Source organism: Dendrobates tinctorius, unplaced genomic scaffold (genome assembly GCF_039654945.1).
Source record: "Dendrobates tinctorius isolate UK_male_01 unplaced genomic scaffold, ASM3965494v1 ptg000257l, whole genome shotgun sequence".
NCBI classification, from domain to species: domain Eukaryota; kingdom Metazoa; phylum Chordata; class Amphibia; order Anura; family Dendrobatidae; genus Dendrobates; species Dendrobates tinctorius.
Window position 1 is genome coordinate 10,481,466 of NW_027361924.1, and position 101,359 is coordinate 10,582,824.

General features: G+C 47.5%; 5 protein-coding genes across 11 annotated transcripts; 2 read left to right on the forward strand and 3 right to left on the reverse strand.

The window, feature by feature from the left end:
* Positions 1-17,938: 17,938 nt before the first annotated feature.
* MGRN1 (mahogunin ring finger 1) lies at positions 17,939-26,287 on the reverse strand. Of its 2 annotated transcripts, none has more exons than XM_073558632.1 (18): positions 26,092-26,287; positions 25,708-25,798; positions 25,514-25,632; positions 24,586-24,674; positions 24,358-24,504; positions 24,167-24,284; positions 23,529-23,595; positions 23,409-23,452; positions 23,103-23,150; positions 22,734-22,802; positions 22,354-22,513; positions 22,157-22,266; positions 21,894-22,075; positions 21,470-21,587; positions 21,295-21,340; positions 20,832-20,912; positions 20,547-20,593; positions 17,939-19,118 (listed from the first exon to the last, which is right to left on the reverse strand). In XM_073558632.1, exons 1-17 carry the CDS (start codon positions 26,197-26,199, stop codon positions 20,553-20,555), a joined length of 1,638 nt encoding a protein of 545 aa, XP_073414733.1. In that variant the 5' UTR covers positions 26,200-26,287; the 3' UTR covers positions 17,939-19,118; positions 20,547-20,552. The 2 variants fall into 2 exon arrangements, with proteins under 2 accessions (XP_073414733.1, XP_073414734.1); XM_073558633.1 differs by having other exon boundaries at positions 26,096-26,226.
* Positions 26,288-30,231: 3,944 nt separating this feature from the next.
* LOC141069209 (UBA-like domain-containing protein 1) lies at positions 30,232-34,655 on the forward strand. Its single transcript, XM_073558640.1, has 4 exons — positions 30,232-30,343; positions 30,444-30,587; positions 31,813-31,872; positions 33,435-34,655. Exons 1-4 carry the CDS (start codon positions 30,323-30,325, stop codon positions 33,699-33,701), a joined length of 492 nt encoding a protein of 163 aa, XP_073414741.1. The 5' UTR covers positions 30,232-30,322; the 3' UTR covers positions 33,702-34,655.
* An 854-nt stretch (positions 34,656-35,509) lies between these two features.
* CUNH16orf96 (chromosome unknown C16orf96 homolog) lies at positions 35,510-56,571 on the reverse strand. Of its 6 annotated transcripts, none has more exons than XM_073558636.1 (17): positions 56,406-56,571; positions 54,217-54,632; positions 53,841-53,945; positions 53,566-53,646; positions 53,123-53,209; positions 51,548-51,698; positions 44,561-44,646; positions 44,370-44,480; positions 44,189-44,263; positions 43,252-43,416; positions 39,925-40,043; positions 39,542-39,604; positions 37,211-37,267; positions 36,863-37,013; positions 36,442-36,535; positions 36,266-36,358; positions 35,510-36,175 (listed from the first exon to the last, which is right to left on the reverse strand). In XM_073558636.1, the coding sequence occupies exons 1-17, from the start codon at positions 56,413-56,415 to the stop codon at positions 36,024-36,026; spliced, it is 2,016 nt and encodes a 671-aa protein (XP_073414737.1). In that variant the 5' UTR covers positions 56,416-56,571; the 3' UTR covers positions 35,510-36,023. The 6 variants fall into 6 exon arrangements, 5 of the variants coding, with proteins under 5 accessions (XP_073414737.1, XP_073414738.1, XP_073414740.1 ...); XM_073558637.1 differs by lacking the exon at positions 56,406-56,571 and adding an exon at positions 55,372-55,566; XM_073558639.1 differs by lacking the exons at positions 54,217-54,632; positions 56,406-56,571 and adding an exon at positions 55,973-56,226.
* Positions 56,572-57,321: 750 nt separating this feature from the next.
* CDIP1 (cell death inducing p53 target 1) lies at positions 57,322-71,409 on the forward strand. The gene is made up of 5 exons (XM_073558644.1): positions 57,322-57,465; positions 65,021-65,121; positions 68,355-68,465; positions 68,777-69,065; positions 69,138-71,409. The coding sequence occupies exons 2-5, from the start codon at positions 65,037-65,039 to the stop codon at positions 69,247-69,249; spliced, it is 597 nt and encodes a 198-aa protein (XP_073414745.1). The 5' UTR covers positions 57,322-57,465; positions 65,021-65,036; the 3' UTR covers positions 69,250-71,409.
* A 256-nt stretch (positions 71,410-71,665) lies between these two features.
* LOC141069211 (nmrA-like family domain-containing protein 1) lies at positions 71,666-87,898 on the reverse strand. Its single transcript, XM_073558643.1, has 5 exons — positions 87,827-87,898; positions 80,478-80,716; positions 80,110-80,359; positions 72,357-72,547; positions 71,666-72,110 (listed from the first exon to the last, which is right to left on the reverse strand). The coding sequence occupies exons 1-5, from the start codon at positions 87,864-87,866 to the stop codon at positions 71,931-71,933; spliced, it is 900 nt and encodes a 299-aa protein (XP_073414744.1). The 5' UTR covers positions 87,867-87,898; the 3' UTR covers positions 71,666-71,930.
* Positions 87,899-101,359: the final 13,461 nt, after the last annotated feature.

Genomic DNA, 101,359 nt, shown 5'->3' on the forward strand with positions numbered 1-101,359 from the left:
GAGAAATGTGCTGTCTTCCAGGTGCAAAAATTAAAGATGTGTCTGACAGGATATCAGGACTCTTCAGACCTACAGATGACTACCCATTCCTGCTACTACATGTGGGGACAAATGACACCGCAAGAAATGACCTGGAAACCATCTGCAGAGACTTTGAAGACTTAGGCAAGAAAGTGAAAGAACTGGGAGCGCAGGTGGTCTTCTCTTCCATCCTCCCAGTGGATGGCCATGGAACAAGGAGGTGGAATAAGATTCTGCAGGTGAACAACTGGCTACGTCGATGGTGCCGTCAGGAACGATTTGGATTTCTGGATCACGGAGTGAACTACTTATACGATGGACTACTTGCTAGAGATGGGGTGCACCTTACGAAGACTGGAAAGCATGTATTTGGAAGTCGCCTTGCTACACTTGTAAGGAGAGCTTTAAACTAGAACAACATGGGAAGGGAAGCAAAAGACCAGAAAAAGCCATACACCTGACAAATGCTATTGAGAACTCTGCTATTAGAAGTGGAAAGGAAGAACAAAGACGAAAGAATCTAATTAATAAAAACATTGGAGAAAGAGAAAACAATCACAAACTAAAATGTTTCTATACTAATGCACAAAGCATGGGCAACAAACAAGGAGAATTGGAACTACTAACACAGGAAAAGAAATATGATGTCATTGGAATCACTGAAACTTGGTGGGACAATACACATGATTGGAATACAAGACTAGAAGGATACAACTTATTTGCAAGAAACAGACTTGATAAACGAGGAGGGGGTGTCGCATTGTATGTTACAAACGCGTATATCTGAACAGAGATTGAAGCTTCAGAGACTGGGAGTTCTGTGGAAACTGTTTGGGTAAGAATACAAGGACAGAACAATGGAAAGGACACCATTGTAGGCATTTACTACAGGCCGCCTGTGCAAGCTGAAGATATGGATGAACTCTTTATGCATCAAATGGCCAAGTTCTCCAAAAAATATGACATAGTTGTCATGGGAGATTTCAACTATCCAGACATTTGTTGGGAATCTCTCTCAGGCAAAACTAACAGGTCAAGGAAATTCTTATCCTCTCTTGCTGACAACTTTATCTTCCAAAAGGTAGGGGATAAAACAAGGGGAACTGCTACCTTGGATCTAATCCTTATAAACAGGGAGGAAATGGTTGAGGAGGTAAAAGTGGCTGGGACCCTAGGAGGTAGCGACCATGCTATTTTAGAATTTTGGATAACTAGAGGCGGAAGACCTGTGAAGACTCAGACATCAAGGTTAGATTTCAGAAAGGCAGATTTTAAAGGATTCAGAAAGAGAATTGGAGGGATCCAATGGCTGGATATCCTTAAAGACAAAAATGTCCAGGAAGGATGGGAAATCTTGAAAAATGAAATTCTCAAAGCACAGTTGTTAACAATTCCGAAAAGAGGGAAGAATAGGAAGCATTTAAGGAAACCAGAATGGATGAACACAGAACTTAAGCACATGCTAAAAAGGAAGAAAAAAATGTTTATAAAATGGAAAGAGGGAGGCATATCTAAAGAATAATATAATGCTGTCTGCAGAACCTGCAGGGCACAAACCAGATTAGCTAAAGCTGACAATGAATTGAGGCTTGCAAGAGATGTCAAAAGCAATAATAAAGGATTTTGGGGATATGTCAAAAGTAAAAGAAAAGTCAAAGATGCTATAGGATTTTTACAGGATGAAAATGATGAAATGGTAAGACAGGATGTTGAGAAGGCTGAACTTTTAAATTCCTATTTTGCATCTGTTTTCTCTCAGAAAGGAAATGTAACATCAACTGTTATTCACTGTCCTATTAAGGGAATAGAAGAATCCAGGATATCTATAAACAGAAAGATAGTGAGGAAACACTTAGCTAACCTAAATGAATTCAAGTCTCCAGGTCCAGATGAATTACACTCCAGAGTACTGAAGGAGATAGCAGAAGAAATTTTCGAACCCCTCTCCATAATCTTTGAAAATTCTTGGAGAACAGGAGAAGTGCCAGAAGACTGGAGAAGAGCAAATGTTGTTCCTATCTTCAAAAAGGGGAAGAAGGTGGACCCAGGCAACTATAGGCCGGTGAGTCTGACTTCTATACCAGGAAAGATCTTTGAACAAATTATTAAACAACATGTATGTCAGTACCTGGATAAGAATGAAATGATTAAACAGAGTCAGCATGGGTTTGTAACTAATAAGTCATGTCAGACTAACTTAATTTCCTTCTATGATGGTATCACTGATTGGGTGGATCAAGGAAATGCTGTAGATATAGTATATCTTGACTTCAGCAAAGCATTTGACAAAGTCTCTCATACAATCCTTATTGAAAAAATGACTAAGTATGGAATGGACAAGGCAACTGTTAGGTGGATTCATAACTGGCTTACTGATCGGACACAAAGAGTGGTTGTAAATGGCTGCACATCCAGTTGGAAGAATGTCTCAAGTGGGGTACCACAGGGCTCTGTCCTGGGCCCTGTATTGTTCAACATCTTTATCAACGATTTAGATGAAGGAATTGAGGGTAAACTGATTAAATTTGCTGATGACACAAAGCTAGGAGGCATAGCTAATACTAGAGAAGAGAGAGAGAGGATTCAAAAAGATTTAAATAAACTGGAGAAGTGGGCAGCAACTAACAGAATGGTTTTTAACAGGGAGAAATGCAAAGTACTACATCTGGGCAATAAAAATGAAAAAAGCATATATAGAATGGGAGGAATAGGGCTAAGTGACAGCACATGTGTAAAAGACTTGGGTATACTAATAGATAACAGACTGAATATGAGTCAACAGTGTGATGCAGCCGCAAAAAAGGCAAATGCAATTCTAGGATGTATTAACAGAAGCATACAGTCTAGATCACGTGAAGTCATTATTTCCCTCTACTCCTCTTTGGTCAGACCTCATCTGGAATATTGTGTCCAGTTTTGGGCACCACATTTTAAAAAAGACATCAACAAACTGGAGCAAGTTCAGAAAAGAGCAACCAGAATGGTGACCGGTCTGCAAACCCTGTCTTATGAGGAAAGGTTGCAGGATTTGGGAATGTTTAGTTTGCAAAAGAGAAGATTGAGAGGAGACTTAATAGCTGTCTACAAATATCTAAAGGGCTGTCACATTGTAGAAGGATCAACTTTATTCTCATTTGCACAAGGAAAGACTAGAAGCAATGGGATGAAACTGAATGGGAGGAGACACAGATTAGATATTAGAAAAAACTTTTTGACAGTTAGAGTGATCAATGAGTGGAACAGGCTGCCACGAGAAGTGGTGAGTTCTCCTTCAATGGAAGTCTTCAAACAGAGGCTGGACAGACATCTGACTGGGATGATTTAGCGAATCCTGCTTTGAGCAGGGGGTTGGACCAGATGGCCCAGGAGGTCAATTCCAACTCTACGATTCTATGATTCTATGATTCTATGATCAGTATACAGCACTGATAACATGGTGTCTGATACCAGCGCTCATAGAAGGATCAGTATACAGCACTGATAACATGGTGTCTGATACCAGCGCTCATAGAGGGATCAGTATACAGCAGTGATAACATGGTGTCTGATACCAGCACTCATAGAAGGATCAGTATACAGCGATGATAACATGGTGTCTGAGACCAGCGCTCATAGAGGGATCAGTATACAGCAGTGATAACATGGTGTCTGATACCAGCGCTCATAGAAGGATCAGTATACAGCAGTGATAACATGGTGTCTGATACCAGCGCTCATAGAGGGATCAGTATACAGCAGTGATAACATGGTGTCTGATACCAGCGCTCATAGAAGGATCAGTATACAGCACTGATAACATGGTGTCTGATACCAGCGCTCATAGAAGGATCAGTATACAGCAGTGATAACATGGTGTCTGATACCAGCGCTCATAGAAGGATCAGTATACAGCAGTGATAACATGGTGTCTGATACCAGCGCTCATAGAAGGATCAGTATACAGCACTGATAACATGGTGTCTGATACCAGCGCTCATAGAAGGATCAGTATACTGCACTGATAACATGGTGTCTGATACCAGCGCTCATAGAAGGATCAGTATACAGCACTGATAACATGGTGTCTGATACCAGCGCTCATAGAAGGATCAGTATACAGCACTGATAACATGGTGTCTGATACCAGCACTCATAGAGGGATCAGTATACAGCAGTGATAACATGGTGTCTGATACCAGCGCTCATAGAAGGATCAGTATACAGCTCTGATAACATGGTGTCTGATACCAGCGCTCATAGAAGGATCAGTATATAGCACTGATAACATGGTGTCTGATATCAGCGCTCATAGAAGGATCAGTATACTGCACTGATAACATGGTGTCTGATACCAGCGCTCATAGAAGGATCAGTATACAGCACTGATAACATGGTGTCTGATACCAGCGCTCATAGAAGGATCAGTATACAGCACTGATAACATGGTGTCTGATACCAGCGCTCATAGAAGGATCAGTATACAGCTCTGATAACATGGTGTCTGATACCAGCGCTCATAGAAGGATCAGTATACAGCACTGATAACATGGTGTCTGATACCAGCTCTCATAGAGGGATCAGTATACAGCACTGATAACATGGTGTCTGATACCAGCGCTCATAGAAGGATCAGTATACAGCTCTGATAACATGGTGTCTGATACCAGCGCTCATAGAAGGATCAGTATATAGCACTGATAACATGGTGTCTGATACCAGCGCTCATAGAAGGATCAGTATACAGCACTGATAACATGGTGTCTGATACCAGCGCTCATAGAAGGATCAGTATACAGCTCTGATAACATGGTGTCTGATACCAGCGCTCATAGAAGGATCAGTATATAGCACTGATAACATGGTGTCTGATACCAGCGCTCATAGAAGGATCAGTATACAGCGCTGATAACATGGTGTCTGATACCAGCGCTCATAGAAGGATCAGTATACAGCACTGATAACATGGTGTCTGATACCAGCGCTCATAGAAGGATCAGTATACAGCACTGATAACATGGTGTCTGATACCAGCGCTCATAGAAGGATCAGTATACAGCACTGATAACATGGTGTCTGATACCAGCACTCATAGAAGGATCAGTATACAGCAGTGATAACATGGTGTCTGATACCAGCGCTCATAGAAGGATCAGTATACAGCAGTGATAACATGGTGTCTGATACCAGCGCTCATAGAAGGATCAGTATACAGCAGTGATAACATGGTGTCTGATACCAGCGCTCATAGAAGGATCAGTATACAGCAGTGATAACATGGTGTCTGATACCAGCGCTCATAGAAGGATCAGTATACTGCACTGATAACATGGTGTCTGATACCAGCGCTCATAGAGGGATCAGTATACAGCACTGATAACATGGTGTCTGATACCAGCGCTCATAGAGGGATCAGTATACAGCGCTGATAACATGGTGTCTGATACCAGCGCTCATAGAGGGATCAGTATACAGCACTGATAACATGGTGTCTGATACCAGCGCTCATAGAGGGATCAGTATACAGCACTGATAACATGGTGTCTGATACCAGCGCTCATAGAGGGATCAGTATACAGCACTGATAACATGGTGTCTGATACCAGCGCTCATAGAAGGATCAGTATACAGCACTGATAACATGGTGTCTGATACCAGCGCTCATAGAAGGATCAGTATACAGCGCTGATAACATGGTGTCTGATACCAGCGCTCATAGAAGGATCAGTATACAGCGCTGATAACATGGTGTCTGATACCAGCACTCATAGAGGGATCAGTATACAGCGCTGATAACATGGTGTCTGATACCAGCGCTCATAGAAGGATCAGTATACAGCACTGATAACATGGTGTCTGATACCAGCGCTCATAGAAGGATCAGTATACAGCGCTGATAACATGGTGTCTGATACCAGCGCTCATAGAAGGATCAGTATACAGCGCTGATAACATGGTGTCTGATACCAGCACTCATAGAGGGATCAGTATACAGCACTGATAACATGGTGTCTGATACCAGCGCTCATAGAAGGATCAGTATACAGCGCTGATAACATGGTGTCTGATACCAGCGCTCATAGAAGGATCAGTATACAGCGCTGATAACATGGTGTCTGATACCAGCGCTCATAGAAGGATCAGTATACAGCGCTGATAACATGGTGTCTGATACCAGCGCTCATAGAAGGATCAGTATACAGCAGTGATAACATGGTGTCTGATACCAGCGCTCATAGAAGGATCAGTATACAGCGCTGATAACATGGTGTCTGATATCAGCGCTCATAGAAGGATCAGTATACAGCACTGATAACATGGTGTCTGATACCAGCGCTCATAGAAGGATCAGTATACAGCACTGATAACATGGTGTCTGATACCAGCGCTCATAGAAGGATCAGTATACAGCACTGATAACATGGTGTCTGATACCAGCGCTCATAGAGGGATCAGTATACAGCACTGATAACATGGTGTCTGATACCAGCGCTCATAGAAGGATCAGTATACAGCACTGATAACATGGTGTCTGATACCAGCACTCATAGAGGGATCAGTATACAGCACTGATAACATGGTGTCTGATACCAGCGCTCATAGAAGGATCAGTATACAGCACTGATAACATGGTGTCTGATACCAGCGCTCATAGAGGGATCAGTATACAGCACTGATAACATGGTGTCTGATACCAGCGCTCATAGAAGGATCAGTATACAGCACTGATAACATGGTGTCTGATACCAGCGCTCATAGAAGGATCAGTATACAGCAGTGATAACATGGTGTCTGATACCAGCGCTCATAGAAGGATCAGTATACAGCGCTGATAACATGGTGTCTGATACCAGCACTCATAGAAGGATCAGTATACAGCAGTGATAACATGGTGTCTGATACCAGCACTCATAGAAGGATCAGTATACAGCACTGATAACATGGTGTCTGATACCAGCACTCATAGAGGGATCAGTATACAGCACTGATAACATGGTGTCTGATACCAGCGCTCATAGAAGGATCAGTATACAGCACTGATAACATGGTGTCTGATACCAGCGCTCATAGAAGGATCAGTATACAGCAGTGATAACATGGTGTCTGATACCAGCGCTCATAGAAGGATCAGTATACAGCGCTGATAACATGGTGTCTGATACCAGCACTCATAGAAGGATCAGTATACAGCAGTGATAACATGGTGTCTGATACCAGCACTCATAGAAGGATCAGTATACAGCACTGATAACATGGTGTCTGATACCAGCGCACATAGAAGGATCAGTATACAGCGCTGATAACATGGTGTCTGATATCAGCGCTCATAGAAGGATCAGTATACAGCACTGATAACATGGTGTCTGATACCAGCGCTCATAGAAGGATCAGTATACAGCAGTGATAACATGGTGTCTGATACCAGCGCTCATAGAAGGATCAGTATACAGCGCTGATAACATGGTGTCTGATACCAGCACTCATAGAAGGATCAGTATACAGCAGTGATAACATGGTGTCTGATACCAGCACTCATAGAGGGATCAGTATACAGCACTGATAACATGGTGTCTGATACCAGCGCTCATAGAAGGATCAGTATACAGCGCTGATAACATGGTGTCTGATACCAGCGCTCATAGAAGGATCAGTATACAGCAGTGATAACATGGTGTCTGATACCAGCGCTCATAGAAGGATCAGTATACAGCAGTGATAACATGGTGTCTGATACCAGCGCTCATAGAAGGATCAGTATACAGCAGTGATAACATGGTGTCTGATATCAGCGCTCATAGAAGGATCAGTATACAGCAGTGATAACATGGTGTCTGATACCAGCGCTCATAGAGGGATCAGTATACAGCACTGATAACATGGTGTCTGATACCAGCGCTCATAGAAGGATCAGTATACAGCAGTGATAACATGGTGTCTGATATCAGCGCTCATAGAAGGATCAGTATACAGCAGTGATAACATGGTGTCTGATACCAGCGCTCATAGAAGGATCAGTATACAGCGCTGATAACATGGTGTCTGATACCAGCGCTCATAGAGGGATCAGTATACAGCACTGATAACATGGTGTCTGATACCAGCACTCATAGAAGGATCAGTATACAGCAGTGATAACATGGTGTCTGATATCAGCGCTCATAGAAGGATCAGTATACAGCACTGATAACATGGTGTCTGATACCAGCGCTCATAGAGGGATCAGTATACAGCACTGATAACATGGTGTCTGATACCAGCGCTCATAGAAGGATCAGTATACAGCACTGATAACATGGTGTCTGATATCAGCGCTCATAGAAGGATCAGTATACAGCAGTGATAACATGGTGTCTGATACCAGCGCTCATAGAAGGATCAGTATACAGCACTGATAACATGGTGTCTGATACCAGAGCTCATAGAAGGATCAGTATACAGCAGTGATAACATGGTGTCTGATACCAGCACTCATAGAAGGATCAGTATACAGCAGTGATAACATGGTGTCTGATACCAGCGCTCATAGACGGATCAGTATACAGCGCTGATAACATGGTGTCTGATACCAGCGGTCATAGAGGGATCAGTATATAGCACTGATAACATGGTGTCTGATACCAGCACTCATAGAAGGATCAGTATACAGCACTGATAACATGGTGTCTGATACCAGCGCTCATAGAGGGATCAGTATACAGCACTGATAACATGGTGTCTGATACCAGCGCTCATAGAAGGATCAGTATACAGCAGTGATAACATGGTGTCTGATACCAGAGCTCATAGAAGGATCAGTATACAGCAGTGATAACATGGTGTCTGATACCAGCTCTCATAGAAGGATCAGTATACAGCAGTGATAACATGGTGTCTGATACCAGCGCTCATAGACGGATCAGTATACAGCGCTGATAACATGGTGTCTGATACCAGCGGTCATAGAGGGATCAGTATATAGCACTGATAACATGGTGTCTGATACCAGCGCTCATAGAAGGATCAGTATACAGCACTGATAACATGGTGTCTGATACCAGCGGTCATAGAGGGATCAGTATATAGCACTGATAACATGGTGTCTGATACCAGCACTCATAGAAGGATCAGTATACAGCGCTGATAACATGGTGTCTGATACCAGCGCTCATAGAAGGATCAGTATACAGCAGTGATAACATGGTGTCTGATACCAGCACTCATAGAAGGATCAGTATACAGCACTGATAACATGGTGTCTGATACCAGCGCTCATAGAAGGATCAGTATACAGCAGTGATAACATGGTGTCTGATACCAGCACTCATAGAAGGATCAGTATACAGCACTGATAACATGGTGTCTGATACCAGCTCTCATAGAGGGATCAGTATACAGCGCTGATAACATGGTGTCTGATACCAGCACTCATAGAAGGATCAGTATACAGCACTGATAACATGGTGTCTGATACCAGCGCTCATAGAAGGATCAGTATACAGCACTGATAACATGGTGTCTGATACCAGCGCTCATAGAGGGATCAGTATACAGCGCCGATAACATGGTGTCTGATACCAGCTCTCATAGAGGGATCAGTATACAGCACTGATAACATGGTGTCTGATACCAGCGCTCATAGAAGGATCAGTATACAGCACTGATAACATGGTGTCTGATACCAGCGCTCATAGAAGGATCAGTATACAGCACTGATAACATGGTGTCTGATACCAGCGCTCATAGAGGGATCAGTATACAGCACTGATAACATGGTGTCTGATACCAGCTCTCATAGAGGGATCAGTATACAGCACTGATAACATGGTGTCTGATACCAGCGCTCATAGAAGGATCAGTATACAGCACTGATAACATGGTGTCTGATACCAGCTCTCATAGAGGGATCAGTATACAGCACTGATAACATGGTGTCTGATACCAGCGCTCATAGAAGGATCAGTATACAGCACTGATAACATGGTGTCTGATACCAGCGCTCATAGAGGGATCAGTATACAGCGCTGATAACATGGTGTCTGATACCAGCACTCATAGAAGGATCAGTATACAGCACTGATAACATGGTGTCTGATACCAGCGCTCATAGAAGGATCAGTATACAGCACTGATAACATGGTGTCTGATACCAGCGCTCATAGAGGGATCAGTATACAGCGCCGATAACATGGTGTCTGATACCAGCGCTCATAGAGGGATCAGTATACAGCGCTGATAACATGGTGTCTGATACCAGCACTCATAGAAGGATCAGTATACAGCAGTGATAACATGGTGTCTGATACCAGCACTCATAGAGGGATCAGTATACAGCGCTGATAACATGGTGTCTGATACCAGCACTCATAGAAGGATCAGTATACAGCACTGATAACATGGTGTCTGATACCAGCACTCATAGAGGGATCAGTATACAGCGCTGATAACATGGTGTCTGATACCAGCGCTCATAGAAGGATCAGTATACAGCAGTGATAACATGGTGTCTGATACCAGCACTCATAGAAGGATCAGTATACAGCACTGATAACATGGTGTCTGATACCAGCGCTCATAGAAGGATCAGTATACAGCAGTGATAACATGGTGTCTGATACCAGCACTCATAGAGGGATCAGTATACAGCGCTGATAACATGGTGTCTGATACCAGCACTCATAGAAGGATCAGTATACAGCACTGATAACATGGTGTCTGATACCAGCACTCATAGAGGGATCAGTATACAGCGCTGATAACATGGTGTCTGATACCAGCGCTCATAGAAGGATCAGTATACAGCAGTGATAACATGGTGTCTGATACCAGCACTCATAGAAGGATCAGTATACAGCACTGATAACATGGTGTCTGATACCAGCGCTCATAGAAGGATCAGTATACAGCACTGATAACATGGTGTCTGATACCAGCGCTCATAGAAGGATCAGTATACAGCACTGATAACATGGTGTCTGATACCAGCGCTCATAGAAGGATCAGTATACAGCACTGATAACATGGTGTCTGATACCAGCGCTCATAGAGGGATCAGTATACAGCGCCGATAACATGGTGTCTGATACCAGCGGTCATAGAAGGATCAGTATACAGCAGTGATAACATGGTGTCTGATACCAGCACTCAAAGAAGGATCAGTATACAGCACTGATAACATGGTGTCTGATACCAGCGCTCATAGAAGGATCAGTATACAGCACTGATAACATGGTGTCTGATACCAGCACTCATAGAGGGATCAGTATACAGCGCTGATAACATGGTGTCTGATACCAGCACTCATAGAGGGATCAGTATACAGCGCCGATAACATGGTGTCTGATACCAGCGGTCATAGAAGGATCAGTATACAGCAGTGATAACATGGTGTCTGATACCAGCACTCATAGAAGGATCAGTATACAGCACTGATAACATGGTGTCTGATACCAGCGCTCATAGAAGGATCAGTATACAGCACTGATAACATGGTGTCTGATACCAGCACTCATAGAGGGATCAGTATACAGCGCTGATAACATGGTGTCTGATACCAGCACTCATAGAAGGATCAGTATACAGCACTGATAACATGGTGTCTGATACCAGCACTCATAGAGGGATCAGTATACAGCGCTGATAACATGGTGTCTGATACCAGCACTCATAGAAGGATCAGTATACAGCACTGATAACATGGTGTCTGTTACCAGCACTCATAGAGGGATCAGTATACAGCGCTGATAACATGGTGTCTGATACCAGCGCTCATAGAAGGATCAGTATACAGCAGTGATAACATGGTGTCTGATACCAGCACTCATAGAAGGATCAGTATACAGCACTGATAACATGGTGTCTGATACCAGCGCTCATAGAAGGATCAGTATACAGCAGTGATAACATGGTGTCTGATACCAGCACTCATAGAGGGATCAGTATACAGCGCTGATAACATGGTGTCTGATACCAGCACTCATAGAAGGATCAGTATACAGCACTGATAACATGGTGTCTGATACCAGCACTCATAGAGGGATCAGTATACAGCGCTGATAACATGGTGTCTGATACCAGCGCTCATAGAAGGATCAGTATACAGCAGTGATAACATGGTGTCTGATACCAGCACTCATAGAAGGATCAGTATACAGCACTGATAACATGGTGTCTGATACCAGCGCTCATAGAAGGATCAGTATACAGCAGTGATAACATGGTGTCTGATACCAGCACTCATAGAGGGATCAGTATACAGCGCTGATAACATGGTGTCTGATACCAGCACTCATAGAAGGATCAGTATACAGCACTGATAACATGGTGTCTGATACCAGCACTCATAGAAGGATCAGTATACAGCAGTGATAACATGGTGTCTGATACCAGCACTCATAGAGGGATCAGTATACAGCGCTGATAACATGGTGTCTGATACCAGCGCTCATAGAAGGATCAGTATACAGCAGTGATAACATGGTGTCTGATACCAGCACTCATAGAAGGATCAGTATACAGCGCTGATAACATGGTGTCTGATACCAGCGCTCATAGAAGGATCAGTATACAGCAGTGATAACATGGTGTCTGATACCAGCGCTTATAGAAGGATCAGTATACAGCACTGATAACATGGTGTCTGATACCAGCGCTCATAGAAGGATCAGTATACAGCAGTGATAACATGGTGTCTGATACCAGCGCTTATAGAAGGATCAGTATACAGCACTGATAACATGGTGTCTGATACCAGCGCTCATAGAAGGATCAGTATACAGCACTGATAACATGGTGTCTGATACCAGCGCTCATAGAAGGATCAGTATACAGCAGTGATAACATGGTGTCTGATACCAGCACTCATAGAGGGATCAGTATACAGCGCTGATAACATGGTGTCTGATACCAGCGCTCATAGAAGGATCAGTATACAGCAGTGATAACATGGTGTCTGATACCAGCGCTTATAGAAGGATCAGTATACAGCACTGATAACATGGTGTCTGATACCAGCGCTCATAGAAGGATCAGTATACAGCAGTGATAACATGGTGTCTGATACCAGCACTCATAGAAGGATCAGTATACAGCACTGATAACATGGTGTCTGATACCAGCGCTTATAGAAGGATCAGTATACAGCAGTGATAACATGGTGTCTGATACCAGCGCTCATAGAAGGATCAGTATACAGCGCTGATAACATGGTGTCTGATACCAGCGCTCATAGAAGGATCAGTATACAGCACTGATAACATGGTGTCTGATACCAGCGCTCATAGAAGGATCAGTATACAGCACTGATAACATGGTGTCTGATACCAGCGCTCATAGAAGGATCAGTATACAGCACTGATAACATGGTGTCTGATACCAGCACTCATAGAGGGATCAGTATACAGCACTGATAACATGGTGTCTGATACCAGCACTCATAGAAGGATCAGTATACAGCGCTGATAACATGGTGTCTGATACCAGCGCTCATAGAAGGATCAGTATACAGCACTGATAACATGGTGTCTGATACCAGCGCTCATAGAAGGATCAGTATACAGCACTGATAACATGGTGTCTGATACCAGCGCTCATAGAAGGATCAGTATACAGCACTGATAACATGGTGTCTGATACCAGCGCTCATAGAAGGATCAGTATACAGCACTGATAACATGGTGTCTGATACCAGCGCTCATAGAAGGATCAGTATACAGCACTGATAACATGGTGTCTGATACCAGCGCTCATAGAGGGATCAGTATACAGCACTGATAACATGGTGTCTGATACCAGCACTCATAGGATCAGTATACAGCACTGATAACATGGTATATAACGTTGGAAGCCATGTACAAGGAGAACAAATAACCTATAAAATGGCAGCATCAAGGCTGTTCTTCTTGCCCCAGTGTATTCATGTTTCCTCCCAACTCCACCATATTGAACGAAGTTAAAAGAGGTATCTATCTACACAAAATGGCTCACCTTATCCTGCTCCTCTTGTCACACACTTCTCACAGTCACCATCTTCTGGACTGCCAAAGAAGATGCAGCTATCACATGTAGATTCCTGTGTGTGGTGTCAGCCATGTCTGCAGGGTATACACAGGAGCAGCGAGGCAGACTCATGAGGTAAATGGCAAGAGGCACACGCAATGTCTGAGGTAAAACCACCGTCTTATGTGAGGTAGAGAACACCACACCAAGACATGGCGAGTGAAGTGAATGTCGCCACGTTGTGACAGGTGGTAGCCCCTGTGTTATACTCCCTGAGGCTGTAGACATGTTTCAGATATTTCTTCAAGTCAGAGAAATAGAACAAAATGGCTGTCCTTATGCTGCGTTTCCTGTCACACACTTCCCAGTCACCATCACACCAGGATTCATGAGGAAGCTGCAGACGTAACATGTAGAATAAAATAACATTACTGTATGAGGTGTTGGCCATGTCTGCATTCTGGATACAGGAGCAGTGAGGGCGGCAGATGCATGAGGTGAATGGCGGAGGTGCACACACACAGTGTCTGAGGTAAAATTTTCCTCTGTACATGAGGTAGATGAACCTACATAAATACCTGGCGTGTGAAGTGAATTTTGTCCAGTTCTGTCAAGCGATAGTCCCTATATTATACTCTCTGAGGCTGCAGACATGTTTCTGCCATTTCCTTTAGTGAGAGAAAACACACAAAATGGCTGCCCTTATCCTGCTGCTCCTGTCACACACTCCCCACAGCGTGATGTAATATCTCTTCCTGAATTCATTTTTCTTGATAATCCAGGTACAGGCAGCGTCTATCAGACAGTAATATTTCAGGATCTCATTGTGAGGAGAATTGGCAACCCTGAAATGACACCGTTATGGGCTGCGAGATGCTCCTCAAACATGGCGGTCTCGCAGCGTAGACGTTATTTCACAGACGGGACAGGAGACTTTGTACATTAAGTACAGAAGATCCTGGTCTCCTCCATACCAGGCTGAGTGGATGGAAACGCTCCACTATGTTCCCCAGCTTACACTTCTTCTCAAATGAACATTCTCCGTTCCATAAACAGCAGTGTCTGAATTTGTCTTTAAAAATTCATAATATGTCGTTTTTTGAGGATTTATCAATCTAGTGAATCACTGACCTAATATTGAGTTGTTACCCACAGTTTTTTTTAGAACTGCTTCACATCCATGTCGCATAGAGTCAGCCACCTTCTGGCCGCTGTCACCGCCCGGGACGCTCGGACTACATCCCACAGTTTTATGCATTTGTTGGCTTTGCCTCAGAAACGGCATTTGTAACGTCACCCCGCAAGTGTTCTATCGGATTCAGGTAACCTTAATAACCTCAATTTTGTTGGACTGGAACCAAGATTTTGCTTATTTACTTGTGTGTTTATGGTCGATGTCTTGTTGAAACACCCATTTCAAGGACATATCCTCTTCAGCGTAAGGCAACATGACCTCTTCAGGTATTGTAATGTCGGCAAACTGGTCCATGATCCCTGGTGTGCGGTAAATAGGTCCGGCACCATAGTAAGAGAAACATACCCATAGCATGATGCTTCCACCATGCTTCACTGTCTGCAGAGTGTACTGTGGTCTGAATGCAGTTTGGGGACAGTCTCCGCAGCTGCATGTTTTGCGGCTGTGTGACAGGCACCACCCATGCATGGCGAACCCAACAAACAGGATCTCCATGCATGTGCTGCGACTGTCACACAGCCACGACACATGCAGCTGCGGAGCCGAACAGCTGATCAGCCGGCACGCTCCATGTATCGGGGTTCCCGCTGTAGCTTATACGGTAAGCGCTATAGCTTGCCGAATAAGCAGGGACCCCAGCAAGTTCGCTCAACTCTAGCAACCAGACCCCATCATACAGTGACAACATAGTACAATATGGTGATGTCGTAACCAAACGATTAGATTGGGATCAATTACTACAACATCTCCAGAGATCATTATGAGCCTATGAATTTTTGTAGCTTCCAGAATGGTTAGGTCGGTGACATCCAACGGTTTGCTGGGCTTACTGCCCATATATAGCATTTTTCTTTCGGGGGTCAGTGATTTTTTTAAGGGTCAAAGTACCTATACTTTGGCATCAATCTGAGTCACTACGTTTACAACACTTACATAAAGTTATCAGAGAATGCTCATTGCATTCTTTTAGAAGGATTTGTTTCTTGCTGACATGTGCACGGCCCGGTCTTCAGATACCAAATATTATCATCCAGACATAGGCCGAGAGTAAACAAAAATATAAACGAAATCCCCCATACCTAGCTTATAGATGGCTGCATTTTTGAAGAGGATTGTTCCTTGGGGGGCTTATACTTCTTATGCACTAACCTAAACTTGACATGCCAAAATCCCTAAAAAAGGAAAGGAGAAATTAAGACAAAACCTATGTTTTACCCAGCTGTGTAGGACTCTTCCATGATGCGCAGTCAGTCTAAAATGCTCAAAAAAATCCTCTTTAAAGTGGTCCTAACCTGGGGAGTAGACCGGACAGCCTCCCATCACTTTCATCTCAGTCAATTGGTGACCACAGTCTTCTTGCTTCTTCTTACTCATCCTTCAAACGACCTTCACTTTGGCCCCAAATCTTGTGTGCCCTCTTACCTCGGACAGTTCCCTCAATTAATCCCCTCCAAGTGCAAGAAAGGGCAACATGTCCAACTGAACATAAGCCACAATATCACAAGAGAATATCGTCATTTCCGGCAGCACATCTATTTACACGGGGGAGAACGCGTGATCAAGAATAATTATTTTAAAGCTGGGAAACACAAAATTGAATAAAAGGAGGGCACAGACCCATCCCAGCAAACTGATGGAAACCTCAGAAGAAAACGGAATCAAAAGAACAATTGCTATTCCCGTTGTTGAGACACTTGGTGAAAAGGTGGTGGGAGATGGTTGTAAAATGCCTAAAGCTTCATCTCACCCACCAAAGAAGTTTACTTGTCGAGATGGAAGCCAAGTTGGGCCGGGTACAACAAAGCATATTGAATTTGCCTTTCTTAGAGAATTTGTCAATTGGGTGTAAAAGATGATCATTCGGAGGTAACCCAACAGAGAAATCATGGAATACAATTAACTTTTTTTTTTTTTTTTTACAAGGCTCCGACCCTGTGAGCTTTATCAATAGCCAGAGGTTTAGTGGTTGATAGTTGTAAGGTCTACGTCAACCATTGTCATCGAAAAGAAGTGTTCTGGTACGTAAACTTTCTGTAGGTTATTTCTTTACTTGAACTTGTTGGACTTAGGTCTTTTTTCAACATCATCGATTTTTACCTATAGGGCTTTCAGGATATTTTCAGCATCTTCTAGCCAGATATTACAAGAATGGCCATGTTCTTCTAGAGCTGGAATCTTTTCTGCCTCAAGAACTCTTTCGGATTGTCTAGAGACAAGATTTACAACTTTATCCAGAGAGGATTGGAAGGATATTACTCATGTTTCAATGCAGGGCAATAAAATATCAGATGTCTTTTGCTTTAGCTTGCAAAGTAGTAGAATCAAAATATCAGAAGTTTTGGATTGTCTTAGTGTCTTGGCTTTCATCAGACGTACCGGCATTATCCATGAGGAGCTTCGTTATATCAGCAATGACAAGCCTCAAAGAAGGAAATAAGAAAGACTTATTATTTGGAAAGTCACACTAGAAGGGGTGTAACTATCTGGTGATAGGCCCCGCGTGGTAGTGGTAGACCTGTTAGATGAGTGAGAAATCTTGGTGTGTTCTTCATGCCAATCTCCTGCCGGAGTATCTTGGGAGATGGAAGACCGGACCTGGTCCGCCGCCTATCCCACTGCTCACTTGTCACTCAACAGCCCTGTATGGCGTGGCAGCAGTAGTTATCCGGAGAGTCACCATTAACCCTATGGTCACGCAGCAGTCAGGATAATTCTTTATTTTCTTAGTTAGAGGTGAAATTAATCAATACAAAAGTTAAACTCAACAAGAGATCAAACTTTTTTTTTTTTAATTAATTTATTCCTTTCTTTTTACATCAGATTCTCATCAAATGAACAAAAATCATTATTTTATCAATAACCGTCATTATCCAGAGTTGTAGCACTGAATGCCCTTGCTTGTGGTTGGCAAATGGGGTAAAATCCCATCACGGACAAATGTTCCACCAAGCAGCCTACAGGGTTAGCAGCCGCTCGGGTTAGTGTTCTCTCTAAAGCTAGGTCGCTTCAGATATTAACAATGGTTCCTTATAGGAAAACACCGAAATCGCAGCTCACAAATTTTAGTATTGTAGTAAGTTTACCAAGACTTGCAGGCAGCACCATGATATTGTGGAGACTACCATTATCGAACCCTGATGTATAAAGAATTCCTTCTAACATCTCTACATCCAACGGCTTCATTATCGTTCTTTTGGGGGGAAATTAGGCGACAACCAATAAGGACACCATTATTCAAGCCACAGAAGTTGTCAGCCAGCTCCTCAGAGACTGCAAAATGCCAACCGTCCAATTAAGCAGCAATATATCCCTGTACATCTGAAACCGTAATGGTGGCCATTATTAGTTTTCACCCAGCTTTCCCACAGAGACAGCTGAATGGCAGAAGACAACGACTCAGGAACAATTTTATGCTCCAAAATCAATATACTGATTAATGTACACTACGAAGATGGCGGCTGAACCTTGACGCTAAAGTCTGATGGCGTCTCATCAGCTGCCTGTCCATTGGGTTTACAGGGTTTGGGGCCGCAGGGAGACTTTTAGAGCGGCCACCATGGTGCTTAGTAAACGTCAAAGTGTAGAAAAGGGGATCAGCTGCCAGCTTAGCCACAAGCCCCTAAGACCAATGCAAACATGCAGGCCGGCGCCCGTCGTGCCACGCTCACAGCTGCACATACAAGGCTGGCACAGTTACAATATACTCTGTCACATGGCACATCAAGCGGGCACTAAACTGACATTTATATATTGTCTGGCACATTGTAGTGTAGTAGATTGCCAGACAGACAGCCACAGATTGAGATTAATGTGGGGGGCATCGCTAGCAGCCCATCTGGAATGTAAATGATTGGAGAAGAGATTGAGCCCCAACCTGGATCTCTCCAGTGCAGAAACCGTACCAGGAGACAGCGAGAAGGAGCGGGGTCAATGGCATGGCTGGAAGTCAGATCTAGGAAAAAAAAAATAATATATGTATATACATATGTGTGTGATCATGTATTATACCCCAGAGCTGCACTCACTATTCTGCTTGAGTCACTATGTACGTACATTACACTCTGACAATGTACAATCTGGTTCCATCCCCACCATTCCACTGAGACTGCCCTGACCAAAATTAATAACGACCTACTTACAGCCAATTCTCTATACTCCGCCTTCTACACCTGTCCTCTGCCTTCGACACAGTTGACCACTGCTTCCTACTACAGATCCTCTCCTCCTCTGGCATCAGAGACCTCGCCCTGTCCTGGATCTCCTATACCTTTCTAACCGCACATTCAGCGTCTCCCACTCCCACACTACCTCCTCATCCCATCCTCTGTCTGTTGGAGTCCCCCAAGGCTCTGTTTTAGGACCCCTACTCTTCTCAATTTATACCCTTGGCCTGGGGCAACTCAAAGTCCCACGGATTCCACTACCACCTTTATGCTGATGACACTCAGATCTACCTCTCTGGCCCAGACATCACCTCTCTGCTCTCCAGAATCCCAGAGTGTCTATCAGCCATATCATCCTTCTCCTCTCGCTTCCTCAAGCTCAATGTGGACAAATCTGAATTCAATATCTTTCCTCCATCTCACATATATTTCCTACCTCTTCTATCACAATAAATGACGTCATGCTTTCCCCCGTACCGGAAGTCTGCTGTCTTGGAGTAACCCTTGACTCTGTTCTGTCCTTCAAACCGCACATCCAAGCTCTCGCCACCTCCAGCTCAAAAATATTTCCAGAATCCGTCCTTACCTCAACCCTCAATCTACTAAAATGCTTGTGCACACCCTCATTATCTCCCTCCTCCACTACTGCAACATCCTCTTCTGTGGTCTCCTCACTGGCTCCCACTTCCTCAGAGTATTCAGTCCAAATTACTAATACTGACCTACAAAGCCATCTATAACCTGTCTCCTCCATACATCTCCGAACTAACCTCCCGATATCTTCCCTCACGTAATCTCCTGTCCTCCTTCTCTCCTCCACACTTATTCGCTCCTCACCCAATCACCTCCAAAGACTTCTCTTGAATATCACCCATCCTCTGGAATGCTGTGCCCCAACAAGTCCGGCTATCAACCACCTTTGGCTTCTTTGAACGGAACTTGAAAACCCACCTCTTCAAGAAAGCTTACAGCCTGCAATGACCCCGCTGCCTCAACCCCCCAAACTACTGTCTCCTTCCCCACCTTCCTGTAGAATGTAAGCCCGCGGGGGCAGGGTCCTCTCCCCTCTGTATCAGTCTCTCATTGTTCATTTTTTTAGTGTAAGTGGTATTTTGTATGTAACCCCCTTCTCATGTACAGAACCGTGGAACCAATGGTGCTATAATAAAAATAAATAATAATTACACTATATAAATGTATCAGACGGATCCACTCACCCTTTGTCACTCATCGATCCCGATAGAACAGGAGTCGGGTCCCAGCGCTGTAAGAACGCAGCGGATCAGTATACAGTCGTACCTAACAGAGCGGCGTCAGCACATTGTATAGTGAGGTACGGCAGCCAGATACACAAGACATTCCTTGGTGCAGGGACCGGGGAGGAGAGATCAGCTTCTGTTCATGCCAGAACAGAGTTGCTCACTGAGCAGCCCGCGCTGTACGATGACTGGATCCCGTACACACTACAACATGGCGGCTTCTAATCTAGAGGTTTCACTCACCTGACACGTCCTGGGTGTCATCCTCTTTCAGCTCCTGGGGCTCTGGGCTGTCGATCGGCTCATCATTCTGCGATTGTGATCCTATGACAGAGAAGTGACGACGTGGTTAATATCACTCGGGTACAGGAGCGAATGCCCCAATGAGATAAAGGGGGTCTCCGAGGCTGCCACTTCAGCACATGGAGGCGAGCGGCGTTGATGGCAAGAACGCACTGACGTTGCAGTTGGGCTAGACAATCCAGAATGCAGTTTTATATTTTCTTAGCATTATGTTAGCGGGCACCTATTCACACTAGTCAGGGACGGGCTGGTCAGTTTTTTCAGTTTGATGGCGACAACAGCTGGCAATTACCATCCACGCGTCCTGCAGGCACCTCAGCGCCGCTGACCTCCTGATGCAGATGTGAGCAGCACTGGAGGACCCCTTTAATTTGACAAGAGCAAAACAATAGAGGCTTCTTACCACGATGCGCAGAGACAATCTCTGGAGTGTCAGCAGAGGAGATATTCTATAAAGACAAAGGCAGAGTTACTCAGCAGCTACTCCGGTGGTCTCTGACGGGACAGGAATCAGCAACGTCCCATACTTTGATCACCAGACCTGTGATTGGCTGCAGTGGTCAGGTGCCTGAACCCACCTCTATCTGTGAAGAGTCTCTGCTAATCGATCCCAATAACGCTGGCCTCTCGCAGTCGCCTGTTCCTGTTACTTCTTCATCCTCTTCATGGATGGGAGAGGAGGGGGACCGCAGACCACTGTGGGACCATGAAAGAGAAAGGGTTAAAAAGGGGCTGTCCAAAGCTTAAGTCATCAACATCAGATACCAGGTGAATAATCAGCCATTATCAGATCCTATGTACAGAGCGGGACTAGAACAGCGCCATACACCGTATAGTGGCCGTTCTTGGTACTGCAGCTTAGATCACATTCACTTTAATAGCAGCTGAGCTGCAGTACCGAGAACGGCCACTACACAGAGCCGGCTGTTCTGGCTCTTCACACTGGGTACATCCAAAAGCTGATTGGTGGAGGTGTGAAAAGTAAGACCACCACGTCCTCACCTGTCTGGGGTCTTTATGTGCTTGCTTTTGTGATGGGAGTTGTCTGGAGCACTCCGAGCGGGCAGACCCTCGCTGTAAGGAATCTCCTCATATAGAGGGGCACTGGCAGGGGGAGACCGCAGTCCATTCAGCGCCTCCAGCAGAGATATGGGCTCAAACCCAGGAGGGATATTATCTGCACCCTATAAGAAAGCGACACAATGGCGGCTCTTTACAGCGCGTCCCCTCCATGCCGACACATACACACGAGCTCGGCCACTTACAGAGTTGTCATCGTGGTCCAGAGTCTGGGCCAGGACGGGGCTGAAGGAGATGGGCGGAAGCGGTCCCGGCTTCCTCCGCACGGCGCGGATCTGCAGTAAGGCACGGAAAGCTGCGAAAAGACAACATCTGAGATGAAAGAGTGCAGGTATGGGGGACGCTCGAGTAATAAGCCCCTCGAGCAGAGGCGGTAACTCACGCAGTCGGCAGATGGGACAGTTGTTGGCCTGGTAGCGCAAGGTGTCGGCACAGGAGTTGCACAGACAGAGGTGTCGACAGGGCAGGATCAGCGTGTCCCGCAGGTCAGAGAGGCAGACCACGCACTCGTTACTGTTATCGCTGTTCTCGTCTTCGGAGGGCTGTGATGAAACAGAGGGGAACAAAAAAGACCCCCCAGAGGGGAAAAAATAAACAAACACTAAATAGGGGGTCGTCAGTGCGAGATCGGTGGGGACCTGACCCTGCACTATCCACGTGTGTATGATCGAGTGTGACACCGACCCTTCTCCTGCTCCTTACGGGGGTCTGCTCATGGGCCCGAGCCCCATTACTATGGCCAATGATGGAGTGAGCGCTCACCTTAGTTTCCTGATTGTTCTTATTCTCGATGCCATAGATTTCCTGCAGCAGATAACTGACACGATCCACCTGTAACACACACGGCCCGGGCGGGTCAATGATGGCGGCCAGACGACTAGTCACGTCTACTAACCGGTACTGTCCTACATTACTCATAACATGCCCCCCCACACTGGGGTCCCAGTACCTCAGCCGCATTAACAAAACAGGGAACTCCCCTGTAATCATGTAGAACATAAGTGGAGATAAGCGGCTGCCAGTCACCACTATTGATGCTGACTTCAATGAGACAATGTCTGGGGTCGCCCTGCTGAGCATTGGTGCTAAATCCACAGACATGTCAGATACAAGAATAGTCATGTTACTCACTATCTGCTTCTGCTTCAGAGGTTTCACCGAGAAACTGCCATCGACGTGCTGCAGAGAGGAGGAAAGCATCAGAGGAGAAGGAGGGAGACTGCAGCTGCAAAACACACGGCCGGTGGGAAGGCGCTGCTGCACTGCAGGTTGGACCTGTCCCACGGCTTTGTCTGACACCCAGCAGCTATGGGGCTACTCCGGATCCCTAACGGGCGTCAGACAGTACCCTCAGGTAGAGGAGAGTGGAGCTGCACCCTCCCCCGGATACACAGGCAGTGATGGTTGAAAGCTATGGGGTTGTGAGCCGGGTCTCACCTTCTCGAATGCAGCCAAGAGGACGTGAGCGTGTCCCGATCCCTCTGTGGAAAGGAGAGAGAAGTCATCCATTTCTTGTAACCCCACTCCCATCAGTACAGAGATTACACCCACACTTACCTCCACCCTCGGCTACCACTGCCTGGATCACCAGAGGAATCACCCCCTTATCAAGGTCGAAGTTCAGCTGGGAATAAAAAATTAAAAAGTGTCAGAAAAGTGACATCAAAGTGGTACTCCCACCACTAGGATTTGCCAACTCTTCTTCTGGGACTGAGCCACACAGAGAGAAAAAAAAAAAGTTACAGGGGTCCCCCCGTCCTATAAAGGTGGGCTGTATCAGTGGTGCGGGTCCCATATCAGTGTCCCCTTCTATGTACAGCAGCCCCCCCAGCTGTGCAGGGGAAAAAACTGAAGCAGATGCAGAGGCAAAGCAACATTGATACCCTTCATAAAATTTTCTATATTTGAAAATAACTTTACATTTTTATGATTTTTTTCTTAATATCTTTGAAAAAAATGTAACTGTTATTTATGTTAAATCCTTTCCGTCACCAACAGCGCCACCCCCTGACTATAGGCTGTGTGTGGTATAGCAGCTCAGCTCCATTCACTTGCAATGGGGCCAGAATTGCAATACATGGTCAGTGGTGGCGCTATTTGTGAAGGAGAGTAGCCATAATTTTTTGTTCCCCCCAAACTAGGAGCAGCGTTCCGGGAGCATCTTGTGCTGTGTAGAAGTTCAGGGGGGCGCTCACCTCCTCATCTTTCCAGTCGTTGAAATCCATTTTGAACGTCGGCATGGAAAAGTGCTGGCTGAGTCCTCGCTTATAATAGACGGTCTGGGACTGGAGCGCAGGACTGCGGGGACTGTACCTGCAGGACATGAGCACAGTGAGGCATGCAGTACAGTCACTCCGCCTGTGGAGGGCAGCATGGTTCTACTTACACAGCCATCCCCCCGACAAACTCTTCGCTGGCCTGGGTATAAACCGTGATGGCCACACGGGCGTCCGCATCGAAGGTGAACTCCAGCCCGTACAGGACTCGCGTTTTCCCTCCATCCTCAAGCGGACTGTCCGCTCCTTCCTTGTATCTGGAAATACAGAACATAACCGTGTGTGACAGCGTCGGGGGACCACGCGAGGGCGACGCTGGAGGGGAGGGTGATAGTTACCTGACGAGACGCAGCGAATCCTTGCGAATGTTCACCAGACTGCGCAGCGTCTTCACCGGCTCATGGGGGGCCGGGGTCAGGTAGGGGAACTGGTAAGAGAAGTGCAGACATGTGAATGACACAGACCACCACCAACCGCAGCCTGGACTCCGCAGACCCGAAAAACACACAAGGGAGTAACCTAAAGAGGTTTATGTAAAAAGTTTTACATCAAGATGAAAACTTCAAAAAAAAAAAAAAAAGTTCTGCACCTTTCTAATAAACTTCCACTTTCTCCACATTTGCAGGACCTCTGCTTGCTTTCATTGAAGGAGTTTTTAGTTTGTGGCAACTTTTATAAGCTTTTACATCACTTTTGTGGCATAAAAGATTTGATGATTCAGCCCCGAAGAGATTACACTTCGCTTAGGACCGGATTCATCAAAACTTTTAGGATGATTTGCTGCCGTAAAAAGCTTTGAAAAGTTGCAGAATTTTGGGCTAAAGTCCAGCGGTCTACGCCAGGATGGTAAGGACATGCCGGTGGGCTGCTGAATACCCCGCACCAGTCATTACGCTCCTCTGGTGGCCGGCGTTCATAGGGGGTCATGAATGTAGCTATCCAGAGCAGGGCCGATGCCACTGGATGCACAGCACCGGCGATCACACGATCGCAGCTTCAAGTCTCCTAAGGGGACTATTAATTAAAGTAAAAAGCGAAAAGAAAAAAAAGAAATAAAAACCTAAACATGTTATGGGGTAAAATCAGTAAGGTCAATTCCTCCCGCAAAAAACAAGCCCTGATTATGGCGATGTGGACAGAAAAATAACAAAGGTTATGGGTCCGGGAAGAAAGAGAGGAAAAAAAAGGAAACTTCACACAGCGCGGTCAGGAAGGGGTTAAGGGCGCAGTGCCACCTGCAGGACGGCGGCGGTGTGTACCGCGTACCTGGACGGGACGGTTCCCCAGGAAGTTGAGGTCGCTGTTCTCCCCGAATAGATAACCCTCCGGGTGCGGGGTCTCGAACTTCTCTCCCCCCATAAAGAAATGGCTGGCAAAGTAGTTTCCTGGAAGAGAAGAAATTCACCACATTAAGGAGCTGCCGGACTCCAGCTCCCTGCGCCTGGCCGGGGGGCACTCACCGGATTTCGGGGGGTAGCGGTAGGCAGAATTAGCCTGGATGTCGATGTCCTCCACCCCAGCGATCCTCCGACCCCAGACGGCCCCCATGACCTAGGAGAGAGGCACGAGACACCTGAAAATGTCGCTGCGGTCACGAAAGGGGCGACTGAAGAAATGTGCCAGCTCTGCTGCCTGTCAGTGACTGGAAACCCCACAGCCTGGTCACCTCTCACAGCTGAGGGTGCGTTACAGTGTGTCACTCTCTACTCTGCTGCTGTGCACACACACATATCACTGTGGGATCTCACTGACTGACACAACCCTACTCCACAGCCATGCTGGGACTTGTGGTACTACAGCGCCTGCCCTCACCACCACAACAGGGCCGCACACCCCGCACTCACCGACCTAAGGCTCCTCTTGCTTTCGGTTCCTGGGCCTCCTTCCTCCACAAATCCCCGAGATTCCACCGCTAAGCCGGAATGGCAGCAGGGAGTTGTAGTTCTTAACATCTGACGTCATTAGCAGCTATCGATCTGCAAGAAGGAGCGGAAAAACTACCACTCCCGAAATGCACCGCGACATTCCCACAGCTGACGAGCGTCACCAAAGACAACACTACCCAGACTGTACCAAGAGCGCAGAGTGTGAGGGGCGAGAGGGCAGCGATGGTACATTCCGGTGTCTACTCTTTGTAGGAAAGAGTGCTAATTATGCAAATTGTCTCTTCAGAGAGGAAGAGGAGGACAAGAGTAAAGGCTCCCTACTATGTAATACTGTGCGAGCCTGAGGCGTTATACTCCAGAGCTGCACTCACTATTCTGCTGGTGCAGTCACTGTGTACATACATTACATTACTGATCCTGAGTTACATCCTGTATTATACCCCAGAGCTGCACTCACTATTCTGCTGGTGCAGTCACTGTGTACATACATTACATTACTGATCATGAGCTACATCCTGTATTATACTCCAGAGCTGCACTCACTATTCTGCTGGTGCAGTCACTGTGTACATACATTGCATTACTGATCCTGAGTTACCTTCTGTATTATACTCCAGAGCTGCACTCACTATTCTGCTGGTGCAGTCACTGTGTACATACATTACATTACTGATCCTGAGTTACATCCTGTATTATACCCCAGAGCTGCACTCACTATTCTGCTGGTGCAGTCACTGTGTACATACATTACATTACTGATCCTGAGTTACCTCCTGTATTATACCCCAGAGCTGCACTCACTATTCTGCTGGTGCAGTCACTGTGTACATACATTACTGATCCTGAGTTACCTCCTGTATTATACCCCAGAGCTGCACTCACTATTCTGCTGGTGCAGTCACTGTGTACATACATTACATTACTGATCCTGAGTTACATCCTGTATTATACCCCAGAGCTGCACTCACTATTCTGCTGGTGCAGTCACTGTGTACATACATTACATTACTGATCCTGAGTTACCTCCTGTATTATACCCCAGAGCTGCACTCACTATTCTGCTGGTGCAGTCACTGTGTACATACATTACTGATCCTGAGTTACCTCCTGTATTATACTCCAGAGCTGCACTCACTATTCTGCTGGTGCAGTCACTGTGTACATACATTACATTACTGATCCTGAGTTACATCCTGTATTATACTCCAGAGCTGCACTCACTATTCTGCTGGTGCAGTCACTGTGTACATACATTACATTACTGATCCTGAGTTACATCCTGTATTATACCCCAGAGCTGCACTCACTATTCTGCTGGTGCAGTCACTGTGTACATACATTACATTACTGATCCTGAGTTACATCCTGTATTATACCCCAGAGCTGCACTCACTATTCTGCTGGTGCAGTCACTGTGTACATACATTACATTACTGATCCTGAGTTACCTCCTGTATTATACCCCAGAGCTGCACTCACTATTCTGCTGGTGCAGTCACTGTGTACATACATTACATTACTGATCCTGAGCTACATCCTGTATTATACTCCAGAGCTGCACTCACTATTCTGCTGGTGCAGTCACTGTGTACATACATTGCATTACTGATCCTGAGTTACCTTCTGTATTATACTCCAGAGCTGCACTCACTATTCTGCTGGTGCAGTCACTGTGTACATACATTACATTACTGATCCTGAGTTACATCCTGTATTATACCCCAGAGCTGCACTCACTATTCTGCTGGTGCAGTCACTGTGTACATACATTACATTACTGATCCTGAGTTACCTCCTGTATTATACCCCAGAGCTGCACTCACTATTCTGCTGGTGCAGTCACTGTGTACATACATTACTGATCCTGAGTTACCTCCTGTATTATACTCCAGAGCTGCACTCACTATTCTGCTGGTGCAGTCACTGTGTACATACATTACATTACTGATCCTGAGTTACATCCTGTATTATACTCCAGAGCTGCACTCACTATTCTGCTGGTGCAGTCACTGTGTACATACATTACATTACTGATCCTTAGTTACATCCTGTATTATACTCCAGGGCTGCACTCACTATTCTGCTGGTGCAGTCACTGTGTACATACATTACATTACTGATCCTGAGTTACATCCTGTATTATACCCCAGAGCTGCACTCACTATTCTGCTGGTGCAGTCACTGTGTACATACATTACATTACTGATCCTGAGTTACCTCCTGTATTATACTCCAGAGCTGCACTCACTATTCTGCTGGTGCAGTCACTGTGTACATACATTACTGATCCTGAGTTACATCCTGTATTATACCCCAGAGCTGCACTCACTATTCTGCTGGTGCAGTCACTGTGTACATACATTACATTACTGATCCTGAGTTACATCCTGTATTATACTCCAGAGCTGCACTCACTATTCTGCTGGTGCAGTCACTGTGTACATACATTACTGATCCTGAGTTACATCCTGTATTATACCCCAGAGCTGCACTCACTATTCTGCTGGTGCAGTCACTGTGTACATACATTACATTACTGATCCTGAGTTACATCCTGTATTATACCCCAGAGCTGCACTCACTATTCTGCTGGTGCAGTCACTGTGTACATACATTACATTACTGATCCGGAGTTACCTCCTGTATTATACTCCAGAGCTGCACTCACTATTCTGCTGGTGCAGTCACTGTGTACATACATTACTGATCCTGAGTTACATCCTGTATTATACCCCAGAGCTGCACTCACTATTCTGCTGGTGCAGTCACTGTGTACATACATTACATTACTGATCCTGAGTTACACCCTGTATTATACCCCAGAGCTGCACTCACTATTCTGCTGGTGCAGTCACTGTGTACATACATTACTGATCCTGAGTTACATCCTGTATTATACCCCAGAGCTGCGCTCACTATTCTGCTGGTGCAGTCACTGTGTACATACATTACATTACTGATCCTGAGTTACATCCTGTATTATACCCCAGAGCTGCACTCACTATTCTGCTGGTGCAGTCACTGTGTACATACATTACATTACTGATCCTGAGTTACATCCTGTATTATACTCCAGAGCTGCACTCACTATTCTGCTGGTGCAGTCACTGTGTACATACATTACATTACTGATCCTGAGTTACATCCTGTATTATACCCCAGAGCTGCACTCACTATTCTGCTGGTGCAGTCACTGTGTACATACATTACATTACTGATCCTGAGTTACATCCTGTATTATACTCCAGAGCTGCACTCACTATTCTGCTGGTGCAGTCACTGTGTACATACATTACATTACTGATCCTGAGTTACATCCTGTATTATACCCCAGAGCTGCACTCACTAGTCTGCTGGTGCAGTTTTATATTGAACAGGTGCGTTGATGTAAGCGGCCTTGCTGACTGTTTCCAGTCGTGCTTGGTTACATTCTGCACTGCCCCTTTCTGTGACGTCACACTAAACAGTGATTGCTGCAGGGAGGTCACTGAGGTCACTGACAGGATGACGTCAGCAGACATCCCTTGTACACACTACAGTCCTACCAAAGCGGCCCAAGCTGTCAGTCACTAGCAGACCACGCCCTCACCGTCGCGTCCTCTCCTGCTATTGGTGAGCGGGATGATTGCCATATATGGTCTGCCACTGCCACAGCTAATGCTCCTATTGGCTGAGAGGCGAGGCCTTCCTGGTGATGTCAGTACACAAACAAAGCGCGGCATGCCGGGAGATGTAGTTCCGCGGCCGGAAGATACCATGTGCAGGTAGGACGGCTTTCCCAGCATTGCGCAGTACACCTCCCCTCAGGTGATTGCACACGTGTAAACTCACCATTACAAACACATTTATGCGTTATACACTGAGTTGTGTCACGTGATATATAAAATTATTATTTATTTGCATTTTGTATGAAAGAAAGCAAATGTTATTGTGGTGACACAGTCGTGTGCGATTTGTGACGGCGTCATGTGGTGACCAATCATCAGACGAGATGTACCAGATCAGCACGAAGCGACTAAATCGAGTGATCGAGGGCGATCAGTGACCTTGGGTTGTACCATGTGTGTATGTTATGTGGGGGGAGCCGTGTATGGAAATTCCTAGAAATCTCCAGCCGCACTCAGCAGCGTATAAAACTACAGCTCCCAGCCTGCTGTGCAGCTGCCCGCCTCCTCTGGGTGTGTGGCTGATGGGCAGCTGCACGGCGGTGGTGAGTGTATAGATGTGTTCCCCCCATGCTGGGCTGTGTGTGGGGGTTTCTTCCATTGCTCCCCTATGTTTATGCCTCTGATCCGTTTTTGTATCCGTAGAGTGGCGCAGTGAACCCTGTCGGGATGTCCGGTGACATCGAGCAGCTGAAGCAGCAGCTCCTGGTGTCGCAGTTTGTGCTGGTGGCGGGATGTGCCACCGACCAGGCGGAGCAGCTCCTGCGGGCCGCACACTGGCAGTATGAGGTGAGGACGGCGGTGCATTCACTCTGCCCAGTGTAACAAGGTATACTGCGTTATCTGATCCTGGGAAAGCTGGGTGACTACCAATATGGCCGCCGTTGCATCTCCCGTATCGGTGTCTCCCAACTTTCCCAGCAGCTAGAACCAACTACATCAGCCATTCGAGAGACTGCAAAAGCTGGGTGACTACCAATATGGCCGCCGTTGCATCTCCTGTATCAGTGTCTCCCAACTTTTCCAGCAGCTAGAACCAACTACATCAGCCATTGGAGAGACTGCGAAAGCTGGGTGACTACCAATATGGCCGCCGTTGCATCTCCCGTATCAGTGTCTCCCAACTTTTCCAGCAGCTAGAACCAACTACATCAGCCATTGGAGAGACTGCAAAAGCTGGGTGACTACCAATATGGCCGCCGTTGCATCTCCCATATCAGTGTTGCCCAACTTTTCCAGCAGCTAGAACCAACTACATCAGCCATTGGAGAGACTGCAAAAGCTGGGTGACTACCAATATGGCCGCCGTTGCATCTCCTGTATCAGTGTCTCCCAACTTTTCCAGCAGCTAGAACCAACTACATCAGCCATTGGAGAGACTGCGAAAGCTGGGTGACTACCAATATGGCCGCCGTTGCATCTCCCGTATCAGTGTCTCCCAACTTTTCCAGCAGCTAGAACCAACTACATCAGCCATTGGAGAGACTGCAAAAGCTGGGTGACTACCAATATGGCCGCCGTTGCGTCTCCCATATCAGTGTTGCCCAACTTTTCCAGCAGCTAGAACCAACTACATCAGCCATTCGAGAGACTGCGAAAGCTGGGTGACTACCAATATGGCCGCCATTGCGTCTCCCGTATCAGTGTCTCCCAACTTTTCCAGCAGCCAGAGATGATTACATCGGCCATTCAGGTGACTGGGAAAGCTGGGTCACTACCAATATGGCCGCCGTTGGGTCTCCTGTCTGTGTCTCCCAACTTTTCCAGCAGCCAGAGATGATTACATCGGCCATTCAGGTGACTGGGTAAGCTGGGTGACTGCCAATATGGCCGCCGTTGCGTCTCCTGTATCGGTGTCGCCCAACTTTCCCAGCATCCAGAGATGATTACATCGGCTATTCAGGTGAGTGGGTAAGCTGGGTGCCAACTTCTGGAGATGCTCTAGAGGGCTGGTTGGTTGTTGCCCAGGTAACTTTATGATTCATTTTGGCGTGACTTTCTCCCCTCTCCGCAGACTGCCCTTAGCGCCTTCTTCCTGGAGACGAATGTGCCGCACGTCCTGCACCAGCAGATGGTGAGTCTGTGAGAGGGGCTCCTATCGGGTATTATCTATCTTGTGTTTTGCTTTTTCTCTGCTGTTGTTTTTGGAGATGTAGTGTATAGAGAAATGAAGGGGGGGGGGGGGGAACGCATCTCCTGGAATACAGCAGAATTGTAAATGCAGCTCTGGAGTGTGGATCATCCAGGAGAAGGAATGATGAGCTGAGAGTTGGCCAACTTATAGGGAATCTGTCACCTCATTTTGGCGGTGTTTTGGGTCCTTTCCTCCACTCCTCTGTGGCTGCTGTCCACAACGTTTCTGGGAATATCCGTAGTTGTCCTCCCATATTACGCGCGTGCGCATTGCTGTCTTGACTCGCGCATGCGCAGTATGCTTCGCCCAACTGCGGGCAAAGCCGAGAAGCATTAGTGTGCATGCGCCGGTGAACTATGTACCGGAAGTGTCTTGCTGTCACCGGCGCATGCACACTAAAGCTTTTCGGTTTGTCTGCAGTTGGTCGAAGCATACTGCGCATGCGCGAGTCAAGATTGCAATGCGCACGCGCGTAATATGGAGGACCACTACGGAAATTCCCAGAAAAACTGTGGACAGCAGCCAAAGAGGGGTGGAGTAAAGGAGTCCAAAACGCCGCCCACCGGACCGAAATAATTTTACATAGCCCGCTAAAATGAGGTGACAGATTCCCTTTAATGTGTGGTTTGCTGCCAATGAATGAAACCATTCTACTATGTTTCCAGAGGCTCAAAGCCTGTGCAGATCTAATACAGCTGAGGGTTTTACACTTGTTTCCAGCCTACAGGGAGTTAAAACAGCTTGAGCTATGAGAAGCTTGTGGAGTCTACTGCAGCTGAGCTCACTGATTGTCTGGGAGCGGCCACGCTTTACTCTGCAGTGACTTCAATGGACTGTCAGACACAGCCAGACTCCCTCCAGAGAAGGCACACGGCTTATCACATCTGTCTTTCTGCTCTTTGTTCAGTCCTGTATATAAATGGATTAGGAAGGCGGAGGGAGCTGTTGGGTCCAAAGACAGACTCTAATATGCAACCAGGAGGCTGCCGACTTCCCCTGTAACTGGGGTTGATATAGCCGCCCCAGTTACAGAGGAATGCTCGATTAAATACATTAATACGTGTATTTTTAAATGTTCCCCCAAAAAGCTCTCTAGGGGGCAGTGTGCAAAATAAAATTAAAAAAAAAAAGCCACCGCTTGGAAAGGCCCAGTGCTGAACTGGTTAAACTATAGGGAACAGGGATTTCCTTGCAGGGGAAGAAGGCAGAAACCCTTTTTCCCCATTAATTTATACATTGTAACAAACCCTCAGCTGTCTGCTTTTTCAGGCTCGTTGTAGGTAAGATTGCTCCATCCTTTTAAGAGGAGGAGGAGGAAAATGTGTGACTCGTCCTCATAATTTGCTGTCTGGGGCTTTTCTGCTGTTGCCAGACTACAATCCCCAGCATGCCTAGTAATCTTCAGCTGCAAGGGCATGCTGGGAATTGTAGTTTCAAACCTGAAAAGCCCCTTATCATAGTTATGTAGATCTTGTGCCCAGCCTCTTCTCCTTCCTCTCCAGATGGGGACTCCTGCCAACACCCCTGCCACCCCTCCTAACTTCCCAGATGCCCTCACCATGTTTTCTCGCCTCAAAGCCTCTGAGACCGGGTACCTCTCCTCCCTGGCCACGTCCCCTCCGCTCCAGCAGGGAGGTGGCAGCAGCCATTTTCCTCATGATCCCCGGAGCCAGCAGCAGCCGGGTACGAGTATCTCCTTCACTGGAGAGGCGCAGGACTCTAACACGAGAGGAGCGGATGCCATCCCCATAGCTGAAGCTGAGCGATGAGGCGGCCAAGGACTGATGGATGGACACCAAGAAAGAGGCCGGATGGAGGGGGGTGAAGACTTTAATCAGCCGCCTGCACCCTCCGAGTATTGCCTCCTCAGCGATGCAGCAGCCATCTTCTTTCTGACACTCGTTACCTCACTTTCCTGCAGAGCATTGCTCCGTGAAGGATGCTCTGCATGGTTACCGCGTGGCAGAGCCGCCGGCCATACCTCATACGGCATTGGAGCACGTCGGGGGCCCCGGCATGCGGAGCTCACGGTGTTGGGATTTATGATTTTTTTTTTTGTTTTTTTTGTTTTTTTTGTCGTTTAACCCTTTTATTTACTACAGCTGTTCCTGTACTGGTTTTCAGAAGTTGATTAAAAAAAAAAAAAATTATAATAAAATTAAAAAAGTAAACACTTTAATCTCCTATGCAGCCATAGCCTGGATAGGGGGGGGAAATGCAAAAATGTTGGATCAGTGGAAAAAAGGACTTTTTTTTTGCTACGCTGAGGTATGATTAATTGAAATGTCGGCCTCCAAAGCCTGAGGCTGCACTACTGAGACCGGCGATAATGACGTCGGCCACTGACATGTCTGTAACGTGCCGGAGCTGAACAGAGGCCCGATGTGTGCGGTGATCTGGCTCCGTGCGAGGTTTCTATAGCAACACTACACTGGACAGAAGTCTGACTCAGTGGTGCAGCCTCGGGCCTGTAACCTGAGACGAGCAACTCTGGGCCAGATATAGAGAAAAGGGTTTTGTGTTCTGGTAGGGTCTTCCAATTGTGTATGTTTGGGGTGGTGTTACCCGGGCCAGTGTCTCAGCCGCGGTCAGTGAGACATCTTAGGACCCAAAGGGAATAATTTGGACATAAAATTGCGCTCATGGTCCAAATCCTGACTTTTTTTTTTTGCCTACAGACAAGTCACAATGTCACACAGCTTTCTGGAGTCCTGACTGGCAAATCCTCACTTGAAGCCATTACAAGGTAGATTTGCCATTCGGGCCTGCAGGACAGCGACAGAGCCTAGGCCTTGTTTATTTATATGGTCTTTGTTGCCCCTAGCAACCAGTCACGGGGCACCTTTCATTTAGTAAACTGTTCTGGTGACATGAAAGCTGCTCTGTGATTGGCTGCTAAGGCCTGTTTCACACATCAGTTTTTTTCGTCAGTGAAAATCCGCTAAGGCGGACAACGGATCCGTTCCCACAACATTTGCCACCGGACCGTTGTCTTAACGGATCCGTCGAAGCAGGAATTTTAAAGGAACCGCTGCCCGGGGAGGAGAGAGATAGAATTTTTTTTTTTTTCAAGACGCCAGAACTGAGTTTAGGGTTAAATTTCCGACACTGGCATTTCTCCTGGGCATGCGCAATAGAAAATGCGGATCCGGCCGGGGAAAAAACGTTTCATCGTCCGTCCTGTCCGCTCAGCGGACGGCAAAATCTTGTCGGATCCGTAAAAAAACAAATCGAACGGATGACCATCCGTCAAGATCCGCCGTTAATACAAGTCAATGGGGAAAAAGACGGATCCGCCAAGAAAAATGGCGGATCTGTTTTTTTTTTTTTTTTGCAAAACGGCGGATTTTGACTGATGGGGACAAAACGGATGTGTGAAACAGGCCTAAGACGATTTTCCTTTTTAGATGGGATTAATGTCCCCCTCCTGTGTAATCATGGCCATATCGCCCACAGGGGCTGTCACGGTGTCTGGCAATATGGAGATAAGTGGACTGCGCGTCTTCATCTAAAAAATAATAATAAACTGCTGAACAGAATTGTGGCCAAAGTTTAGTGACATTTTAGAACTGGGGTCAGGATGGAGATTGACAAAAAACCCTACAACAGGAAGGACTGATATGTTTTCCCCGTACTTGACCGGCATGTCTGTGATCAGTGCCATACGTGACCTGTCGGTGTGCGGAACTGATCATAGACAATCTGCTTATCTACACCGTGTACATGACCTGTCTGTGATCGGTGCTGTACGCCATCTGCTTATCTACCCCCGTACATGACCTTGCCCGTCTGGTCAGTGACCTGCCATCGCTGGCCGTACATGAGCTGCCCATCCACCCGCTCTAGTGATCAGTGACTTTATCTGCCCGCTGGTGCCTCTACGGGACGTGCTCGTGTGTCAGTGCTCGTACGTGACTTCTGTATTGCACGTTTATTACATGACGGGTGATTTCAGGCTTCTTTAATACATGAGTAAAAATAAAATCTCCGGTTATTAAGTCCTGGGGGGTGATAGATATCTGTATATATAAGTTTGGGCCCGGCGGTGGGTGGCAGCAGCGATGGCGTTGGGGTGAAGGCTTTATCCCTGGTCAGACCGCCTGCTCCTCAGGGTTGTTTGGTTGCTGTAGCATGTTGGTGCCGTCCATGGCGGAGGGCACATAAAACATGGGCTGTGCGGAGTCGGTGGCAGATGACGTTGGTAGTGCGGTGCGGGACGATCGCGCGGAATGACTCGCAGGCCCTGGGCGGGGAGAGAGAGGGATAGACACAGTACTTCTAATGGCCCTGTGCTGTTATTAGGGTTAGTGGCGCTATAAGCTGTGCGGCTTACGTGATGGGGGGGTGCTGGAGGTCCTGCAGTGTGGGGTAGCGGAACGCGCTCTTTCCACTGGGATCCTGTACGGTGGCTGTGGGGTCTTCACTGCTGGGGGAAAAGTCACCGGTCAGACCAGAGTCAACAATATCAGAGACAAAAAAAATAAGTTGGTCTGCAGCGCTGACACTCACCGGGGGTGTCCCTCTCTGCAATGTACGCCGTGTGACTCTTGTCCAACCGTCCCTTGTACATCACACCGTCAATCCCCATCAGGTCATACTCCGTCTGAGGGTGGAAAGTGACACCGAACGATTCCTTTTATCCCATATCTATAAAGTTTGTGAACCCTTCAGAATTGTCCTTATCTCTGCATACCTGACATAAAACTACATCTGATTTTCTCACGGCCTAAAATTAGAGGAGTCAAATATATAAGACCAATCAATTTTCCATGCTGAAAATGAGTAATTTTTTTTAATTTACTTTTAGGGTTTGTGTGAAAATCAGATGTATATGTAGTTTCAGGTACAATTTATACAGAAATAAGGAAAATCCTCAAGGGTTCACAAACTTTGAAGCGCTAGTCTACCTATCCGTTATGGCGACACTTACGTTCTTGTACTGGATTTGCCCGGGATCTCCGTACGGGAACACCGTGCTGAGGTTTTGGTTGCGTGATGACTTCCGGTGGATTGAGCAGGCGCTGTGGGGTCTCGGGGACTCGCTGTACTGGATCTCGGGGTCTGACATCTGTAAAGGATCTCTAAAAAGACAAATCTGTGTGAACTCGGGGTTACTGTGACCCAGGGTGTAAGTGGGCCATAGTCCTGTACACCCGGGTAGGACAGATCTGGTGATCAGCCCCCGAGGGGACTGACAACCGTTCTCCTGTTCATGTATAGAAATGTCAATTCCCCCCCCAATAGCCATGTGTTCAGCGCTGATATCAGATGCACATACCCGGGGGTCTTGTAATCTCTGCTCCGGGGATTCAGAGAACGCACGGTAACCAGATGTCTGCAAAACAGAGAGAATCACAAATCGATATTAGATACGTAGATGGGTACTAGGTTCAGTAGTAGGGCGAGTACGAGGTTGGGTACCAGGTTCAGGCGTAGGTTGGGTACTAGGTTCAGTAGTAGGGTGAGTACTAGGTTGGATATTAGGTTCAGTAGTAGGGCGAGTACTAGGTTAGGTACCAGGTTCAGGCGTAGGTTGGGTACTAGGTTCAGTAGTAGGGTGAGTACGAGGTTGGGTATTAGGTTCATTAGTAGGGCGAGTACTAGGTTCGGTACCAGGTTCAGGCGTAGGTTGGGTACTGGGTTCAGTAGTAGGGTGAGTACGAGGTTGGGTATTAGGTTCATTAGTAGGGCGAGTACTAGGTTGGGTACCAGGTTCAGGCGTAGGTTGGGTACTAGGTTCAGTAGTAGGGTGAGTACTAGGTTGGGTATTAGGTTCATTAGTAGGGCGAGTACTAGGTTAGGTACCAGGTTCAGGCGTAGGTTGGGTACTAGGTTCAGTAGTAGGGTGAGTACGAGGTTGGGTATTAGGTTCATTAGTAGGGCGAGTACTAGGTTGGGTACCAGGTTCAGGCGTAGGTTGGGTACTAGGTTCAGTAGTAGGGTGAGTACGAGGTTGGGTATTAGGTTCATTAGTAGGGCGAGTACTAGGTTGGGTACCAGGTTCAGGCGTAGGTTGGGTACTAGGTTCAGTAGTAGGGTGAGTACTAGGTTAGGTACCAGGTTCAGGCGTAGGTTGGGTACTAGGTTCAGTAGTAGGGTGAGTACGAGGTTGGGTATTAGGTTCATTAGTAGGGCGAGTACTAGGTTGGGTACCAGGTTCAGGCGTAGGTTGGGTACTAGGTTCAGTAGTAGGGTGAGTACTAGGTTGGGTACCAGGTTCAGGCGTAGGTTGGGTACTAGGTTCAGTAGTAGGGTGAGTACTAGGTTGGGTACCAGGTTCAGGCGTAGGTTGGGTACTAGGTTCAGTAGTAGGGTGAGTACTAGGTTAGGTACCAGGTTCAGGCGTAGGTTGGGTACTAGGTTCAGTAGTAGGGTGAGTACGAGGTTGGGTATTAGGTTCATTAGTAGGGCGAGTACTAGGTTGGGTACCAGGTTCAGGCGTAGGTTGGGTACTAGGTTCAGTAGTAGGGTGAGTACGAGGTTGGGTATTAGGTTCATTAGTAGGGCGAGTAGTAGGTTGGGTACCAGGTTCAGGCGTAGGTTGGGTACTAGGTTCAGTAGTAGGGTGAGTACTAGGTTAGGTACCAGGTTCAGGCGAAGGTTGGGTACTAGGTTCAGTAGTAGGGTGAGTACTAGGTTAGGTACCAGGTTCAGGCGAAGGTTGGGCACTAGGTTCAGTAGTAGGGTGAGTACTAGGTTGGGTACCAGGTTCAGGCGTAGGTTGGGTACTAGGTTCATTAGTAGGGCGAGTACTAGGTTGGGTACCAGGTTCAGGCGTAGGTTGGGTACTAGGTTCAGTAGTAGGGTGAGTACTAGGTTGGGTACCAGGTTCAGGCGTAGGTTGGGTACTAGGTTCAGTAGTAGGGTGAGTACTAGGTTGGGTACCAGGTTCAGGCGTAGGTTGGGTACTAGGTTCAGTAGTAGGGTGAGTACTAGGTTAGGTACCAGGTTCAGGCGTAGGTTGGGTACTAGGTTCAGTAGTAGGGTGAGTACGAGGTTGGGTATTAGGTTCATTAGTAGGGCGAGTACTAGGTTGGGTACCAGGTTCAGGCGTAGGTTGGGTACTAGGTTCAGTAGTAGGGTGAGTACGAGGTTGGGTATTAGGTTCATTAGTAGGGCGAGTAGTAGGTTGGGTACCAGGTTCAGGCGTAGGTTGGGTACTAGGTTCAGTAGTAGGGTGAGTACTAGGTTAGGTACCAGGTTCAGGCGAAGGTTGGGTACTAGGTTCAGTAGTAGGGTGAGTACTAGGTTAGGTACCAGGTTCAGGCGAAGGTTGGGCACTAGGTTCAGTAGTAGGGTGAGTACTAGGTTGGGTACCAGGTTCAGGCGTAGGTTGGGTACTAGGTTCAGTAGTAGGGCGAGTACTAGGTTAGGTACCAGGTTCAGGCGAAGGTTGGGTACTAGGTTCAGTAGTAGGGTGAGTACTAGGTTGGGTACCAGGTTCAGGCGTAGGTTGGGTACTAGGTTCAGTAGTAGGGCGAGTACTAGGTTAGGTACCAGGTTCAGGCGTAGGTTGGGTACTAGGTTCAGTAGTAGGGTGAGTACTAGGTTAGGTACCAGGTTCAGGCGAAGGTTGGGCACTAGGTTTAGGCATAGGTTGGGTACTCACGGTGCGGTTCCGATAGTTACAGGGCGGTCACATGAGATGCACTTGACTCTCTCGAACAGTTTTCTGTGAATACACAATGTTTGATAACAGCACACAGGGCAGATTTCCCATCACGATGTAAAACTCCCGTCTCCAGCTGTCGCAATGCTTAGGTTTTTGGTGGGTCTGTGTGTGGCAGTTTTGCCGATCCCCTGGCTTCATCTACAGCAGGTGTCAGTCTTTCTACTGTAATACTAGAATTCTCTTCATGCTCAGAATGAACAGTTGCAGGGCGCCCCCTACAGGAGAGTGCCTCAGGGCAGGGGTATGTAAATATGATTCCGCTTTTATGTCCGTTCTACTCTCAATCATGGGGGAGCATGAAACATGCGCGCACCACTCACTTCCTGAAGCCCGCTGCCCCATCTGGATCAAAGGTCTGGCTGGAGTTGAGATGCTTCTTCAGGAATTTCCAGAGCTCCTCTAAGTCCTTGTGAACGGAGTCCAAATCCGACCGACTCAACTGAAAAGATGCCGAAAATGCTTCTATGTAATGGAAGGAACAGGCTGTACAGCAGCACAGAGTATTTTAGGAGATGAATGTGTTAGCGATAACAGAGCTTGCCTCTATCCCTGGGCCGCTATCTCCCATGGACTCATGATCGAGTCTAGTGTGTTTCCTAGAGATGATGATGATTGCTCAGCCAGGAACAAAGGTCTGAGACATCACGGTGTTGGTGGGAACACAGGGCTCTGGTGTGAGGGAACGGCTCTGGTGCAAGGACAAGGCGCTGATGGGGAGCACAGGGCTCTGGTTTTAGGGAACGGTGATAGTGAGTAGACAGGGCTCTGGTGCGAGGACAAGGTGCTGGTGGGAGAACAGAACTCTGGTGCTAGGGGACGGTGATAGTGAGAGGACAGGGCTCTGGTGTGAAGACAAGGCGCTGGTGGTAGCACAGGGCTCTGGTGTGAAGACAAGGCACTGGTGGTAGCACAGGGCTCTGGTGTGAAGACAAGGCACTGGTGGTAGCACAGGGCTCTGGTGTGAGGACACGGCACTGGTGGTAGCACAGGGCTCTGGTGTGAAGACAAGGCGCTGGTGGTAGCACAGGGCTCTGGTGTGAAGACAAGGCACTGGTGGTAGCACAGGGCTCTGGTGTGAGGACACGGAGCTGGTGGTAGCACAGGGCTCTGGTGTGAAGACAAGGCGCTGGTGGTAGCACAGGGCTCTGGTGTGAAGACAAGGCGCTGGTGGTAGCACAGGGCTCTGGTGTGAAGACAAGGCACTGGTGGTAGCACAGGGCTCTGGTGTGAAGACAAGGCACTGGTGGTAGCACAGGGCTCTGGTGTGAGGACACGGAGCTGGTGGTAGCACAGGGCTCTGGTGTGAAGACAAGGCGCTGGTGGTAGCACAGGGCTCTGGTGTGAAGACAAGGCACTGGTGGTAGCACAGGGCTCTGGTGTGAGGACACGGCGCTGGTGGTAGCACAGGGCTCTGGTGTGAGGACACGGCACTGGTGGTAGCACAGGGCTGTGGTGTGAAGACAAGGCACTGGTGGTAGCACAGGGCTCTGGTGTGAGGACACGGCGCTGGTGGTAGCACAGGGCTCTGGTGTGAGGACACGGCGCTGGTGGTAGCACAGGGCTCTGGTGTGAGGACATGGCGCTGGTGGTAGCACAGGGCTCTGGTGTGAGGACACGGCACTGGTGGTAGCACAGGGCTGTGGTGTGAAGACAAGGCACTGGTGGTAGCACAGGGCTCTGGTGTGAGGACACGGCGCTGGTGAGAGCACAGAGCTCTGGTGTGAGGACACGGCGCTGGTGGTAGCACAGGGCTCTGGTGTGAAGACAAGGCACTGGTGGTAGCACAGGGCTCTGGTGTGAGAGCACAGGGCTCTGGTGTGAGGACACGGCGCTGGTGAGAGCACAGGGCTCTGGTGTGAGGAAACAGCGCTGGAGAGAGCACAGGGCTCTGGTGTGAGGACACGGCGCTGGTGAGAGCACAGGGCTCTGGTGTGAGGACACGGCGCTGGAGAGAGCACAGGGCTCTGGTGTGAAGACAAGGCTCTGGTGGTAGCACAGAGCTCTGGTGTGAGGACACGGAGCTGGTGAGAGCACAGGGCTCTGGTGTGAGGACACGGCGCTGGTGAGAGCACAGGGCTCTGGTGTGAGGACACGGCGCTGGTGGTAGCACAGGGCTCTGGTGTGAGGACACGGCGCTGGTGGTAGCACAGGGCTCTGGTGTGAGGACATGGCGCTGGTGGTAGCACAGGGCTCTGGTGTGAGGACACGGCACTGGTGGTAGCACAGGGCTGTGGTGTGAAGACAAGGCACTGGTGGTAGCACAGGGCTCTGGTGTGAGGACACGGCACTGGTGGTAGCACAGAGCTCTGGTGTGATGACACGGCGCTGGTGGTAGCACAGGGCTCTGGTGTGAAGACAAGGCACTGGTGGTAGCACAGGGCTCTGGTGTGAGGACACGGCACTGGTGGTAGCACAGAGCTCTGGTGTGATGACACGGCGCTGGTGGTAGCACAGGGCTCTGGTGTGAGGACACGGCGCTGGTGGTAGCACAGGGCTCTGGTGTGAGGACATGGCGCTGGTGGTAGCACAGGGCTCTGGTGTGAGGACACGGCACTGGTGGTAGCACAGGGCTGTGGTGTGAAGACAAGGCACTGGTGGTAGCACAGGGCTCTGGTGTGAGGACACGGCGCTGGTGAGAGCACAGAGCTCTGGTGTGATGACACGGCGCTGGTGGTAGCACAGGGCTCTGGTGTGAAGACAAGGCACTGGTGGTAGCACAGGGCTCTGGTGTGAGAGCACAGGGCTCTGGTGTGAGGAAACAGCGCTGGAGAGAGCACAGGGCTCTGGTGTGAGGACACGGCGCTGGTGAGAGCACAGGGCTCTGGTGTGAGGACACGGCGCTGGAGAGAGCACAGGGCTCTGGTGTGAAGACAAGGCTCTGGTGGTAGCACAGAGCTCTGGTGTGAGGACACGGAGCTGGTGAGAGCACAGGGCTCTGGTGTGAGGACACGGCGCTGGAGAGAGCACAGGGCTCTGGTGTGAAGACAAGGCTCTGGTGGTAGCACAGAGCTCTGGTGTGAGGACACGGAGCTGGTGAGAGCACAGGGCTCTGGTGTGAAGACAAGGCTCTGGTGGTAGCACAGAGCTCTGGTGTGAGGACACGGAGCTGGTGGTAGCACAGGGCTCTGGTGTGAGGACACGGCGCTGGTGGTAGCACAGGGCTCTGGTGTGAGGACACGGCGCTGGTGAGAGCACAGAGATCTGGTGTGAGGACACGGCGCTGGTGGTAGCACAGGGCTCTGGTGTGAGGACACGGCGCTGGTGGTAGCACAGGGCTCTGGTGTAAGGTCACAGCGCTAACCGACAGCCTCCCAATAATGCGTATTGTAAGGCGTTGGTTGTTTGTGATGTCATGCCTAGAGGTGAGGGAATATGTTCAGAAAACGATCGCCGAATCTGAATTTGCCATATTTGTACCATATTCGTGCCGAATTTATGTTTGATCGGATCCGAACATATTCGCTCATTTCTATTTCCATTGACTCAATGGCGTTCAGCTGTGTTCGGCAAATACTGCAAGATCATTATTCGGTGCTGATCACAATCGGAACCAAATTTTGAAAAAATTGCTCATCTCTAGTCAAGGCGGCCCTGTTAATCTCCCACAATGCAATGCATGGCCGTGCACAGGGGCTGTGTACACTTACCTTGGCCTCTAGGCCTGCCAGTAGCTTGGCCAGCATGTTCTGCCACTCCGACTCCTGCACCGCCAGTTTCTTGATCAGAGCCTCCAGCACGGCATTAACCTCGCTGACCGCGGCCTCCAGATCCGCATGGCCCACCAGGTTCTCCAGCGCCCGCCTGTCCGCCTTCTGTAAATAAGACCCCGGACATGACCGACATCACCCAAGTCTCTCGCAGTTCTGGGTGTGACTGGAGCACAAAAGGCTATGTGTGGTGAACCAGGGCCCCAACATAACTTCTGAACCGGGGTCCCTCACACGACGTCCCATGTACAGTCTGGGGATCCTCACACCACGTCCCATGTATAATCCGGGGCCCCTCACGCGACGTCCCATGTACAGTCTGGGGATCCTCACACCACGTCCCATGTATAATCCGGGGTCCCTCACACAACGTCCCATGTACAGTCTGGGGATCCTCACACCACGTCCCATGTATAATCCGGGGCCCCTCACGCGACGTCCCATGTACAGTCTGGGGATCCTCACACGACGTCCCATGTATAATCCGGGGTCCCTCACACAACGTCCCATGTACAGTCTGGGGATCCTCACACCACGTCCCATGTATAATCCGGGGCCCCTCACGCGACGTCCCATGTACAGTCTGGGGATCCTCACACGACGTCCCATGTATAATCCGGGGCCCCTCACGCGACGTCCCATGTACAGTCTGGGGATCCTCACACCACGTCCCATGTATAATCCGGGGCCCCTCACGCGACGTCCCATGTACAGTCTGGGGATCCTCACACCACGTCCCATGTATAATCCGGGGCCCCTCACGCGACGTCCCATGTACAGTCTGGGGATCCTCACACCACGTCCCATGTATAATCCGGGGCCCCTCACGCGACGTCCCATGTATAATCCGGGGCCCCTGTGATGGATACACACGTACCAGATTCAGCTCCAACATGAAATCCGCCTGATCCAACTTTTTCTTCTCTAGCTCATCAATCTGACTCTGCAGGGTCTGTGAGGAGAAGTATCACAAGTGATGGATTAGATACACGGCTCAGCAGACGTTTCCCCCTCACATCCCACAACCGGTAATAACATTGTACGCTTCGCTCCCTCACCGCGGATTCGGACAAATCTGCTGCCAGCTTGTCGGTCTTACTATCCAGTTGTTGCAGCGCCAAATTCAGATCATGGAGTCCACTCTTCAGGGCGCTCAAGTCAACCTTGTCCTGAAAGTGAGGAAAATGTCATGGAAGAATGATCGAGCCGCAGAGGAAACATCACTGTCCGAGGTCTCACTAGACGTCACCTTCCGATTCTCTGCGAAGAGAGTTTCCACATCCTGCCGGACGCTCCGTAACTGCTGGAGCAAATCTTCAGGAATACGGTTCTTACCTGCAATCAGAGTACAAAGGGGGCAGTATTATAGTAGTTATATTCTTGTACATAGGGGCAGTATTATAGTAATTATATTCTTGTACATAGGGGGCGGTATTATAGTAGTTATATTCTTGTATATAGGGAGCAGTATTATAGTAGTTATATTCTTGCACATAGGGGAAGTATTATAGTAGTTATATTCTTGTACATAGGGGCAGTATTATAGTAGTTATATTCTTGTACATAGGGGGCAGTATTATAGTAGTTATATTCTTGTACATAGGGGCAGTATTATAGTAGTTATATTCTTGTACATAGGGGCAGTATTATAGCAGTTATATTCTTGTATATAGGGGCAGTATTATAGTAATTATATTCTTGTACATAGGAGGCAGTATTATAGTAGTTATATTCTTGTACATAGGGGCAGTATTATAGTAGTTATATTCTTGTACATAGGGGCAGTATTATAGTAGTTATATTCTTGTACATAGGGGCAGTATTATAGCAGTTATATTCTTGTATATAGGGGCAGTATTATAGTAGTTATATTCTTGCACATAGGGGCAGTATTATAGTAGTTATATTCTTGCACATAGGGGCAGTATTATAGTAGTTATATTCTTGTACATAGGGGCAGTATTATAGTAGTTATATTCTTGTACATAGGGGCAGTATTATAGTAGTTATATTCTTGTACATAGGGGCAGTATTATAGTAGTTATATTCTTGTACATAGGGGGCAGTATTATAGCAGTTATATTCTTGTACATAGGGGCAGTATTATAGTAGCTATATTCTTGTACATAGCGGGCAGTATTATAGTAGTTATATTCTTGTACATAGGGGGCAGTATTATAGTAATTATATTCTTGTACATAGGGGCAGTATTATAGTAGTTATATTCTTGTACATAGGGGCAGTATTATAGTAGTTATATTCTTGTACATAGGGGCAGTATTATAGTAGTTATATTCTTGTACATAGGGGCAGTATTATAGTAGTTATATTCTTGTACATAGGGGGCAGTATTATAGCAGTTATATTCTTGTACATAGCGGGCAGTATTATAGTAGTTATATTCTTGTACATAGGGGGCAGTATTATAGTAGTTATATTCTTGCACATAGGGGCAGTATTATAGTAGTTATATTCTTGTACATAGGGGCAGTATTATAGTAGTTATATTCTTGTACATAGGGGGCAGTATTATAGCAGTTATATTCTTGTACATAGGGGCAGTATTATAGTAGCTATATTCTTGTACATAGCGGGCAGTATTATAGTAGTTATATTCTTGTACATAGGGGCAGTATTATAGTAGTTATATTCTTGTACATAGGGGGCAGTATTATAGCAGTTATATTCTTGTACATAGGGGCAGTATTATAGTAGTTATATTCTTGTACATAGCGGGCAGTATTATAGTAGTTATATTCTTGTACATAGGGGCAGTATTATAGTAGTTATATTCTTGTACATAGGGGGCAGTATTATAGCAGTTATATTCTTGTACATAGGGGCAGTATTATAGTAGCTATATTCTTGTACATAGCGGGCAGTATTATAGTAGTTATATTCTTGTACATAGGGGGCAGTATTATAGTAATTATATTCTTGTACATAGGGGCAGTATTATAGTAGTTATATTCTTGTACATAGGGGCAGTATTATAGTAGTTATATTCTTGTACATAGGGGCAGTATTATAGTAGTTATATTCTTGTACATAGGGGCAGTATTATAGTAGTTATATTCTTGTACATAGGGGGCAGTATTATAGCAGTTATATTCTTGTACATAGCGGGCAGTATTATAGTAGTTATATTCTTGTACATAGGGGGCAGTATTATAGTAGTTATATTCTTGTACATAGGGGCAGTATTATAGTAGTTATATTCTTGTACATAGGGGCAGTATTATAGTAGTTATATTCTTGTACATAGGGGGCAGTATTATAGCAGTTATATTCTTGTACATAGGGGCAGTATTATAGTAGCTATATTCTTGTACATAGCGGGCAGTATTATAGTAGTTATATTCTTGTACATAGGGGCAGTATTATAGTAATTATATTCTTGTACATAGGGGCAGTATTATAGTAGTTATATTCTTGTACATAGGGGCAGTATTATAGTAGTTATATTCTTGTACATAGGGGCAGTATTATAGTAGTTATATTCTTGTACATAGGGGCAGTATTATAGTAGTTATATTCTTGTACATAGGGGGCAGTATTATAGCAGTTATATTCTTGTACATAGCGGGCAGTATTATAGTAGTTATATTCTTGTACATAGGGGGCAGTATTATAGTAGTTATATTCTTGTACATAGGGGGCAGTATTATAGTAGTTATATTCTTGTACATAGGGGGCAGTATTATAGTAGTTATATTCTTGTACATAGGAGCAGTATTATAGTAGTTATATTCTTGTACATAGGGGGCAGTATTATAGCAGTTATATTCTTGTACATAGCGGGCAGTATTATAGTAGTTATATTCTTGTACATAGGGGGCAGTATTATAGTAGTTATATTCTTGTACATAGGGGGCAGTATTATAGTAGTTATATTCTTGTACATAGGGGGCAGTATTATAGTAGTTATATTCTTGTACATAGGAGCAGTATTATAGTAGTTATATTCTTGTACATAGGAGCAGTATTATAGTAGTTATATTCTTGTACATAGGGGCAGTATTATAGTAGTTATATTCTTGTACATAGGGGGCAGTATTATAGTAGCTATATTCTTGTACATAGGAGCAGTATTATAGAAGTTATATTCTTGTACATAGGGGGCAGTATTATAGTAATTATATTCTTGTACATAGGAGGCAGTATTATAGTAGTTATATTCTTGTACATAGGGGGCAGTATTATAGTAGCTATATTCTTGTACATAGGAGCAGTATTATAGTAGTTATATTCTTGTACATAGGGGGCAGTATTATAGTAATTATATTCTTGTACATAGGGGCAGTATTATAGTAGTTATATTCTTGTACATAGGGGCAGTATTATAGTAATTATATTCTTGTACATAGGAGGCAGTATTATAGTAGTTATATTCTTGTACATAGGAGCAGTATTATAGTAGTTATATTCTTGTATATAGGGGCAGTATTATAGTAGTTATATTCTTGTACATAGGGGGCAGTATTATAGTAGCTATATTCTTGTACATAGGAGCAGTATTATAGTAGTTATATTCTTGTACATAGGAGCAGTATTATAGTAGTTATATTCTTGTACATAGGGGGCAGTATTATAGTAGTTATATTCTTGTACATAGGAGGCAGTATTATAGTAGTTATATTCTTGTACATAGGAGCAGTATTATAGTAGTTATACTCTTGTACATAGGAGCAGTATTATAGTAGCTATATTCTGTTGGACCCGTGGAGGCGCTCGAGTAGCGTGAAACGGCCGTAGTCAGCCATTTGACACACTCTCCTTCACATCTCCGACGTGACATGTAATTCAGTGTCAATAAACATTCATCATTATCCCGCAGAGTGCGACCTTTTTCTCTTGGAAACTACATTCGTCTTGCTACGAGGTCAAGCACCCGGGAGTCCTGGATGTGAGCTCTCCGCCTGCTGCCAGCCACGGACCTTAGCACTGTAACAGCGGTGCCGTCCGCTTTCTTGCATTGACTTCAGTAGTTATATTCTTGTACATAGGGGGCAGCATTATAGTAGTTATATTCTTGTACATAGGAGCAGTATTATAGTAGTTATATTCTTGTACATAGGGGGCAGTGTTATAGTAGTTATATTCTTGTACATAGGGGCAGTATTATAGTAGTTATATTCTTGTACTTAGGGGGCAGTATTATAGTAGTTATATTCTTGTACATAGGGGGCAGTATTATAGTAGTTATATTCTTGTACATAGGGGGCAGTATTATAGTAGTTATATTCTTGTGCATAGGGGCCAGTATTATAGTAGTTATATTCTTGTACATAGGGGCAGTATTATAGTAGTTATATTCGTGTACTTAGGGGGCAGTATTATAGTAGTTATATTCTTGTACATAGGGGGCAGTATTATAGTAGTTATATTCTTGTATATAGGGAGCAGTATTATAGTAGTTATATTCTTGTACATAGAGAGCAGTATTATAGTAGTTATATTCTTGTACATAGGGGGCAGTATTATAGTAGTTATATTCTTGTACATAGGGAGCAGTATTATAGTAGTTATATTCTTGTACATAGGAGCAGTATTATAGTAGTTATATTCTTGTACATAGGGGGCAGTATTATAGTAGTTATATTCTTGTACATAGGGAGCAGTATTATAGTAGTTATATTCTTGTACATAGGAGCAGTATTATAGTAGTTATATTCTTGTACATAGGGGGCAGTATTATAGTAGTTATATTCTTGTGCATAGGGGCAGTATTATAGCAGTTATATTCTTGTACATAGGAGCAGTATTATAGTAGTTATATTCTTGTACATAGGAGCAGTATTATAGTAGTTATATTCTTGTACATAGGGGGCAGTATTATAGTAGTTATATTCTTGTACATAGGAGGCAGTATTATAGTAGTTATATTCTTGTACATAGGAGCAGTATTATAGTAGTTATACTCTTGTACATAGGAGCAGTATTATAGTAGCTATATTCTGTTGGACCCGTGGAGGCGCTCGAGTAGCGTGAAACGGCCGTAGTCAGCCATTTGACACACTCTCCTTCACATCTCCGACGTGACATGTAATTCAGTGTCAATAAACATTCATCATTATCCCGCAGAGTGCGACCTTTTTCTCTTGGAAACTACATTCGTCTTGCTATGAGGTCAAGCACCCGGGAGTCCTGGATGTGAGCTCTCCGCCTGCTGCCAGCCACGGACCTTAGCACGGTAACAGCGGTGCCGTCCGCTTTCTTGCATTGACTTCAGTAGTTATATTCTTGTACATAGGGGGCAGCATTATAGTAGTTATATTCTTGTACATAGGAGCAGTATTATAGTAGTTATATTCTTGTACATAGGGGGCAGTGTTATAGTAGTTATATTCTTGTACATAGGGGCAGTATTATAGTAGTTATATTCTTGTACTTAGGGGGCAGTATTATAGTAGTTATATTCTTGTACATAGGGGGCAGTATTATAGTAGTTATATTCTTGTACATAGGGGGCAGTATTATAGTAGTTATATTCTTGTGCATAGGGGCCAGTATTATAGTAGTTATATTCTTGTGCATAGGGGCAGTATTATAGTAGTTATATTCTTGTACATAGGGGCAGTATAATAGTAGTTATATTCTTGTACATAGGGGGCAGTATTATAGTAGTTATATTCTTGTACATAGGGGGCAGTATTATAGTAGTTATATTCTTGTACATAGGGGGCAGCATTATATTAGTTATATTCTTGTACATAGGGGCAGTATTATAGTAGTTATATTCTTGTACATAGGTGCAGTATTATAGTAGTTATATTCTTGTGCATAGGGGCCAGTATTATAGTAGTTATATTCTTGTGCATAGGGGGCAGCATTATAGTAGTTATATTCTTGTACTTAGGGGGCAGTATTATAGTAGTTATATTCTTGTACATAGGTGCAGTATTATAGTAATTATATTCTTGTGCATAGGGGGCAGCATTATAGTAGTTATATTCTTGTGCATAGGGGGCAGCATTATAGTAGTTATATTCTTGTACATAGGGGCAGCATTATAGTAGTTATATTCTTGTACATAGGGGGCAGTATTATAGTAGTTATATTCTTGTACATAGGGGCAGTATTATATTAGTTATATTCTTGTATATAGGTGCAGTATTATAGTAGCTATATTCTTGTACATAGGGAGCAGTATTATAGTAGCTATATTCTTGTACATAGGGGCTGTATTATAGTAGTTATATTCTTGTACATAGGGGCAGTATTATAGTAGTTATATTCTTGTACATAGGGGCAGTATTATAGTAGTTATATTCTTGTACATAGGGGGCAGTATTATAGTAGTTATATTCTTGTACATAGGGGCAGTGTTATAGTAGTTATATTCTTGTACATAGGGGGCAGTATTATAGTAGTTATATTCTTGTACATAGGAGCAGTATTATAGTATTTATATTCTTGTACATAGGGGCAGTATTATAGTAGTTATATTCTTGTATATAGGGGCAGTATTATAGTATTTATATTCTTGAACATAGGGGCAGTATTATAGTATTTATATTCTTGTATATAGGGGCAGTATTATAGTATTTATATTCTTGAACATAGGGGCAGTATTATAGTAGTTATATTCTTGAACATAGGGGCAGTATTATAGTAGTTATATTCTTGTATATAGGGGCAGTATTATAGTATTTATATTCTTGAACATAGGGGCAGTATTATAGTATTTATATTCTTGTATATAGGGGCAGTATTATAGTATTTATATTCTTGAACATAGGGGCAGTATTATAGTAGTTATATTCTTGAACATAGGGGCAGTATTATAGTAGTTATATTCTTGTACATAGGGGCAGTATTATAGTATTTATATTCTTGAACATAGGGGCAGTATTATAGTAGTTATATTCTTGTATATAGGGCAGTATTATAGTAGTTATATTCTTGTACATAGGGGCAATATTATAGTAGCTATATTCTTGAACATAGGGGCAGTATTATAGTAGTTATATTCTTGTACATAGGAGCAGTATTATAGTAGTATATTCTTGTACATAGGGGCAGTATTATAGTAGTTATATTCTTGTACATAGGGGCAGTGTTATAGTAGTTATATTCTTGCACATAGGGGGCAGTATTATAGTAGTTATATTCTTGTACATAGGGGGCAGTATTATAGTAGTTATATTCTTGTACATAGGGGCAGTATTATAGTAGTTATATTCTTGTCCTGCGGCCACATTTTGGTAATATGAACGGCACAGTTGTCGCTCACACATCTCAATGTCGAGCCTCTTCAGCTCTTGTTCGATGTCCTGGACCCGTCTCTCCAGACCCGCGTGTTTTCCAGGCAGCGCCCCCAGACTGTTCAGGATTGTTTTTACTTTCCGCTGCTTGGTGTCATTGCTCAGGGCCCAGTCTTCGCTCTGGTGGTGATAGGGCATAAATGATAGGTATGCGTTGAAATCACTTTTGATTAATAAGTGTTACCATGGAAATTCCACAGCACGAGAATAAAAGAACCCCCCACACATTCAGCGTATCGCGCAGCATTATACACAATATAAACCGTAAATCATATGTAAATACAATGGAATCCTCCATTTAACTCTCAGCCATTTGTTTTGGGGAGCTGCAATCATTATACCTCTATTGTTACGCTGCCTATTGTAGTCAATGGATGTTAATTGCTTAGATTGTTGTCACTGCACTCAGACAATCCCTTTAATAACAGTGAAAGTGATCTCATCAGGTCTTTACCGCCATCCAGTCTCCAATGACCAGAAACAGGACTGACTTAAACATGATGAAGGGGTGGAAGGGAGGATTGAGAAGTGACCCAAGTGTGAAATGTTAGCGTTCATGTAGAGTTACTGATTCTCCTAGACAGTCTGTAGTCAGAAATACTTTTATTTCCCATTAGATAACTTTTTTTATTTTTAGAATGGTCAGGTTCCTCTGCTATTCCTCCTGGAAATGTATGAATATTCTGGGAATGACCAGTCCCGTTGTGAAAGGGTTAGTCCCTACAGTCTGACACTACCAGCACTGATTGGACCGTGCAGTGACAGGTGACTGGTCGTTGGACCGTGCAGTGACAGGTGACTGGTCGTTGGACCGTGCAGTGACAAGTGACTGGTCGTTGGACCGTGCAGTGACAGGTGACTGGTCGTTGGACCGTGCAGTGACAGGTGACTGGTCGTTGGACCGTGCAGTGACAGGTGACTGGTCGTTGGACCGTGCAGTGACAGGTGACTGGTCGTTGGACCGTGCAGTGACAGGTGACTGATCTTTGAACCGTGCAGTGACAGGTGACTGGTCGTTGGACCTTACAGTGACAGGTGACTGGTCGTTGGACCGTGCAGTGACAGGTCGTTGGACCGTGCAGTGACAGGTGACTGGTCGTTGGACCGTGCAGTGACAGGTGACTGGTCGTTGGACCGTGCAGTGACAGGTGACTGGTCGTTGGACCGTGCAGTGACAAGTGACTGGTCGTTGGACCGTGCAGTGACAGGTGACTGGTCGTTGGACCGTGCAGTGACAGGTGACTGGTCGTTGGACCGTGCAGTGACAGGTGACTGGTCGTTGGACCGTGCAGTGACAGGTGACTGGTCGTTGGACCGTGCAGTGATAGGTGACTGGTCGTTGGACCGTGCAGTGACAGGTGACTGGTCGTTGGACCGTGCAGTGACAGGGACTCACCCTTGATTGGGAACACTCAGTTGTCATTTAAGTTTTCAGGAGGGATGAGAGAGGTTCAGTATAAGAAAATGAGGCAGCAAAGTTTTAAGAATATAAGTATTTGTGATATTTTTGTGATTGGAAGTTCTGTAAATTATATATTACATACCTTGTCGGCCAGAACATCATGTATAGCTGGCCAGGTGACCAGGTCAGACGGCTCGGGATAGGAATACAGCTTTCTCTGCAGATTCTCCTGTAAAAAATGGGGAAATAAATTAATTATATACAAAAAATTAGCATATATTTGCATGTATTTCATATACCCATAAAGTTAATATGTTCCATATATACCATAAAGGCCATTTACGATCGATCAAGGTGAGCATACGTGTATACCTCAGGGGCCGGCTTATGTTCCCTGAGAGCAAATGATTGGATGATGCTGCTCCTTCCCGAGATATGTTCGGATGGCCCCCGTACACATTAGATGCCTTGGCCAAAGTTAATCTTATCTGTATCCTTTAGAAGCCTAGACATAATATTTTGAGCCATCACCCCAGAAGATTCACATGATATGTAAGATCCAGCATCCTATGAGCCAGCGCTCACCAGCTTGTCTTCTAGCAGGGGGATATCTTGTGTCCTGCCGTCCAGGTCTTGTAGTCTCATTTCCACCTCCTGGTTATTTATCTGTAATATAGAAAGAGGATATCACCTATCCTGCCACCAAGTCTCCAGAGGAGAACATGTATCAGCTATACTGGGCTTCTACTGGTGCTTTCTCTTCTTGCTTTGCCCACCCCCGAGGAGCGACCTTATGTAATATGAATGATTTTACACTGAATATTGTCACTCTGACTTTTCAATTCCACCCGGAGCCTTACCTTTGTAATCTGGTTGCCCAGAGATGCTAGTCTTTCTTGGATGAAATCATTGGCCTGTCTGAGGGTGTTGAATGTGCTGAGTAGTTCCTGGAAGGCGCTCATGGCCTAGAACAGAGATACAATTGGTGAGTTATGGGTTGTGGAGGATCTACCTATACCAAGTGTAGTGGTAGTAGTCACATCTGCAGCCATGATGTTTCACAAGGTAAAAAACCTTTAAGAGTGATGAGGGTCTACAATGCAGTGACGTGTGTTTTCATTGCCCAGGGCTGATCAAAGTTATGGTGCCTCTTTTGGAACCCAATGGTAGGTGCTGGGGACTTTTGGGTCTTCACCGCACCCTCACTTTCATATCTAGAACACGTTCATGTCTGACCTTGTGGACTCCATCTTCGTTCATCTCTGTCTTCTTCTTGAGCTGCATTAGCTGCCACATCTCCTCCACAGGTTTCCTCTGGGATTGACTGGCTTGTAAAAGGCTGGCGGAGCTTGGCAGAGAATCTAGATGGTGGAGCCTGGCCTCCATCTGGGCCACCTTGTCCAGCAGCTGGTGGAACAGCGTGGATGGTTTCCCTGAGTCGTCCACGTTAATTGGCCCTGGCCGTATGAATTCCCTCTCCTCCTGGGACAACTTCCTTCGTACATCCACCACCTGCAGGTGGTCCAGGAGGCCGTAGAGCAGGGAGTAGAGCGCATTGAAATTGACAGCACCAAGTTCTGGAGAACCTATTGCTAAGTACAGGAGCTCCTTGAATGACACGGAGCTTGACATGGTCGAGGCGGCTGAGGGGTCTAGGGGAGCATGCAACAGAAATAAGTAAAAATGCAACATAAAGAAGCAAAACTCTGCACAAGATCCTATAAAAATGTATGGAGTGGGATGTAAACACCATAATGTTCCTCAGAGATGATGCTCTTGAGGTATTAATGACATTACATTTTAGGGGATGGTCAAAATGACACTTAAAGGGGACTTGTCACACAGTCAAAACTGTCCAGTCTTTCCTCTTATATTATTCCCGCTGCTCCTTAGAGTATTTTTTTAAATTTTTTTCTCAAATTCACCAATCCTTTCTAGAGATATGGGTCTTTTTATCGAGTGCTGATTTTTATGATGCTTATCGAGTGGTCGTGGCTCACAAGGTAATTATGCAGAGCGGCCTCAAGACACGCCCCCACCATTAAAAAAAATATATATATATAAAATTAACACTAAATAAAAAGGCCCATATCTCTGGGACCGTATGCCGGATTTACGAAAGACAAAAATTGGAATATTCAGGGGAGGTGCGATAATTAATTGTAAGTATTTCTGTGCTGGTGACATGTCCTCCTTAAAGGGAGTTGTCCACTGATTTCATACAAGTGTTTTTAGCGTCCCACTGGAGATCTCATCTGAGAGAGCAGCCAGATCGCTGCCGATCACTTGATTTGAGGAATCCACCCTCGCTAATACCCGCTCCAACCCAGTTCATACCTGCGAGACGTCATCCTATTAATATCCCCCATATAGCCTTCCCCGATACCTTACCGTATGAAGAAGCAGAGGTGGCTGGTGTCTCCGGAGAGAGTGCAAGCTCTTCAGTCCAGCGGGTGCATGCTGGAATTCATTCTGTCCTACAGTGAATCCTCCTAGCAACCCTTGCAGCCAGCCATGCCTGCTGTCGCCCGGACTGTGCCGGGAAGTTTCACCGATTGCTAGGAGACCGGAGAAACGCCTGGTAATCTGCAGAGGACTCTTCTTGTCCTCTGTTTATGTCCCTGTTGCCACCGCTCCTGCTGCTGGTAACTTAACCCCTGTGTTTCCTGCCCCGTGCACCTCTGCCGGCGAGGGAGCCGATATTACATAGGACCGGTGCCTTTCATACACTAACCCTACAAATACTGTAAGAAACAGCAGCTAAAAGCCCTAGGGGTGCGTTCACACTTACAATTTTCCACCCAGCGCATTTTTGCCCCAAATCAGAAGCAAATCTTGAGTAAAATCTGCTTGTGTTACAGGAAATTTGTCACTGATTTGGATGCAGATTTCATCCTGTGAATGATAAAGGGTTAAACCTACAGTGAAAAGCAGATTTAATAGCAGAGCCACAAGTCGACTTCCGCTGCAGATTTTTTTTTTTATTTTTTACCTCATATGTCGCTGCTATATCCTGAACGTATTCAGTCCACAAATCTGCAGCGTATCTGCATAGCGCGAACACGCGGACCGGCAGGGTGGCCATGTTGGATCACGTGCCACGGACGACTTTGCCACAGATTTCACGCAAATCAGCAACGTGTTGTTTTTGCCGCAGATTTTACTCTGGATTTGGATCAATGTGAAACGTCCCATTGGTCGGACCTGATCAAGGTGGCGGCACAAACCCACCTACGCGACTGATTGACATCTGAGAGCGTATCGGGGCACTCCACTCTGTCCAAACGTGGTTGTCGGGAAAAGGGATTTAACAGATTTTTTACAAAAACAGCGCCCCCTCTGTGCACAGGTCACGTCTAGTATTGCACCTCAACCTCGACACGTTTCGGTAGAGCTCAGCCCCGATCCCCCGCGTTATTACCTACCTGACAACATTAAAAATTATACTTGTCTGCCGAAACTCGCTCCAAGATCAAATCTTATACGTTCCAGGACGTCCGGGGCTCTGTGAAAGTAATTCAGGACATCAGTAACGACATAAGTCTTGGCACCCGTGTGCTTACATCACGCACCGCACTGTGCAGGTGTCATTCACGCCTGAAAACACCACATTTCTTGTCCAATTTCTTCCATTTTTCTGGGGTTAGAATTTAAACGGCAGCAAGCTGCGCTGTGATTGGCTGCAAGGGAAGCAATCAGACGACGGTTTAACTGTAAGGGATGAAGTTGTTTTATGATATGAGTACACCCCGCAGCGTCCGGGAGACGCCAGGGACACGGATCAGCCGCTCACATCTACACAGCCCGGGGGGGGGAGTAATACGTAAAAACTAGAAGAAAACGCCACAATGGCGTCACTCAGAGCGGCCAATCAGAAAACAGCTTCTTGGCAAGTTACAAAATTCCAGTGATCTGATTGGTTGCTATGGGAAACCGTCACACGTTCGTCTTTGGAGCCAGTTTAGCGTCGCTCTACACTTCCCAAAATGTCAAATCCTAAAAATAATAAAGTAATAATTTACCCATTCTTCACTGTAAACAAAGGGTGGTTGCCCTTAGCAACCAGACTACAACTCACATTTTTCTATGGCAAATTAAAATATTGAACGATTTAATAGTTATTATATGGATATATGTGTCTGTGTACATATATATATATATATTTATATATATATATATATATATATATATATATATATAATTTATGGTGATAAACGGATTGAATAACTTTATTGTCACTCATGGTGGTATAGTGACACAATGTGAGTATTGTTACATAAAAAGGGGACAATAAAGTTATTCAAGTGAAAAAAAAACAGAAAAGAAAAGGCCATTAGCGAATAAACCGGAGTTTACCATGAGCGGAAACGCTCGCGTTGGCCTTCGGGAGTTGTAGTGTTCGGCTGGAGGGGCGGGGACTACAGCTCCCAAAGTGCAGTGCGACAAGTAAACAGGAGCAGAGGGAGCAGCAGCAGGAGAGTGGAGGTGAGTGCGGCTCCGGGGCCGGGCTGTGGTGCGGGGTCTGCTGCAGAGGCTGCCTGCGATATGTCCGATCATTGTCACACTGCTGAGGATCATCAGCTCCACACATTCTGCTCCTGTTTTCCTTTTAAAACATTTTATTATGAGCTATACAGAATAAACCAGAGGCACTACAACTCCCAGCATGGTCTGCCCCTTACTACATCACACACAGATCCGACATCGGGGCTATTCACCCCTATATACAGAGTGACTGCACCAGCAGAATAGTGAGTGCAGCTCTGGAGTATAATACAGGATGTAACTCAGGATCAGTAATGTAATGTATGTACACAGTGACTGCACCAGCAGAATAGTGAGTGCAGCTCTGGAGTATAATACAGGATGTAACTCAGGATCAATAATGTAATGTATGTACACAGTGACTGCACCAGCAGAATAGTGAGTGCAGCTCTGGAGTATAATACAGGATGTAACTCAGGATCAGTAATGTAATGTATGTACACAGTGACTGCACCAGCAGAATAGTGAGTGCAGCTCTGGGGTATAATACAGGGTGTAACTCAGGATCAGTAATGTAATGTACACAGTGACTGCACCAGCAGAATAGTGAGTGCAGCTCTGGGGTATAATACAGGGTGTAACTCAGGATCAGTAATGTAATGTATGTACACAGTGACTGCACCAGCAGAATAGTAAGTGCAGCTCTGGAGTATAATACAGGATGTAACTCAGGATCAGTAATGTAATGTATGTACACAGTGAATGCACCAGTAGAATAGTGAGTGCAGCTCTGGAGTATAATACAGGATGTAACTCAGGATCAGTAATGTAATGTATGTACACAGTGAATGCACCAGTAGAATAGTGAGTGCAGCTCTGGAGTATAATACAGGAAGTAACTCAGGATCAGTAATGTAATGTATGTACACAGTGACTGCACCAGCAGAATAGTGAGTGCAGCTCTGGAGTATAATACAGGAGGTAACTCAGGATCAGTAATGTAATGTATGCACACAGTGACTGTACCAGCAGAATAGTGAGTGCAGCTCTGGGGTATAATACAGGAGGTAACTCAGGATCAGTAATGTAATGTATGTACACAGTGACTGCACCAGCAGAATAGTGAGTGCAGCTCTGGGGTATAATACAGGAGGTAACTCAGGATCAGTAATGTAATGTATGTACACAGTGACTGCACCAGCAGAATAGTGAGTGCAACTCTGGAGTATAATACAGGAAGTAACTCAGGATCAGTAATGTAATGTATGCACACAGTGACTGCACCAGCAGAATAGTGAGTGCAGCTCTGGAGTATAATACAGGATGTAACTCAGGATCAGTAATGTAATGTATGTACCCAGTGACTGCACCAGCAGAATAGTGAGTGCAGCTCTGGGGTATAATACAGGATGTAACTCAGGATCAGTAATGTAATGTAAGTACACAGTGACTGCACCAGTAGAATAGTGAGTGCAGCTCTGGAGTATAATACAGGATGTAACTCAGGATCAGTAATGTAATGTATGTACACAGTGACTGCACCAGCAGAATAGTGAGTGCAGCTCTGGAGTATAATACAGGAGGTAACTCAGGATCAGTAATGTAATGTATGTACACAGTGACTGCACCAGCAGAATAGTGAGTGCAGCTCTGGGATATAATATAGGAAGTAACTCAGGATCAGTAATGTATGTACACAGTGACTGCACCAGCAGAATAGTGAGTGCAGCTCTGGAGTATAATACAGGAGGTAACTCAGGATCAGTAATGTAATGTATGTACACAGTGACTGCACCAGCAGAATAGTGAGTGCAGCACTGGAGTATAATACAGGATGTAACTCAGGATCAGTAATGTAATGTATGTACACAGCGACTGCACCAGCAGAATAGTGAGTGCAGCTCTTGGGTATAATACAGGATGTAACTCAGGATCAGTAATGTAATGTATGTACACAGTGACTGCACCAGCAGAATAGTGAGTGCAGCTCTGGGGTATAATACAGGATGTAACTAAGGATCAGTAATGTAATGCATGTACACAGTGACTGCACCAGCAGAATAGTGAGTGCAGCTCTGGAGTATAATACAGGAGGTAACTCAGGATCAGTAATGTAATGTATGTACACAGTGACTGCACCAGCAGAATAGTGAGTGCAGCTCTGGGGTATAATACAGGATGTAACTCAGGATCAGTAATGTATGTACACAGTGACTGCACCAGCAGAATAGTGAGTGCAGCTCTGGAGTATAATACAGGATGTAACTCAGGATCAGTAATGTAATGTATGTACACGGTGACTGCACCAGCAGAATAGTGAGTGCAGCTCTGGGGTATAATACAGGATGTAACTCAGGATCAGTAATGTAATGTATGTACACGGTGACTGCACCAGCAGAATAATGAGTGCAGCTCTGGGGTATAATACAGGATGTAACTCAGGATCAGTAATGTAATGTATGTACACAGTGACTGCACCAGCAGAATAGTGAGTGCAGCTCTGGAGTATAATACAGGATGTAACTCAGGATCAGTAATGTAATGTATGTACACAGTGACTGCACCAGCAGAATAGTGAGTGCAGCTCTGGAGTATAATACAGGAGGTAACTCAGGATCAGTAATGTAATGTATGTACACAGTGACTGCACCAGCAGAATAGTGAGTGCAGCTCTGGAGTATAATACAGGAGGTAACTCAGGATCAGTAATGTAATGTATGTACACAGTGACTGCACCAGCAGAATAGTGAGTGCAGCTCTGGGGTATAAAACAGGATGTAACTCAGGATCAGTAATGTAATGTATGTACACAGTGACTGCACCAGCAGAATAGTGAGTGCAGCTCTGGAGTATAATACAGGAGGTAACTCAGGATCAGTAATGTAATGTATGTACACAGTGACTGCACCAGCAGAATAGTGAGTGCAGCTCTGGAGTATAATACAGGAGGTAACTCAGGATCAGTAATGTAATGTATGTACACAGTGACTGCACCAGCAGAATAGTGAGTGCAGCTCTGGAGTATAATACAGGAGGTAACTCAGGATCAGTAATGTAATGTACACAGTGACTGCACCAGCAGAATAGTGAGTGCAGCTCTGGGGTATAATACAGGATGTAACTCAGGATCAGTAATGTAATGTATGTACACAGTGACTGCACTAGCAGAATAGTGAGTGCAGCTCTGGAGTATAATACAGGAGGTAACTCAGGATCAGTAGTGTAATGTATGTACACAGTGACTGCACCAGCAGAATAGTGAGTGCAGCTCTGGAGTATAATACAGGAGGTAACTCAGGATCAGTAATGTAATGTACACAGTGACTGCACCAGCAGAATAGTGAGTGCAGCTCTGGGGTATAATACAGGATGTAACTCAGGATCAGTAATGTAATGTATGTACACAGTGACTGCACTAGCAGAATAGTGAGAGCAGCTCTGGAGTATAATACAGGAGGTAACTCAGGATCAGTAGTGTAATGTATGTACACAGTGACTGCACCAGCAGAATAGTGAGTGCAGCTCTGGGGTATAATACAGGATGTAACTCATGATCAGTAATGTAATGTATGTACACAGTGACTGCACCAGCAGAATAGTGAGGGCAGCTCTGGGGTATAATACAGGATGTAACTCAGGATCAGTAATATAATGTATGTACACAGTGACTGCACCAGCAGAATAGTGAGTGCAGCTCTGGGGTATAATACAGGAGGTAACTCAGGATCAGTAATGTAATGTATGTACACAGGGACTGCACCAGCAGAATAGTGATTGCAGCTCTGGAGTATAATACAGGATGTAACTCAGGATCAGTAATGTAATGTATGTACACAGTGACTGCACCAGCAGAATAGTGAGTGCAGCTCTGGGGTATAATACAGGATGTAACTCAGGATCAGTAATGTAATGTATGTACACAGTGACTGCACTAGCAGAATAGTGAGTGCAGCTCTGGAGTATAATACAGGAGGTAACTCAGGATCAGTAATGTAATGTATGTACACAGTGACTGCACCAGCAGAATAGTGAGTGCAGCTCTGGGGTATAATACAGGAGGTAACTCAGGATCAGTAATGTAATGTATGTACACAGGGACTGCACCAGCAGAATAGTGAGTGCAGCTCTGGAGTATAATACAGGATGTAACTCAGGATCAGTAATGTAATGTATGTACACAGTGACTGCACCAGCAGAATAGTGAGTGCAGCTCTGGGGTATAATACAGGATGTAACTCAGGATCAGTAATGTAATGTACGTACATAGTGACTGCACCAGCAGAATAGTGAGTGCAGCTCTGGAGTATAATACAGGATGTAACTCAGGATCAGTAATGTAATGTATGTACACAGTGACTGCACCAGCAGAATAGTGAGTGCAGCTCTGGAGTATAATACAGGATGTAACTCAGGATCAGTAATGTATGTACACAGTGACTGCACCAGCAGAATAGTGAGTGGAGCTCTGGGGTATAATACAGGATGTAACTCAGGACCAGTAATGTAATGTATGTACACAGTGACTGCACCAGCAGAATAGTGAGTGCAGCTCTGGGGTATAATACAGGATGTAACTCAGGATCAGTAATGTATGTGCACAGTGACTGCACCAGCAGAATAGTGAGTGCAGCTCTGGGGTATAATACAGGAGGTAACTCAGGATCAGTAATGTAATGTATGTACACAGTGACTTCACCAGCAGAATAATGAGCACAGCTCTGGAGTATAATACAGGATGTAACTCAGGATCAGTAATGTAATGTATGTACACAGTGACTGCACCAGCAGAATAGTGAGTGCAGCTCTGGAGTATAATACAGGAGGTAACTCAGGATCAGTAATGTATGTACACAGTGACTGCACCAGCAGAATAGTGAGTGCAGCTCTGGGGTATAATACAGGATGTAACTCAGGATCAGTAATGTAATGTATGTACACAGTGACTGCACCAGCAGAATAGTGAGTGCAGCTCTGGGGTATAATACAGGATGTAACTCAGGATCAGTAATGTATGTACACAGTGACTGCACCAGCAGAATAGTGAGTGCAGCTCTGGGGTATAATACAGGATGTAACTCAGGATCAGTATTGTAATGTATGTACACAGTGACTGCACCAGCAGAATATTGAGTGCAGCTCTGGGGTATAATACAGGATGTAATTCAGGATCAGTAATGTAATGTATGTACACAGTAACTGCACCAGCAGAATAGTGAGTGCAGCTCTGAGGTATAATACAGGATGTAACTCAGGATCAGTAATGTATGTACACAGTGACTGCACCAGCAGAATAGTGAGTGCAGCTCTGGAGTATAATACAGGATGTAACTCAGGATCAGTAATGTAATGTACACAGTGACTCCACCAGCAGAATAGTGAGTGCAGCTCTGGGGTATAATACAGGATGTAACCCAGGATCAGTAATGTAATGTATGTACACAGTGACTGCACCAGCAGAATAGTGAGTGCAGCTCTGGAATATAATACAGGATGTAACTCAGGATCAGTAATGTAATGTATGTACACAGTGACTGCACCAGTAGAATAGTGAGTGCAGCTCTGGGGTATAATACAGGATGTAACTCAGGATCAGTAATGTAATGTTTGTACACAGTGACTGCACCAGCAGAATAGTGAGTGCAGCTCTGGGGTATAATACAGGATGTAACTCAGGATCAGTATTGTAATGTATGTACACAGTGACTGCACCAGCAGAATAGTGAGTGCAGCTCTGGGGTATAATACAGGATGTAACTCAGGATCAGTAATGTAATGTATGTACACAGTGACTGCACCAGCAGAATAGTGAGTGCAGCTCTGGAGTATAATACAGGATGTAACTCAGGATCAGTAATGTAATGTATGTACACAGTGACTGCACCAGCAGAATAGTGAGTGCAGCTCTGGAGTATAATACAGGATGTAACTCAGGATCAGTAATGTAATGTATGTACACATTGACTGCACCAGCAGAATAGTGAGTGCAGCTCTGGGGTATAATACAGGATGTAACTCAGGATCAGTAATGTATGTACACAGTGACTGCACCAGCAGAATAGTGAGTGCAGCTCTGGAGTATAATACAGGATGTAACTCAGGATCAGTAATGTAATGTATGTACACGGTGACTGCACCAGTAGAATAGTGAGCGCAGCTCTGGGGTATAATACAGGATGTAACTCAGGATATGTAATGTATGTACACAGTGACTGCACCAGCAGAATGGTGAGTGCAGCTCTGGAGTGTAATACAGGATGTAACTCAGGATCAGTAATGTAATGTATCTGCACAGTGACTGCACCAGCAGAATAGTGAGCGCAGCTCTGGGGTATAATACAGGATATAACTCAGGATCAGTAATGTAATGTATGTGCACATTGACTGCACCAGCAGAATAGTGAGTGCAGCTCTGGAGTATAATACAGGATGTAACTCAGGATCAGTAATGTATGTACACAGTGACTGCATCAGCAGAATAGTGAGTGCAGCTCTGGAGCATAATACAGGATGTAACTCAGGATCAGTAATGTATGTACACAGTGACTGCACCAGCAGAATAGTGAGTGCAGCTCTGGAGTATAATACAGGATGTAACTCAGGATCAGTAATGTAATGTATGTACACAGTGACTGCACCAGCAGAATAGTGAGTGCAGCTCTGGAGTATAATACAGGAGGTAACTCAGGATCAGTAATGTAATGTATGTACACAGTGACTGCACCAGCAGAATAGTGAGTGCAGCTCTGGAGTATAATACAGGATGTAACTCAGGATCAGTAATGTATGCACACAGTGACTGCACCAGCAGAATAGTGAGTGCAGCTCTGGAGTATAATACAGGATGTAACTCAGGATCAGTAATGTAATGTATGTACACAGTGACTGCACCAGCAGAATAGTGAGTGCAGCTCTGGGGTATAATACAGGAGGTAACTCAGGATCAGTAATGTAATGTATGTACACAGTGACTGCACCAGCAGAATAGTGAGTGCAGCTCTGGAGTATAATACAGGATGTAACTCAGGATCAGTAATGTAATGTATGTACACAGTGACTGCACCAGCAGAATAGTGCGTGCAGCTCTGGGGTATAATGCAGGATCAGTAATGTATGTACACGGTGACGGTAGATGCCGGTGCTGTCAGCCCCTATGATCGGCAGCTGGTGAGTGGCAGCTTCGGGCTGCATTGTGCTGGCTGTGTCCGGCCGTGCTCTGGTCCTGGCTGACTTCTGTGTATATGACGCTGACATATAATAATGCTGTATCTGTTGTATATAACGTTTCTTGTATTTGCTTCTTGTCACCATAACAAAACTTCAACGAGTTTTACGAGTTTTCTCTCCGTGTTGCCCGGCGTTCCCAGACCGGTGTCGCCACTGTCCCCGTCCCTGGGTTCGGTGAGCCCACCCTTCTCCCCTTAGGGTCGGGGTCCTGCTCTGACTTTTTGTTCCAGGTAGAAGAGCAACTCCGGAGCACAAGCTGCTCCTTTTCCATTGAAGATACCAAGCAGGACTGTTCCTCAGATCACTCATCGTTTTATTTTTTCATCCCCAGATATATCAGTTTTGCGATGGCAAGTGACCCTCCGCCTCCGTACCCCGGGGGTCCCACCGCTCCGCTGCTAGAGGACAAGCATGGATCTCACAGCAATGAAGGTAAATCGTGGGCATCGGCAGACCATGTACTACTCTCAGCTGAGGGTTTGTTACAGTTGGTATCCTCTGTGATGGCAGACTCAGGAAAGTAGAGAGATTGGCAGGAAGCAATTGTAACAAACCCTCCGCTGTGACATAAATTACATTAGAATGTATTAAAGGGGTTGTCTGAAATCCAAATGAATTTTCACCCTAAATCCTTATATTTTTAATCACTATCCATAATCTTTCCCCGTCCCTAATCTACTCCTGTGCCTAATCTATCCCCTGTGTCTAATCTAGCCTTGTCCGTAATCTACCCCCTGTCCGTAATCTACTCCTTGTCCCTAATCCTGTCCCCTAATCCTTATCCCTGTCCCCTAATCCTTATCCCTGTCCCCTAATCCTTATCCCTGTCCCCTAATCCTTATCCCTGTCCCCTAATCCTTATCCCTGTCCCCTAATCCTTATCCCTGTCCCCTAATCCTTATCCCTGTCCCCTAATCCTTATCCCTGTCCCCTAATCCTTATCCCTGTCCCCTAATCCTTATCCCTGTCCCCTAATCCTTATCCCTGTCCCTAATCCTTATCCCTGTCCCCTAATCCTTATCCCTAATCCTTACCCCTGTCCCTAATCCTTACCCCTGTCCCTAATCCTTACCCCTGTCCCTAATCCTTACCCCTGTCCCTAATCCTTACCCCTGTCCCTAATCCTTACCCCTGTCCCTAATCCTTACCCCTGTCCCTAATCCTTACCCCTGTCCCCCTAATCCTTACCCCTGTCCCCCTTATCCTTACCCCTGTCCCCCTAATCCTTACCACTGTCCCCCTAATCCTTACCACTGTCCCCCTAATCCTTATCCCTGTCCCATAATCCTTATCCCTGTCCCCTAATCCTTATCCCTGTCCCCTAATCCTTATCCCTGTCCCCTAATCCTTATCCCTAATCCTTACCCCTGTCCCCTAATCCTTACCCCTGTCCCCTAATCCTTACCCCTGTCCCCTAATCCTTACCCCTGTCCCCTAATCCTTACCCCTGTCCCCTAATCCTTACCCCTGTCCCCTAATCCTTACCCCTGTCCCCTAATCCTTACCCCTGTCCCCTAATCCTTACCCCTGTCCCCTAATCCTTATCCCTGTCCCTTAATCCTTATCCCTGTCCCTTAATCCTTATCCTTGTCCCTTAATCCTTATCCCTGTCCCTTAATCCTTATCCCTAATCCTTATCCCTGTCCCCTAATCCTTATCCCTGTCCCCAAATCCTTATCCCTGTCCCCTAATCCTTATCCCTGTCCCTTAATCCTTATCCTTAATCCTTATCCCTAATCCTTACCCCCTAATCCTTATCCCTGTCCCTTAATCCTTATCCCTGTCCCTTAATCCTTATCCCTGTCCCTTAATCCTTATCCCTAATCCTTACCCCTGTCCCTAATCCTTACCCCTGTCCCTAATCCTTACCCCTGTCCCTAATCCTTACCCCTGTCCCTAATCCTTACCCCTGTCCCTAATCCTTACCCCTGTCCCTAATCCTTACCCCTGTCCCTAATCCTTACCCCTGTCCCTAATCCTTACCCCTGTCCCTAATCCTTACCCCTGTCCCTAATCCTTACCCCTGTCCCTAATCCTTACCCCTGTCCCCCTAATCCTTACCCCTGTCCCCCTTATCCTTACCCCTGTCCCCCTAATCCTTACCACTGTCCCCCTAATCCTTATCCCTGTCCCATAATCCTTATCCCTGTCCCCTAATCCTTACCCCTGTCCCCTAATCCTTACCCCTGTCCCCTAATCCTTACCCCTGTCCCCTAATCCTTACCCCTGTCCCCTAATCCTTACCCCTGTCCCCTAATCCTTACCCCTGTCCCTTAATCCTTATCCCTGTCCCTTAATCCTTATCCCTGTCCCTTAATCCTTATCCCTGTCCCTTAATCCTTATCCCTGTCCCTTAATCCTTATCCTTGTCCCTTAATCCTTATCCTTGTCCCTTAATCCTTATCCCTGTCCCTTAATCCTTATCCCTAATCCTTATCCCTGTCCCCTAATCCTTATCCCTGTCCCCTAATCCTTATCCCTGTCCCCTAATCCTTATCCCTGTCCCTTAATCCTTATCCTTAATCCTTATCCCTAATCCTTACCCCTAATCCTTATCCCTGTCCCTTAATCCTTATCCCTGTCCCTTAATCCTTATCCCTGTCCCTTAATCCTTATCCCTAATCCTTACCCCTGTCCCTAATCCTTACCCCTGTCCCTAATCCTTACCCCTGTCCCTAATCCTTACCCCTGTCCCCCTAATCCTTATCCCTGTCCCCTAATCCTTATCCCTGTCCCCTAATCCTTATCCCTGTCCCCTAATCCTTATCCCTAATCCTTACCCTTATCCCTAATCCTTACCCCTGTCCCCCTAATCCTTACCCCTGTCCCCCTAATCCTTATCCCTGTCCCCTAATCCTTATCCCTGTCCCCTAATCCTTATCCCTGTCCCCTAATCCTTATCCCTGTCCCTTAATCCTTATCCTTAATCCTTATCCCTAATCCTTACCCCTAATCCTTATCCCTGTCCCTTAATCCTTATCCCTGTCCCTTAATCCTTATCCCTGTCCCTTAATCCTTATCCCTAATCCTTACCCCTGTCCCTAATCCTTACCCCTGTCCCTAATCCTTACCCCTGTCCCTAATCCTTACCCCTGTCCCCCTAATCCTTATCCCTGTCCCCTAATCCTTATCCCTGTCCCCTAATCCTTATCCCTGTCCCCTAATCCTTATCCCTAATCCTTACCCTTATCCCTAATCCTTACCCCTGTCCCCCTAATCCTTACCCCTGTCCCCCTAATCCTTATCCCTGTCCCCTGATCCTTATCCCTGTCCCCTAATCCTTATCCCTAATCCTTACCCCTGTCCCCTAATCCTTACCCCTGTCCCCTAATCCTTATCCCTGTCCCCTAATCCTTACCCCTGTCCCCTAATCCTTACCCCTGTCCCCTAATCCTTACCCCTGTCCCCCTAATCCTTATCCCTAATCCTTATCCCTGTCCCTAATCCTTATCCCTGTCCCCTAATCTTTATCCCTGCTCCCCTAATCCTTGTCCCTGTCCCTAATGTCTTTGTCCCTATCTAGATAGAGCTTTAGGGTGAAAATGAATTTGGATTTCAGACCAATCCTTTATAAAGCGTTCTTCCCTCTCACTGGCAGCAGGGGGCGCTCACTAACCGTCTGCTGTTTCCTGCCCTTGTTACATCGTATGTGTTTTCTTGTTTAGTGCATAACAGACAACCTCCGGGGGCCTACCCTCCCAGCGTGCCGTTCGTCCCCCCGGATTCAGGACCCCCACCGTATGATGCAACTCCAGGTTACATCGCCCCCAACCCAGGTGAGAGAGATATGTGACACTGAGGAGCAGAGGGTGAAAAATGTGTGTCCGGGATGATCAGATGATCGCAGCCCTCACTGTGGTCATTCTCAGTACTGCAGTTCAACTGCTATTGACGTGAATGTGATCTGAGCTGCAGTACCAAGAGCGACCACTAATCAGGGTATGACGCTGTGCTGACCTGTCCGCAGGTATTGGGACCCCCACGATTCTGAGAATGAAGGGGGGCAGTGCTAAATGAGGGCTGGGGGTCTGGTACTGGGACGATTTTCTGATCCTAGAAAGGGTATTAACTCTTTGTCCTCCTGCAGCTTACTACCCGCCCCCTGAACCTTACGGTCCCATGGGTTACTACCCACCCAGCACTTGCCAGTATCCTCAGCCGTTCCCGTCCCCTGGCGCACACGGCACCACCGTCGTCGTACCCCCCGGCGCCAGCTCAGCCTCCACCACTACGGTCACCGTTCTGCAGGGAGAAATATTTCAGGGGTCCCCGGTGCAGACGGTGTGCCCCCATTGCCAGCAGCCCATCCACACCAAAATCAGCCACGAGATTGGACTGATGAACTGCCTGCTGTGCTGCTTCTGCTGCTTCGTGGGGTAAGTGCGGGTGGGCCGTCGGGGCGGACGTTGTGTCAGGGGGCAGATTACATCATGGCTTCTCTGTTGCAGGTGTGACCTGGGCTGCTGTCTCATCCCCTTTATGATCAATGACCTTAAAGACGTGACCCACACCTGCCCCAACTGCAAGGCGTACATCTACACGTACAGGAGGATGGGCTAATGAGGATCCCCCCTGGGCACCACGTCTCCGGCCATCTCATCTCCGAGCCCCCCTCTCACCTCGCCCTCCGTCCGCACATCCACACGAGGAACTGCGAACTCTGGGACTGGCTACAATGAAGGAAGGAATCATGTGTGACTGCAGAGTGTCTCCCCCTGGTGGCCGATGCTGAGTACGACATGTAAAATGCCTCATAATTGCCGGACCTCCATCGTGTCGCGTCCCGTGGCCTTTCTACCTGTGTGTGCCTGGCTTTGCCGCGCTCAGTAATGAAGTAGATTTTAGTTTGTGAATCCGTTAACTTTTCAAGCCCCGTTCTGGCTACCTCAGATATGAAGGCTTTCCGGTCTGTGAAGGATGAAAGGGGGGCGCTATGATTTACGCATTGCCGTCACTTTCAATGTAGTGGGCTTGGATTTGATTTAGCTGCTATGAAGGGCTGTTATGTCATTAGACCGATAAGAGGCCCTAGTAATGCAAAGAGCCAATCAGAGTCTCCATTCTAACAGGCTCCACCCTCTGGACTCTTCCTGGATAGTTAAGGACTTTAGTGTGTGTGAAGATCTAACAGCCTCCCCTCCCCGGACTCTTCCTGGATAAGTAAGGAGTCCAGCTTGTGCTATGGTCCAACAGGCTCCACTCTCCTGACTTTTTCTGGATTGTTAAGGAGTCCAGTTTGTGCTATGATCTAACAGGCTCCACCTTCCTGACTCTTACTGGATAGTTAAGGAGTCCAGCATGTGTTTTGATCTAACAGGCTCCACCCTCCTGACTCTTCCTGGATAGTTAAGGAGTCCAGCTTGTGCTATGATCTAACAGGCTCCGCCCTCCTGACTCTTCCTGGATAGTTAAGGAGTCCAGCTTGTGCTATAATCCAACAGGCTCCGCCCTCCTGACTCTTCCTGGATAGTTAAGGAGTCCAGCTTGTGCTATGATTTTTCAGATAACAGCTGTAAGGGGTAGGCGGCTCAGTCACATTTAAAGGGATAAAGGGCTTGACTCATCAAGACAGACGCTTTCATTAAATCAAAAAACCTCCAGCAGTGAACTGATCATCGTCTGCTCATGAAGCGTTTCTTGTTAGCAGGGGTCTCTGGGTTTTATGGGATAGGCTCTTCAATTTTTTTTTTTTTGCAAAAATCCAATTACTACAGCAGTGAATGAAGAAAAGTCAGGTGTGATTGTCGCCCCTTGAGCCGCAGCCTTGAGACAGGACTGGTGGTTACCCAGTTTACCCATAGAGACCAGTCTGGCCCGGGAGGGGCTCAGTGGCCCACCCTATGAACCGTCCTATCCTGCAATTGGGTGATTAATCAGATTTTTTTGAGCTCCTGAAAGGATCCGTCCTGGTGCACTTATCCTTGGCGATTGTTAGTATCGTAACTGGAAATACTAAATATTTATTTTTTTGCTAAGAAACTAAAGTGACAAAACCTAAATCCCCCCCCCCCCCTCTTCCTGCAGCGCATGGCACTTTCCAGATGAGCCAGCATTCATCTCCTGCCTTGGTCCGTCCTTTCCTCTTTGGAATGTTCCATTTTGTTGCATCTTGCAGGGGTGACATGCCGATCTCATAGGGTCGTGTAATCATTGTGTATATTTTACACCCCCCCGTTATCCTGTGCAGAATCCGGTTGAGATTCTCGGTGGGGGGGGGGGGACGCTGCGTTCGATTTTTCCACGTCTTTTTATATAGTGCATCTGTGAGAGCAGGGCGTGATGATTTTCTCAGGTTTGCCGATCTATAGCCACGTTTCAGGTTTGTGCATTTTTTTTTTTTTTGCATAGAAGTTGTAATTGCTGCTGAACAGCTCAGAAGACAGGTAGCAGAGGTAGTGCATTCTGGGTGGCGGAGAGGGTCGCTGGGGCGGAGCCGCCTGTAGGACGCGGCTGAGAAAATCATCCTGTGCCGACGCGCCATTGGTCCCCGCTCGTCTGCAGCGCTGACTTCATACACTCTAGCCCCAGCACCCAAGCTACTGACTGGCTGCAGCGGTCACATGGATGCGTGTGTCATTGATGCAGGTGGAGTTAGGGATTTTCTTTTTTTTAAGCTCCTATTTTGCCAGTTTAACCCTTCTGTGACCTCCTCCCAGGCCGCACGCCTCGTAACTGTGAACATGGATGGGAAGTTGAAGCATTAAACCAGTAATGACCGGAGGTCTGTGTGTTGTAGTCATTCAGGTCTGTCTGGACCGGATGTGAATAGCGCCGTAGTGCAATGGCCGCCGATCTCCTAATCACTCTCCTGTTCCCCTCCGGGGGGCGCTGACACTGGAACACATCACCCTCTGGCATCCAGAAGTGGCCTCGTTACCCATAGCAACCAAGGCTCATTTCTAGAGGTGGCTAGTGACAATAGTGGATCCGTGTATTTCCCCAGCAGTCCTCGCCTCTTACAATCCAGACACTAACATCAAAGTTCAGAATTTTTATTAGACAGAAATATAGAATCCTGGAGACCGTCGGCCTCGGGGGTTTCACAGTAATGGTCCCAACAACTAGGACAGTCTATCCAATCAGGTTACAGCTTTCATCTTCCACATGAAGTCTCAGGAGTGAGAGCTGGGTTCTGATTGGTTGCTATGGTCAGAATACTCTCTCCCACCTGTCTCCATGCACTAGTTTTGCTAAAGCAGCCCCGATGTTTGTCTTTCCTCCATCGCATCTCACAAACAGCTTCACAAGTCCTTAAACGCCTCCTTGTTCTCCTCCATCCATGACTCCAAGGTCTTGGCTTTGAGGTTGAGCTTTAAGGTGACGTCCACGTCCCGGTTGGGCTGAATGATGAAGAAGCGGAACATGTTGGCTATCTCTGCCACTGCGGGGAAGTCGAGCTTCTCAAACGCTTCAACGGTGATCTGTGGGAAAAATACACATAAGGGACATTGCCGCACAGGCCTCACTACAAGCTAGTGCTCTCTGGTATCAGCCATGTTAGCCAGTTATGTGAGCAGAATTGTGAATGCAGCTCTGGTGAGCGGGTGTACGCCACCCTGTGCTCAATGAGTATAAAGAACGGGATGGTTGCCTTGTAATGCCCGGTCTACACGGTGGCGGCCATTATGGCGGTGTCCTATCTGAGGGCGAGAAGCCGCTGATCTTACCTTGGCGTCTTTGAAGTCCTTGCCGGTGACTTTGGACATTATGGCCGCACATTGCGCCACCGTCAGCTTCTCTCTGCTCAGTCCGATGTTCTTGCCTACGTGATCACATGGAGCCTTCAGGATTCTGACCACCACACCGCCCAAATCTTTGACGGACATCATATGCATGGGCACATCACCCATCGGGATGGCTGGAAAGAGAATCAGAGTCATTAAACTGGAGCGACTGATTATCTGTGAGATTGGATGCAACTGTAACAAACCCTCAGCTGTAGCACATTACATCCTTGCAGATATTTCAACTGTAGACAAGTGTATGACTAGTCACTGACAGCTAGCAGAGATCTTGGGAGAAAAAAATTTCATTATGCTCCAGAGCTGCATTCACAGTTGATTTCCTGCTGAAAATTAGGCTGCACAATAGCACGTTACTGCCCCCTGCTGGTGCAACGTGTTTAGTGACTGGCATTAGGAGATTCCCTGTGCAGGAGTACCGAACACAAGACTGGATGAGGACCTCTGGGCCGCCATTACTAGGGTGCAGGACGGCTCCAGGTTTTCTTGAGCCCCGGGCGAAAGACTCTCAGTGGGCTCCTTTAACACAAGCCACAATTCATGATGCACAGAGACGGCAGAGAAAATAGAAATTAGACCTACCGGTACCTGTATTTCTAGGAGTCCACTATGACAGCACAACAGGAGGTAGCCCTATGTGTCCTCTACGGACAGGAAACACACAAGAGGTTAAAAGCCCCCCCCGCTTCCACCTCACCCCCAGTGTCTTTTACCAATCCCTACACCAGGATGGATGCTACTTGATTTGATTGAACTCTTACATACAATTGTTAACTCGCATCAGCTTCAGAATTCGGGAGGGAATGTAATGGTGCCGTCATGATGGACTCCTGGAAATACAATTATCGATAGGTCTAATTTCTATTTTCCCCAGGACGTCCGTCATGACAGCAGGAAAGGAGAAATACCAAATAAATGGCATCCTAGGGTGGGACCACTGCCTGTGGGACCTGGTCGTTATATTAGACCACATTGTGCCCCTGCAGATCTGGTCTATGGAAGCCCCTGCTCATTCGGCCCAGGATACAGAAATTGCCCTTGTGGAGTGGGCTTTAATTTTAAGACGGGGATCTTTTTTCTCCGACTCGTATGCTAGTGCTATGGTTGACATGATCCACCTAGACAAAGTTGATTTAGAGGCTTTTTTACCCTTATTCTTTCCCGCATAGTGTATGAATAGATTTGAGTCCTGCCTCCAAGTAGCTGTGACCTCTACATAGCGCATCACTGCCCTTCTCACGTCTAGTGTGTGAAACAGCCTCTCTCATTCTTTGGGAGATGACAAAAAAGATGGAAGAACGATTACTTGGCTCAAATTTGCCTCTACCTTCGGCAAAAAGGACGGGTCAAGCCTAAATATTAACCGATCCTCTAAGATCTGCAAATAGGGATCCCTGACTGACGGTTCCTGTAATTCACCCAAATGTTTCACCGAGGTGACTGCCACCAGGAATGCCGTCTTCATGCAGAGAAAGTTGATGCTGGATTCTTCCTGGGGCTCAAAGGGAGAGCTGCACAATGTACCTAACACAAGGTTTAGGTCCCAAGGTGGAATGGTTTCTCTGACTGTGGGTCTTATCCTGGTAATGGCTTGAGAGAACCTCGCCACCCAAGGTGGTCCGCTAAAGGAAAGTCCATAAAGGCGCTAAAGACAGAGACTTATACCTGTAGTGTACTAGACCACAGGCCCATCTCAAATCCTCTCTGGAGGAAGTCCAATATTCTGGGAATGTCTGGGCGGGCTGCGCTTGAAGTAGCTTCCCCCATGTAAGAACAGAACCTCTTCCATATTTTGGAATAGATCACTGATGTCACTGATTTTGTTATCACCTGTCTGATAACCCCCTGGAGCTTAGGATTTTCCGCTCAGGATCCAGGCCGTCAGGCGCAGAAGACGAGGGTTTTGGTGCCAGAGGGGACCCTGGGACCGCAGGTCGCGTCTGTCTGGAAAGGGAACAGGATCTTCCAAAGCCATGAGATGTAATACTGGAAACCAACTCCTCTTGGGCCAGAAGGGCGCTACCAATATCACTGTGGCCTGTTCTCTGATTTTCCTCAGGATCGTCGGTATGAGGGGAAAGGGGGGAAATTCATACAGAAGATCTTCTTCCCAACTCTGAGATGGGGCATCTATGCCTTCTGGGTTGTCCCCTGGATTCATGGAGAAGAATCTTGCCACCTTCGCGTTCTTCCAGGTCGCAATCCGGTCTGTATGCGGTGTTCCCCATCTTCGGGTCAACTGGTGGAATACTTCCGGGTTCAGTTCCCACTCGGAGGACCAAACCTTTTCTCTGCTGAGAAAATTCGCTGTTAAGTTTTCAAAGCCCTTCAAGTGCACCGCGGAGATGGACTGAACGTTCCTTTCTGCCCACCGAAATATATTTTCTGCTAAGGTCTGTAGGAGCTGACCCCTTGGACCTCCCTGGGGCAGCAGAAAGGAAACTGCTGTGATGTTGTCAGACAGCACTTTCACATGATGATCTATGACCGTATCCCAACAACGTTGCAGAGTCTCCCATACTGCCTTTAGCTCTCTGTAATTGGAGGATCTTTTCTGGTCTTCCGGGGACCATGTACCCTGCAGGAATCGACCCTCCACCTCTGCGCCCCATCCCTTCAAACTTGCGTCGGTGGTAATACGGACACGGGGAAAGGATCCATGGCACTCCTCTTCTGAGATTGTTCCTGGATGTCCACCATGATAGGGAATTCCTCAGACTGGCAGGGATTCTCATCTTTCTATCCAGGCCAGAGTGATGTCTGTTCCAGGAAGTAAGGACCGAACCTTGAAGCCGTCTTGAATGAGCAAGATTCCAGCGTACTCTTGGAATGCAGGATGTCATCAGGCCTAGAATCCTCATGGTGTCTGATAGAGATTGTCCTCTTCCTTAACAGTGCCCGGATCCTGCTTCTGATTTCTTCCTGTTTTACGCGGGGCAGGGAAGACCTCCTGCGATGGGAATCGAGGAGGACTCCTAAAAACACCTTCTGGGTCCCTGGACGTAGGTCAGATTTATCCCAGTTCACTTAACAACCCAGGCCCTCTAGAAGGTTGATAGTCTGGGCCAGTTGATTGAGGCGAATAGCCAAGTCTGCTACCAGCAGGATGTCATCCAGGTAGGGGACCACGATAATCCCTTGCCTCCTCTAAACAGGTGCCACTTCCGTCATTATCTTCGTAAAGATGTGAGGGGCTGAGGATAGGTCAAATGGAAGGCACGTAAACTGGAAATGGTGGCCCGAACCCTGATGGTCTAAAGCGAACATCAGATATTGGCAGTGATCTGGGTGAATTGGCACGTGGTAGTATGCATCTTTCAGATCTAAAGTGCTCATGGCATTGCCTCTCCCTATTAGCTGGATGCTTGATTTTATTGCCTCCGTTTTGTATCTCCTGTACCTGACCCACTGATTCAGGGGCTTTAGATTTATGATGGTCCGATATTTGCCCGAAGGCTTTTTTATGGAGAACAGAGAGGAATAGTGACCCTGACCTATCTCTAAAACAGGTATCCTATGCATGCTCATTATTTTCGGAATTGCGGCAATTCCGCCCACATAGGAATGCATTGTTCTGCTTACTTTCCGCATGTGGCTGTGCCCACCATGCGAAAAGTAAGCAGAACATTTGCGGATGGTACCCATGGTCCGGAGGAGAGGAGACTGTCCTCCGGGCTGTGGGTACCATATCCCTGTAAAAAAAAGAATTAGAATTAAAAAATCGGGTTATATTCACCTTCCAATGTCCCGCGCAGTCTTCCCCAGGCTTCAGCGATACATATGGCACGTCCCGTTCCCAGTAATGCTTTGCGATAATGACCTTTGCTGACGTCGCTGTCTCGCGATAATGTAGCGGCCTTGCGAGACGCGACGTCATCAAAGGTCATTACGGCAATGCATCACTTGGAACGGGACCTGTCGGAGCATCGCGGAGGCCTGGGGACGCTGCGCGGGTCATCGGAAGGTGAATATAACCCCATTTTTTTTATTATTTTTAACATTAAATCTTTTTACTACTGATGCTGCATAGGCGGCCTCAATAGTAAAAAGTTGGTCAAACTCGTCAAACACTATGTTTGACGAGTGTGACCAACCTGTCAGTCAGTTCTCCAAGCGATGCTACAGATCGCTTGGAGAACGCTAGTATTCTGCAAGCTAATTCCGCTTGCAAATCGCTAGTTTTTCTGCGGGAAAATCGTGGGAATTTAAAATGCGATTTTCCCGCGGAATGGAATTCCGGAATTCTTGCGGTAAATTCCGCGAGAGTTCCGCAACATGTGAACTTAGCCTAAGAGTTTCCTGACATCTGTCCAGAGCCTGTTTTGCGCGGAGAGGGACTGGAGTTTGGTGGTGCAAAACTGTTGGGGTGGGAGATGGGAGAAGTCTATCCTGTAACCTTCCCCTATGGTCCGCAGGATCCACTGGTTGTCCGTTACGGTTCCCCATTCACCCAGGAAAAACTGCAGTCTCCCCCCTACCTTCCTAGCGTCAAGACCTATATGAGCTGGAGGAGAACTGGGTGGATCTACCCTTGCCTCCCTTGGGGTAACTCCACCTGCCTGATTTTCCCCTTCCCCTTATAGTCCTGCCTAGTAGACTGATGGGACCTACAAAAGGAACGGAATCTCCTGGCTTTTTCCTCCGGGAACCCCTTCTTATCGTTAGTGGCCCTCTGTAAAATGTCGTCTAGTACTGGACCGAAGACGTGTACCTGAGAAAGGGATGGAGCAGAGCTTTCTTTTACACTGGCTGTCCCACCGCGCCGAGTTAGAGAGCACATTACTCCTAGCTGCAAACCTTACAGACTCCGTTGAAGCATCCGCCGTAAACTGCGTCACCATCTTTAACATAGGGACTCTGATATAACCTCTCTAGGGGTGTTAGATTTTATCTGGGTGGACAGCTCGTCAATCCAGACACACATGGACCTAGCTACCGAGGTGGCTGCTATAATGGTCTTAATAACCTCCGGCGAAGACTCCCAACTCCTCTTCAATAGTCCTTCTGCTTTCTTATCCATGGCGTCCTGCAGGCAGGACGAGTCCTCAAACGGTATAGTGGTCTTCTTATCCACTCTGGCAATAGGAGTGTCCACTTTGGGGATTTCCTCCCACTCCTTGATCTCTAAAGGGTCAAAGGGGATACGGGCCTTAAAGTCCTGAGGGATGACCAGGCGCTTTTCTGTATTTTCCCATTCTTCCAAGATCATAGCTCTAATTGTTCTGGTTGACCGGGAACACTCTATTCCTTTGCGTTCTCAGTCGCCCAAACATCTCATCCTGAATTTTGCGAGGGACCTCCGTTTCTTCAATCCTTATAGTCGCTCTAACCGCCTTCAATAGGTCATCCGTATTTTCAGATGAGAAGAAATACTTCTTCCTCTCCTCTGACGGCCTCTGGGGAAAATTTTCTTCACCGTCTTCGGCATCTTCCTCTGAGTAGTACGAATATGGGTACACTTCCTTTGAGGATTCCTCCATCTCCCATCTGGCTCTCTTGAGACGGGGGGTGCTTGGATCCAGCTGCGGCGACACGAGACTGGCAACGGTGCTCTGGACCTCTTCCTTAATTATGGCCCGCATGTCCATTAAGAAGGACGCTTGATCATCTTTCAGGAATTTTGCAACACGCCGCACATAACTGCTTTGTGTATGAATCCGCTAGCTTAGTGTTGCACGTCGGGCATCTCCTCATTCTTTTTCGGTAAAAGGAGCCGGATCTTAAGGGAGTCCCTTTATCCTAATACAAAGGACGGAACATTTTCTCCTTTTTACTGAGTGACCACTAAAATGTGGAAAAGCAGGCGCTATGGGGTTACTTACATTGGCCAAGGACTGCTCGACTGGTGCTTCTGAGCGGGGTCGGATAAACCTCCATGGTTCAGACTGTGCACACCACCCATTCTGTGAGTACCCTTTTAAACGGTGTTACCTTGTCCAGGTGGCCTTCAGATTACCCCCATAGCTCTTTCATGCATTCCCGGTTGGAACGCATGCTGTGCCACCCCAATCGGAAGTGCCCTCTAAATCGCCAGTGTACATCCTCGAAAGGCGTCCGACCAGAAACGCGTTCCACATGTGAAAACATGCTCACTCATGCGACCTGCAGCGGTGTGGAGCCGAGAGCCCTCCGGAGAGGGCAGCGGCAATGTCGGGAGCTCCCCTGCTCCACCAGCAAGCTGAGGGGACCCCTGCCTAGTGAGGTATCAGTGACGGAGCCTCTTGACCGCAGGAAGGGAAGAGATCCAGTCCCCTCCGATCCCGCTGAGCCCCGTAAGTATTGCGCTCCTCTTGCGCGCCCTGTCCTGCTAAGGACACGAAAAACTCTGGAGGTGAGGCAGAAGGGGGGGCTTATTAACCTCTTGTGTGTTTCCTGTCCCTAGAGGATAAATAGGACTACATTTTGCGTGCTGTCATGTGGGACGTCCTGAGGAAACATAGGTATAGTACAATGCTAAATATTTCACTTCTTACATTACTTGAGTGATATCTATTGTAATTTCTACAATAGTTCAGAAAACGGACAGTATTGTCCTCCATACAGTATTATGGGCACCACATAGTGCTCCATACAGTATTATGACCACCATATAGTCCTCCATACTGTACTATGCGCACCACATAGTGCTCTATACAGTATTATGGGTACCACATAGTCCTCCATACAGAATAATGAGCCCCATATATTGCTCCATACAGAATAATGAGCCCCATATATTGCTCCATACAGAATAATGAGCCCCATATGCTCCATACAGAATAATGAGCCTCATGTATTGCTCCATACAGAATAATGAGCCCCATATATTGCTCCCTACAGTATAATGAGCCTCATATAATGAGCCCCATATAATGCTCCATACAGAATAATGAGCCTCATGTATTGCTCCATACAGTATAATGAGCACCATATATTGCTCCATACAGTATGAGCCCCATATATTTCTCCATACAGTATAATTAGCACCATATATTGCTCCAAACAGAATAATGAGCCCCATATAATGCTCCATACAGTATATGATGGGCCCTGTAAGATGTTCCCTATATGATGGTTCCAATATATTGTTGCAAACATTAAAAAAAACCCTCTCCTCGCTGGCTGCTGCTGCTCTGGACTCCTCAGCGTCACAGTCTTCTGGCTCTCTGCACTGACTGTTCAGGCAGAGGGCGCACACTAGTCACGTCATCACACCCTCTGACCTGAACGTCAGTCAGAGGATACAAAAGACACCACAGCAGAGGAACAGGGAGAGGTGAGTATTGCAAGTGCCGGGGCCCAGTTGCAGGCACTGGCACCGGGCCCCCATAGCACGCCTGTGTCCCCGAAGGCAAGCAACCCCCCGCCTGCCCAGGGCTCCAGCACTTGCCTGGGTGCCGACACCGACCCTGCAAGGGTGTACACAATCACGGAGCTCAGTGGTTCGTACCGTCTACTTTGGCCAAGCTCAGCGATTGGCTGCAGCACCGATGTTGTGACACTGGAACCAGGGATGGAGAAGAAGACTTAGCTTAATGGTTTACACATCTCCAAGGTCTATGGGTAGAAAGAGTCTGAAAGTGTCGTCCACCCTCTTTATAATTGGTGCCCTGTGACAGCCGCCATTTTGGGCGTCCCCGATATAAAGCTTTGAAGGCCTGTCCCACATTTATGACGAGTGACAGAACGTTTCTTGTACCTAGCGAGTAGCCATCACCGTCCTTGTTCTTCTGGGGCCTGAAGAAGGTCAGCAGGTTCTCGTAGTAAAAGGGAAGCCTCACGCTGGTCATGGGGACCCCGATCTCACGGAAATATTCCTCAACTTCTCCTTTTCCATCACAATACTCCACCTCCAGCTTTCCCCCCGTCAGTTTCTTCACATTCTCCAGGCCGCTGAAGATCACAATCTCCAGGGCGAGACGCTTGGACAGATCTGCGATCAGTTTACCCTGAAGAAATTTATAAAAGTGTTATCAGGATCCAGTGCAGCACTCCTTACATGAACCAGAACCAGGAGGCTCAGGATGAATCCCACATCATGCGACAGTCTAGTAATGGCGCCGTTACCTGTTTGACTTCTTTCTCCTTGCTGAAATGCTCCACGTAGTTGGTGACCAGGAACGCCCCATACGCCCCTCTTAGGGCGGCCTCCAGGCTCTTCTCATCGTCCAGATCTGCGTACACGACCTCCGCTCCGGCCTCCTTTAGCTTCACAGCTGCCGGTTTGCTGGTGTCCCGAGTCACCACCCTGACCTCAAAGGTGCCATCATCCAGGAGAGCGGCAGCGACCGATCCGCCCTGAGCTCCTAGGAGAGAAAGCACAAGACATGGTGGACATTAGCACCACAGCCAGACATCTGGAAACTTTGCCATCCAGAAGTTTGGGAAAGCCGAGGGACGACCCTGTAAATATTCACCATCAGTCCTGATTATACCGGGACAACCCCGCTTACCAAAACAGACACCAGGGGGCGTCCCAGCACCTTTTCCCTGGAGTTTAAGTAGTTTGAAAAGCGACCCGCCTGCCATTATAGGTGCGGCTGACACTTTTTTAACCAAATCATAATTTGTGATATTTTGAAATGTGGCAGATCTATTTAGTTTTGTCCAAAAAAACCCCTAAAAATAAAAAGTAATAAATTTACGGTTAAACGTCCCTATAACATAATCCACAGTCTCCCCAGAATCGCGACCTCCAGTGTGTAGGGAAAGGTCAAAGATCACCGGAGCCTGCACAATGCTGGGGAGACTGGATGATGTAGGGACGCGTCATCCACACGAAGCAAGAAGGAGGATGGCACCATGAAAAGATGGCAGGCGCCCGACCGTAGGGGAGTATAATAAAAGGGGTTTTACTTCTCTTACAGGTCGGGTTTGGGGCAAATATATAGCATTATAGAATCCTATATATCAGGCCTGAAGGGTGGTGGCCGGATCTCATATTGGCCAAACCTGGTGACAGGTTCCCTTTAAGAGCTACAATCTCAGCGAAACCCTCAAAAAGGACGTAAAATATGAACAAATTAAAGATTTACCATTATCAGTTATTCAAACCCCCATTTAATAGGCTTAACTAGGAATAAAAAAAAACCAGTACAGACTCCTACAATTGATGCTAGAAGCGCGGGCACGAATCCCAAGAGGCAGTGTGACTGCCGATACCGCATATGCTGGGTGAAAGCGGCTGCAGGAGGGAAATCCAACAGCATGGAGGAGCTTGTAAAGCATTTGGGCCAGGTGCCACAACAGCAACAGATCGCCAGTCAGCAGCAGCAGCAGCAGCAAATGGAGCAGCAAGAAACGAATAAGCTGTTGACACAGCAGCAGCAGGAGGCGCTAACGCGGCAGATGGATCTCCTCGCAGAGGTGGTTCGTGGAAGGCCGGCGGTCTCCTCCCCAACTCCAGGTGATGACTCGTATGCCAGAAAGACGGTAAGAAGAGCGTTGCAAAAGATGACTTCGGGGGATGACGTTGATGCCTTCCTGAGGGTTTTCGCGAGGGTGGCGGAACAGGAAAAACTGCCTCCGGAGCAGTGGGCAGAGGTTCTGCCGCCATATTTAACAGGTGAACCACAGAAGACCTATTATGACCTGGCTTTGCAGGACGCTAAAGAGTATACCAAATTGTAATTTGAGATATTGGCACGCTTAGAAGTGACTGACTGCCAGGGTGCAACGGGTGCACCAGTGGACCTATCCCAGTGACAAACCTCCCCGGTCCCAAATGTTTGATCTTCTACACCTGGTCCAAAAATGGTTGCAACCTGAATCCTCCTCCCCAGCACAGATGGTGGAGAGGGTTGTTATGGACAGGCTGATACACTTCCTACCCAGGTCAGTGTAATCCTGGGTTACCCAGGGAGATCCCCATAATGCCGATGACCTAATGAGCCTGCTGGAGAGGTACAAGGCGGTCGAGAGTTCCGTCAGGAAGCAAGGGGGCAAAGCCTCCCCGTACTGGGGTTCCCAAAGCGGGGCTGACAACCAAAAGAGGGGAGCTAGAGCCACACCTGGGGGGCGGCCAAGAGCACCAGAATTAGTGCCCAAGGTCCCTTCCCGTAGTGTAGTTTGTTGGAGGTGTCATAGTCCTGGCCACATAGCCGCCCGTTGTCCCATGACCACCGAGCCAATGGACTGTAGCACAGGACGGCGCTGCTCGTATTTTGCATATCCGCTCTGCAGTTCTGTTCCCCAAACAGGAAAGGGGCCGCAAACATGTCCCGTAACAGTAAACAAGGTGCAAGTGACTGGTCTGCTGGACAGGGAGTTTGGTACCCCTAGTGAGGGCTACCATTTCCTATTGACTGATTCCTGGAAAAAGGATGGGCGTCCGCTGTGTCCATGGCGATGTTAAGGACTATCCTGCGGCCCAAGTGGTCATGAACACTTGGGGTAACTCCACCTGCCAGACTTTCCCCTTCCTCTTCTAGTCCTGCCTAGGGGACTGACGGGGCCTACAAAAGGAACGGAATCTCCTGGCTTTTTCCTCCGGAAAACCCTTCTTGTCGTCATTGGCCCTGTCATTTTGTGTACTTGTTGGCGATGAGAATGAGGCAGCATCCACTGAGGCCAACGTCCCTGAGCTGGAGGTGTCCGGGGTAAACTTTGGAACCGCCCAACTCAGGGACCTAACTCTTAAAGGGGCATTTGAAAATGTTACTGTATTGATTGGAGCCGTAGGCTGACAGTCGGTTCCCTCATTTTGCTGTAATTGGGGATCTGCTTTATAGAATAACCAAGCCAAGGGGTGAGGTGATAGAGCAGTTACTGGTGCCAGGACCCTATAGACGCACAGTGTTAGACATGGCTCATTCTCATGTATTGGGTGGTCACCTGGGGGCAGATAAAACCCAGGAGCGCATTCTGCAGAGTTTCTGCTGGCCTAGGTGTTAGAGAACTCCTGAACTACTGTCATTCCTGCACCACGTGCCAACTGACCTCCCCAGTGGCCTACTTCCGCAGTGCCCATCATTGAGGTCCCATTCGAGTGGATAGCAATGGGCCTGGTGGGACCCCTGGTAAAGTCTGCAAGAGGACATAAATACATACTGGTGGTCCTGGATTATGGTACCCAGAGGTGGTACCCTTAAGAAATGCCTCTGCTAAAAGTATCTCTAAGGAGCTGATCCATATCTTCTCCCAATCTGGGCTACCGAAGTAGATACTGACGGACCAAGGGACCCCCTTCATGTCAAAGGTCATGAGGGAGTTGGGCAAGACCCTGCAAATTTCCCATCTCAGAACCTCAGTATACCATCCCCAGACTGATGGGCTGGTGGAGAGGTTTAACAAAACCTTGAAAGCAATGCTGAAGAAAGCAGTGGAGAAGGACGGCTGAGACTGGGACTGTCTGCTTTCTTGCCTGTTGTTCTCCATCAGGGAAGTTCCCCAAGCTTCCACTGGCTTCTCCCCATTTGAACTGCCCTATTGACGACACTCGAGGGCTCCTGTATGTGGCGAAGGAATCATGGGAGGCTGAAACCACCCCCTATAGAAGCATGGTAGAGCGTGTCACCTAGATGCAAGAGAGGATTTCCAACTTGATGTCCATTGTGAAGGAGCACCTCCTCAAGGCTCAGGAAGCCCAGTCCAGGGTGTATAATAGGTTAGCTAGGGTAAGACAGGTCAACCCAGGGGATCGAGTACTTGTGCTGATGCCCATGGTGGAGACCAAATTCCTGGCCAAGTGGCAGGGACCCTATGTGGTGGTGGAGAAAGTTGGTGAGGTCAATTACAAAGTCCACCAACCGGGAAAGTGGAAGCCCTACCAGGTGTATCACGTGAACCTGATCAAACCGTGGCAGGACAGAGAACCCGTTGAAGCTCCTTGTCTGATGGCCAAGTCCGATGTCGGTGCGGAGAATGTTAAGGTGGCAGACACCTTGTCTCACTCGTAGAAGCAGCATTGTCGAGAGTTGCTACAGCGTAACAGAGACCTGTTCTCAGATCTTCCAGGTTGTACGAAGGTCATAGAGCATGACGTTCTGACGGAGCCTCATGTCCAGGTCAACATGAAGCCGTACCAGATTCCAGAAGCACGCTGAGAGGTGCTCTCAAAGGATGTAAAGCGGATACTGAGCTTGGCAGTCATCGAGGAATTGAAGAGTGGCTGGTCCAGCCCAATAATAATAATAATACATTTTATTTCTATAGCGCTGACATATTCCACAGCACTTTACATTTCAGAGGGGACTTGTACAGACAATAGACATTACAGCATAATAATAATCACATAGATCATAACAGATACCAAGAGGAATGAGGGCCCTGCTCGCAAGCTTACAGTCTATGAGGAAAGAGGTAGACACGAAAGGTGGGTGGTAACAGTTGCCCTGATTGTATGGACCAGCCATAATGTTAAGTGTGTAACAGTACAGACACAGAGGGCTAATGGATGCATAAAGCATGTGGGAATATGATGCGGGGAACCTGGTTATGGTAAAACTTTTGGCTGTGCCACCCAGGGATAGATTAGGTTAATGTGTTGAGGCGATAGGCCAGTCTGAATAAATGTGTTTTTAGGGCACGCTTAAAATTGTGGGGATTGGGGACTAATTGTATTGACCTGGGAAGTGCATTCCAAAGAATTGGCGCAGCACGTGTAAAGTCTTGGAGACGGGAGTGGGAGGTTCTGATTATTGAGGATGCTAACCTCAGGTCATCAGCAGAACGGAGGGCGCGGGTAGGGTGGTATACTGAAACAAGGGAGGAGATGTAGGGCGGTGCTGAGCCATGGAGGGCTTTGTGGGTGAGGGTAATAAGTTTATACTGAATTCTGGAGTGGATAGGTAGCCAGTGTAATGACTAGCACAAGGTAGATGCATTGGTGTAACGATTGGTGAGGAATATGATACTGGCTGCAGCATTCAAGACAGATTGGAGAGGGGAGAGTTTGGTAAGAGGGAGACCGATTAGAAGAGAGTTACAATAGTTGAGACAAGAATGAATAAGATAAACAGTAAGAGTTTTTGCAGAGTCAAAAGTAAGAAAAGGTCGAATTCTAGAAATGTTTTTGAGGTGCAGATGACAAGAGCGAGCCAGTGATCGAATGTGGGGGGCAAAGGAAAGCTCGGAGTCAAATATGACCCCAAGACAGCGGGCATGTTGCTGGGGAGTAATAGTGGAAACACACAGAAATAGTCCTAGTGCCGAAACCAGATGGAGAATGAGGATTTTGCAATGACTATCGGAAGCTGAACAAGGTTTCTAATGCCGATGTCTACCCGATGTCCCGGGTCAATGATTTAATTGAGAGGCTAGGGCCGGCTCAGTACATTACTACCATTGACCTCACAAAAGGGTATTGGCAAATCCCCATGACCCAGGGTGCCAAAGAGAAGACTGCGTTCTGAAAAACTCGGTTGGTGCTTCCATTACACAAGCATGCCGTTTGGGTTACAAGACACTCCAGCAATGTTCCAGAGAGCCAAGAACTGGATTCTAGCTCCCCACATGAGGTATGCAGCGAGCCTACCTGGACGATATTGTGATCTTCAGCCAGGATTGGGGGAGCCATCTGACCAAAGTCCAGGCGGTATTTGATGCTCTATGGAAGGCAGTGTATTCCATAAACTCGAAGAAGTGTGCCTTGGGACTGGAGGAAGCGAGATACTTGGGCTATGTTGTAGGCAGGGGCGAAATAAAGCCCCAGATAAATAAATTTGAGACGATCCACAACCCTCTCAAAGAAACAGGTTAGGGCATTCCTGGGCATTGTGGGGTATTACTGCCGGTTCATCCCAATATTCGCCATGGTAGCCACCTCTCTGACGGATCTCCTTAAAGGGACGAAGTTGGCTATGGCTAAATGGTCTCCAGAAGCTGAGACAGCCTTCCAGGAACTGAAGCTGGCCCTGTGTAAACAGCCAGTGCTGGTAGCACCCAATTTCTCCAAGGAATTTGTGCTACAGACGGATGCGTCGGATGTTGGACTGGGCGCTCTCCTATCTCAAGAGGTGAACAGGGAAGAGCACCCCATAATGTATCTCAGCCGGAAGTTGTTTACCTGCAAGAAAAACTATTCCATGCCCGAGTGACCAGGTTCCTAGCATTTCATGATTTTAGCATCCATGTGGAGCATAGGCCAGGGAAACTGCATGGCAATGCTGACACTCTGTCAAGGATCCACTGTTTGTTGGCAGAAGGTGCCAAGCCCCCAACTTTGGGCAGAGGGGGAGGGTATGTAAGATGGACGTCGGACGAGTCCTTCAGGTGAGATATGTGTCATTTTGGATATTAGCTGCGGTGATGTGATCTTGGAAGTATGCTACAGCACGTATAGTGCTGAGAGAGTTATTTGGTCATTCCAGGGCCAGGTTTTACGAGCGGTCATAAGAGATGGGTGGGAATGACCGCTCACATATCCCAACCCCAGGGGCGTGGTTTGGCTAATAAAATGGAGGTCAAATGGTTCATTCAATGTCTGTGGCTGGAGGTGTGGAGACCTTCAGCGTGTGTGTGCCAGAGACATTGACCTGACTGGATGAACCCGCAGTACTATATGGACTGTTTATTTTTCTGTTTGCTTTATTCTTTGTGCCGGAAAAAGGCTGTTTGTTTGTTTTGGCTATCCAGAGCAGTTTATGCCGTTTTTAATAAACTTGCCCGGACATTTCAACAATACTGCTCCTGTGCCTACCTCAACCGCAGCCGAGTGAGGACTCCTGCAATATATATATATATATATATATATATATATATAAAAAAAGTGAGATCTTCACAATGGAACCTGCTTCACCCCTTGCAGCAATTAATAAAAGTCTTAGACTTGCGCAAACAATTTAGGACTAATTAAAAAAATAAATAAATTAAGAACATTTAGGAAAGCGGCGCCTCATTTATTAATCAGCGTCTTCAGTGAGAATTCTTACTCCCCAGACGGCCGTTCGGTCATTGGATACAGAGGACATTATCCCCTCTTGGAAACCTGTGAATTCATTGATTTTTGCTGCTTAAGAAATCAATCGCCGGCTCGGAGAAGAAACCGAACGTCCCGAAAGTGTTGGATATTATTATTAACAATATTTCACTTAATAAATTTAAGTAAAGGGTTAAACAGTGGCGTCCCCCCTCCTGTACCACAGCACTTGGGGTAAATTTCCGCATCATAAATTTCCATGATGAAATTCCACCATAACGAGATGCACATTGCCCCCGGCATTAGGACGGTGGGACGGCTGCCATATTAACGGTGGCGGAGCCAGGAGAAAAGAACAGAAAACGGCTTATAAGGTTTCCCATCCCAGGACTAGTGACAGATGATGGGGGTTATAGTCCAGCAGCGCCCCCTGCCTGTACATAGGGTGGGTGACTTATGGGGCATATACAGCAATCACAGGATCATCCAGGCACCACCGCCACCTGCAAGGGAAGAGTTTCCTCCAAACTTCAGCACTTTCCTCCTCCCCCGCACTCACCTGAGGCTCCAAACACCACGAAGACTTTCTTGTCGGCCATATCTGCTGTGGACTTTAGTGTTTGTGCAGGCATACAGCCCAGAGGTGCGGATTATATACCAGAGCCCCGGATCCCTCCCCACCCTGGGCTGAGGCCAAGTGTCATGACTCGGCACTGCACACAATAGTCGCCCATCATCCCAAGACCCTCTAACACCCTCACTATGTCCGCCAGCAGTCAGCAGACAGTCACATAGTTATCACTCTGATTATCGACCAAAAAGGAATTTCCATCACCCCGGCTGTTCATCCTGAGCCTCCTAGTTCACAAACAGAATGCAGGTCGGCAGTGAGGACTGACACCAGCAGAGGAATATGGAGCTTCATGTAGAAACGCAGAGAAAAGGCCGTAAATACGATTACGAGATAAGAGATCGTCCGCATCTCCTCCTCACTGTCCTGTGTCTGCAGCAGGAGCCTCTCCCCTCTGCCCGATCTATAGTAGGACAACATGTATGATGGCGGCCATTGGTGGACCTCACCTCATAGGACTTGGGAGACGCCGGCTACTATTCAGGATGGATAAGGGGTTACATTCTGGTAATTTGTGATCTGCTACATTATGGAAGCGACCCTGTATGCATCAGGAGACACGGGCCTGTGGATATGTACAGGAGAATATCATCACAAAGTGAATTTATTTCAGTTCTTCAATATAAAAAGTGACTCTCCTCTATTCTATAGAGTCATTACACACAGAGTGATCTATGTCACGGGTTTATTTCTGGTGATGTTGATGATTATGGCCAGGGCCGTGTTTGGCCTTCATGCTGCCCTAGGCACTTTTCGTGGTTGCGCCCCTTATAGACATCACACACTGAGTCTGTGCACACGACATCTATTTAAGGCAGAGCTACTCTGTAAGGCTACTTTCACAGTTGCGTTTTTTTGCGCTGACGTGCGCATGACCATGTTGGTAATGACCATGACCAACAGGTTGCATTTTGTGCGCCCGGGCGCACACTACAAAAAAAAAACGCATGCGCATACAAACGCGTACAAACGCATGACAATGTGCACCCATGTTAAATATAGGAAAAAAACGCATGCGCAAAAGCGCCGCTCTAAAAAAGCAAGTGTGAAAGTAGCCTAATACGCTTTAAAAAGCGATAAACACTAAAAGAATGAAGTCTGCACTTGCTGCGCACAGGATCAGTCTTTTGACCGTTTTTTTTTAACACCTTCAGCTTCTCAAAGTCATCAAGAGATTAAAATAGGTGACCGAACCATTGCTTCAGTGAGGAGAGGCCTAGTGATATAGAGACATGCTGTCTGCTCATTCACCCTCCTCTTTACTGAGGGTGTTCAAAGGGAAGCCGAGAGCAGACAGGTAGCAGGCGTCAGAGCGAGCCTGCAGCCACATTGTGTGCACCCACACTGACACTTGGAGCGAGCCTGCAGCCACATTGTGTGCACCCACACTGACACTTGGAGTGAGCCTGCAGCCACATTGTGTGCACCCACACTGACACTAGGAGCTAGCCTGCAGCCACATTGTGTGCACCCACACTGACACTTGGAGCGAGCCTGCAGCCACATTGTGTGCACCCACACTGACACTTGGAGCGAGCCTGCAGCCACATTGTGTGCACCCACACTGACACTTGGAGGGAGCCTGCAGCCACATTCTGTGCACCCACACTGACACTTGGAGCGAGCCTGCAGCCACATTGTGTGCACCCACACTGACACTTGGAGCGAGCCTGCAGCCACATTGTGTGCACCCACACTGACACTAGGAGCGAGCCTGCAGCCACATTGTGTGCACCCACACTGACACTAGAAGCGAGCCTGCAGCCACATTGTGTGCACCCACACTGACACTTGGAGGGAGCCTGCAGCCACATTGTGTGCACCCACACTGACACTTGGAGCGAGCCTGCAGCCACATTGTGTGCACCCACACTGACACTAGGAGCGAGCCTGCAACCACATTGTGTGCACCCACACTGACACTTGGAGCGAGCCTGCAGCCACATTGTGTGCACCCACACTGACACTTGGAGCGAGCCTGCAGCCACACTGTGCACCCACACTGACACTTGGAGCGAGCCTGCAGCCACACTGTGCACCAACACTGACACTTGGAGCGAGCCTGCAGCCACACTGTGTGCACCCACACTGACACTTGGAGCGAGCCTGCAGCCACACTGTGTGCACCCACACTGACACTTGGAGCGAGCCTGCAGCCACACTGTGCACCCACACTGACACTTGTAGGGAGCCTGCAGCCACACTGCGTGCACCCACACTGACACTTGGAGCGAGCCTGCAGCCACATTGTGTGCACCCACACTGACACTTGGAGCGAGTCTGCAGCCACATTGTGTGCACCCACACTGACACTAGGAGCGAGCCTGCAGCCACATTGTGTGCACCCACACTGACACTTGGAGGGAGCCTGCAGCCACATTGTGTGCACCCACACTGACACTTGGAGCGAGCCTGCAGCCACATTGTGTGCACCCACACTGACACTTGGAGCGAGTCTGCAGCCACATTGTGTGCACCCACACTGACACTAGGAGCGAGCCTGCAGCCACATTGTGTGCACCCACACTGACACTTGGAGGGAGCCTGCAGCCACATTGTGTGCACCCACACTGACACTTGGAGCGACCCTGCAGCCACATTGTGTGCACCCACACTGACACTTGGAGCGAGTCTGCAGCCACATTGTGTGCACCCACACTGACACTAGGAGCGAGCCTGCAGCCACATTGTGTGCACCCACACTGACACTTGGAGGGAGCCTGCAGCCACATTCTGTGCACCCACACTGACACTTGGAGCGAGCCTGCAGCCACATTGTGTGCACCCACACTGACACTTGGAGCGAGCCTGCAGCCACATTGTGTGCACCCACACTGACACTAGGAGCGAGCCTGCAGCCACATTGTGTGCACCCACACTGACACTAGGAGCGAGCCTGCAGCCACATTGTGTGCACCCACACTGACACTTGGAGGGAGCCTGCAGCCACATTTTGTGCACCCACACTGACACTTGGAGCGAGCCTGCAGCCACATTGTGTGCACCCACACTGACACTAGGAGCGAGCCTGCAGCCACATTGTGTGCACCCACACTGACACTTGGAGCGAGCCTGCAGCCACACTGTGTGCACCCACATTGACACTTGGAGCGAGCCTGCAGCCACATCTGACACTTGGAGCGAGCCTGCAGCCACATTGTGTGCACCCACACTGACACTTGGAGCGAGCCTGCAGCCACATTGTGTGCACCCACACTGACACTTGGAGCGAGCCTGCAGCCACATTGTGTGCACCCACACTGACACTGCAGCCACATTGTGTGCACCCACACTGACACTTGGAGCGAGCCTGCAGCCACACTGTGTGCACCCACACCGACACTTGAAGCGAGCCTGCAGCCACACTGTGTGCACCCACACCGACACTTGAAGCGCTCTGCTGCACTCATCCAGTGTCGCTGGTTTCACACTTACATTTTTTTTTTCAAATCAGCCAAAATCAGGTTTTTCAGCCTAATCCTGATCCTTTCAGGATTCAGTTTTTGCCCATTCACTTACTTCAGGTTACTTTTTAACACCATTAAAGTGAATGGACAAAAAATTGAATCCTGAAAGGATCAGGATCAGGATTTGGATGAAAAACCTGATTTTGCCTGACTTGAAAAAAACACAAGTGTGAATCCTGCCTCAGTGTGTAAGCGCAGACTTGCAAGCTGATTTTAGACAGCATCACTTTTACTAGCGGAGTGCTGACAATATAGACAAACTTTAGTATACAAATACGAGAGTGCGGAGAAACACCCTCATTTGCATATTAAATAAAGTAGATTTTACTTTATAGCGCCAATAAAAATTATTCTATAGGAATATGCCCCCTCATCCCCATTCTAAAGTGTCAGCCTGCATAGCACCAACCTCCCCTGTCACCAGCCTCCTCTCACCAGTATACAGCACAGCCTCCCCTGTCACCAGCCTCCTCACAAGTATACAGCACAGCCTCCCCTGTCACCAGCCTCCTCACCAGTATACAGCACAGCCTCCCCTGTCACCAGCCTCCTCACCAGTATACAGCACAGCCTCCCCTGTCACCAGCCTCCTCACCAGTATACAGCACAGCCTCCCCTGTCACCAGCCTCCTCACCAGTATACAGCACAGCCTCCCCTGTCACCAGCCTCCTCACCAATATACAGCACAACCTCCCCTGTCACCAGCCTCCTCACCAGTATACAGGACAGCCTCCCCTGTCACCAGTCTCCTCACCAGTATACAGCACAGCCTCCCCTGTCACCAGTCTCCTCGCCAGTATACAGCACAGCCTCCCCTGGCACCAGCCTCCTCGCCAGTATACAGCACAGCCTCCCCTGTCACCAGCCTCCTCACCAGTAATACAGCACAGCCTCCCCTGTCACCAGCCTCCTCACCAGTAATACAGCACAGCCTCCCCTGTCACCAGCCTCCTCACCAGTATACAGGACAGCCTCCCCTGTCACCAGCCTCCTCTCACCAGTATACAGCACAGCCTCCCCTGTCACCAGCCTCCTCTCACCAGTATACAGCACAGCCTCCCCTGTCACCAGCCTCCTCACCAGTATACAGCACTGCCTCCCCTGTCACCAGCCTCCTCACCAGTATACAGCACAGCCTCCCCTGTCACCAGCCTCCTCACCAGTATACAGCACAACCTCCCCTGTCACCAGCCTCCTCACCAGTAAACAGCACAGCCTCCCCTGTCACCAGCCTCCTCTCACCAGTATACAGCACAGCCTCCCCTGTCACCAGCCTCCTCACCTGTATACAGCACAGCCTCCCCTGTCTCCAGCCTCCTCACCAGTATACAGCACAGCCTCCCCTGTCACCAGCCTCCTCACCAGTATACAGCACCGCCTCCCCTGTCACCAGCCACCACACCAGTATACAGCACAGCCTCCCCTGTCACCAGCCTCCTCACCAGTATACAGCACAGCCTCCCCTGTCACCAGTCTCCTCACCAGTATACAGCACAGCCTCCCCTGTCACCAGTCTCCTCTCACCAGTATACAGCACAGCCTCCCCTGTCACCAGCCTCCTCACCAGTATACAGCACAGCCTCCCCTGTCACCAGCCTCCTCACCAGTATACAGCACAGCCTCCCCTGTCACCAGTCTCCTCACCAGTATATAGCACAGCCTCCCCTGTCACCAGCCTCCTCACCAGTATACAGCACAACCTCCCCTGTCACCAGCCTCCTCACCAGTATACAGCACAGCCTCCCCTGTCACCAGCCTCCTCTCACCAGTATACAGCACAGCCTCCCCTGTCACCAGCCTCCTCTCACCAGTATACAGCACAGCCTCCCCCGTCACCAGCCTCCTCACCTGTATACAGCACAGCCTCCCCCGTCTCCAGCCTCCTCTCACCAGTATACAGCACAGCCTCCCCCGTCACCAGCCTCCTCACCTGTATACAGCACAGCCTCCCCCGTCTCCAGCCTCCTCACCAGTATACAGCACCGCCTCCCCTGTCACCAGCCTCCTCACCAGTATACAGCACCGCCTCCCCTGTCACCAGCCTCCTCACCAGTATACAGCAGTCTCCCCTGTCACCAGCCTCCTCTCACCAGTATACAGCACAGCCTCCCCTGTCACCAGCCTTCTCACCAGTATACAGCACAACCTCCCCTGTCACCAGCCTCCTCACCAGTATACAGCACAGCCTCCCCTGTCACCAGCCTCCTCACCAGTATACAGCACAGCCTCCCCTGTCACCGGTCTCCACACCAGTATACAGCACAGCCTCCTCTGTCACCAGTCTCCTCACCAGTATACAGCACAGCCTCACCTGTCACCAGCCTCCTCACCAGTATACAGCACAGCCTCACCTGTCACCAGCCTCCTCACCAGTATACAGCACAGCCTCCCCTGTCACCAGCCTCCTCTCACCAGTATACAGCACAGCCTCCCCTGTCACCAGTCTCCACACCAGTATACAGCACAGCCTCCTCTGTCACCAGTCTCCTCACCAGTATACAGCACAGCCTCCCCTGTCACCAGCCTCCTCACCAGTATACAGCACAGCCTCCCCTGTCACCAGTCTCCTCACCAGTATACAGCACAGCCTCCCCTGTCACCAGTCTCCTCACCAGTATACAGCACAGCCTCCCCTGTCACCAGTCTCCTCACCAGTATACAGCACAGCCTCCCCTGTCACCAGCCTCCTCACCAGTATACAGCACAACCTCCCCTGCCACCAGTCTCCTCACCAGTATACAGCACAGCCTCCCCTGTCACCAGCCTCCTCACCAGTATACAGCACAGCCTCCCCTGTCACCAGCCTCCTCACCAGTATACAGCACAGCCTCCCCTGTCACCAGCCTCCTCACCAGTATACAGCACAACCTCCCCTGTCACCAGCCTCCTCACCAGTATACAGCACAGCCTCCCCTGTCACCAGCCTCCTCACAAGTATACAGCACAGCCTCCTCTGTCACCAGTCTCCTCACCAGTATACAGCACAGCCTCCCCTGTCACCAGCCTCCTCACCAATATACAGCACAGCCTCCCCTGTCACCAGCCTCCTCACCAGTATACAGCACAACCTCCCCTGTCACCAGCCTCCTCACCAGTATACAGCACAGCCTCCCCTGTCACCAGTCTCCTCTCACCAGTATACAGCACAGCCTCCCCTGTCACCAGCCTCCTCACCAGTATACAGCACAGCCTCCCCTGTCACCAGCCTCCTCTCACCAGTATACAGCACAGCCTCCCCTGTCACCAGTCTCCTCTCACCAGTATACAGCACAGCCTCCCCTGTCACCAGCCTCCTCACCAGTATACAGCACAGCCTCCCCTGTCACCAGCCTCCTCACCAGTATACAGCACAGCCTCCCCTGTCACCAGTCTCCTCTCACCAGTATACAGCACAGCCTCCCCTGTCACCAGCCTCCTCACCAGTATACAGCACAGCCTCCCCTGTCACCAGCCTCCTCACCAGTATACAGCACAGCCTCCCCTGTCACCAGCCTCCTCACCAGTATACAGCACAGCCTCCCCTGTCACCAGCCTCCTCACCAGTATACAGCACAGCCTCCCCTGTCACCAGCCTCCTCACCAGTATACAGCACAGCCTCCCCTGTCACCAGTCTCCTCACCAGTATACAGCACAGCCTCCCCTGTCACCAGCCTCTTCTCACCAGTATACAGCACAGCCTCCCCTGTCACCAGCCTCCTCACCAGTATACAGCACAGCCTCCCCTGTCACCAGCCTCCTCACCTGTATACAGCACAGCCTCCCCTGTCACCAGCCTCCTTACCAGTATACAGCACAACCTCCCCTGTCACCAGCCTCCTCACCAGTATACAGCACAGCCTCCCCTGTCACCAGCCTCCTCACCAGTATACAGCACTGCCTCCCCTGTCACCAGCCACCACACCAGTATACAGCACAGCCTCCCCTGTCACCAGCCTCCTCACCAGTATACAGCACTGCCTCCCCTGTCACCAGCCTCCTCACCAGTATACAGCACAGCCTCCCCTGTCACCAGCCTCCTCACCAGTATACAGCACAGCCTCCCCTGTCACCAGCCTCCTCACCTGTATACAGCACAGCCTCCCCTGTCACCAGCCTCCTCACCAGTATACAGCACAGCCTCCCCTGTCACCAGCCTCCTCACCAGTATACAGCACAGCCTCCCCTGTCACCAGCCTCTTCTCACCAGTATACAGCACAGCCTCCCCTGTCACCAGCCTCCTCACCTGTATACAGCACAGCCTCCCCTGTCACCAGCCTCCTCACCAGTATACAGCACAGCCTCCCCTGTCACCAGCCTCCTCACCAGTATACAGCACAGCCTCCCCTGTCACCAGCCTCCTCACCAGTATACAGCACAGCCTCCCCTGTCACCAGTCTCCTCACCAGTATACAGCACAGCCTCCCCTGTCACCAGCCTCTTCTCACCAGTATACAGCACAGCCTCCCCTGTCACCAGTCTCCTTACCAGTATACAGCACAACCTCCCCTGTCACCAGCCTCCTCACCAGTATACAGCACAGCCTCCCCTGTCACCAGCCTCCTCACCAGTATACAGCACAGCCTCCCCTGTCAGCAGGATTGTGCACAGTAACCTACAGACAGCGTCAGGTTGGCGCCGTTATACTGATTAGGGCAGAGACACACTGCTTTATTTCTCGTGTAAGAATTGCATCATACACCTCACACTGGCTGTCGGCTCTCCTGACCTGAGCTTCACAGCTGCATTGTAATTCATCACGCTGTCATGCTCAGGTCAGTGCGTTTCCTGAGCCTACTGGCTCACTTCATCAGGGCAGATTACATTGAAAGACAATGAAACATTCTTATAGAGAAAAAAAAAAAAAAAATTGGTGCCAATGCAGGGTTAAATGACATCAACAAAGGTCAAAAAACAAAAAAAAAAAAAATGAATGAAATTTTATTACAACATAAAAACACTACAGTAAAGTGTATTAAAATAAGAAAAAGTATAAAATTATGCAAAAATAAAAGTAGAAAAGTGCTATGGGTCACGGGGTAAAAAGTGACTAAGGTTAATAAAAAAAGGGGGGGGGGGAAGGGGTGAGACCTCAAGGAGTATTAGAACCTGGCTCATGAAGTGCAGATGTGTGCTGTAAATTGCAAGTACCAGGTATTAGTCCACTAAACCATTGGATTTAGCTGAAGTGGTTTAAGAAAAAATTTTTTAGAAATTATTTGTTTTATAAAAATCCAGCAAAATAACTTGAAGTGGTATTAGAACCTGACTAATATAGTGCAAGTACAGGTTGTAAAGTACGAGGTATTACCTTCAATGTAATCTGCCCTGATGAAGTGAGCCAGTAGGCTCAGGAAACGCGTTGGCTGAATAAAGAACTTTTATACTCCACCAGAAGCAAGCGCAGTCCTTATTGCACTTTCACGCCGTTTTGCAAATTTGTCCTAGGACCCTGTGCAGACTTGCTGCTGCTTCTCATGCGTTCATGGGTGTTGTGACTTTCTCACAACCCCAATAGGTGAGCACCTTCCTTTTTCTCTGTTAATGTGTTTTTTGATACGGATTTACACAGTGGATGCGCCCTGGTTTTTTTCCCTTTATGCTCAGGTCAGGAGACGCGCCGGCCAGTCCGTGCAGTGCAATGCGATTATCGCATGAGTTATACGGCCGTGTGACTCCAACCTTACAGTGATACCTGGGGATGAAACCGTCCTGTGGTTTTTTTAATCTTTATTTTCAGTTTTTAGTCAACGTTATGCTCGTGCTCAGGGGCGGCCCGTGGGGGTCTGCACGTGATCCCTCACGGACTTGCCACCTACTATTCATAATGAATGTCAATATCTCTAAGATATATATATATTCTTGGGGGAAAAAAAATCCCCTTCTGCAGGCAGACGCCGGCGGTGGCCCCTGCGCTGCAGCATGATCACATATGTAATGTGTATAGTATTCATTCATTTAAGGTTATCCTGAAATGAAACAACAGAATCAGTTTGATAATGACGCCGGCCGCGTCTGCGCAGTAGCAGCTGTCGGTGTATAGAAAGGTGATCCGACAGCTCCTCCAAGATGGCGCTGCCGGCACCTGTTGGAGATGTATATAACATTCAGTACGTAAAATAGGGGGCAGTAAGGGTTCAGTGACCAGACAAAAGCTGAAGCCATACTGATGAAAACCTAAGCACCACATGAAGAGCTCTCACCGGCCTCCCCGGAGCATGGGCCTATCATTAAAGCGAACCTGTGAGCTTTTTTGGCCGATGTAAGCTGCGGCCACCGCCTTTCAGGGCTGATATAGAGCATTCTCTCATGCTGTAGATAAGCGCCCAACCCGACCTGAAAGATAAGAAAAATCACTTTTATTATACAGGGGCGGTCTGATGGGTGTCGCAGGTCTGGGTCCGGCGCCTCTCCTCTCCTCCCGTCTCCTGTTGCTTCATCGCTCCCCGGCATTACACTCCTGCACAGGCTCCCCGGCGTCACGCTCCTGCACAGGCTCCCCGGCGTCACGCTCCTGCACAGGCTCCCCGGCGTCACGCTCCTGCACAGGCTCCGCGGCGTCACGCTCCTGCACAGGCTCCCCGGCATCACGCTCCTGCACAGGCTCCCCGCATCACGCTCCTGCACAGGCTTCGCGGCATCACGCTCCTGCACAGGCTCCGCGGCGTCACGCTCCTGCACAGACTCCCCGGCATCACGCTCCTGCACAGGCATACTGATCTGCCCTGTTGAGGGCAGAGCAAAGTTCTGAATTATAGAATGCTGTGGATAAGCCCTGAAAGGTGACTGCATCTTACATCGGCCAAAACTGCTGACATGTTCGCTTTAACTGAAAACTGAAAATAAAGATTCACTTTTTGATTATATTATAATTTAGTGAGAAGCAGCTGTATATGGCCGGGATCTCACATGTGAGAAGCTCGGCTGAGTCTCGCATGTTAATACCCGGCACTGCCGCCGGCACTCAGGAGCGGAGCGTGCGGCTCCATGTATTGTTACGTGCCGGCGGCAGTGTCGGGTATTAACATGCGAGACTCAGCCGAGCTTCTCACATGTGAGATCCCGGCCTATATAGGATTATTTAAGTCACTGACAGCAATCAGGGATCTTGAAATAATAAGGGATTGAACTGCAGATTAACGACATTGTGATGTTTTTTGGTTTTTTTTACATTTAAAGGTAAATGCCACTGGAATTAATAGGAGGCGGCCAGCCCTTTTCCTAGGACTTTCCCCGGTTTATGTTGATTGGTTGAATGTCTGCGGCAGACAATCAGCACTCGGCTTGCAGGCTGCCATTGTGAATGTGGCTCAGTATCAGATCCTTGGCTCGCATGTCTCCTCTTTCTATGGACGATCCGTGCCCTGAAGGCGCAGAGAATCCAATCCCATGACCCGGGCGGCGGCTGCCGTGTAATCCCAGTATTGAAATGCGGTTTATAATCCCACTGCACATAATAGGTCGTGTGGTGGAGTAATCCTCTGCAGCCGCCGGCCTGATACCGGAGACACCGCGCAGGGACGTCGTCCTAGAAAAGAGCGAACCGCCACAAATCACCGGCCCCCGAGCTCCGACAGTGCAGGGGGGCACTAAGCTTATCCTACATCTCATCACTGTGGAAAGACAACATTTCCTAGAAAGCAAATCACCTGGACAAGCAGGGAATGCTGGGAGATTTCAGCTCTGAAGACTGCAGAATTGAGAATGCAGCTCTGGATTATAAAATTCAGCTCATTTTAGAGTTGTCAATTCTGTTTTTTTTTCTGTTATAGGACAATGTAAGTCGCCCCATCACCCTGCAGAACATCGCCCCATCACCCTGCAGAAAATTGCCCCATCACACTGCAGAACATCGCCCCATCCCCCTGCAGAACATCGCCCCATCACACCGCAGAACATCGCCCCATTACCCTGCAGAATATCGCCCCATCACCCAGCAGAACATCGCCACATCACACCGCAGAACATCGCCCCATCCCCCTGCAGAACATCGCCCCATCACACCGCAGAACATCGCCCCATTACCCTGCAGAACATCGCCCCATCACCCTGCAGAACATCGCCTCATCACTCTGCAGAACATCGCCCCATCACCCTGCAGAGCATCGCCCCATCACGCTGCAGAGCATCGCCCCATCACCCTGCAGAACATCGCCCCATCACCCTGCAGAACATCGCCTCATCACCCTGCAGAACATCGCCCCATCACACCGCAGAACATCGCCACATCACACTGCAGAACATCGCCCCATTACCCTGCAGAACATCGCCCCATCACACTGCAGAACATCGCCCCATCACACCGCAGAACATCGCCCCTTCTCCCTGCAGAACATCGCCCCATCACACTGCAGAACATCGCCCCATCACCCTGCAGAACATCGCCCCATCACGCTGCAGAACATCGCCCCATCACCCCGCAGAACATCGCCTCATCACTCTGCAGAGCATTGCCCCATCACGCTGCAGAGCATTGCCCCATCACCCTGCAGAACATCGCCCCATCACCCTGCAGAACATCGCCACATCACACTGCAGAACATCGCCCCATCACCCTGCAGAACACTGGTTGTTACGCAGTTTACCCATAGAGACCAGTCTGGCCCGGGAGGGGCTCAGTGGCCCACCCTATGAACTGTCCTATCCTGCAATTGGGTTAGTAATCAGATTTTTTTTGTCTTAAAGTGGATGTAGAACCTCCTGAAAGGATCCGTCCTGGTGCAGTTATCCTTGGAGGTTGTCAGTATCGTAACTGGAAATTAATACAGGGGCTTCTCTCCAAATTAGAATATCATCAGAAAGTGAATTTATTTCAGTTCTTCAATACAGACAGTGACTCTCCTCTATTCTATAGAGTCATTACACACAGAGTGATCTATGTCACGGGTTTATTTCTGGTAGTGTTGATGATTATGGCTTACAGCCAATGAGAACCCAAAAGTCATTATCTCAGGAAATTAGAATACTTTATAACAGCAGCTTGAAAAATGATTGTAAAATCTGAAATGTTGTCCTACTGAAATGTATGATCAGTAAATGCACTCAATACTTGGTCGGGCTCCATGTGCATCAATTACTGCATCAATGCGGCGTGGCGTGGAGGCGATCAGCCCTCCAGCAGCTTGGATTGTGGCCTCTCCACTCTTCCTCCAGACTCTGGGACCACTGACAACAGTCCGGTTCTTTTTCTCCTAGGCCCAGGTAAGACGCTTCTGGCGTTGTCTATCGGTCATGTGTGGCTGACACAAGGAATGTGACACTTGTAGCCCATGTCCTGGACAGGTCTGTGTGTGGTGTGAAGCAATGACTCTAGCAGCAGCCCACTCCTTGTGAATCTCCCCCACATTACTGAATGGCCTTTTCTTAGCAATCCTTTCCAGGCTGCGGTTATCCCGGTTGCTTGTGCACCTTTTTCTACCACACTTTCCTTCCACTCCACTTTCTATTAATATTCTTGGATCCAGCACTCTGTCAACAGCCGGCTTCTTTAGCAATGACCTTTTGTGGCTTCCCCTCCTTGTGGAGGGTGTCAGTGACTGCCTTCTGGACATCAGTCAGGTCAGCAGTCTTCCCCATGATTGTGGAGGGTGTCAGTGACTGCCTTCTGGACATCAGTCAGGTCCGCAGGCTTCCCCATGATTGTGGAGGGTGTCAGTGACTGCCTTCTGGACATCAGTCAGGGTCGCAGTCTTCCCCATGATTGTGGAGCTATTGAAACAGACTAAGGGACCTTTATAAATGCTTAGGAGCCTTTACAGGGGTTTATTGTTAATTATTCTTATTTACTGAGATGATGACTTTTGGGTTTTCATTGGCTGTAAGCAATAATCATCATCATTACCAGAAATAAACCCGTGAAATAGATCACTCTGTGTGTAATGACTCAGGTTTGCCGATCTATAGCCATGTTTCAGGTTTGTGCATTTTGGCGCTTTTTTTTTTTGGCATAGAAATTGTAATTGCTGCTGAACAGCTCAGAAGACAGGTAGCAGAGGTAGTGATTAGTGTGGATTTA

Coding starts and splice junctions, on each gene's coding strand:
- LOC141069211 (XM_073558643.1), bottom strand. CDS start 87,866: ATGGCCGACAAGAAAGTCTTCGTGGTGTTTGGAGCCTCAG. Junction 80,717..87,826: donor CGTGGTGTTTGGAGCCTCAG/GTGAGTGCGGGG, acceptor TTTCTCTCCTAG/GAGCTCAGGGCGGATCGGTC. Junction 72,548..80,109: donor CGGTGATGGCTACTCGCTAG/GTACAAGAAACG, acceptor TTCTCTTTCCAG/CCATCCCGATGGGTGATGTG.
- LOC141069209 (XM_073558640.1), top strand. CDS start 30,323: ATGGGCAGCTGCACGGCGGTG. Junction 30,344..30,443: donor TGGGCAGCTGCACGGCGGTG/GTGAGTGTATAG, acceptor TTGTATCCGTAG/AGTGGCGCAGTGAACCCTGT. Junction 30,588..31,812: donor CCGCACACTGGCAGTATGAG/GTGAGGACGGCG, acceptor CCCTCTCCGCAG/ACTGCCCTTAGCGCCTTCTT.
- MGRN1 (XM_073558632.1), bottom strand. CDS start 26,199: ATGTTAAGAACTACAACTCCCTGCTGCCATTCCGGCTTAGCGGTGGAA. Junction 25,799..26,091: donor GCAAGAGGAGCCTTAGGTCG/GTGAGTGCGGGG, acceptor CCTCTCTCCTAG/GTCATGGGGGCCGTCTGGGG. Junction 24,675..25,513: donor TGGGGAACCGTCCCGTCCAG/GTACGCGGTACA, acceptor TTCTCTTACCAG/TTCCCCTACCTGACCCCGGC.
- CDIP1 (XM_073558644.1), top strand. CDS start 65,037: ATGGCAAGTGACCCTCCGCCTCCGTACCCCGGGGGTCCCACCGCTCCG. Junction 65,122..68,354: donor TGGATCTCACAGCAATGAAG/GTAAATCGTGGG, acceptor TTTCTTGTTTAG/TGCATAACAGACAACCTCCG. Junction 69,066..69,137: donor TGCTTCTGCTGCTTCGTGGG/GTAAGTGCGGGT, acceptor TCTCTGTTGCAG/GTGTGACCTGGGCTGCTGTC.
- CUNH16orf96 (XM_073558634.1), bottom strand. CDS start 54,672: ATGTTGCATTTTTACTTATTTCTGTTGCATGCTCCCCTAGACCCCTCA. Junction 44,647..51,547: donor GAGGCTCGACATTGAGATGT/GTGAGCGACAAC, acceptor CTCTGATTGCAG/GTAAGAACCGTATTCCTGAA. Junction 37,268..39,541: donor GTAACTATCGGAACCGCACC/GTGAGTACCCAA, acceptor TCTGTTTTGCAG/ACATCTGGTTACCGTGCGTT.